This window comes from Erythrolamprus reginae, chromosome 2 (assembly GCF_031021105.1).
Source record: "Erythrolamprus reginae isolate rEryReg1 chromosome 2, rEryReg1.hap1, whole genome shotgun sequence".
Lineage (NCBI taxonomy): Eukaryota > Metazoa > Chordata > Lepidosauria > Squamata > Dipsadidae > Erythrolamprus > Erythrolamprus reginae.
Window position 1 is genome coordinate 279341420 of NC_091951.1, and position 101744 is coordinate 279443163.

Here is a 101744-nt window from a genome sequence, read left to right on the forward strand (position 1 = left end):
GGAATTACCAATCAATTGGCTAGAATACTTACATTGTCCTGGGAAATACTAGGCTGCAGAAAACGGACATTCTTTGAACAAGATGGTTTATACCAGTGATGGTGAACCTTTTTTTCCTCAGGTGCTGAATGCTCATGTGTGTGTGCTATTATGCATGCGCAAGTGCCCACACCTATAATTCAATGTCTAGAGACGGCAAAAATGGTCTCCCTCTTCCGTCCGTTCCCCCGAGGCCCTCTGGAGGCCTGAAACAGCCCATTTCCCAAACTCTGGTGGGCCTGGTAGGCCCATTTTGCACCCTCCCCAGGCTCCAGAGACAAAAATGCCCTCCACCATCCCTCCATAAACTCTCCGGAAGTCAAAAATTCCCTCCCAGAGTCTCCGGGTGAGACAAAATATCAGCTGGCCGGCACACATTCACATTGGAGCTGAGCTAGAGGAACAGCTTGTGTGTCAGCAGATATGTCTCTGCATGCTACCCGTGGCACCTGTGCCATAGTTTCGCCATCACTGATTTATACATTCTTAAGTGTCCAGTACAAGATTTGATAATGTCCTGATGCCATCACATAAAGTCATGATGCCATCACATGAATTGAACATTACGTGTACAGGTAGTCCTGAACTTACAATTTTGAATTGAGTTCAAAATTTCTGTTAACTGAGACATTTGTTATATAAGTTTTGCCCCATTTTACGACCTTTCTTGCCACAGCTGTTAAGTGAGTCACTACAAATTTTTAAGTTAATAACCCGATTGTTAAGTGAATCTGATTTCCTCATTAACTTTGCTTATCAGAAGGTCGCAAAAGGTGATCCCATAACCTTGGGACACAGCAACTGTCATAAATATGAACCAGTTGCCAAGCAACTAAATTTTGATCACATGATCATGGGGATGCTGCAAAGGTCACAACTGTCACATTTTCCAGTGCCATGGTAACCGAACAGTCACTAAATGAACTGCTGTATGTCAAGGACTACCCATATAAAGCACAAAACCATTATAATACTAGGTTTATCACTTATTACCATTCACTCTCTCATAAACACATTGGATGGGGACATTGGATGGGGCGGCATACAAATCTAATAAATAATAATAATAATAATAATAATAATAATAATAATAATAATAATAATAATAATAATAATGTAAATATTATATCACTGATTCATATTTTCTATGTAGACAAGAATTCCAATGTGATATCACGTTTGAAATCTTGAACAATGCTAGAGTGGCCGAGGTTCAAGTCTTACCTAGTTCTGGTGGATTCCAACATTTGAGCTGGGTTACCTTGGACCACTCAGTATATCTCAGTCCAAACTTCTTCATAGGCTCATTGTTGCGAGGATAAAAATGGGGAACTGTGCCATGCATGTAGTTCTCACTTATCAACCACAATTGAGAATAGCAACTCTGTTGCTACATGATTCAGCCATAAAGTGAAACATCATGGGACCATGCCTGGCTTATATTTCTAGCCAGGAATGTTAAATGAGTTGCTTTGGGCCTTATGTGTGATGTCATGTGACGGTGAGATGGTGGAAATTGGCCTTCATTGACTGCATCTTTAAGGACCAGTCGTAAGTCTCCTTTTTTAGCACCATCATATTTAAACATTTAAACAGGAGTCTCTATCAGCCCATGGTGGCTTTTTTCAATATATATTTTATTAGGGAGTCTTATCATTACATTAACATATAAAACAATCAAGATGTGAACATAGAAATGTTAAATTCACTTTACAAAGATAAGGCTCAAGTTTACAGGTACATTTCCCACCCTACCCATTCCAGGAATTCTTGACCATTTGCATCTCAGAGAAATAATCTCTTTTTAATTCTTCCCAGAGTTTGTGTTTATAAATATTAAACAAATCACAAAATATATGTCAAGTACATAATGCTTCTACAATATAGTCCAAGCACAAACAGAAATACACAATACTGCACCTACGAACTCTTCATATGCCATCTCTGGTACTTCCAGTTCTGGAGACAAGACTCTTCTGGTTTATGTACATATTCTTCAGTCTTTTCTCGTTTCTGTATCTAGAATCTAGAAAAAAGCCCTCACTATTTGATCGATATATCTCTATCCCTTCATGTACATGCACGTGCCATTCACTTTATACATATCCTTATTGCACAGTTTATTCTCCGAGGTAATTAGTTCCTCAAGCAATTCAATCTTTTCCAGATCAAATTAACTAATACTAACAAAGGTTTCTGATGGTTTTGGAGCAAGGGTACATGGACAAGACTACATTTCAGAATCCATGATCTATAATTAAAGAGCTTGGTATTTTATAAATATCCAGAGGACCAAGACAAGGGTTTCAATTTATTGCTATTATAATATTTGCAATATCTATATAGTCTACTTTTATAACTATATCTCTAAGATTACTGTCATTTTGGTTTTGGAAAACAACAATAGATGCCTCCTAACTGGGTTCTTGATTAAGCTCAAAATTGCAAAAAGAATTAAATATGCACCAAATAATAGATTCTATTTTTGCAATAGAATAATTAAGGAAAGGAAGAGCTCAAAAACACATTGAAGATAAAATGGTTTCAGTCACAAAACATTTCATATATTTACTTATCATTGAAAAGATTGCCCTAAAAAAACTACAAGTATTTTTTACAGTATTTACTTTTTAGATGATGTAATACGTACAAGGGAAATTACCCAAGCTTTTCAACTGGTCAATTATATAAAACAAGAAATCTAATTTAAAACTTGTGCCCTGATCCAGTTGCGCTTGGCAATGGTGAGAACTCCAGAATATAAACTCTTCTAAATCAGGAGCTCATAATTTCTTCTACAATGCATACATCTTTTTTTATACAAATTACAAACACAATCTGATTTTTAATTAAGCACATGGGAATTACATGAGAGTTAGTTAGAAAGGTTTATATATTAGAAGGTAGATGATTCAGTTTGTTGCACTATTTTAATAGGAAATGTAAATAAAAATATTTTAAAAGTGTTTAACTAAGTTTAAAATGTACCTTAGGTACTGTACTTCATACATTTACTTTATTATTTAAAAAATAATGATTTATTAGTTTGTAATAATAGATAGCAATTCTAAAACCTTAATAGAACAAGAAAAAAGGCTGTGATCGTATACTCCAGTTAACATCTGGAATTAGGATCTAAATAACATATTTCAAAATAAACCAGGTATAGGACTGTAGGTAAATATCCCGTCACTGTTGTCGTTAGAAAAGGGGAAGAGTGAACTTTGTGTTATAAAATCCAGATTGGCTATTCAGTTTAGTTAGTTCTTCTGCTTCTTCCTTACATTTGAAAATTGGGCAGGTGGAAATGTTGATCTTTTCGAAATACATGAGATTTTAGTCACATTCTCTTTAAAAGAGCTTGGAGTTACACAGGCACAAAATCTCCATCAAGACAACAAAGATAACAACACGCCACAGTCAAAAGGACACTTTTTATAAATAAATCATGTGCATCCATTGTTAATTACATCCGGTAAGAAAGCATGCTTAAAAATAATGCATGAAATTGTAACTCTGGGATTTATCATAATGAAAATAATATAATCAAAAACTAACTTTTTCAGGTGTCTGAAATTCACAGACTTTTTTTACAGAAACTTCCTCTATCTTTGGAAACAGGTTAGTTATGTATTTTAGTAAGATTTATCTTTTTTTATAAAAAAATTACCATTTCTCTCGCATACACTTAAAACAAAATCTCTCAATATCCTCCAAAACTATACTGTACTTCCACTACTTTGCAAAGAACGTTTATGAGTGTATCAAAGTAAAATCCAAATTGCCATCTTGAGAAAATTATATCCCACTCTTTAGTTTCAGTACACCTTCTGTAATGTGGCATTACACATTATATTGATCATTTATCTGCCTTTTTATATTAATGCAGAAATCTGAAGAATATGCAGCACAGGTTCAACAGACAGGAGAGAATGCCTAACCATTTCTGCATCCACTAACACTTTTCTGCAAATACCCATCCAACTATTATATTCTGATTGTGCGTACAGAAAAAAAAGAACAAAGAAGGAGTACCGATAAGTACCGGTATCTTCTCTTCTCATGGAATTGTCACCTGTAAATCATGGTTACATTGATTTGTCCTAACGTGTAGTTCCCCTGAAACATGTTAGTTGAAAAATTAATCCTTCACTGCCATATATTAGGCATATCTATCTTCCATCCTAATTATTCATCTTGTGCATATCTTGAAGAATATTAGTACTGTATTTTTTTTAAAAAAGCTTTAAAAATCCGTGATATGTCCTTGTGTATTTATTCATCTGTACACTTAAATATTTTCAGAAACTGCATTTGCTAAAAATTTACCAAAATTTTGTAAAGACATAAAAGTACTTTTAAATGAAAAAAACCAACCAAACAAAATAATAAAACCCGAGCAATATAGGCATTGGGTAGTAGATATTGTTTTACTAAGGAATATATTCAAAAGCATCGTCTTCTGTTTGTAGTTAATGCTTCAAATTAGGACGCCATGGCTTGATATGATAGAAATGATAGCTTTCTCTTCAGTAATTACTGATAAAAACAGGAAAGCAAATAAAACAAAGACTGTTTTTTTGGTTACTTAAAGGCCACTACTACATCCATTATTCTATTATGAAAAGTAAATGTAAGAATTTTGAAGTTATTGTCTATCAAAATAAAGAACCAATTGAAGATAACCTGCAGGATGTTTATGAGCACCTAAATACTGACTAAAATTCACTAGTTTTGAATATAGCCCTTAGTTTTGCACATTTTTTAATGTTTAAGAGCTGCCAAACAAATGGCTAACGAAGTCTACTTTGCAGGCTATCCACTGTCTGAGAGGACAGTAATATTCAATGTGAAACTGCTGAAATTCTGGTGTTTGGCGGATTTCGTGAAGGAAGGAGATGTCAAGATCTGATTCCAGAAGGACAAGTAGTAGAGGGAAAACCACAAGCAACACCCCAAGCCCAACAAAAAGAAGTCTGGAAAAACTCCTCACAGTAGAGTTTATCTTCAAGTTACCCATCAAAAAGTCATAGCTCCACCTAAGTGCTTTTCGAGCTTCCTTCAACTCCTCCTCCTCTGCAACCAAAAATGCATTTTCATCCGCCTCCAGTTCCTCAAATGAATCTGTATCTTCTTTCCCATTTTCTACCCTTGGAGAGGTTTGAAAGAGAAGGTCTATCTCTTCATCATTAACAGGAGTTGGAAGCAAGCTGGTACTTGGATTGTACATCAATTCTGAAATGGTTAAAGGCTCCTCTTTGATTTTCTCACCCTCCTCAAATGAAAGATCTGAACCATCATCCGTTTCTTTAGTAGGAGAGCTTGATATCACAGGGACCGAAATGTCATCTTCCTTTGGCAGCTGGATTCCTGAAAAATAACACTTTTAGATTCTCAAACTTACATTTGAAAGAGATAAAACTATGGACAAAACAGCTGCTTACAATTTAATCATTAATTGATGTATATTAAGTGAAGGGAAATTCTTCATAGTTCAACAAGTTAACTATAACTTGGTACCATTACTTATTACGTATATTAAAATAATATCCAAGTTTTTTAAAAAATAAAAATATGCATTTTGTGCACCTGAAAGGAAAATTTTCAGTTATTTCATTGTACGGAATTATATTCCATTATTCTGAAACCATGATAAATACTGTACTTGCATTATCCGACACATATATAATGTGTGTTTCCAGAAGGATGCATCATAATCTAACATTTATTAATAGATTATCGATAACAGTAAATGAGAAAGTACAGATTGATGGGAAATAGTAGTTATTGTGTGATTCTATTTCTCAAGATACAATATTAATCAATATTAGAAGGATGTCAAGTGACAAAATGAATTATAGTATGTAAGACAGTTTGACTGAATGAACTAACTGGGAAGAAAGGTTTTCATTAATCCTAATATGGTTAAACTACAAAATGCATCGTTTGTATCATCTTTGTGTAATGATGCCAATATACAAATCATGAGATAGTATAATTTGAATCAATTTGTGTACACAATAGTGTGCAAATAGCATAAATCACAACAAATGATATTAACTAACTGAATACAAAGTGATTATCCATACAAATGTGTATATAATGATAATCTGTAAAATTGATGTTTTGTTGTCTTAACATTTATGCTTATGCCATTTAGCATCAAAGTTAGCAGACTTTGAGAACTTAAAAGAGTTCTCTAAGTAAATGTGCAAGAAAGAATAGGTTTTTTTGCAGTCTTCTAAAATTATAGAACTTCATTTAGAGTAGAGTTTTATTTAATTACTTTTTTATGTGGGTGAACTGAAATATTTTTCAGTTTATTTTTCAATGAAAAGAACAGATAGGAATGAATGTAAACCTAAACTCTTAGAATTTTAAAGATACTGTGCAAGTCATGGGTTGTAAATCCAATTCCTACGGATTTGGTTCTGCATTTGTGCTTCTGTGCATGCGCAGAGGCGTCCCAGGTAGGTGGACAGAGGCTGCTGCTGCCACTATTGGTTTCCCAAATTGGAAGTAATCCACCGCTGTACCTTGCATAGAAGCTTCCCTAATTCTATCCACATAGCAACAATCTTGTAAAATAGTTTGGGCTAAGAAACCGCAACAGACCCAATGAGTTCAATAATCAGAGGTATTTATTTATTCAAGATATCAACAATGTCAACATCTCTGGTAATCTGTTTTTAATTTAGTATTTTGCCTTGAATATCAACACTGTTCACTCTGGGTTAGTTTTAGCCAAATTTTTATATATCTATTCAAAATAAACTAAAACTCATCTAATTCAACTAAGTTAAAGGTAATTTTGATTTTATTTATGGCTTCAAAATCAGCTTTAACTGTTGCAACTCTAGATCAATGGTTCTTAACCTGGGGGTCAGGACCCTTTGGGGGTCGAATGACCGTTTCACAGAGGTCGCCTAAGACCATGGAAAAAGACAAACTAAAGCTTCTCTTCTAGTGCCTTGGAACATATTTTTACAATCCAACCAATCAGGCGTTTACAGTTGGGGTGCCCCTCTGACCTTCCTACCAGCTTAAAGCTCTGTTGGGAGAATTGGCACTAGACTTATGGTTGGGGGTCACCCCAACGTGAGGAACTGTATTAAAGGGTCACGGCATTAGAAAGATTGAGATCATTCTGTTATCTTCCATAATTTGTATAGCCTCTCATTCAGAGTATCAAGCTTCTTAAAAAAGTGGTAGGATATTTACTGTAGGGCTGAAACAGGCACTAACCTAAGAGGTCAGTAAAAGGGTGTGCATAAGTGCATCAGTGTGCCTACCATCCCCTGACTTTATGTTTCTCTCTTACTAGTATCATCTATATAAACATTGTTATATCTTTGTATACTACCAATACATACTTGACAAATAAATAAATAAATAAACCTCTTCTGACACTTGAATCATTAGCATCACTATTTGTGGATCCTGCCACACATAATTTTACATTCTCATTTCTTCAGGTTAATATTCATAACACAAAGTGACACTGGAGTTAAGAGCTTGGAAGAGGACTTAACACTATTTATTTACTCAGGCCTTTAAATTATTTCAAACTCTGGTGTATTTTTAAAAAAATGTTACATAGTTTCAGCAAAGTGTTAAGGTTTTGTTAATTCTGTTTGTTATTTTAATTGCATTTTTCAAAGCCACTCTGGCTCTCATAATAAATACAATCAATCAAAGACAAGACAAGAGAGAAAAATAACAGCCTGGGGAAAAACTGAAGCCCCATATGATAAAGGATATTTTTCACTATTTGAAGGTGATGGAGAAGAAATCACAAAAATGTGTTTCATATAAAATAAATCAAGCACCATAAGTCATTTAGACAAAACAACTTACCACACAGGATGAGAAATTGGTAACAATCAAATAACAAATATTAAGCTACAGATCTCAACCTTTATACTTCCCAATAAATATTTGCAAGCTTAATGATACTGGTTATCACAAAGTATCTAATTACTGTATGAAATAAATTAACAAGTTTATTACGTAGATTACACTGATTTAAATCTGTCAGTTATTTACTGAATCAACGCTCCTGATGTTGGGAGCGTATCTCATGGACTATCAGGATAGGAAAATAATCAGTTTAGACCAACTAGCTCTGCCTTAGAAAATGAAATTTTACTTCAAATAATCTCCTGATAACTTCAACTGAATCTGACATATAGTAAGAAGAAGATAGAAAACGTTCTAGTTTTATAATCAATTATATAACAGGTTATATAATTGGAGAATGAATGAAACTTGTTATACACTAATAGGGAAAAAAAATCTAAAGGTATTTGCAAAGTCACTGCATCTTACCTATATTAATTAAGAATTAAGAGACTGTATAATGTTGTTTCAACTTCTTCAAAAAGTGGATTTTAATTTAATAACGGAAAACTAATCATTTTAAAAAATTAATCTCAAGTAATATAGCCACACATTTAACTATCTATCATTCAGATTAGTCAATATTCCTACACTCTTTAGTAATTACTATTTTTGAACTATTAACATTAATTAATATTAAAAATATGATTCTTATAAAAAGATGACTAATGATTGTGTCAGATCTAGTATTTAGTTGCTCAGTTTTATCATTTTTTAGTTCATACTGTAAAAGGTCATCATGTATGAATATGTATTGAATAGAATGTGATAAAATAGAAAATTAGGCAGCTTATCGCTGACTAGAAAAAGTTACATTTTAAAAGATTATATCAGAATATTCTCTCATTTCATATTACGTTCATTGCTACTGTACAAAATAGACATTTTCTGACTTTATCTATGTCATCACAATAATAGTGATGATGATGATGATGATGATGATAAAGACAAAGGATTAAAAGTATAGTTCATACAGAGTACATTAATACAACACAGTAAAAAATTAAAATGGAACAAGGCCACTTTTTAGTATGGACATGATTTTAAAACATGATATAAATCCATTTAAATTGCATTTTCATCATACACAAATATGGACTACAAGCTCAAAATGGTTTCAAAGGGCCCTTTAATAAAGTTTAGTAAAAATGGTCTCAAAATGGCTGCAGGCCTAAATTTAATTTCTCTGCATGCACATGCTCACAGAAAATTTTGCATACATACATACCCATCACGCTATTCTCTTTTGGGTTAAGCAATGTTTGGAAAAATGCAGGAAAAGAATAAGAGATAATAAGCAAAATAAATTACATAGAGGAGATAAGAGGGGAAAAAATCTGATTTATACCATTATCATTTATTATATTTCATATTTTTCTTATCCCAGCAAACAATCCTTACATCCACAATGTCCATGCATTACATCATACACTACATTTATTTCTTTTATTGTAATATCTCACCTGTCTTTTTAAAAGATCTTATCAATTCCATCTATTCAGGGTTTTCCTCTCAATCCAGTAATCTCTAATATATTTCTTTGGAATTCAATCTTCATTCATTCTATCTACAGCAGGTGTATCAAACCCGCGGCGTTACATTGCCATCACATGACCTTTCCCCGCTTCATAGAGCTGGGATGGGCATGGCCTGCATGTGATGCAACCCACCCACGCCAGTTTGACACCCCTAATCCGCAGGACCCAAACTTCTCAAAATATTTCCTGCATATTGGTGATTCATCATTCAGCATGTGTTTATTTTTTCCCCTGTTCTTGTTTTATAATACATACAACACTTAAGTTACTTGTTTCTACTGCATATAATTTACTTTTATATTTCTCTTAATATACTCTCTTATTTACATAGAACAAATTGTACTGTGGCTGTTTTAACTTCTTTTATCATTTGTTCTGCACAACAATTATTTTTTACTATTTCTTCTTACTTGTTTACTGTCTTAATTCTTTCTCTTTACTTGTTTACTTCTCTTTATTTTTTTTAGTAAACAGTCCGCCAAGGTACGGTATATGTTCATCCATTTTTCCTGTTGCCTTTTTTTTCCCATGCACAACTTTCATTTAATTTTGTTTCACTTAATTTGTCAAATTCAACTACCCTAGCCTTTGATATATTAAGTTCCAGATCCATTACTTTGGTTTACTTTAGCTAACATTTGCAGCACATCACCAGCTGCATTCAAACAGCAATAGCATCTAAACCTATATACCATTTCACAGTGTTTTACATCCCTCTCTAAAAGGTTTAAGGAGTTAGCCTATTGCTCCTAACAACCACCTGGGTCCTCATTTTACTGACCTCCGAAGATTGGGAGGCATAGTCAACCTTGAACCGGTGAAATTCGAACTGCTGGCTGCAGTACTGGACTCTAATCACTGCTACCATGGCCTAAATGCAACATTTACGTTTCCATTCAACATATCTCTAATATTACAACTGTTTATTATACATTTATCCATAAATGCATTGGACAATCAAAAGGATGTTATACATTTTGCCTTATTCATGATTCAATGTTGAATCATTCACTAGTGTTTCATTTATTCTCACATTTATTTTACTCCCATCATTTGCTGTCCTTATCACATACATCAACCAATATTCAGTTCAATATTTCTGTAAGATGTGTCATAATTCTAGGCTGCTGACTTCATCATAGGTTTTTCTAAATCAACAAAATTCTGTAAGCTTTCTCACAATGCATACTTTTTTCAGTATTTTCTTAAATTGCATAAATCAATCTTCACATCTTATCCAAGGCCCAAAGCCTCACTGCCCTTCCCAAATGTGGTATGTGTGTGGCTGAGTGTACCTAGCTAGTTTGTAGCATCTCTGTAAACAAGATCATTCAGCACCCATGCATAAATATTGCTAATAATGTTAACACTGAACTCTTGCATCACTAGGTTACACATATTAATAAAGTAATTCTATTAAAGTAATGCACTGTGTGCCAGATCTTGATGCGATCAGTCAAACCCGCTTTATTTCTGTATTCAGATATTGTAGTGAAAGGAATAAAATGTTACCACAGAGAAGTAGCTCTCAAGTAATTAAAGTATGCCATAAAACCTGACAAAAAGAGAGACTTTCTAAAGCAGTGGTTCTCAACCTGGGGGTCAGGACCCCTTTGGGAGTCAAATGACCATTTCACAGGGATCGCCTAAGACCATGGGAAAAGACAAATTTCTCAAAACTTCTATTCTGGTGCCTTAGAACATACAGTATTTTTACAATCCAACCAATCAGGTGTTTACAGTGGGTTGTCCCTCTGTGCTACTTCATTATTAAGAATACATTAATATACCTTCATATGCATACATATATAACAAGAACTCAATTGGAAGTCCACACTATGTGTATCACTTTATATTAACCAATGCACAGGTTAACATACTAACTACTAAAGAATATACAGTGTTCCCTTGATTTTCGCGGGGGATGCGTTCTGAGACCGCCCGCGAAATTTGAATTTCCGCAAAGTAGAGATGCGGAAGTAAAAACACCATTTTTGGCTATGAACAGTATCACAAGCCATCCCTTAATACTTTAAACCCCTAAATTACCATTTCCCATTCCCTTAACAACCATTTACTCACCATTATTACTGGTACTCACCATTAAATAAGACACTTAGTGATCCTGATATTTATAAACATAATTATTTATTAACAATAATTTTTTTTTGTTATTTATTTGCAAAAATTGTTAGTTTGGCGATGACGTATGATGTCATCAGGCAGGAAAAACCGTGGTATAGGAAAAAAACCGCGAAGTATTTTTTAATTAATATTTTTTGAAAAACCGTGGTATAGGCCATTCGCGAAGTTCGAACCCGCGAAAATCGAGGGAACACTGTACTATTACCGTATATAAAACTGAATAGATTTTTCCTTCTTTCTGGAAACTTACAACATGAATTTCTACTGCAAAGTTGTTACTTTTGATTTTGAAAATAGCAATGGCATTTAGATTTATGTACTGCTTTGCAGTGCTTTACAGCACTCTCTAAGACAATGGTTCTCAACCTGGGGGTCGGGACCCCATTTGGGGTCAAATGACTGTTTCACAGGGGTCACCTAAGACCAGTGGAAAAGAAAAATTTCCCATGGTGTTAGTAACAAAAACTGCTATTCTGGCGCCTTGGAACATATTTTTACAATCCAGCCAATCAGGCGTTTACAGTGGGAGTGTCCCTCGGACCTTCCTGCCAATCAGCTTAAAACTCCGTTGGGAGAATTGGCACTAGACTTATGGTTGGGGATCACCACAACATGAGGAACTGTATTAAGGAGTTGTTGCATTAGAAAGGTTGAGAACCACTGTTTTAAAGGAACGTCAAATAATGTAGTCCTTCAAATGACCCAGGAGGAGTATTAGATAATTTTGTGATACTATTCCCTGTGGGTTATATTTAGCCCCTATCAGCTCCTTCATCATCTCGACATAGGAATATTGGGTCCTGGATACATGTCAGAATGTCTTCCCATGTATTTGTCCCCAACACTTTGCTTGGTATCTGAGAATCAATTTTTTTGGGGGGTGGGCGGAAAAGTATAGTGTCTGAGCGGCAGTCCGGCGGCACAGAAATAATAAATAAACAAACAAACAAACAAACAAACAAAAACCCCACCCTGTTTTGCCTCCCTCAGATAATTTCAAAATAAAATACTGTACTGTGTGTCTATAACAGTGAGCTCATAATAGGGCAACTCTATCAATATCAAAATGCCACTTAAATAGTTGAGCTAGTTTCAAACTAGATTTTGATTTTCTTTCTCTCTTCCTTACTCCCATTCTTTTTTCTCTCTTTTCCTTCCTCTCTTTTTTCTATCTGTTTCTCTCTCTTCCTCTCTCTCTCCTTCCCTCTCACTCTTTCCCTCTCAGCTTCTGGGCAGGTTTGGAAAACTCTGAGTTGATGATGATTTTTAAGTGAGCAATTGCTCACTGCTCAGCTTAGAGGGAACTATGCTAAGGATACCTATAAGTTTTAAGTGTCATGGAAGTGTACTATCTATAATTCATAGGTTCATGCATGCCATACATTTACTTCAAAGACACTGAAAACTAAATGTACATTTTCTTCAGGGAATTGGTTACAACTGAATATACAGCTGAATATACTCCATCTGTTAGAAGGACATTCCTCACTGAATGATTTGCCTTTCCTACGTTATCCTAACCTTCAGCTTCCCCAGCTGTTCTTTGTTTGCTCTTTCAGAAAAAGGGAAAAGCATTCAAATCCCAATATACTATAATTTACTATTCCTTCTATTTTGACCCTTATCAATATTCAAAAGTGTCAGAGGGGGAAAGGGCATCGTCTTTTTTTTAAAAAAAAATTAAATAAACCAAGCAAAAATAAACTCACCAGCACTTTTAGCTGTGATCTTGGACCCATGCCTCAGCAGACGGATGCACACGTCTTTACTACAGTGGTTAACCATTCGCAAATGGATACTCCTCCGGGTTTGGATTTTTACTAGGCATTTCACCATATTGACAGTATTTTCTAATTCAGCTTTAATGAACTAGCCACCCATATCAGCTGTGACCTTCACCAAGTTTCCATTGTGTCCAGCTTGGAAGAGTCCAGCTGATTGAATCAAATAACAACTTCTAATTCTGCCAATAGAAATAGCCCACTAGAGCAGAGAGTGAGTGCCTATTTTTAAACCCTTCCAACTGGCTCATAATACACAAAGTAATTAACAGCAAATACCAACTGTTCCCTTAACAGTTGTTAATTAACAGCTGCACTATATATACCAGTCTAAGCATTTGAACTGTTTACTGCATAGTAACGCAGATTACTGAAACAACAGACATAAAAGTTCACGTGTATGTGTATTCCTTATGATTATGACTAAGTCACTATGATTTTTATACAGGGATTTATTTTGTTTTGTTTTTTAATTTGAACCTACTTTTGTGATTATCTGTAGATGTAATCCTGTTTAATTCTGTGTAATGGTTGTAAAAGATGATGGTATGAATACTGTATTGAGATTGGCAGGATGGGTTCTAGTGTTTTCCAGACCTGATAGGCATTTTGTCTTAGTCCCAAGGCTATCACGCAATCCCATTGAGTTTTTATTCATAAAAGAAGAGTTTAAATTCTAGAGCACAGATATAGAAAGCCTCTGACTTCTTTGCACTGGGGTGAATAATAATGTAATGTAGCTGAACTGTGATGAGGAACCTTCTCCCAAAGATTTCCTTCCAAGCCTGAACATGAAGCTTGGCCCTGATGTCGCTACTTCTGTATCTGGTAGTGTAGGAAAAACTTGAAAATATCTAGGAGTCACGAAATTGAAACAGTAGTGTTTTTGCTAGTGATAACTGATGCTGAACTGCACTATTCTAAATACAGTGGTACCTCTACCTAAAAACGCTTCTACTTACAAACTTTTCTAGATAAGAACTGAGTGCTCAATATTTTTCCGCCGCTTCTCAAGAACCATTTTCCACTTACAAACCCGAGGCTCCGAAACTGTAACTGGAAAAGGCAGGGAGATGCCTCTGTGGGGCCTCTCTAGGAATCTCCTGGGAGGAAACAGGGCCAAAAAAGACGGGAAGAAGCCTTCGTGGGGCCTCTCTAGGAATCTCCTGGGAGGAAACAGGGCCAGAAAAGACAGGGAGAAGCCTTCATGGGGCCTCACTAGGAATCTCCTGGGAGGAAACAGGGCCAGAAAAGGCGGGGAGAAGCCTCTGTGGGGCCTCTCTAGGAATCTCCTGGGAGGAAACGGGGCCTCTACCCTTCCTGTGATTTCCCCTATCGCACACATTATTTGCTTTTGCATTGATTCCTATGGGAAAATTTGCTTCTTCTTACAAACTTTTCTACTTAAGAACCTGGTCACGGAACAAATTAAGTTCGTAAGTAGAGGTACCACTGTATATGATATGCAGCCATGATGGCAAACCTATGACATGAGGGCCACAAGTGGCACGTGGAGCCATATCAGAGGGCATGTGAGGCGTTGCCCTATGTCAGTTCTGAACTTCAGGTTTTTCCAAAGTTCTGGTTTGCCCATTCTGCTGGGGTTTTTTGTACTCTGAGGCTTCAGGAAGCTTCTCTGAACCCTCCGGAGTGCAAAAGGCAACACAATGGGCAAACCAGAAGTCCGTTTTTCCAAACTTCCAAAGTTTGCCCATTTGGCTGTTTTTCACTATCCCAGGCTTCAGTGAGGCCTGCATGCATTTGCAAGGGGGGGGGGGGTTGTGCGCAGGGGCAGCACGGGGAGGGGTGGAAATGAGTGTGGGCACATGTACGCATGCTAGCGCACACACATCCTTTTGGCACGCCATCGCTGGTATACAGTAATCATTTGGACCAACAGTTGATCTTCTGGCATTTTCCCCAAGGTTGACTAACTGAAAAGAGTGATTTAAGATTAGTTCTTGCATTTATGAGTGCTGCAGTATCCCCATAGCAATGTGAACACACTCCAAGAACTTGGCAACCAGCTTGTTTTTACAACAGTTGTAGCATCCAGGGGCATCACGTGACCAACATTTGTGACATTCCAAACCAGCTTCTGACGAGCAAAGTCAATGGGGGAAATCCATATTCACTTAACAACTGTGGCAAAAATGGTCCTAAAGTCAGGCATAACTCATTTAACTGCATGGGGGTTTGCGATCCCAATTGTTGTTTTATATCATTGTCTACTTGTATTTCCGTTACAACATGACAATCCCAGTGTACCTACAAAATCAGAAGTGATCTGAGGAGAAAAGTGCTCTAGAGCAGGGGTCTCCAACCTTGGCAACTTTAACACTTGTGGACTTCAACTCCCAGAGTTCCCCTTTGCTGCCTGAGGAACTCTGGGAGTTGGAAGTCCACAGGTCTTAAAGCTGCCAAGGTTAGAGACCCCTGCTCTAGAACACACTGCTATATAAATCCAAGGAATGTATTTGTTAAGTCACAGAAAAGTTATTTTATAAGAAACATGAGATCAGAGCAATCGAAAGCGTTTCCAAGAGACACTTGATGGCAATATGCACAGGAATTCCCTTGGCTCAAAGTTTTGAAAGCAAGGGACCCTACATAAATCTCATGATGAGGAGAAAGGTATTGGCACTTATTACACAATTTAATACTCAAGACTGCAGAAATCAATTCAACTGAAGAAGACAAGATCAAATACACAGACTATTCCTAAAATACCACATCGTTTTCATTTCCCAAAGGCAATAATCTGTCCAAAGCCAAGAAGGAAGAAAGCCTTTATAAAATGTTTGATGATTTGGACAAGCCCAGTCTATATTCCTGTAGCCTGATGCAATGATTTTATGTTTCATATCTCCAAAGGTTAGAAAAATATGGCAGTAGTCCTCAACTTACAACAGTTCATTTAGTGACTGTTCAAAGTTGCAACAGCACTTTAAAAAGTGACTTAGAACAATTTTTCACACTTACAACCTTTGCAGCACCCCCCATGGTCACATAATCAAAATTCAGATGCTTGGCAACTGGTTCATATTTATGACAGCTGCAGTGTCCTGTGGACATGTAATTTGTTTTTGCGACCTTCTAACTAGCAAAGTCAATGGGGAATCTGGATTCGTTTAACAATCGTGTTACTGACTTAACAAGTGTAATGATTCACTTAACAATGTGGCAACAAAATGGGGCAAACCCACTTAACAAATTTCACTAAGCAACATAAATATCGGGACTCATTGTGGTTGTAACTCGAGGACTACCAGTAATGTCTTCAGCAGGGCTGAAACGTGTGGCCTTCTGAAGGCTGTCAGATGTAGGCTAGATTAGGATACAAACTTCACAAGAAATATCAGTTCTACCAATATATATTAAGGAAGATAATGGACTGTGCGGAAATGAATAGACTCACAATGAAAATTAAAGATAAAGAAGATTTGGAGTTTTATAAAGTTTGGGAAAAGTTTTATGAATGGTTTGAAAAAAGAAAATAGATAAAATATTTAATGTAAATTTAATATAAAAGAGATAAAAGAAAATGAGAAATATGATGACAAAAAGAGAAAAGGAGGCAGCATTAGACAAATAGGTATCATACTGAAAATTGAATTAGAATAGATTAGAAATAGAAATTAAGATTTAAGAAAATGACTACTAGAATAGAAAAGTGAGAAAAACTGATCAGTCTGTTGTCTATTAAATTAAAATTTGTTATATTTTTGCTCTTTTTTAGACAGAGAGAATAATTGGAAATTTGAAAGGTGATTTTACTATTTTCATGTAAGAGATATTATAACATATGGTTGATTATTGAAGGTATATGTGTTGTCATGTATGTGTTTTCAAGGAGGAAAATAAAATAAAAACCTTTATACTAACACATTTCACTTAGCAACATAAATGTTGGGGCTCAGTTGTGCTCATAACTCAAGGACTGCTTGTTATGTTTTCAGCAGGGCTAAATGTGTGGCCTTCTGAAGGCTATCAGATGTAGGCTTGATCTGGATACAAACATCACAATAAATATTGGAAATCAGTTCTATTGATACAGATTACTGTAAATTATAGTAACATAAACTTGAAAGTGTTTTCATTTTTCTCCACATTATAAAAAAGATGGGGGCACACAATATCTTCTTTATTTTCTGGACTTATTTTTTTGCTATATCCTGCATTTATTTTCCAAGGACATCTTTGTGGTTCTCTTCACAGGGCAGTATTTTTTTTTTTTTTAGTGGGAGGGTAGGGAGAACAGGATGGTTGATTTAAGGCAAAATAGGCCTATAAAGAATGGAGTCATATGAAAGAGGGAACTCACTGCCTGCAGTGGGGGTCTGCAACCTGCAGCTCTGAAGCCGCATAGGACACTTTGGGCCCTCTGCTCTGGCTCCCTGTCAGGTGATCCCATCAATGACTAGCCCTGGCCCTCACCCTTCCCTCCTAGTCACTCCTTGCCTAGCCTGTGAAGGTAAGGACAAGGGCAGGGAATGGCAAAGCAACTGCAGCTGATTCTCCAGCGAACATTCTTGCTGGAGCTTCTTCAAGCCCTTGTTGGTGTTGGGCGTTCCTCGGTCATTTGGGGAGAAGGGCAACCTGCTCAAGACATTGGCCTGACCCACTTGTGACTGATGCCGGCCTAGCTATCATGAGGGCTGGCGGGGTGGGAATGGGATCCGGGAGAAGGGGACAACAGAAAGGGAAACGGGCCCGCAGCTGGGCGCTGTGGCTTTAAAAAGTGCATGGGGAACTTTCCCGCTCAGAGGATGTTTTTCAATGCCGTGTGTGTGTGTTTGTGTGTGTTTCTCTGTGTGTCTTCTCTCAGAAAGTCAGCAAAAGTAACTCTCCTCCCCCTCTTTCTCCTCTCATGATCCTTTAGATGGCTGTGGTGGAGCCGAGAGGGTGGACACAAAAGGGGAAACTCTCCTCAAGCGAGTGCCTGTCCACCCTGTGTGCATCTTTTCTGTGATTTGCAGAGCCTGACTGTGAGCTTGAGGAGGTTCTTCCTGCTCCTACGTGCCCTCCCAGCCTCATCACAGCTCCTCATAAAAGGAAAAGGAGTGTGGGGGAGGATGAGGGTCAATAGAGCCTTAGTACAGGAGATGGGGAGATAACCAGAGAGAAGGGGAGGGGGAAGAGATACGTAGAGAAAGAGAGAGATATATATACAAAGGTGGGGAAGAGAGAGGGGTGAAGAGACAGGTAGATACATAGGTGAGAGAGGGGGGGAGGAGGGGGAAAGACCAGTTTTGTGGCTCCCGGTGTTTTTTAACAACCACTTGTCTTCCCTAATGACTGGCTGAGTAGGCGTGGCCAGGGGGTCATGTGACTGGGTGGGAGTGAGTGAATGACATCAAATTGGCCATGCCCACCCAGGGTTTGAGGTTCCCGATGTTTTCTTTTCTGTGGGAAATGGGTCCAAATGGCTCTTTGAGTTTTTAAGGTTGCAGATCGCTGGCCTAGTGTAAGCAACCATTACTCTTTCCCTCGTGGGATCCTAAGCTATGGGAATGCCTAGGAAAGAGAGTTAAGACAGCCCCACTTTCTTTTTAACTGAAAAGCATGTCCCATAAAATGTACCAGAAATCAAGTATATGTATGGATTGATGAAAAAGTAGTCAAGCCAAAAGATAGGAGAGAAGGGAGCAAGGACCCCCCAACACAAAAGCAAGCAGCAGGAGTATGGGGAAGAGAACCAGGGTTTACAAAAGAAGCCACCCAAATAAACAGCCCAGGCACAGAACACAAACCAGCCCAGGAAGATGCCCTGTGAATGTGGGGTGAGAGGAGAAAGAAGTTCCATTCATAAAGTAATGAAAAAGGTTTTCATATGCAAATGTCTTAGTTGGCTACAAGAGATGAAGACCTGGAGAACAAAGAAACACTCAAAGAACTGTGAAAAAGTTGAGAGGAAAACATATAGACATGAAGACAGAAATTCAAAGATTAAAGAAGATAGAAATAGTTGAAAACTTAAACTAATGAGAAAACAAATGGAAAAAAGATAGCGAGGCAGAATTTAAGTATGAAATTTGAAGCAAGCACAGAATTATTAGCATTAAGATTAAGAACAGAAAGAAAGAATGAATTTTATATAATAAAAAAAACCTTTATGAGTAAAAAAAATAAAATTGTAGCACTTGTAATTTGTGCTAGTTTAAGAAAATCCCTTAAAAAATTATTAAAAGTGGATGTGATGCAGTAACCAGTTATAAATAAAAGACCTGCATGGGAAAAAAAACATTTTAAAGTCTGGATCTTAACACATCTTCATGTGAGAAGGATGGTTTAGATTCACACAACCTTCATCTTTTGTCAACCTTATTCCTTTTTCCACTAACATACCCAAATAGTACATGTACTTACATGCATGGATGCTCCCGATTAGCTATTGTCACAGAGAGGTTGTTTTTCATGTTGGGGACAATGCTCTGTCTACTTATATTGTCAGAATGATGACTGAGTAGAGTAGAGTGGAGTGGAGTGGAGTGGAGTAGAATAGAATAGAATAGAATTCTTTTTTATTGGCCAAGTGTGATTGGACACACAAGAAATTTGTCTTTGGTGTAAATGCTCTCAGTGTACATAAGGAAAATAAAATACATTGATCAAGAATAAAAAGATACAACACTTAGTGATAGTCGAGGTTACTAATAAACTATAACAATATAAAAATAAAAACTATATAAATGGAAAGATACAAACAACATGGTTATAGTAACAAGTGGGAACAGATAGATACCAGGTAAGAAAGAGAAGAATGAGAGTTGACCAATTGGAAGCTATTCTACCTGCAGTATAACTTATCTGTGATGTTCTTTGACAAGTTAGTACCCACTGAGTTTCTGAGTAAGAAAGCTTGACAGCCACACCCTACCACATGTACAGACACACAAACACACCACACCAACACTCACCAAGAGATCTGGGGGCACGGATACGGGAGGGAGTATCACGTGGGATGGAGAAAGAGCCAGATTTCCAAGTTGTAAGGCTTCCAGGAAGGAGTACAGGGATGGGATCATGCTGTACCAGGTGAGGACTGATAGGAGGATCTTCCCCTGACAGGGTATAAAAATAGCAGCAGCAGTTAGAGAAAATGTGCTACATTAAGAGTTTCTCAGTCATACTGCCAAAGAAACCCAATATAGTGCAATGAAGAATTAAGAAAGTGCAGTTAAGGAGACCTTCCCAGGTTCAATATTGAATGGACACATCATCATCATCATCATCATCATCATTATTATTATTATTATTTATTAATTAATTAAATTTATATGCCGCCCCTCTCCATAGACTCGGGGTGGCTCAAAACAATAGTAGAAAACAATGTACAATACAAATCTAATATTTAAAAAAAACTAAAAACCCATAATTTAAAAAACATACACACAACATACCATACATAAACTATATAGGCCTGGGGAAGATATCTCAGTTCCCCCATGCCTGACGGCAGAGGTGGGTTTTAAGAAGTTTGCGAAAGGCAAGGAGGGTGGGGGCAATCCTAATCTCCTGGGGAGCTGGTTCCAGAGGGTCGGGGCCGCCCCAGAGAAGGCTCTTTCCCTGGGTCCCGCCAAACGACATTGTTTAGTCGACAAGACCCGGAGAAGGCCAACTCTGTGGGACCTAACCGGTCGCTGGGATTCGTGTGGCAGAAGGCGGTCCCTGAGATAATCTGGTCCGATGCTATGAAGGGCTTTATAGGTCATAAGCAACACTTTGAATTGTGACCGGAAACTGATCGGCAACCAATGCAGGCACTTCTGTCTAAAAGTGTTCCTTAACTATTTCATACAAATGGAGGATTATTTATATGGGGGGGGGGGAAATAATAATAATAATAATAATAATAATAATAATAATAATAATAATAATAATAATAATAAAAATGTTACAACAAGTTGTGACCGGGGCGGATTCCTATTACCGCTGCTACAGGTGTGCTGTGTTGCATGTACAGGTTCAGTTACCTTGCATGTGCACAGGTCCCAATGTGTTTCTGCTTCTGCACATGCGCATGCAGCAAAATCTCATTAGGGGACGCATGCGCACATGAGTTTTTGGTGATTTTTTTTTGCTAAGACGCATGTGCAGAAGCAAAAAACCACTAAATTCTCGTGCACATGTCCCCTTGTGCATGCACAGAAGCAAAAACATGCTGGGAAACATGTGCACGCATACAAGATAATTGAAATTGCATACTGAGAGATAGCTACAGGTGTGCTATCCTTTACTGTACAAGTAGCAATCCACCAGTGGTTGTGACTTAGCACCAGCCCATGCCTGTACTTCGTTAAATATTTTTTTAAAAAAGGAACAACAATCTATTCAAAGATGACTTAGATCAGGGGTCCTCAAACTACAGCCCGCAGGCAGCGTATGGCCCACTGAAGCCATTAATCTGGCCCATGCAGGACCATGAGGCTGCCCTGCCCACATTGCTCTGCCTACCCGCCAGTCCCCACCCTTCAAGCATGCTGGAACTGGAAGGTAAGGCCAACATTTTTGATCTGCAGAGTGCTCCTGGAGGCAGGGGAAGGTGAAAAATGGAGCACGCGGACACCCCAGGAGGCCAAACCCAGGCCTGTTTTAAGCTGTTTCTGGCCTGCAAAGTGCTACTGGAAGTGGAGGAGGTGAAAAATGGGGTGCACCAATACCCCAGGAGACCAAAAACGGACCCATTTTTAATCTACTTTGCCTCCAGTAGCACTCTGTAGGCCAAGAACAGGGCACAGATGCCTCTTGGGGCATCTGCACACCCTGTTTTTCAGCTCCCTGCTTCCAGAAGATAGACGGAGAGGGGGTTTATAAAGAGAGAGAGAGGGAGCGAGGGAGGGAAGGGGGGAGAGAGTCTTTTTGATTGTAAGCTTCTTGGGGCTAAGAATTGCTGCAAAACTGAGTTTCTTGAATTGGACCACCAGACTCCTAAACAACTGAAAAAACATTCTAGTAAAAAGAAAAGTCAACCAAAAGAGCAACACTCAAACAGCAGCACATAAAACGCCCCCAGGAGCAAAATAAATGAAAGTTTAATTTGTGTGCATTGTTTAATGCAGTGTTTCCCAACCTTGGCAACTTGAAGATACAGTATTTGGACTTCAACTCCCAGAATTCCCCAGCCAGCAAATGCTGGCTGGGGAATTCTGGGAGTTAAAATCCAAGTATCTTCAAGTTGCCAAGGTTGGGAAACACTAGTTTAATGGACTGCTAAATTGGCAATTCCCACCTAGTCACATGACGTAGCCATGCCCAGCCAGCTGGTCCACCCCCACAATAGTCAGAGGGACCGTGAATTGGCCCCCTGTTTTAAAAGTTTGAGGACCCCTGATTTAGATGATACTGAGTTTAGATCAAGAGGTAGCAGACAATGAGAAGTGAAGAATTTATGTCTTCAGAATAAATCCCCATCTATTAAATGGAAAATACAGTTTATAAACAAAATGAATCAGTTTCCACTCTTTTTATTAAACATATAGTACTCTATAATCTAAATAAAATTTTGCAATAATTTAGAACTGCCCCGATGCATTTTCATAGGCAACATTTCAACAATTGTCCAGCAATTTTCTTAGTTGCAAGAATGAAAATAACTTTTCAAACATATAAATACAATCAGTTGTTTTAAATAATTGATCGCTATTGAACATTATTGATGTACTTTATAAAAATAAAACCAGAAGGGGCCTCTTAGCTTAGACTTGCCTTCATCAGATAGAACCTGGTCATCTTCCTGGTCATCTGGTGATGGATGGAGAGGCTGCAGAGGTTCCATGTTTATTATGAGTTGTTTGCTTAAAGAATAAGAGCTACGACTTTGAGTAATGTTGGTTCTGTGAAGAAAGGGGATAAATTATACTACTGATTTTACAATAAATTAGACTGTAGGTCAGTATGGTACCGGTACGGATGAGGATGCCACACCAATAGTAAAACTGGACCTACACACGCAGCTTTGGGTCTCTGGTCTGTGCGCATCCCAGTGAGATTTTGCTTCTGTGCATGCACAGGAAGCAAAATTTTGCGAGAGGAGGCGCATGTGAGATTTCGGCAATTTTTTATTTCTGCATATGTGCAGAAGCAAAAAAAAATTGCTGAAATCTCGAACGCTTATCTCCTTACAAAATTTTAGTTCCTGCGTTTGCACAGAAGCAAAATTTTGCTAAGACATGTGTGTGCAAGCGCATGCCAGAGACAGCGCACCAGTAGTAGCGATAGCGGCAACCCCGCCTGCTATAGGTATGTATTTAAACACATACATGGAGATACTTATGTGGCATATAAAAAAACAATCTTCTTGCTATCCTCCAGAACAGGGGTCTCCAACTTTGGCGATTTTAAGACTTGGGGACTGCAACTCCCAATATTCCTCAACCAGCTTTGGGAGTTGAAGTCCACAAGTCTTAAAGTTGCCAAAGTTGGAGACTTCTGCTCCAGAATATTTATTTGTACAAAACATGTTGTAGAACATTTTGAGGTTATTTACTTTTGTTTCTTGTAGCTAATGCCTAGTGAAACCTGAATCAGTAGAATAAAATTATGCAATCATTTACAGGTAGTCTTTGAATAACAAGCATTCATTTAATGACCATTTGAAGTTACAACGGCACTGAAAAGGGTGACTTATGACTGTTTTACACACTTTCACAGAGTTGCAATGTACCTGGCGCTTTTGCAGGCTACCCTGCTGGTAGCATTTGCAGGCTAACTCTGCTGTCAGTCAGGAGCTTGATCCTGATCGACTCAAGGTTTAATCAGACTTCCAACCTTCCAAAGTTGGTAAAATGAGGACCCAAATTGTTGGGAGCAATATGCTGACATTTATACTGCTCAGAGTACTTATAAAGCACTATAGAACAGTATATAAGAGCCTAAGGGTTATTGCTATGTGATTATAAGCAAATTAATAAGCAAAGTCAATGAAGAAGCCAAGGTCACCTAACAACCATGTTACTAATTTAACAACTGAAGCAATTCACTGAACAACTATGACGAGAAATGTTGTAAAATGGGGCAAAACTATTTAGCAACAGAAATTTTGGGTTCAATTCTGGCCAGAAGTCAAGGACTACCTGTATACCAAAATGATTTTAAAACATTTAGATTTTCCTGATATGATGAATTAGGATTTGAGCTAAAGGTGCCCCTTACTGAAGTCAGGAAACACTAAAAAAATCCTATAATATCAATAGCAATGTACTCTTGATGGGAGAAGAGTAATTAAATGTTACATAACTTTTCAATTTGTAATATAGGTCAATATTAGAAGATTCTTTAAATGTTTTAAATCAGAAAGTACCTGTGCACTTCTGGAGGCTCCCTTTGGATCTTTGAACTTGCTTCAACAACTTCTTTTGCAACTTTTCCACTGTCACAAAATATACATGTTAAGAACTAATTTTTATATGATTAAAAAAAATATTTGTTGTGCAGTAACGAAATACAGTGGTACCTCTACCTACAAACGGCTCTACTTACAAACTTTTCTAGATAAGAACCGGGTGTTCAAGATTGTTTCGCCTCTTCTCAAGAAACATTTTCCACTTACAAACCCGAGCCTCCGAAACTGAAACCGGAAAAGGCAGGGAGAAGCCTCTGTGGAGCCTCTCTAGGAATCTCCTGGGAGGAAACAGGGCCTGAAAAGGTGCGGAGAAGTCTCTGTGGAGCCTCTCTAGGAATCTCCTGGGAGGAAACAGGGCCTCCCCCCTCCCTGTGGTTTCCCCAATCGCACACATTATTTGCTTTTACATTGATTCCTATGGGAAAAATTGCTTCTTCTTACAAACTTTTCTACTTAAGAACCTGGTCATGGAACAAATTAAGTTCGTAAGTAGAGGTACCACTGTATGCAGCCATGATGGCAAACCTATGGCATGTGTGCCACAAGTGGCATGTGGAGTCGTATCAGAGGGCATTGGGGCGTTGCCCTATGTAAGAACCTGGTCATGGAACAAATTACATTCGTAAGTAGAGATACCACTGTTCTTAAAGCAATTCATCTATTAAGAATATGAAGTAATGGAAAAGCTTTGTCGTTAGATGGAGGTTCTCAGTCATACAGGTCATGGTTGTCCCAAAGGTGCTTTTTCAAGAGGCAACTGGACATATTTGTTTTTCTTTAAAAATGTTTTGCTTCTCATTCAAGAAGCTCTTGGATGAGAAGGTAAACGTCTTTAAAGAAAAAATAAAGAAACTACAGTTGTCTCTTGAAAAAGCACCTTTGGGAATTTTTCTTTAGAAACAGATGAATATTCAAAAACTATTATTGTGGAATTTTGGCAACTGTATCCTTAGAAAGCTGGCATGTTAATGATGGCAACATATGTCTAATAAGGGTTGTACTTGTTTTATTTACTTGTTTAAGCTAACCTTTTTGTGATGTCCCCAAATGCTAATGCTGAATTTTTTCTTCTAAATGTGTGCATCAGTTTGCTCAGACAGTTTTAAAGGCAGAAAAAATCATTAAGCCCAAAAGAGACATAACATACCCCATCTTTTTTAAAATATATTTTTAAAAATAATACTGAAATAAATTGATGGTTTTCCTATCTGATTTTAACATTGTGATTTTGAGAATCTGAATTCATATACTACTGAGTTCATTCTACTAAATACTACTACTACTACTACTACTAACTACTAATCCTCATTGAATTTCCCCAATTCCACAGGATCGTTTACCATGAAGGTATGAAGAAAATGGAGCTGGAGCTTACATTGGGCTCATTCATTCCCAATTTACAAGAACAATTTTTCTCAAATTGATACAAATAAGGTGTCTGATGTACTGTCTACAAAAACCATCTGTTTTGTATCTTTTTCATGTGCATAATTCTAGGTACATTTAATAAGACATAAACTCCTATTCTAATCATTGGTGCTTGTTTTCAAGTCCATGTGAATAGGCTAGCTCTCCACATTTATTCATTTTTATATTTCTAGAGGAGTTTACGAAAATGTTAATACAATCAAAAGCAAGTACTTTAAAAAAAACAGTCTGGACCTTTTCATAGGCTAAAATGATAAAATTTTCATACTTGTACACATAGATCTTACACTTTCATTGATGTTTACACTGTATGTAAACTTGCAATCTTAAGGAACAGGTTTTTATTGAGTCTGTCTGTCTGTCTGTCTGTCTGTCTGTCTGTCTGTCTGTCTGTCTGTCTGTCTGTCTATCATCTATCTATCATCATCCAATCTAATCCAATCCAATCTAATCTCTATAATTCCTTCCTGATAGAATAAAAATAATATTTACCTGTATCTAAATCTGCTGCCTTTAAAAAATATTTTGCTACTGGACATGGTTTTGATTTGGCTTGATTTTGCATACCTTCAGAGGAAGAAACAGAAAGTAAAAGTAGTTAAATGTTCAAGGAACTAAAAAAAGTCTACCAACAGACAGGCACATCTATGTACTATATCTCTCTATCTACATTGTTTATAATTCTCAGTATAATATAATTAATCTTGTATTTTGGATTATTCAAAAGTATTCTTCATAATTACCCATTTCAAATACTCCTCGGTTCTTTAACATTGATTTCATATTTGTTAGAACTTTCAGCAAATAATCTTATTTATTTATTTATTTATTTATTTATTTATTTATTTATTTATTTATTTATTTATTTATTATTTATTTATTTATTTTGTCCAATACAGAATGAGGGTTTTAGTGGGTATATATCTATATACACATAGTAAAATACATGAGGAAGGTTATAGAGGAGATACTCATAGTAAAATATATCTAAGAAATAATAGAAAAGAAGGTATAGTAATAGAACATATCAATGAAAGAATAGAAGAAGAGATATAGGAATAGAAGAAAGGAATAGGAGATATAGGAGAGCAATAGGACAGGGGACGGAAGGCACTCTAGTGCACTTGTACTTGCCCCTTACTGACCTCTTAGGAATCTGGATAGGTCAACCATAGATAATGTAAGAGTAAAGTGTTGGGGGTTTGGGGATGACACTATGGAGTCCGGTAATGAGTTCCACGCTTCGACAACTTGGTTACTGAAGTCATATTTTTAACATTCAAGTTTGGAGCGGTTAATATTAAGTTTAAATTTGTTGTGTGCTCTTGTGTTGTTTTGGTTGAAGTTGAAGTAGTCGCCGACAGGCAGGACGTTGCAGCATATGATGTTGTGGGCAATCCTTAGATCTTGTTTAAGGTGTCTTAGTTCTAAAGTTTCTAGGCCCAGGAAGTTTAGAACTTGATTTATCTTTCTAGGCCCAGGAAGTTTAGAACTTGATTTATCTTTCTAGGCCCAGGAAGTTTAGAACTTGATTTATCTTTCTAGGCCCAGGAAGTTTAGAACTTGATTTATCTTTCTAGGCCCAGGAAGTTTAGAACTTGATTTATCTTTCTAGGCCCAGGAAGTTTAGAACTTGATTTATCTTTCTAGGCCCAGGAAGTTTAGAACTTGATTTATCTTTCTAGGCCCAGGAAGTTTAGAACTTGATTTATCTTTCTAGGCCCAGGAAGTTTAGAACTTGATTTATCTTTCTAGGCCCAGGAAATTTAGAACTTGATTTATCTTTCTAGGCCCAGGAAGTTTAGAACTTGATTTATCTTCCTAGGCCCAGGAAGTTTAGAACTTGATTTATCTTTCTAGGCCCAGGAAGTTTAGAACTTGATTTATCTGCAGATAAATCAAAGGCCATTTTCTCTTTATAACATGTCATATGAATTGATATTTTTCGCTCATCTACACATTTGTATTATATTACTCAAATGAATTTATACTATTGGGTGATAGGAATAGTGCTGCTTACTTGTAAAAAGCCTGATTCTCCACACCACATTTCCAGAGATGCTTGCAAGCTGCTGGTGTAGAAGTATGGAATGATAACATAGCCTTTTTCTACGCATTTTGAGGAAAATATAAACAAAAGAAAATTTTAAAAATTGATTTATTTAACCATTTTAGTCCAAAGGCAAGATTTTCACTTAATGTTATACCTTCTTCACATTAAGCAGTGAACCTATCTGCAAGACCTGCTTAGGGACTGGCAACCATTTGCACAATTAATATATGTAGTACAACTTCAGTTCTGGAAATTTGTTTCCACATTTTTCAATTTAGAGTGTAAACCAAATAAAATATATTAACATGATAAAAGTATAATGTTACTTATACATAATTTTTCATATAAAGAATACAAATCTTTCTTATTGTACACAGACATCCATATATCTGTCTATATTATCTACAGCAGTGATTTTCAACCTTTTTTGAGCCACGGCACATTTTTTACATTTACAAAATCCTGGGGCACATTGAGCCGGGGGGGAGGGGCTAAAAAAAGTTTGGACAAAAAAATTATCTCTCTCTTCCTCCCCTTCGCTCTATTTCTTTCTCCCTCCCTCCCTCTTTCTCTCCCTCCCTCTTTCTTTCTCTCTCTCTCCATTCCTATTTCTTTCTCTTCCTCCCTTCCTCTCTTTTTTGCTCTCTTTCTTTCTCCCTCCCTATGTCCCTCTATGTCTTTCTCTCTCTCTCTTGCTTTCTTTCTATCTTTTTTTCTCTCTCTCTCTTTCTCTCCCTCTTTCTTTCTCTTGTTCTCTTTCTCTCTCTCTCTCTCTTTCTATCTCTCTTTTTTGCTTTCTTTCTCTCTGAGCTTTGCGGCACACCTGACCATGTCTCGCGGCACACTGGTTGAAAAACACTGATCTACAGCAGTGTTTCCCAACCTTGGCAACTTGAAGATATTTGGACTTCAACTCCCAGAATTTCCCAGCCAGCGAATGCTGGCTGGGGAATTCTGGGAATTGAAGTCCAGATATCTTCAAGTTGCCAAGGTTCGGAAACACTAATCTACAGTATCTCTATCACATGCATCTTTAACCAGGATTCTTCTATCAAAAAATATTATATTGAGGAAAGTTTTTATTCATTTAGTATCATAACTAGTCTATTCCTATAGTTAGGACAGAATTATTTTATAAGAACAAGATTTGTATAAGTACAGTGATCCCCCGTTTATTGCGTCCCCAACCATTGCGAACAGGGTACTTCGCTATTTTTCAACCCGGAAGTCAAAATACCATCTACGCGTGCGTGCCCGGGGCACGCATGCGTAGATGGCAACCGGGAGATCAGCTGCTGGGCGGCTTCCCTGAGTCTTCCCCCTCTTGCTGGCGTCAGCGAGGAGTTTCCCCACCGCCCACGCAAACTCCTCGCTGCCGCCCGCCCTTCGCCCGCCCACGCCGTTCATTCTCGCCGCTTTTGAGCTGAGTCCGGAAGCGAATTCGCTCCCGGACTCAGCTCGAAAGCGCCGAGACAAGCCGTTCCTTGCCGCTTGCTATCGGCGCTTTTGAGCTGAGTCCGGGAGCGAATTCGCTCCCGGACTCAGCTCGAAAGCGCCGAGACAAGCCGTTCCTTGCCGCTTGCTATCGGCGCTTTTGAGCTGAGTCCGGGAGCGAATTCGCTCCCGGACTCAGCTCGAAAGCGCCGAGACAAGCCGTTCCTTGCCGCTTGCTATCGGCTCTTTTGAGCTGAGTCCGGGAGCGAATTCGCTCCCGGACTCAGCTCGAAAGCGCCGAGACAAGCCGTTCCTTGCCGCTTGCTATCGGCGCTTTTGAGCTGAGTCCGGGAGCGAATTCGCTCCCGGACTCAGCTAGAAAGCGCCGAGACAAGCCGTTCCTTGCCGCTTGCTATCGGCGCTTTTGAGCTGAGTCCGGGAGCGAATTCACTCCCGGACTCAGCTCGAAAGCGCCGATAGCAAGCGGCAAGGAACGGCTTGTCTCGGCGCTTTCGAGCTGAGTCCGGGAGCGAATTCGCTCCCGGACTCAGCTCAAAAGCGCCGAGAGCCAGCGCCCCCCGGACCCCCAACCCGGGTTTGGGGGGCTGCTAGGAAGCCCTCCATGCCGGCGGCAAACAGCCGCGCCGCCCCCAATCTTCGGCTCCTCGCTAGCGCTGTGGGAGTAAAAACACCATCTGCACATGCGCAGATGGTGTTTTTACTTCCGCAGCGCTACTTCGCGAAAACCCGCTCGTTGCGGGGGGTCCTGGAACGGAACCCTCGCAACGAGTGGGGGATCACTGTACTTAAAAACTAAAAGCTTTCAGAATGTAAGGAACAAAAGTTCTAACCTCCTTCTGAACTGCAATCACATAAAATGTCTTTCCTTCAAACTTTAGTTTACAGACATCAGACCTATTAAAAGAAAGATTTTTTAATTAGGAAAACAAACTGTAGCTCACACTTCTATGTAAATATATCCAAGACAAAAAACACTGAGAGGAACCTGCTAAAAATCACTTATTCATTTCTTAATGATATGACTTCGGTTTGGATCTCTGTACCTACAATTCACTTTGTATAAATCATATCTAGTTATTCCTATAGGTGACATTTGTATCTGGAGTAAAATTTCTATGAAAAAAAAAACACCACCAATTTCAAATTTATTTTTATTCCTGACTAAATTTCTAAAACATTTGAATGACAAACCATTGGAAACCAAAGAGGAGGTTTAATATTTCAATAATTAATATTGCCAATATTTCAGACCCAGTGATAAGATAACTCTTGAGGGTTTTTTAGTTGTATTTACACAACACAAATGACCACTCATCCCTTCTTCCTAATCAATGACTAATTTTTGTTTTCTATCCCAAGATGGCTCAATCTGGTGCATTATAGTCAAATTTAAATAATTGACCAGAGGGATTTAATCTCAGACAAACCTGGAGCTGTATAGGAATAAATCAAAGGACTAATTAAATAAAACATTGTGAGAGGTAGTGAATTTGCACAACATGTTTACAAGATACCCCACTCCCATGTCAAATATATTTTCAAACAGGACCAGTGTCTCAAATTTTTCTCTGTACAGTAACTGTACCTCGTGATATGAACCCCTCGTCATATGAACTTTCTGAGATACGAACCCGGGGTTTAGAATTTTTTTGCCTCTTCTTACCAACTTTTTCCGCCTTATGAACTTGCCGCCCGAACGCTGAACCCAGAAGTTCGGCAAAAGTTTGGGTTTGGATGGCCGCCGCCTGGCTGTCGCCTTTTGAAGCAGCAGGGGGGCTTCTTGGCGTCCTCCCGAACCCGAACGCCAAACCCAAACTTTTGCCAAACTTCCGGGTTCGGCATTTGGGAGGCCGCCGAGAAGCCCTGCCGCCCGGCTGTTGCCTTTTGAAACAGCCGGGGGGGCTTCTCAGCATTCTCCTGAATGCCGAACCCGGAAGTTCAGCAAAAGTTTGGGTTTGGCATTCAGGTTCGGGCAGAGCTTTGACGTCATGGAGACGTCCTTCCTGGCCAGCCGAAACGTGGACTCCAGGAAGGACGTCTTCATGACGTCAAAGTTCCGCCCATGGAATTTCCTATTGGGATTCCCTACCTCCTTTTGAGCCTCCTGACCCTCCGACAGCTCCGCGGCTCTTTTGCAAAGCTGACAGACGGGTAGCGGGGCTTCTCAGCGTCCTCCCAAACCCGAACTCCGAGAAGCCCCCCAGCTGTTTCAAAAGGCGACAGCCGGGCGGCGGGGCTTCTTGGCGGCCTCCCAAACGCCGAACCCGGAAGTTCGGCAAAAGTTCGGGTTTGGCGTTCGGGTTCGGGAGGACGCCGAGAAGCCCCCTGGCTGTTTCAAAAGGCGACAGCCGGGCAGCAGCGCCCAGCGGAGCGCCATTTTTGCAGGGGGGGGGTTTCTTGCACACATTAATTGATTTTACATTGTTTCCTATGGGAAACATTGTTTCGTCTTACGAACTTTTCGCCTTACGAACCTCCTCCGGGAACCAATTAAGTTCGTAAGACGAGGTATTACTGTATTCTACAATCTTGTTTCTCCTACAAAAAACAACATTCAGGTTCTTACCATTTTAGCAAATGTATCCTTTTATTTCCCTGGAATACCACAAAACCTGTAGCTGTGAAACCTAAAAATGTTGTAGTTCCAGTTGAATCCTTTTAAGGAAAAAAAGGAGCATTAATTAGAACTATGCAAAAATGCAAACATTCCAGAAATGTATACTTTTTACAGTACCTCCTTCCATGAAGGCATTTCCACTTACAAAGCCAAATATGATGGAAGATTTTTAGATGATCAAAGAAATATTTGCTGGTAATTCATTGGCATGAAAGCATAAGCACACCATTGTGCCTACAATCCCTCTCCTACTGTCCTATTGCCTAATTTACCCGTACCTACTTTGCTAATGTTTATGTTTCTACCAATACCTACTATCTTTTATGATTGACAAATAAATAAATAAATGTTTCCCCTTGTGAATTTTTAACCATTTTCCAAAGCACCATTACTCGAAAATTATATATCGAGTCTTTAAACTGTAGTCTCGAACACCATCAAACAATTTAATACTGATAAAAAGCACTAATATAACATATCTGGTGCTATATTATTGGAATGAGATCAACTTAGCACGGAAATCAGATATGCCAATTTCTGATACAGAACTAACTTTATGTCTCACAATTGCTTTTGAACAGAACCAATTATGTACTTTACAGCAAAACTGCTTTTGAGTTTGCCTTTAAAAGCAATTTAAATCCTTGAAAACGTATAAATAAAAATTATATCAATCTTCCTGCATATTTTTTCTATTGTGTTATTAAATGTATATATCTAGCTTCTTGTAGTTATAAAAATTGCATAATCCATCCCACTAGAAGTATTGGTCGGTTGGTCTATCTTGAATAAACTTTATAAACTGTATAAGCTGAAGCATGTAGGAGAGATGCTGAAAATAAAAAATACATTTTTTAAAAAGTCTAAATATATATACATATATTTACCTTGCAAGGATGAGGATCAACACCATAGGTTTCTAAAGAATGTGCTCTTAATAATAAATTAAATTCAGCAACAGCTGGACTCTGATCCCTAGAAATCATGAAAAGAGAAATAGTTTGCAATAAACTATTAACAGCTTTTAAGGCAATAATATTGGCTAAACAGGAAATAAGAAACTTTATATGTGATTCTGCTGCTACTCATGCCATAGAAACCAATTCCTTTGGATTAAACCTAGCCCCTGTTGTCATATTTCAGGGCTCCAGTGAGCTGTGCAGTTAATCAGGGGCTATCAAGTATCATTCAAATATTTTCTAACTTTTAATATACATAAGCAGTTGAAACATGGTAAGAGACAAGTGTCAATCTTCATATCCATCCATTTACTTCCTAAATTCATTGAGAAGATTTGCTCAGATTAATCTTTTCCTGTTTTTGAAATAAATGGGGGATTATGAAAAGACATTTAGTTTATATTTGATTAAAATATGTTGGTATTTTAATGGTCCACGTCACTCTCCTAACTGCCTGCCTACCTACCTACACATGCGTGTACTCATACAAACACATAACCTATAAACAATCTGGACAAGTGAACTAATTTGGTGACACACCTGGAGGCTAATTTCAAGAATGGAATCTCTCAATTCCAATTGTACATTTTCAGTGTAGGAACTGTACGTCTCATTTTCTGGCGTTAGACTGGATATGGCTCAGAACAAAAGAGATTCAACTGAACAGCTCTTGAAGAGGGAGCAGCAGGCCAAATATGTGACAAATCCATTCATCAGAGCATTTCAGTTTATGTCAGCCTCATAATTCATCTTGGCTTGAGTACTGATGAAAGATTCATAAAATTGAGGCACTAGATGGGTAGTAGAGAAAAACAACATTCCCTCCTTTACCCACATATCCAAAATTTCAGATGTTATGTCTGTGTAACCAGAAGCAAATATCACTTTGCTATCAACTTGTATCAATGTATAAAAAATAAACTGTGAAAAACCTGGCCCCTGAGCACACAGCTGCCTACTAAAGTTGCCATCTCCTTTCCTAAGGATCAATCAAGTGTGGTCCAAGTAAGAAAAGGGAGCATTTTGCAAGCAGATACATTAATCATCCAAAATTTGGCTTGTTGGCAAATAAGGCAGTCCCAGCCCTAAGGATTTAAAAGCTGGGGCAACCAGAAATTAAGTTCAGCTACTATCAGCATTTAATTATTCCTGTTATCCTGCAGACACAGACTATTTTTGAACAACAACTGCAAGTTTATGTACATTCTGGCAAGATAAGCAACATACACACTCAGCTGGTCCAAATACCTACTGATGCATACAAAGCAAATTGTGAAAAGTGATATCAGAATTAATCTCTTTTGGTCAGAACCAATCTCTACTATAGCCAGATGAATACCTGGTAGACAGGTTATTTTTTTTCCTATTTTCCTCCCCCAAAACTAAGGTGCGTCTTATGCTCTGGTTCATCTTATACTCCGGAAAATACGGTATGTCTTTGTGACACAATAAACTTTTATCAAAATATTTTTTCAATAGCAGAAAATTTCAGTTTGCAAATAGCAATTTCAACATCTAAAATTCCTGCATCTTGAAGCAGTTATATATAAAAAGGTTTAATTATATAATTGTAAATTAGCAATATTTTATCAGACTGGAGGACAATTTTCTAATCATTTGTGTTAGTGACAAATGGGAAAGTTCCTCTTGTAGAAATAAAAGCACTACAGAAAATGTTCCTATTTTTAAGAGACAGAATTAATTATCTAACGAATATCATAGAATAAAAATATGACCAATGTAAAAGCAATATACTTTTCAGATTTTCCACTGTCACCTAAAAATACTAATACCTTCATACACTTTCAAACATGGAACTATACAGAGATGGGCTGCTGCTGAAATGGCTAATTGTGCACAGCCCTGTGGCTCTGGAGCGCGAGTGCAGGATCGAGCACAATTTTGCTTCCCGCATCTATGCAGGTAGCAAAATCTCACCCAGGGATGCCTAAGCGGGTACATTTCAGCGAGTTTTTTTGCTTCCCAGTGGCCAAGGATGGAGACCCCTGATCCAGAGCACATAGATAGGGATATAGAATTAGCAGTGACTGAATTACAGTTCCCAGCAATCTCCATTTATCAACACCAAGATGAGGAAACCTGAAGTTATAATTCAATAACATTCGGAAAGCCACAGAATTCCAATCCTACTGAAACAAATGTGTTTGGGTAACCTTATCTTTGTATTGTATTGTGTCCAGTGATGAGCTACCAAAATTTTTACTACCACACTGTGGGTGTGGCTTATGCATTTTGTTTCAACATCTTTCAGTGCAAATTGGGTGCTCTGGGGAAGAGCTCCAAATTTTGCTACCGGAACTGTGTTACTGACCGTTCCCATAGGAGCCCATCACTGATTGTGATAATAATATAGTAGTTGTTAAGTAATTTTAGATATACAGTATACTTTCTAAAATAGTATACAGTGAACCCTCGATCATCGCGAGGGTTCCGTTCCAGGACCCCACGCGATGATCGATTTTTAGCGAAGTAGCGGTGCGGAAGTAAAAACACCATCTGCGCTTGCGCAGATGGTGTTTTTGCTTCCACTGCCGCCCGCCCTTCGCCCGCCCACCCCGTTGCTCGCGCCCGCCCACCCCATTGCTCACGCTGTTGCTGGGGCCGCTTCCCAGCTGGGGAGCCGAGCTAGGGAGTCCCGACCGCCCGCGCGTTGCTGGGGAAAGCGCGCGCGCTTGGGGAATCCCTAGCTCCGCTCCCCAGCTGGGGAGCCGAGCTAGGGAGTCCGGACCGCGCGCGCGTTGCTGGGGAAAGCGCGCGCGCTTGGGGAATCCCTAGCTCCGCTCCCCAGCTGGGGAGCCGAGCTAGGGATTCCCCAAGCGCGCGCGCTTTCCCCAGCAACGCGCGCGCGGTCCGGACTCCCTAGCTCGGCTCCCCAGCTGGGGAGCGAGCTGCGATGTCCCCAAGCGCGCGGGCACCGCCCGCCCGCCCACGCTGTTGCTGGGGCCGCTTCCCAGCTGGGGAACCGAGCTAGGGAGTCCGGACCGCGCGCGCGTTGCTGGGGAAAGCGCGCGCGCTTGGGGAATCCCTAGCTCCGCTCCCCAGCTGGGAAGCGGAGCTAGGGATTCCCCAAGCGCGCGCGCTTTCCCCAGCAACGCGCGCGCGGTCGGGACTCCCTAGCTCGGCTCCCCAGCTGGGGAGCGAGCTGCGATGTCCCCAAGCGCGCGGGCACCGCCCGCCCGCCCACGCTGTTGCTGGGGCCGCTTCCCAGCTGGGGAGCCGAGCTAGGGAGTCCGGACCGCGCGCGCGTTGCTGGGGAAAGCGCGCGCGCTTGGGGAATCCCTAGCTCCGCTCCCCAGCTGGGAAGCGGAGCTAGGGATTCCCCAAGCGCGCGCGCTTTCCCCAGCAACGCGCGCGCGGTCCGGACTCCCTAGCTCGGCTCCCCAGCTGGGGAGCGAGCTGCGATGTCCCCAAGCGCGCGGGCACCGCCCGCCCGCCCACGCTGTTGCTGGGGCCGCTTCCCAGCTGGGGAGCCGAGCTGGGGTGTCCCCGCGCGTGCCGCCCGCCCGCCCACGCCGTTGCTCGCGCCGCCGCTGGGGTCTTACGGGGGCAAGAGGGGGAAGACCCAGGGAAGCCTCTGCCCGGCGGGGAAACTCCACCATCTACGCATGCGTGGAAGGGCACGCATGCGTAGATGGTGGAGTTTACTTCCGGGTTGAAAACTCGCGAAATAGCCCTTTCGCGATCCTTGAGGACGCGAAACTCGAGGGTTCACTGTACTTCACTTTCTCCTTCACTTTCTTGACTGTATTAATTATACTGCACCTATATTGTAAGTCCAATGGAAATAACAGTCTCACTAAAAATAACATCTGTAAAAGACAATCTAATTACCTGAATTCATTTTTATGTATTTCACCAATTTTTCTTTCCAGCTTTTGAGACTGTTTAGGGAAGATCTTAAATTCATTGACATAATTATCCCTATGTTCATCAGAATCATAATCACCTAGTTCAGCTGTATAGGAAAAAGAAAAACAGAGTGGAAAAACCAAATATATTTTTACTAAATGAGAAGTCAACACTGGAAATGCACTATTTATAATTCACATATAAGAGGGTTTCACTACATAATCCCAAAGCTCTGGTATCTTTAAAGTCTTTATATTCATCTTTCAGATGTGGACTTCTGAAATATCTTTTTTTTTTCCCCAGTTGAAAGATATTTATATAGGAAAGTCAATTTTGTAATCCTTCTTCAGTTTCCCCTATTTTAGCTATGCTAAACCAGCATCTGGCATTGGAATTCAGTTCTGCATTAGCAATCCATCATCTGGTGCATAGTCTAGTGGCCTCCATCCACCCTCTAACTGCTCGGCACCAGACACCTGGGATCTGGAAAACCACAACTCAGCTGTGCAGAAGAGAATGCCGCCATTGCCCTTCTCACTGCGGCCGGAGCCGACATCACCTCAGCCAGCCACCTCATCACTGCCTAGTCATCACTGTGCCGCACAGGTGATCCTGCCACCACAGCCCCACTCCCCCAGGTATGGCAAACCAGTCGGGCTTGACAATTGGCCTTTAAGGAAAAAGATCCATGATTGTAGGCTCTCATCTTCAAAATACTTTCCTCAGGTTTTCAATTATGTTCAGTACCAGACAAATAATTTTCTCAATCTATTCTGTTGCAATAAGTTTATAATTCTGCTGGCTTTTTCTGCTTACTGGTTTGGCTTTGTTATTTGCCCTATAGTCCCAAGCTGGGGTAACCGCAGCAGAACATTTATATTTTAAAAATAAAGCAAACATATTAATTATGTAGTTAAATTTTATAGTAAAGCACAGCAGGGAAACAACAAGCAACCAAATACTATCCATTAAGTAACAGGGAAATCATTCCGATTTTAACGTGTGTATTATGTAAGACCTTTTATTCAATTTTATGTATTATTAAATCTCATTAGGTGGTTTCCTAATTTAAAACACACAATGATAGGATTATAGTTCTTTTACTTGCTTAAGGAAACAGAAAAATGGGGGCAAAGGTTTCATTTCTCAACAAGAAAAAAATCCAATCACATCCAATACTAACGAAATAAAATATCTGCCCAATTATAGATAATATAATCATCACAAAACTGACCACCTATCACAGTTCTGCAAGTGCTTAGATGAATAGGATTAATAGGAAAGTGAACACAAGAACAAGGGGACACAATCTGAAGTTAGTTGGGGGAAAGATCAAAAGCAACATGAAAAAATATTATTTTACTGAAAGAGTAGTAGATCCTTGGAACAAACTTCCAGCAGACGTGGTTGGTAAATCCACAGTAACTGAATTTAAACATGCCTGAGATAAACATATATCCATCCTAAGATAAAATACAGGAAATAGTATAAGGGCAGACTAGATGGATCATGAGGTCTTTTTCTGCCGTCAGTCTTCTATGTTTCTATGAATAATGAAAGTAGCAACTTCCTCAAAGGATTATCTTAATTGTTAGCCCATGCATGTATTTGCATAGCCACTTTGCTTCACTGTCTTCTCAAAGTGACAAATATACCTGACAAATATCTAGTTTTTGGAACTACCACACAGGCCTTACAAAAGACATGGCTGTTATCAATTCAAAGAGAGGAGCTGCTCTGTATACCCTATGATGATATGAAATGAGATACGCTGATATATTATGATATATGATATGGTATATGATACAGAGGTGGGTTCCTCCTGATTCGGGCAGGTTCATCCAGACTGGTAGGAACCCTCTGGTGACATCACAATCAGGTCATGGAACCGGTTTGGTTGGTGCCGGTCTGTAGGCGCCAGCATCTTTAAAAAAAAATTTTTTTCCCTTTTTTTGCATTTTTTTTCTTCTGAGCATGTGCAGAAGCCAAGTTTCCAGCACTGTGCATGTGGTCGCCATTTTGTTTTCAGCTTCTTCTTCTTTTTTTTGAATTTTTGATTTATTTTTTTTCTTTTGAGCATGTGCACAAGCTGAGTTTCTGGCATTATGCATGTGGTCACCAGCTTGTTTTTGGCTTTCCCCCCGGATTTTTCAGAACTACCGGTGTGAGCATGCGCGAAGCAGCGCAGGAGGAAGTGAACTGACAGTGAGGTAAGTTGGAACCCACCCGATATGATACGATATGATGATGAGATATAAAACAATGATATATTGTATCATTCAATAAAGGGAATAAAATATAATACATATGCATACACACACACACACAAAATATTTTTAATGAGACAGACTGAAAGAATGAGGAGCATTACCTCCATCAACAATATCAAATAAGGTGAGAAAAATGTTTTCATCCTTTATTTCAAAATACTGTGGGAAATGTGGATTAAGGCAGAAATATGCAACTGTGGAAGCAGTAGATTAGAAGCCGTGGAAAGCCATGGCCTACTAACTTACATACCTACTTATACGTAGACAGGATCCAGATTAAAGTGTAACTCGTTTGTCTTGGATATAACTCTATTAATTTTAAAAGTGTGCTATTACAGTGTCCTGAAATAAAAGTACCAGGCTACAGTCATTTCACTTACCTTGAATAATGCATGCTCCCAGGTAAGCCGCATCAGAAAAGCCACACAGCAAACGGCCATGGAAAATATCTCTTTTGATTTGGAGGTATAAAAGGTACCTGTATTGTGTAAGGAAATGGATTTCTAGTTTTTATTTTCTCCTCTCTTAATAATTGTAATTTACTATTTTTATTTTCTCCTCTCTTAATAATTGTAATTTACGTATTATAATATATTGGATAAAAACGCCACAAGGGGAATAGCAACACATCTAGAAGACACAGTCCAGACACTGGACTGTAATTTGTAAAGTAATGTAGAAAAGAAAATTTAGGGAAGGAGGGAGGGAGGAGGGGAGGGAGGGAGGGAGGGAGGGAGGGAGGGAGGGAGGGAGGGAGGGAAGGAAGGAAGGAAGGAAGGAAGGAAGGAAGGAAGGAAGGAAGGAAGGAAGGAAGGAAGGAAGGAAGGAAGGAAGGAAGGAAGGAAGGAAGGAAGGACCATAGTACGTACCATACTATATTTTCAATAAAGAAAGAAAATTGTATTGGAAGCATTACATCAAGTTAAAATGTCTGGCTTATAACATGTCTATTATAATTTATTCTTTCTTTAATTTTAAAAAAATCATGTATGGTATTGCCATTATGGGAAAACGCTTAAGGGATGTATTCTTGCTATTTCTGTCTAAGCATTCAAATTGTGTTTTCTGTTTTAAATAGACGTGTATTATGCAGTTCAAAAGAACTAAGAAATTTGCAAGCAGAAATAGTCATAGGGTTGCTCAAAATGTTATAGAAGGCATATTTTGAGTAGAGGGATAGTGAGAAAAGGGCTGCTTATCCTTTCTCCCTTAGGCTACTATTTGGAATCAGAAGAGAAAGGATGTGAGTATTTTGCCTCTGGCAGTTAGAAAAAGCAGAAAAAGACAAGATCATTTATTTAGTAGTGACAAGGAAAAGCTTACTTAACAACCATAATTGGAAATACAATCTCAGTCACTGAACAAAGCAGAAATTAAGCCAGACATCAGGTGACCGCTTCATTCAATGACTATGAACCCAGCATTCCCAATTACAGCCGTTAAGCAACCTTACAGATAATTAAGCAAGTGCACAAAGCTAAAATCCTTCTCCCCCCTGCCCCACTCTGTTGTGGTTGGCTCTGGGCCAGCTCCTGCCCCAAGGACTGTGGGGGTGGATGTGGGTGAATCCTCCCAGTGTCAGAGGCCTGTTTTACTGCCCACTGCTTCGGACAGCGAAGCATCGGAAGCAGAGAGTGACTGTGAAATGGGACCCTCAGATGGGGTCATGGCAGACAGCCAATTAGGGAGCAATTCATCCTTCTCCTTATCTTCTCTGGACTCAGATGAAGAAGCATTCATTGATGTACGCAGGCGCAGGGCAATGACTAGAAAAGAGCAGCTACATAGGTATTACAAGAGATAAGAGAGTTCACCTGTGGTTGGGTGTGGTTCAACTAATTAGGGCTGCTGTTAAATGGGCAGTGTGCCGGCTTCTGAGTGTGGAAGATTATCTATTCGGAGAAAGAGGAAGTGGCTTTCGTCTCAAGGACTCTCTTTGCATGGATCCCAGAACTTTGAAACTAAACCATAGGCTGTGAGTTGCCAATGGTTGAAGAAGGGTAGCTGTGACATTTTTCACAGCTGCTTGCTAATTGCTCTGTGTTTGTTTATTGCTTTTCACTGCCTTCAAGTCTGTTGCTTTGAAAGTGTGCCCTTTGACAGAAAAAAGGGTGTTTTGCTTTTCTTTTACGTTCGATAAAAAACTGTATTCTTGACTTTTCAAGTGTGCGTGTCTGACTTCATACCTTTGCATTTAATTGAGGCTCGTGCCGTTGAGCCTGGCAGAACACTCTTTATGCCTGCAGAGCCTCAGACTCAGAGAGATAAAGCACAGAGAAGCAGGATACAGGTATTTCAGCATGCTAAATTTGGTCCAGCGGTTAAAGCACTGGGCCAAAAAACAGGAGACAGTAAATTCTGGTCCCATGTTAGCCATGAAAGCCAATTGAGTGGCTTGGGTCAGTTATTCTCTCTTAGCTGAAACCTCCCAGGATTGTCATTGTGCAGAAAATATGAGGAACATATGTTGGATATATTCGCTATCCTACTTGTAAAAATAATAAAGGTGGTGTACGGAGAAATAAATAAACACTTTTCTCCCTGCCTCTCCATGTCTTTTTTCCCTATGAGAGGATCGTCACAGCAAGTGACAGCAGCTTGTAATTTTCTTTGCTGACTCTCCCACTGACTTTCTAGGCAAACTAGCAAAATAATACAGAGGAGAATCATTGAATCTGTCATCTGCATCTCCGTAACTGTCTGGTTTGGTTCTGCAACCCAACAAGACCGACACAGACTTCAGAGGATAATCAGAAGTGCAGAAAAAACAAATGCTGCCAATTTGCCTTCCATTGGAGACCTGTATACTGCACGAGTCAAAAAGAGGGCTGTAAAAATATTTACTGACTCCTCGCGTCCTGGACATACATCTACCCTCAAAACATCACGATAGAGCACTGCACACCAAGACAACTAGACACAAGAACATTTTTTCCCCAACCACCATCACTCTGCTAAACAGATAATACCCTCAACACTATTTACCAAGTCTGCACTACCATTACTACTAGTTTTCTTCTTATCATTCCTATCACCCATCTCCTCCCACTTATGACTGTATGACTGTAACTTGTTGTTTGTATCCTTAAGATTTCTATTAATATTGTTTCCTAATTGCTTATTCGACCCCTATGACAATTATTAAGTGTTGTACCTGATGATTCGTGACAAATATATATTTTCTTTTATGTACTTATATGCACCAAAGACAAATTCCTTGTGTGTCCAATCACACTTGGCCAATAAAGAATTCTATTTTCCCCATCCACTTCTGTTCAGAACAGATACTTTGCTGGCTTAGTTATTTTTTCCTGTACAGTGATCCTTCGGTTAGCGCGGGGGTTACGTTCCAAGACCTCCCGCGCTAACCGATTTCCGCGTTATACCGGATGCGGAAGTAAAAACCACCATCTGCGCATGTGCGCCATTTTTTTCATGGCCGCACATGCGCAGATGGTGGAGTTTGCGTGTGGGCGGCGGGGAAGACCAAGGGAAGTTTCCTTCAGCCGCCCAACAGCTGATCTGCTCCGCAGCGCGGAAGCAGCGAGGAGCCGAAGATGGGGTAAAGGCAAAGGGGAAACCCCATCTTCAGCTCCTCGCTGCTGCCGCGCTGCGGAGCGGATCAGGTGTTGGGCGGCTGAAGGAACCTTCCCTTGGTCTTCCCGCTTGCCGCTTGCCAGTCCACACACGCCCCCCTGGATGAGCCGGCCACAGGGGCGAGGGGTGGGGATGAAGGGGCAGGACTTCCCGGGCGGAAGGCATGCTCGGCTCTGCCGCTCCAGCCCCTTTCGGCCGAGCAGCCAGGGAAGTCGAGCCAGGCGTGCTCGGCTCTGCCGCTCCAGCCGCTTTCGGCCGAGCCTCCCTAGCCAAGCGACTGCCTTCCGTCGCAGCGGGGAACATCGGCGCAGGAGAGGACCGGGCGACCGGAGAAGCAGCGCTGCCGCCGCCACGCCTGGCTCGACTTCCCTGGCTGCTTGGCCGGGGAGGCTCGGCCGAAAGCGGCTGGAGCGGCAGAGCCGAGCACGCCTTCCACCCAGCGATTGTTCCGCTGCCACCAGCATGGCCTGGCTGGCAGTGGAAAATGTAACGGAGCCCACGGGGGATTCGCCTTCCTCCCACCCGCAGCCGAGACTGATTGTGGGCTCCTTCGCAACCTCGGAGAGCTTCCGGGGCATGAAAGCTCACGAAAACCAGGAAGCTCTCCGAGGTTGCGAAGGAGCCCACGATCAGTCGGCTGCCGGCGGGAGGAAAGCGAATGCCACGGGGCTGGGCTCGGCTCCCCCCTCGGCTCCCCCCCTTACCAGCCCCGCCGCGGAAGGCTCCATTCTGTTCCCTGCCGGCCCGATTGAGCGGCCGGCGGTCTCCATTCAGGGAACAGAATAAAAAAAATTTTTTTTTTTTTAAAAATTTTTTTTTAAATAATATTTTAATATTTTATTTTTTAAATAATATTTTTTGAAAAACCGCGTTGCAGCGTTTCGCGCTAATCGAGAACGCGCAAGTCGAGGGACCACTGTAGTACTAATATTACTATTGTACAAAATTAGGAAAGTTCAGGATTTTTTAAATGTGTGAACAGTTCCTGAGATCATTCATCTAAAATAGCAAACTATCTCATTGTGCAGGTGTATGGGATGAGATGCTAGAACCTCTACTGCTCTTGTTAGAAGAGCATTAATGAAGCATTAATTCAAGACTACGAGGAAAATGAAATGGTTGTGCATGCACACATTTGAACAGAAAACTAGGAAAAGCCTTTGAACCCACTGCACAAGCCTTCCAAAGGATGCAACTGCTTTAATACTTTAAGGAAGACTACTACTTTCATACCCATAAACTTTGCAAAATCCCTCTTACTAATATTGTACACAGTTCTACATATTTAATGCTTAATGTCACCACTTTTACAGTTCTATTACTCTTTGTTAATAGAGCAGCAATCAAATTTATTTCCGTTTACTTTTCTCCATCAATTATCAAGAAATATGCATATTCCATCTAAAAATAAAGGCAGTAGCAGCTTTATTTATATCTTACCTGATGGAGCAAACTGAATAAGTTACAGGCTATCTTTTAAACTAGAATGTGCCTAATATAGGCATGGTTAATTAAATTACTACCTTAATATATATTTTAATGTAGCTCTAATATCTAACATGGCAATGTGAGATACATATATGATTAAATTGAAAAATCACATAAACTGTACTTTAAATCCTAGAAAATATGTATAAAATTAAAACCAAAAGCAAAAGCACAGAAGTTTACTAAAGCACTAAATGCATGGACAGGACAAAAATACCTGGTGAGCTCTTCCTTAATCTTCAGGGGTTCATGCGGGTAGAATTTCACTCTAAAGCACATGGTATATGGTGGGTGAGCTGAAATATTATATAAAAAAAGCATGAGCACAGCTATATAAAACATGACTTCTTGTGAGATGCAACTTGTGAGATGCAGTGCATTAAAGTAAGAAAAGAAGCAAATGATGAATAACAAAGCTCAATTTATGGCACACAGTTCAAAGCATAAGGAGGCTAAAGCTTGTTAATGCAGAGATTTATATCACATTATAACTTTTATTTGACTTGTTTATGCAAAAATCCTCCTAATTATTCCATCTGTCTAGATTGAATAAAAAAAAACAGAATTGAACAATGTAATTATCAACCCAGAATCCTCCATCCTAAACTTGAACAGGAATGAAACAGGGAAAGATTTCTGCAACAAGGAAAAACATTGACTTTGCCACTAAGAAGAATTCAGGTAGGCACCTAAGTAATTTAAAATTTGTTGCAGCTGTTACTAAAACTATAGATTTCCCATACTTTATCAATTACAGAATAGCAATTGATTTACCATATTGTTGATCAGTATCATTTTAAAGTAGAAAAATGTATCTTATGAAATATTATTTGTATTATTTATTAACATGGTTACTGTTATTTTATAATATTTTACAGAGTTTATTAAATGGGAAAATATATAACAGTGTAGCAATGATAATGCAACCAGTATTTTGCAACTTATTGATAAGCACTATGCATGTTTACTGAAAAATAATCTCAATCTTCCATAATGTTCAACCTTTATAAGTACTGTACAGTATTACTAAAATCTTCACCACATTCATTTTTGTATGAGAATTGTACACTAGAGTAGTCCTCATTTAGCAACCACCGTTGGGATTGGCAACCTGGTTGTTAAAATAAGCAGTCACTGAGTAAAACCGTGACTGTGCTTATGATCTTACTTCAGCTTTACTTTGCTTTATAGATCTGTGAAGGTCATAAATATGAGGCCTGGTCATAATAGAATAGGATAGAATTCTTTATGGGTCAAGTATAATTGAACACACAAGGAATTTGTCATTGGGCTATATGCTCTCAGTGTACATAAAATAAAAGATACATTTGTCAAGAATCATGAGGTACAACACATAATGATTGTCATAGGGTTCAAATAAGCAATCAGGAGACAATGTTAATATAAATTGTAAGGATATATAAGCAACAAGTTACAGTCATACAGTCATAAGTGGGAGGAGATAGGCGATAGGAATGACAAGAAGACTAAAAGTAATAGTAATGCAACCTTAGTGAATAGTTTGACAGTGGTGAGGGAATTATTTGTTTAGCAGAGTGATGGCATTCAGGAAAAAAACAGTTCTTGTGCAGTGCTCCATAGCATCGTTTTGAGGGTAGGAGTTGAAACAATTTGTGTCCAGGATGCAAAGAGACAGTAAATATTTTCACATCCCTTGTTTTGACTTGTGCAGTATATATATTAAGGAAAGGGTAAATTTACCTTTTCATCATTGTTGCAATTGCAGATTATGGAGGTTGAAGCCAAATATCCAGATTCATTGGCCATTATTATAGGTGATTTTAACAAAGGTAACTTAAGGAAAGAGCTTCCAAAATATTTTCAACATGGCAATTGTCCCACACCATAGACAAGAATACTTTAGACCACTGTTACACAACACTATAAGATGCTTATCAGTCCTGCATTACTATTAGTCTTCTCATCATTTCTATTCTATTCTATTCCGTTCCATTCTATTCTATTCCATTCTGACCATCCCTCACATTTATGACTTTCACAGATCTAATAAAGCAAAGTAAAGCTGAAGTAAGATCATAAGCATATATATTTTATAGTAACAGAATGGCCTTTCATCTGTCAAAGAAACCCAGCTGTCATATTGAAAGCCCCAATGCTCTATTTGTCAGAATATATTCAAGATCTCAACTATTTTTAAAAAAGTTATAGTACTCTATTCTACAGCTATGCTAATAATTTATTAATTTACAAAATAATATTTGAGTACAAAGGAAAGGAAAAGAAAAAAATCTCCTTTATACAAATGTGAATGTGTAACACATGCAATGACACCACGCAGCAGAGACCAGGTTCAATAGAGATATTACTGAATATGAAGAGAACCCTCAGATATAATCAGAACTAATTTTAGCTAACTTATACATATTTTAAATCACCCAACACTGAACAAGAAAGGAAGATTGGGGTGGGGGAAGACTTCTAGAATACAGTATACTTATTTTTGTACCCTGTCCCAATTCAGTGACAGGGATAGATACAATAGTCTAAAAATACTGAATAAAAACAAAGTGAAGTGTGTAGAATTAAGAGAAAATCACTAGATGGTCAGCCAAAGAGCATGATGGAACAGTCTTGTTTCAATAGTTTTATAAAACGTTAAGAAAGAAGGAATTGCTTATCCATCAAAAGGGAAGAAGCTACAGAGCCACAATAGTGAAAACTTATATTGGTCTGTGTTCTATTCATATTAAGCTGTCTGCGAGTCTGTGGAGAGGGGCGGCATACAAATCTAATAAATAATAATAATAATAATAATAATAATAATAATAATAATAATAATCCATAATAATAATCGAAATCCAGTATAGTGATCTCATTTGCTGTGTTGTATTGACATAATAATAATAATAATAATAATAATAATAATAATAATAATAATAATAAGCGAGGATTCTGAAGAGGTCTTTTTTGTGATATTTTTATTGATAGTCAGACTCTTTCTAGGCATGTAATCCAGTGTCCCACTGTAAATAGTTTTGCAGGTCCTCACCAATATTTTGAATTGGACCTAAAAATCTACCAGTATTCTCTTGCAATGGCATTGGCATCCTTCAGTATCGAAAGACCATGGTTATCATGCTCTGGATGCTCTTGGGTAACAGTCTATCCTCCACACTAACCTCTTGCAACATTACCTCAGTAACAGCATTATTTAAATATGACAGGATTGTTCCATTAACAATCCAGCTTCTAGATTTTAGTTCAAAGCTCAACTTACATCCAGTGTGGGTTGTTCCCAATGAAAGAGCTTGGGTACATTCATAGCATCTGGTTAGGGCTGGAAGAAATATCTGGAGAAACCGGTAGTGCCCGCAGTGAGATGCTCCGCCCAGTGATGCTTCTGCACATCATTATTATTATTATTATTATTATTATTATTATTATTATGAATTAGATTTGTATGCCGCCCCTCTCTGCAGACTCAGGGCAGCTTTACATGTGGGCATGAAAATCAATAGTAAAAGGTTTTTGAACCCACTACTGATGTGTGTGTACATAAAAGAAAATATATACTACTGATGCAATCCAACCAAGTAGTGATGAAAACATCAGATACAGTACTTACTTACCGTATTTTGGTGTATAAGACGCACCTTTTTCCTCCCTAAAAGAGGCTGATAATTTGGGTGTGTCTTATACTCTGAATGTAGCTTTTTTTCAGCCCTAACTAGCTGCTAATGATCTTCCTAGCTCTTTCATTGTTTCTCTTTGCGAATATTGTTTTCCAAGCCTTGTCTTTGGAATTACTCTGCTAATGATGTTCCCAGCTCTTCCCGGCTTGCAAGCTCTTTCATTTTTACTCTCTGCCAAGAATGTATTCCAAACCCTGTCTTTGTAGGGGTTTTTTTCATTGCTTTACTTTCTCCAGATATTTCTCCCAGCCCTAACCAGATGCTATGAATGTACCCAAGCTCTTCCATTGTTACTCTCTGCAAAGAATGTTTTCCAAGCCTTAAGTCTTTGCAGGTTTCCCCCCCCCCCCCATTGGTCTAATTTGCTCCAAATGTTTCTTTCCAGCCCTAACCAGCTGCTAACGATGTTTCCAGCTCTTACTGGCTTGCAAGCTCTTTCATTGTTACTCTCTGCAAATAATGTTTTCCAAGCCCTAAGTCTTTGCAGGGTTTTTTCCATCACTCTACTTGCTCAGATTGTTTCTTTCCAGGTGCTAATGATGTTCCAAGCAATTACTGGCTTGCAAGCTGTTTCATTATTACTTTCTAATAATAAAAAAAAATTAAGCCCTTAACCAGGGGATAAAATAATGTGCTGAAGCTGACCAGACTAAGGATGCTAGCCAGATGAATACCTGGTAAGCAGATTTTTTCCCCCTATTTTCCTCTTCAAAAACTAAGGTGCATCTTATATTCCGGTGCGTCTTATACTCCAAAAATATGGTACTTACTTACTTACTTATTTATTAGATTTCTATGCCACCTTATTCCTTAGACTCAAATTTCTATGCAGTTCTCCTACAACAACAGTGCACTATTCAAAATTTTACAAAGATGACAGTTTAGCTACTCTACCAACAGCATAAGCAGGAGCTGTGAATTAGGACTTGACTCCTTCAGAGAGATTGCCGCCTCTTCTTAATTGAGCTAAAGTTCCTAAAAAGCAATTTGGTCTTAGAAAAATTTGGTCTATTTTGCATCCTCCAGGCAGACTCCACATATAGTATTTGTTTAAGCTTTCCACAGTGTATCCTTGGCTCAGCCTATAGTGGCAATGTACAACCATATACTGGTGACACTTCACCCCAAACTGCCAGATAGAATGAGACATGAAAAGACCTTGAGAGATAGGGCGATTTTATTCTGTCAATCCTTGCCTAAAAGGATCTAGATGATGGAACATTTCCAAACAGAAATGCTGGGATTGGCATCTGTGGAAACAATATGTCCTGGGGAAAAGTCACAATTCGGTTTAGTTAGGAAGTTTAAATTTTTGACTTCTGAACTAACTAAATAAGCAATAATATTTGTCTGATTTTAACCATTTATATTGCAGAAAAAAAGGGTGCAGCTAAACTCACAACTTTCCAAAAGACTGAATAAAGGATTAGAAATCAAATCCTACAAGGAGAGATTAAGGCAACTGGGTATGTTTAGTCTTGAGAAAAGACAAAAAACAGAGATATTATGCCATTTTCCAAGAATATGAAAGTGAACACAAGAAAAATAAAGTTGCAAATTATTTTCTATTGTCCCAGAGTATAAGGAATAGCAATGTTAAATAGAAATTCAGTTAATTGCTAAGACAATTCAGCTAAGTGCTGTAAAACTAAGACAGTATGACAATGGAATCATCCTAAGAAATCCCTTTCATTGCATGCATTTGAACAGGCTGGACAAACATTTGACAGCAATACAGTCATACCTCGTCTTACGAACCTAATTGGTTCCCGGGGGAGGTTCGTAAGATGAAAGGTTCGTAAGACGAAACATTGTTTCCCATAGGAAACAATGTAAAGTCAATTAATCCGTGCAACAAAAAAAAAACCCCCCCGCAAAAAAACGCTGCCGCCCGGCTGTCACCTTTTAAAACAGCCCGGGGGCTTCTCATCGGCCTCCCGAACACCGAACGCCAAACCAGAACTTCCAGGTTCAGCGTTCGGGAGGCCGCGGAGAAGCCCCCAGCTGTTTTAAAAGGTGACAGCCGGGCTGCGGGGCTTCTCAGCAGCCTCCCGGATCCCGAACCCGGAAGTTCGGCAAAAGTTCAGGGTTCAGGAGGCTGCTGGGAAGCCACGCAGCCCGGCTGTCACCTTTTAAAACAGCCAGGGAACTTCCCAGCAGCCTCCCGAAGCCGAACGCCAAACCCGAACTTCCGCGTTTGGCTTCGGGAGGCTGCTGGGACACACACACACCCCCGGCTGTTTTAAAAGGTGACAGCCGGGCTGCGGGGCTTCCCAGCAGCCTCCTGAACCCCGAACCCGGAAGTTCGGCAAAAGTTCGGGGTTCGGGAGGCTGCTGGGAAGCCGCACAGCCCGGCTGTCACCTTTTAAAACAGCCGGGGGGGGGTCCCAGCAGCCTCCCGAAGCCGAACACAGAAGTTCGGGTTTGGCGTTCGGCTTCAGGAGGCTGCTGGGAAGTCCCCCGGCTGTTTTAAAAGGTGACAGCCGGGCTGCGCGGCTTCCCAGCAGCCTCCTGAACCCCAAACTTTTGCCGAACGTCCGGGTTCGGGGTTCGGGAGGCTGCTGGGAAGCCGCGCAGCCCGTCTGTCACCTTTTAAAACAGCCGGGGGACTTTCCAGACCTGAACTTTCCAAACCTGAACTTCTGCGTTCGGCTTCGGGAGGCTGCTGGGAAACCCCCCGGCTGTTTTTAAAGGTGACAGCCGGGCGGCGCGGCTTCCCAGCGGCCCCCCAAACCCGAACTTTTGCCGAACTTCCGGGTTCGGCATTCGGGAGGCCACTGGGAAGCCCCGCTGCCCAGCTGTCACCTTTTAAAACAGCCGGGGGGCTTCCCAGCAGCCTCCCGAATGCTGAACCTGGAAGTTCAGGTTTGGTGTTCGTAAGACGAAAAAAGTTCGCAAGAAGAGGCAAAATTTTTCTGAACCCTGGGTTCGTATCTCGGGTTGTTCGTAAGACGAGGGGTTCGTATCTTGAGGTACCACTGTACTTTTATCTGGGTTTTTGCGCTGAGCAGGAAGTTGAACCCTATGATCCACCTGGTCCATTCCAAATGTATGATTCTCTGACACACTGTTCGACAATGCCAACAAGCTTTCATTTTGTGTTGTAGAAGTAGATATGAAGAGGAGCAGATTGCAAGACAAAGCCGATTATAACAGGACAATTTTTCAACTTTTCCCACTAATTGTATTTTACAATTTATTTATTAAACAAATATATATAACTGCCCAATTCACACACAGTGTATTCCATACATATGGCATACAGCATTAAAAATTAAGCTAAAAGCCAACTATTTAAACCCCATCCCATCCCAATGAGACAAGCCACCCGATCCATTCCCAACCTGGCTGACAAAACCAGGTCTTCAAAGGTCTTGTAGAAAGACAATACGATTGCATAATCTTATCTCTGGGGGAATATTCCACAGGAAGTTACCACAGAAAGGTTTATGACAACTCGCTACAGTCAACTCACCACAGCTAACTTGCTGTGACCAACTTGACTTGGCTAACTCATCCTGGAGACAACTTGCTATGGCTAACTCGCCACAGCACAATTTGCCATGGAACAAGAGTTACACTCATATAGAAGAAATGGTGGAACAGAATATTGAAAAAAACGATGTCAAAGGAGGGACAAAATGAAATACGAATGACAAAAATTATTTTTAAAAAATAATTAAATTGAATTGTTGAATTATCCCGCAGTAATTTGTCCCGTGGTGAGTTGTTCCACAGTAAACTAGTCACTGTGAATTGGCTATGGCGAGTTATCTGTGGGAAGTTGGCTGGAGCAAGTTGTCCTATTCCACTATAGAGAAGGCCTTTTTCCTAGGCCCCACCGGATGTACTTCCTTGATAATAGGGATCCACAACATGCACTGCTTTCCTGCTCTGGTGGGTTCGATAGATGCTATTGGGGAGAGATAGTCTGTCAAACAACTGGGCTCCCAGCCATACAGGGCTACCTAAGTACATAATTTTATTTATAAAATAAACTGCACAATACATAATTTCTTCCCTACCTTTATGTTTCCTAGATATCATGCATTTCAATTTTTGATTATATAATTAATTTCATTCTATCATTTTCTTTGTTACAATAAAATGTATTTATGTACTCAGCTCTTATTTCAGAAAGCTCTATTCGAATATATTTAGAAAGAGGAGTGTGTGTGAGAGAGGAGGGGGCTAGAATTTACTGGACCCTGGGCAAAGATACAATAAGGTGGGGAAAAAAGGGAAAATAATTTCAGTATCCATACACCATGTATTGGGAATAGAAGATGCATGCAGAAGAGCCTGCGTTTGCTTGAATTTTCTGAATGTTGGTCAGTCTAAGTGTTTTTGTCTAATCTTATTACAATACCATTTGAAGCAACACATTAAAAGATGAGATTCTCACCGAGGATGTGGGAGGGGAGATGAAAATGATTGATTCTTAAAGGTATTATGGAAGTTTAAACTTAAACAATCCTAAAATAAGTATGGCACCTTCACTTTAAAAGGGCAAGAAATTAAAATATCAAGATATTTGAAAGATCATTATAGAAAATAGTACATCAATACAAAAATCATAAAAGCAACAGTAAAACTTGCAAGTCTATAAAGTGATTGCCTTCCTAAAAACTGAAGTCTCATATTCTCATACTCATAATATATAATTGATGTGTTAATGCATTTCATCTCCCTTAGAAAACTTATTTTAAATGATATTGTTTATTCTAAAGATTTTAAAAAATACTTGCAACAGCTAAAGCTGCAGCACAATGCTATACATATTTAAACAGAAGATGTTTCGTTAATTCAATAGCCATTAGTGGAATATGTGAGTATACAATTGGAGACCTACGGTAATTATATCCATTTATGCATATTGATCCTTCTTCTGTAACATAATACAGTACTAAATGTTAAAGCACTAATGCCTTTGTTGAATATTCCAATTCTACTCAGAGTATGTGGATAAAACTCTTCTCTTTTTATCAAGCATAGATCAAGCAATAGGCCTCACTGCCTAAAGTCAAGAGTTTATGGACTATAAACATCTTTCTTTAAAGACTTAGGATGCTATCCCTAGCAAATCATAGTAGTTGTGCCTACAGACCAGACAGCCATTCCCACAAGAAATAACCACAGCATGACAGCTTAAATGAAATTAAACTTTATCCCTTAGAACAGGACACTCTAAATGAGTTTGTGGGAGCTGGGCAGGAGAAAATGTAGGACTCCTATTTCCCACTGTTTCTAACACAAATCCAGTTCCCCTCAAGGGAATGATAGTTCAAATCCCCATTTGTTCCCTGAGCAGAATCCATAAAGGAAGAAAATTGAAAGCCTATGATTTCTGTCTAGAGGGTTGGTTCTGGTAACAGGAATGATGCATTTGAAAACAAGAGCCCATTAATCATCCCAGTCATCCAAACAGCCTATGAATGGCCTTAAGTCAGTTGCTGTTCTTGTGTACTGGATTTCAAATGGCACTGCAAGCTATATACAGTATAATGTAGATTTAGATACTTCATACTGTAACTCAATAGAATATTTGATTTTGATGCAGTTGATAGGCAAGTCTCTGGAAATGCTAAATTGTTTTTATTTTTATTTTTTAAATAAGCATGGGCGAGAGAAGGGAATAAAACAGTTCTCACAGTCCCTAATGCAATGTGAAGCTTGGAACAATAAAGTTTCCAGCTGGAGATCTTTGCAGAGGAATGTGTTTGGAGTTACATCACAGATTAGATAACATTCCTTGAAAAGCTGGACAAATTCCTCCAAGGAAGCCTAAAGGGACAAATCTGTAATGAATACTAACTTTAAAATGAAATGAAGACTATATTTTTAGAAACCTCAACCCCACCCCTACTGAGCTGCTTCCCAAGTTCCTTTCTCAGGTGCTAGCCTTTCTCAATCAGCTTTTTCTATGTGTGTTAAGTTTCAAATCCCATGATCCATTAAATCATGTTGGCTGATAGTATGTGACAGCACATTTGATCTAGGAAGGCTGTTCTAGATTTTTTTTAAAGAGCTTTTTTAAAAGTTATTTATTAAAGTTATTTTTAAATAAGGTATAATACAGAAAATTATTGCAAAACACTGGCATTTTAAAATAATAGGTCAATGTATAAAATGAGCTTATAACACTTACATTTCATTTGCTTGAAGATAGATTTATTGGGCTCAAGCCAATGCTGTAAAAAAAGACAGAAGCCACCAGTCAAAAGTATTGCAAAATACATCATTTTCAGCACAAGATTGTAGTAAACTGATAACAGTGTTCTCTTAGCTGTGATATCTATTATGTTTCTGTTAACAGCTTCAAAAAGAAGGGCATAGCAGGGGTTAAATTCAGCATGTTCTGTTGAACCTGTAGTGGGAAATTTGAGAAGTTCGAAGAACTGGCAAATACCACCTCTGGCTGGTCCCAAAGTGGGGTGGGAAAGGAGATTTTGCAATATCCTTCCCTCAGGAAAAGGGAGGGAATGGGGATTTTGCAGTATCCTTTCCCTGCCAAGCCCGCCACGCCACACCCACAGAACCCGTAGGGAAACATTTTGAATTTTACCCCTGGGACACAGATGTCTGAGGACAGACAGAAAGTAACATCTGTAAGTGAACAGCACAGCTAATGTGATCACAAATACATAATAGTTATGATTAATCTTATTCAAACTTGAACAGGGGGGTAAAGAATGGCAGATTTTAGATTCAATCTTATGCTATTTACATGAAGAGGTAATAGTAGGTATTAGCCGTTTTCTAATTTGGTCATGCTACATTTTTATTTAGGTTTTTTTTCCCTCCAAGGCAGTCTAGAAGTCATATAAGATCCCATTGTTTTGCATACAATTTATCCACAAATCAACATGATGAGATGAAATGAAATTACATATTAAAATACTGCACTCTTCAGAAACTATTCAAAAAACTGTTTGGAAATTGTATGAACATAACATCTCTTATATTCATTAAGCCAGCCTCGTTTTCTTTCCAGCTTCCTTTAGAAAGGTGTTACAATTTTAATGAACTGAATCTTTTCTCAAGCTTGTACAGACATTTAAACAAAATGTTGTATATACATGCTTTAATGATGAACAGAGCTCTAGTGTACAATATCTAAGAATTTCTCCCAGATTATTTTTAAGTTAATACAGTGGCACCTCATGATACGAACCCCTCGCCATACAAACAATCCGAGATACGAATGCAGGGTTCGGAAATTTTTTCCTCTTCTTCCAAACTTTTTCCATCTTACGAACCCGCTGCCGAACGCCGAACCCAGAAATCCGACAAACGTTCAGGTTCGGGTGGCCGTTGAGAAGCCCCACCGCCCGGCTGTCACTTTTTGAAACAGCCGGGGGGCTTCTCGGCGTCCTCCCGAATCCGAACGCCAAACCCAAACTTTTGCTGAACTTCCGGGTTTGGCGTTTGGGAGGCCGCCGAGAAGCCCCGCCACCTGGCTCTCGCCTTTTGGAACAGCCGGGAGGCTTCTCGGCGTTCTCCTGAACGCCGAACCCAGAAGTTCGGCAAAAGTTCGGGGTCGGCGTTCAGGTTCAGGAGGACACTGAGAAGCCCCGCCGCCCGGCTGTTAACTTTTCAAAAGAGCCGCGGAGCTATCAGGCCGGTCAGGAGGCTGGAAAGGAGGTGGGGAATCCCAATAGGGAATTCCATGGGCGGAGCTTTGATGTCACAAAGACGTCCTTGCTGGCCGGCCGACATGTGGACTCCAGGAAGGACGTCTTTGTGACATCAAAGCTCCGCCCATGGAATTCCCTATTGGGATTCCCCACTTCCTTTCCAGCCTCCTGACCGGCCCAACAGCTCTGCGGCTCTTTTGAAAAGCTAACAGCCGGGCGGCGGGGCTTCTCAGCATCCTCCTGAACCTAAACGCCGACTCTGAACTTTTGCCGAACTTCCAGGTTTGGCGTTTGGGGGAACGGCGAGAAGCCCCCCGGCTGTTTCAAAAGGCGACAGCCGGGTGGCGGGGCTTCTTGGCGGCCTCCCGAATGCCGAACCCAGAAGTTTGGCAAAAGTTCGGGTTAGGGCGGCCGCCAAGAAGCCCCGGCGCCCGGCTATCGTATTTTGAAACAGCCGGGGGGCTTCTCGGTGGCCTCCCAAACGCCGAACCCAGAAGTTCAGGTGTGGCGTTCGGGTTCAGGAGGACACCAAGAAGCCCCCCGGCTGGGCTTCTCGGCGGCCACCCGAACCTGAACTTTTGCCAAACTTCCGGGTTCGGCATTCAGGAGGCCGCCAAGAAGCCCCGCCGCCCAGCTGTCGTCTTTTGAAACAGCCGGGGGGCTTCTCGGCGAGCTCCTGAACGCCGAACCCGGAAGTTCGGGTTTGGCGTTCATGTTTGGGAGGACGCCGAGAAGCCCCCCGGCTGTTTCAAAAGATGACAGCTGGGTGGCGGGGCTTCTCAGCGGCCTCCCGAACCCGAACTTTTGTCGAAATTCCCGGAAGTTCGGCAAAAGTTCGGGGTTCGGGAGGCTGCTGGGAAGCCCCCCAGCCTGGCTGTCACCTTTTAAAACAGCCGGGTGGCTTCCCAGCAGCCTCCCGAAGCCGAACGCCAAACCCGAACTTCCGCGTTCGGCGTTCGAAGGCTGCTGGGAAGCCCCGCCACCCAGCTGTCACCTTTTAAAACAGCCGGGGGGCTTCCCAGGAGCCTCCCGAACGCCGAACCCGGAAGTTCGAGTTTGGTGTTCGTAACTCGAAAAAAGTTCGTAAGAAGAAGCAATTTTTTTCTGAACCCAGGGTTCGTATTGTTGAGGGATGGATTTTTAATGAGTCTCGGCAGGCAGGAATCAAAGTAAAACAAACTTTATTTAGTAAACAGAAAGGTACATTGTGCCAGGAGCGGCACTTTATCAAGCAGCCTAAATCATGGCTGAACAGAATGGAATACTAGATTGGAATGCTTGTTACATAAGCAGGCAGATGTGACATGTAGGAAAGGATAAGAATTGTGGGAGTGATGTATGAGGGGATGTGATCAGAGGGAAAACACACATTAACTCTTTAACTACTGAATGTCTCTGTTGGCTGGCAATTCTCAGCGTGACACGTATCTCGAGTTGTTCGTAAGACGAGGGGTTCGTATCTTGAGGTACCACTGTACTGTTCTGCTGGCATGTGCCAACCGTCCTTAATTACAGGTTAATTAGTCCAAGCAGACACACACACAAGATAGAAGGCAAATAAATGTTCTTTATCAACAGAAGAGAAGAAAAAACTCCCTTTTAAACTTCAAAGGGATTTCTGCGATAAGGATTCTAATTGTTTTAGTTCGTTTGTTAATTGTAAATACTCTAATTTCTTTTCCTTATTGTATTTTGCTGTATAAGATATTGTTAAACCTCTTATGTACGCTTTAACTGTATCCCATAAGTTCTGTGGAGTAGTGTCTGATGTTTTATTAATTTCAAAAAATATTTTTAATTCCTTTTCAATCCAATCCTTATATTTCTTGTCGTTTAATATATACCTGTTCATCCGCCAATTGTTCTGTTTATTATTCATCGTCATATAGACCACTATTGGATTGTGATCGGCCCATGTATTAACGTCTATCTCAACTTCTCTTATTTGTTCTGCCACCGTTTTTGGTGCCCATAACATGTCAATTCTCGTCCAAATTTTGTGAGGATTGGAATAAAAGGTAAATTGCCTTTTAAGAGGGTGTCTTTCCCTCCAAATATCGCTTAATAATAATTCCGCTTTCATTTTTTGAAAAGTACTGGGTAGCAAGTTTCTTCTTGTTTTTTTACCTTTTCCCCTTTTTTTATTACCTCCCCCTCCTGAGTGGTCTAATTGTCTATTCGCGATAGCATTAAAATCACCTATTATCAATAGATTATCAATAGCTAAATCTGTTATTATTTGGTGTAAATTTTTATAAAATGTCATTTGGTCTTCATTGGGGGCATAAATAGAAACAACCACTAGAGGTCTGGGTTCAATGTCTACTTGTACAATCAATATCCTACCCTCTTTATCCTTATATATTTGTTTGGAATTTATAGAATTCTTGACATACATCACTACACCTCTTTTTTTTTGGTCTGCTAATGCAGCATACATTTTTCCAATTTTGGGATTCAACAGTAATTTTTGGTTATCTTTTTTAATATGAACTTCTTGTAGTATTGCAATCTGAACATTTTGGTTTCTGATTTTGGAAAAAATTTGCTTCCTTTTTCTTGGTTCGTTAAGTCCATTAACATTTACGGAAAAGATTTTCAAGTCTTTATTCATTGTCATTTAATAGGTTTTTTGGTTTCTCGCTGAGGTTGAACTCTTCTAGAGCCTTGGTCCTGCTCTATTACTTGGGCAGTTGCCCCCAGATTTTCTTCTGGCTGAATTAGTGATTTTTCCCCTGGTTGCTGTTGAGCTGGTTGTAGTTGGACCACTAGTTGCTTACTTGCATGGTCGGAGTGGCCCAAACCACTCTGTTCAAGAAAGAACATAGCTTGATCTACGTTTTCCAGTTTGTACCTTGTAGAGCGCCATGTCAGAGAAAGTCCTTGTGGAATAAGCCAACGGTAAGTGATATTTTCTTTAATCAAGATTTTGGTTAAAAAGTGGTAATCTCTTCTGTTTTCTCTGACACTTCTTGGAACTTGTTTTAATATCTTTATTTCTACTCCATGTCGTTGAGGCGGGGAGTTTCTTGAATAATGAAGTATCTCATCTCGCAACGCCTTTCTTGTAAATTTAATATGTATCTCTCTTGGGAGGTTGTGTCGACGGATATAGCTATTCGAAATTCGGTATACTTCATCGATTTCTTTCTGTAAAGCCATGGGGTCCTCCTGAAGTATACCTCCAATGATTTCCGCCATAGTCGTTTTTAAGTCTTCATCTTTTTCCTCTTTTATATTCTGAAATCGAAGTCCGTACGAAGCTCGTTGCATCTCCAGCTGGATGATAGATTCATCATATCTTTTGTATCTTTCATCAGCTCTCCCTTCAAGATACTCCATTCTTTTCTCATTTTTGTCAGCTTGCTCTTCAACTTTTTTAACTCGGTCATCACTTTCTTGAAGAGTTTGTTGGATCTGCTTTATCTGATCTTTCATCTCGCCCATATCAACTTTCATTTGAGCCATCTCCACTTTAAATTCTGCCAAGTCAGCTTTTATGGCTTCTCTTTGTTGTGTTGCCTCCTCCTTTATGGCTTCTCTTTGTTGTGTTGCCTCCTCCTTTATGGCCTCTCTTTGTTGAGTGGCATCTTCTTGTGATTTGACCATAAAGTCCTTCAAAGCGTTCAAAGTCTCATGAATAGTTGCAAGATTGGACTGCATTGTTTTGTCTTTGTCTTTGTCTTTGGTAGACATGGTTAGCACTTGATGCGAAGGAGAAGAATGCGGTGACACTTGTGGAGATAGGGTAGTTGGTGTTGTTTGTTTCTTTGTTGTTTTAACAAGAGTTGAGGTGTGGGACATTATCAAATTAGAATCCACTATTTCAAATTTTAAGGTTAGTTTCAATTTTATATATAGTGAAAAGGAAAAGAAATTACTATAAATTCCAAATCTATTCAATATACTTTGTTTCCCTTATAATATGACTATACCAATTCAATAGCAATTCAATTAATAACAGAGTTCAAAAGAAGAAGAGAAAAAAGAAATATTATTGTTTAGTGCCACAGGGAAAAAAAAACAAGTATTAGCCTTTTCAAGTAAAAGGGGGGCAGAAAATGAAAGAAGAGAAGGAATATCAACTATATATAGAAGACAAAAGAAAGAAAAGAAAAAAAAATTTTTTTTTTGGAGGAAAAGACTTTAGGAGGAGGGAAGAAAAAAGAAAAGGGAAAAAAGTGAAGTAAAAAGAATTGTTCAAAAAGAAAAAGAAGGAGGGTGATATTTTAGTTCAACTATTTAGAATAGAGCAGGAACCCAAGGCTTATTAACAATGCATGTAGTTCAAATCAAACTTCTTCTAGTAATAAAAATGTAAGGAAGAAAGTCAAAGAAAAATCAGGGAAAAAACCAGATAATTATTCAAAGACACAATAACAGTATTGTATACTTAAGTTCTTCTTATAGATCCTGTAATTTTGCTAGAAAGTAGAAATGAAAATCCAAATCTCAAAGGGTAAAGTTATATTTGATTTCAATTCAAAGTTCAAGGAGTAAAGCAATTCCAAAGCTTGCTTGTGTTCAAGATGGAGTCAGTTTATTTTCCAAATTCAAGACAGGAACAAAGAACAAAGAAAGAGATCCCAAGATGGAGTCAAGTTAATTTTCGTGCAGCAGGCAGATGTTAAACCAAAGAGTTCTCAGCAAATAATCCAAAAGGTGTCAGCAAATAGTCCAAAAGGCTCAGCAAGTATTCCAAATAGGTTAATCCAACAATAAGTAATCCAAGAAAGAAGTGATTTCAATCTCTTCTAGATTCCATTTAATTCATGATTATTATTTTATTCATGTTGTGAAAATAGGCAGCAAGAAAGAAAAAAAAAAAGGCAGCAAGACTGTGTTCCTCCGCTTCAAAAATTAAGTCCAGAAGATTATGATTTTAAAAGTCTATCAAGAACAGATTCTGATCATCACTAGAAATTTTCTTTAGCAGTTAAAATTTTCTAAATAGTCATATCAAATTTAAACTATTTTGTTAAAGCATAAAGTCAGAAAATTATTTTGTAGATTCCCAAGTTCACGTTCAAAATGGAAAAGTAAAAGTGAAGAAAAAAAAAATTAGGTCCGGCTGTTATTTGCGGATGAGTTTAAACAAGAAAAAACTTTCACTTTCGCCCTGGAAAAAAAAACTTTTACTTAAAGGTTTTACGATCTTCTGACTTAAAAACGAAACACAATGGAGATTTTTACCTGAAGTCCTTTCTCTGCTATATTCTTTTTCTATGTAGATGTAGATATTTTTACTTTCGCTTCTTTGCTTTTATTCTTCCCGCTGAGTGAGGGGAGAAAGCGCTGGCCGGTCCTCTTAAGCAAAGAGGAGCGGTTCTCCCGTCTCCGAAGCTGCGGGGCGAACCGCTGCCTCTGGAGTCCTGGCGATGGGTCCTCGGGCAGAGGAGAGCCCCCTGTTCATGGATCGGGCCATCCGGGCCCGATCCGATCGCAATTGCGACCTTCGGAGGGGGTAGAAGAGATTCGCCTGGCAGAGCCCTGCCAGACACGTCTCGTCGCGATCTCCACCAAACCGGAAGATGATTGAAAAAATATTAAAAGAAATAATAAAACAAGACATAGATAATACCCCGGAATTTTATTTATTAGGTGTTACAACCCAGACCTATAAGAAAGAAATTTTTTATTTAATCATACATATATTAACTGCGGCTAGAATAATATATGCGCAAAACTGGAAAGGGGAGGAAATCCCCAAGGAAGAAGAGGTTATAGCTAAGATATTAGATTGCGCTGAAATGGATATGATGACAAGAAGATTAAACGATCAAGAGGATACTAAATTTTACGAAACATGGAACAACGTTTACAAATGGATAGATAAGAAAAAATAAGATATATCGTTAGTGGTTGTTTTTTCTTTCTCTTTATTTTGTATTAGTTTTTATCTAGATGACGATAATAATAGTAATATTAGTTTAAAAGGATTTTTTGATGATTATGATATAGCTATATATGCATAAGTATAAACAATATATTAAGATTTTTGAAGTATAATAGTTGAATTTAGTCTTACTGTTTAGATTGAAGGTTTAACACTATTTTATTATAGTAATTAGGATTATACTAAAGGTATCTTTCCTTTTTGGTAACTATGTTATACTAACCTTAATACCCACATTAAGATTTGTAAACTTCAACTTAAATTTATTAATCTTTTCTTTTTTTTTTTATAATAGTTAACACATATGTATTCTTTTTCTATATTTGAATTTATACTTTCATAAGAAGCGGGGGAAATACACCCCCACTTTATGTTCATTGTTTGTTTGTATTTGTTTGTCTTTTTATGAAAAATAATAAAAAAATTGAAAAAAAAAAAAATAAACTTCAAAGGGATTTCTTGTAGCAACAAGGCACAGTTGAAATACAATACAAGAACGAAGTCCAATTATTAACTCAGTAACTGTGAAATAGGGTCACAGATACTGTTGTCCAAACAGTGATAAACACTGTTTGGTATACAGTGTTCCCTCGATTTTCGCGGGGGATGCATTCCGAGACCGCCCGCGAAAGTCGAATTTCCGCGAAGTAGAGATGCGGAAGTAAATACACTATTTTTGGCTATGAGCAGTATCCCAAGCCTTCCCTTTACACTTTAAACCCCTAAATTACAATTTCCCATTATCTTAGCAACCATTTAGATTATTACTCACCATGTTTATTTATTAAAGTTTATTTTTAAAAATGTTTTTTAAAGGCAGACAAAAGTTTGGCAATGACATATGATGTCATCGGGCGGGAAAAACCATGGTATAGGGGGGAAAACTGTGAAGTATTTTTTAATTAATATTTTTGAAAAACCGTGGTATAGACATTCCACGAAGTTCGAACCCGCGAAAATCGAGGGAACACTGTAATCCAAAGTCCAGGAATCCAAACACAGTCTTGAATAACAATCAGAAAACAACAATTCACCTTGACGAACTACGATCAGATAATCTTCCATAACGGCCAAGCCAGCACGTTGCTATTTTATCAGCAGCTCTAATTACTGGAGCCCCATCCAACCACAGGTGGTCTTTCTTATCTCCTGTAATATGTCTTAAGTTGTTCTCTCCTATGCATAGCTCTACGCATGCATGGGTCTATCATACGTTCCTCCTCTGAATCCAAAGAAGATAAGGAAGATTGATCTCTTCCTGGGCTGTCAGCCAAGCCCCCCTCTTCCATCACACCCACACTACCTTCGTCATCGGATACTTCGCTAGTTGACTCTATCGGGAGCAAAACAGGCCTGTGACATGTGGATGTTTCCCCCACCTCCACCTCCACATTGCTTGGGGCAGGAGCTGGGCCAGAGCTAACCACAACAGGTACTAACAATGTCCCCAGCTTTTACCTGCTTGCAAGCTCTTTCATTGTTACACTCTGCCAAGAATGTATTCCAAACCCTTTCTTTGTAGGTTTTTTTTAATTGCTTTACTTGTTCCAGATATTTCTTTCCAGCCCTAACCAGGTGCTATTAATGTACCCAAGTTCTTTCATTGTTACTCTCTGCAAAGAATGTATTCCACACCATGTCTTTGTAGGGTTTTTTTTCATTATTTTACTAGTTTCGAATGTTTCTTTCCAGCCCTAATCAGGTGCTAACAATGTTCCCAGCTCTTACCCGCTTGCAAGCTCTTTCACTGTTACTCTCTGCAAAGAAGAATGCTTTCCAAGCCTTAAGTCTTGGATTTTTCCATTGCTCTACTTGCTCAGACTGTTTCTTTCCAGGTGCTAATGATGTTCCCAGCTTTTACTGGCTTGCAAGCTCTTTCATTGTTACTCTCTCAGAATAAAAAAAAACCCTTAAACCCTTAACCAGAGGATAAAGTAATGTGCTGAAGCTGACCAGACTAAGGATGCTAGCCAGATAAATACCTGGTAAGCAGATTCTTTTCCCTATTTTCCTCCCCAAAAAATATGGTGTGTCTTATATTCTGGTGCATCTTATACTCCAAAAAATACGGTATATGCTTAGCAACCACACAAATTTGTTTTCGCCTAGTGCAAGTCAATAAAAAATAAAATGCATACATGAACAAATTAAATAGCAAAAAGCCATCAAAGTCAATAAACTTAAGTACGGAATTAAACTGACAAGTATTAATATATGTACATTTACATTGGTTCATATTATATAGACATTCACCTGACCATTTCACAAATGTCACATTTCTGTATAGTCCATTTATATAAACCAGTATTTCATATCATTCTGGAATTGATTGAATTGGTTAGTTTTATATTACTTATATATCTTAAAATGACAAACTGAACATATTTGGAGAACTTTTTTTTTATAGTTATAGTATTCACCTTTATTAGGACACAGTTGCACCTGCAGGATTTTTTTCTTATTGCTTGCTTTTTTGGGAAGTGTCTTCCGCCACACTTTCTAAACATCATCTCTAATCAGCATTTTAATATCCAGCAGTAGCTACTAGCTATTTACCATGGCAGGTGTCCTTGCAATTATTCACACTGCTGAACAGACTTATGTATGCCTCCACAGCACAAAGCCTCAATGTGGAAAAGGTTATTTCATTGAAATTTACAAGGGTATTTAAAAAAAAAGATTTAAAAATATTAAATGCCAATCTTCTTCTATATGCCTTTTATTCCTATTTATAGTGATACCTTGTCTTACAAACTTAATTGGTTCTGGGACGAGGTTCTTAAGGTGAAAAGTTTGTAAGACGAAACAATGTTTCCCATAGGAATCAATGGAAAAGCGATTAATGCTGCAAGCCCAAAATTCACCCCTTTTGCCAGCTGAAGTGCCCGTTTTTGCACTGCTGGGATTCCCCTGAGGCTCCCCTCCATGGGAAACCGCACCTCCGGACTTCTGTGGTTTTGCGATGCTGCAGGGGAATCCCAGCAGGGGAATCCCAGCATTGCAAAAATGAGCGCTTCGCTGGTAAACGAAGTCCGGAGGTGGGGTTTCCCAGCGAAGGGAGCATCAATGAAATCGCAGCATCGCAAAAACACCGAAGTCCTTGAAACCCCACCTCCGGACCTCTGTGTTTTTGCGATGCTGTGATTTCACTGAGGCTCCCCTCGCTGGGAAACCCCACCTCCAGACTTCCGTTGCCAGCGAAGCGCCCGTTTTTGCGATGCTGGGATTCCCCTACTGGGATTCCCCTGCAGCATCACAAAAACACGGAAGTCCAGAGTTGGGGTTTCCCATGGAGGGGAGCCTCAGGGGAATCCCAGCAGTGCAAAAACAGGTGCTTCGCTGGCAACGGAAGTCCAGAGGTGGGGCATCCCAGTGGCAGCGGTGGGTTTGTAAGATGAAAATAGATTGTAAGAAGAGGCAAAAAAATCTTAAATCCCGGGTTTGTATTTCAAAAAGTTTGTATGATGAGACATTTTTAAGACGAGGTATCACTGTATATGAAAACATTAATCCTGATGGGAAGAAACAAAATATTATTGTTCTTATATTTTCTTATTTCTGTGAGACACTCACATAGATGCTAAGTGTTCTGATTTAAAGTAGTCCAATATTTGTTTCTGACAGGGGTGAGTTGTGGATCCTTTTGCTGGTGGTTTGCTCAGGATCGCACTGGGCGCGCCCGCCCACAGCAATCAAAAAATAGCTTCTGCACATGCACAGAAGCAAAAAATGCAAGACGGCAGGACTCACAGACCAGAGCAACAGAACTGGCTACGTGATGTCATCATCGGTTTACTAATGGTTCTAAAGAACTGGTTAGAACCGGTAGGTACCCACCTCTGATTTCTGATGTCCAGTCAACGAAGCAGTGGAAGTGATGTGCGGGTGCCTGGAGGCTGTTGGGGTCTGGATGGGTGTCAACAGACTCAAACTCAACCCGGATAAGACGGAGTGGCTGTGGGTTCTGCCTCCCAGGGACAATTACATCTGTCTGTCCATAACCCCGGGAGGGGGAATTATTGACCCCCTCAGAGAGGGTCCGCAACTTGGGCGCCCTCCTCGATCCACAGCTCACATTAGAGAAACATCTTTCAGCTGTGGCGAGGAGGCTTTTGCCCAGGTTCGCCTGGTGCACCAGTTGCGGCCCTATCTGGACCGGGACTCACTGCTCACTCATGCCCTCATCACCTCGAGGTTCGACTACTGTAAAGCTCTCTACATGGGGCTACCTTTGAAAAGTGTTCGGAAACTTCAGATCGTGCAGAATGCAGCCGTGAGAGCAATCATGGGCTTCCCTAGGTATGCCCATGTTACACCAACACTCCGCAGTCTACATTGGTTGCCGATCAGTTTCCGGTCACAATTCAAAATGTTGATTATGACCTATAAAGCCCTTCATGGCATCAGACCAGAATATCTCCGGGACCGCCTTCTGCCGCACGAATCCCAGCGACCAGTTAGGTCCCACAGAGTTGGCCTTCTCCGGGTCCCATCGACTAAACAATGTCGTTTGGCGAGACCCAGGGGAAGAGCCTTCTCTGTGGCGGCCCCGGCCCTCTGGAACCAGCTTCCCCCCGGAGATTAGAACTGCCCCCACCCTCCTTGCCTTTTGTAAACTCCTTAAAACCCACCTCTGCCATCAGGCATGGGGGAATTGAGACATCCCCCCCCCCCGGGCCTATACAGTTTATGCATGGTATGTTTGTGTGTATGTTTCCTTTTAATAATGGGTTTTTTAGTATTTTTAAATTATTAGATTTGTCGTACATTATTTTATTGTTGCTGTGAGCCGCCCCGAGTCTAAGGAGAGGGGCGGCATACAAATCAAATCAAATCAATCAATAAAGAGATGAGGCCAATACGTTTATACTGTAAGATCTGTGCATTTCTAGATATAAGTTTAAGATCCATCAACAAATGAAATGGGTATCCCTGATGAGTATCTATCCTTTTACTATCTTGTCAGCAGGTTTGGGGGGGGAACCTTCTGCAGTTTTTTTAGTCTGTCTGAGAATATTTATCAATTATTTATCAAAGTATTTATCAATTTCAGCAAATTTAAGAAGTGTGCACTTCAACTTTCAGAAATTCTCCAGCAAGCTGTGGAACTCTGGAAATTGAAATCCACACATCTTAAAATTGCGGAAGTTGAGAAACACTGTTCACTGTCATGAAGGTTGCATGCAGAAAATTAAAGTTATATGTCTATTTTTATTATTGTTAGTATGCAAGCACAGACTTATTAATTAATTTATATTTGAAATAATATCATAGTGTCAAATGTATAAAAAAGTGTCAGTAGAATTATCAGAAAATAACATTTCCTAGAATCCCTCCGTGGATAGCAAGTTTGATATATAAATGAATAAAATCAATCAATAAATACATATAAATATTAGGCAAGGACAGGTGTTCTCAGGATCCAAAGCCTTCATTAAAACTCTGCCCTTTAGAGTTTGGGTACAACTTCATGACACTTACAAAATGGACAGAACTTTGAATTGTAATAGTGCAGTACTGCTGTCATCATTTATACTCCTTAGTCTATTGCACTGCAATGATGAATGACCATGATTAGTAGCTATGGAATGTTATTGATTTACTGGAATAGAAGAGACAGAAAACAAGAGAAATGGAGGAAAATGGTGAAAGAAAATACATGACCGGTTGGAAAATCAATGGTTCTTTGGAAGCACTGTTAGCTTTAACTTACTTTCTCAATTAATACAAAATAGAAAGGGAATCAATTATGAGAAAAATTAAGGCACTTATTATAGGATTCAACTGTAAGGAGTTTTGCTGTTGTGAACATTTTAATAGAAAAATGCCATGGGGCAGAGAGTTGTGGCAGAGGAGGAGAGAGAGAATGAGAGGGTCTGCATTAAAACTAAGTGGAGATAGTCCAGAGACAGTCTGAAGACTGTACGGGGGTGCAGAAGGCGAGGGGGCCTGGAGATGTCGCTCAAGACTGATAACTTTTGGAGGGCGACCGATGAGAACCATCATTGTTACAGAAGAAGAACCTGGGATAAAATCAAGTGAGGTAAAGAGACAGGACCTCAGAGTGCTGACCAGTGACAGTGGCCAGCACTGAGGGGACTATCTTATCATTATATTCAGAGACCTGGATATCTGCATTGGATTTTCTAGAACTTGCCAGACTATAGTCTGGCTCCATTTTGTCCCTGTTGCTGTTTTTTTAAAAGAAATTTTAGCTGACTAAAGCAGCCTTTAAAAACACAGTAACAAAGCCATAGTGTTTACAGTTCTATCTTTCTTACCCCCAAAGGCATGTATCATAACAATTGAAATAAAATGCTACCAGTATGTAAAAGAAGCTGGGGGGAAAGCCTACAGTCTATATTCAACTTGTCCTTACAAGCAAGACTAGTTCTTAATTAGTGCAAATTAAGCCAATATTAAGACTTGTCAAAATATTCTGCTAATTTTAAAATCATAAAATTGGGCTTTCCTTTCTAGCCTCCTCTACTGCAGAATTATATAATTAGCTAAATAAAAGTTTCTGCAAGACCTACATTTTTAAATGTTGATCCTATTCTGTAATAGATATGCCCACCTCCAAATGACAGCAAACATGAAAATGCATCCTTCTGCATCAGCAAGAAGCCTGAAGCTATCTTTATTTTCTGAACTACTATATAGATATCAGCAAAGTATGAGATTAGTCTTAGGCATAGTTCCCTCTAAGCTGAGCAGTGAGCAATCGCTCACTTAAAAATCATCATCAACTCAGAGTTTTCCAAACCTGCCCAGAAGCCGAGAGGGAAAGAGTGAGAGGGAAGGAGAGAGAGAGGAAGAGAGAGAAACAGATAGAAAAAAGAGAGGAAGGAAAAGAGAAAGAAAAAGAATGGGAGTAAGGAAGAGAGAAAGAAAATCAAAATCTAGTTTGAAACTAGCTCAACTATTTAAGTGGCATTTTGATATTGATAGAGTTGCCCTATTATGAGCTCACTGTTATAGACACACAGTACAGTATTTTATTTTGAAATTCTCTGAGGCAAAACAGGGTGGGTTTTTTATTTATTTGTTTGTTTGTTTATTTATTCATTTATTATTTCTGTGCCACCCAGTCACGAAGGGACTGCCGCTCAGACACTATACTTTTCCACCCACCCCCCTAAAAAATTAGAGGGAACACTGGTCTTAGGAATACCAACAACACTTCTCCAGAATATCTGACAATTTTATTTTAAACCTATACATGGATTAGAATACATTTTATAATGGAAGATCTGAAAGAGATCCTGAGAGAAATCAAATTCGAACAAACAATTTCAAAGAAGAAATATTGCTATTGTTATAAAACACTGAGGTATTGCTACCCAGCTGGCTGTGTGCATTATTTCTTCCACTGAAAGGCCTATCATTTTGTGCAATTCAGCAATGGATTAACACACTCATAAATCTGATGAATCCTTCAATATAAGCAATAAATCTCAATTGAACTGTGGGGTTCCAGAAATGCACATTGTGTAATTAAACTCTATTGTATTTGAAAGCAAAGCCGCACAATTCACATATACTGGGATGGTATAAACTAACAATATTCTGATTTAGCAATTTTTATTACTTTCGTATTTTATTTGTGTGTCCAAGTATGAAAATTGATTTCATTTCCTACCCACCTGAAAAGCATCATACTCTTTTTGTAAAAGCAATAGTTTTAGTGATTTTACTATATGAAGCACAAGACTAACTAGTTATATACTGTATTATGTAAATCTATAGAAGGACAAAGCATTTGAAAAGTGTGTTAGCACAAGGAAGCAAAGCACCACACTCTTCATTAAAGTCTCTTGGGGCTGCCTCAAAAGTTACTTCTAGTTGTCTCCATGTATACATTCGGACAACTTACTTTTCCAGCTAAATACCAAAGCTATATACGTACAACTGCAGACAGCCAAACCATAAATTTTTGAGAAGGTGGTGCACTCATAAAATACATATTTTGGGAGACACCTCTTGCAAATACTTTTAATAGATAAATAAGATTTATTGCATCTGCTAGATATATTGCTTCACTGAAGTTTTGTTTCGTATGAGAAGGATATTTAAATAAGATTACTGTACAAAATCTAGGTTGAAAAAGTCCAGAAATCCATTAGATGGCAACAAAGATATACAGCAATGCTAACTCTCTGTCATCTTTTGATTCTGCAATACAGATCTGGTAGCTCTCAAAAGTGCGTTTTCAAAAGGCAAGTGGGCTTTAATTTTTTTCCTTGAAGATGTTTTGCATCTCATTCAAGAAGCTTCTTCAGTTCTGACTGAATTCTGGTGAATGGAAAGATTTATATTCCTTGCACATGGCTGCAAAGGACATAACTCTTTCCACTCTACATCAGAGGTGGGTTCCTCCCAGTTTAGACCGGTTCACCCAAACTGGTAGCAAACTGCTGGTAAAGTCACAATGATGTCATGGGACCAGTTTGGTTGGTATCAGTCTGTGGAAGTCACCATCTTTTTTGGGGGGGGGTATTTTTTTTCTTTTCTTTCTTTTTTCTTTTTGATTTTTTCTTTCTTCTGCGCATGCGCATAAGAAGAATTTCCAACACTGCGCATGAATCACCATCTTGTTTTCAGCACTCTTTTTTTTGGAATTTCTTTGGATTTTTCACTATTGCACGCATTGCGTGAGGCGAACATGGCTAGTGACGCAGGAAGAAGCGAACTGGTAGCGACGTAACTTAGAACTCACCCCTACTCTACATCATTCAGTCAGAACTAAAGAAGCTTCTTGAATGGGAAGCGAAACATTATCAAGGAAAAAGCAAAGTTCAGTTGCCTTTTAAATAATTGTATTTGGGACAACTATTGATTTGATTTGATTTGATTTGATTTGATTTGATTTGATTGCTGCCCCTCTCCGAAGACTCGGAGCGGCTCACAACAAAAAAAGTACAAATCCAATACTTAAAAACAATTTAACACCCTTAATATAAAAACAATCATACATCTCTTACAGACCATACATAAAGCGGAAACGGCCCAGGGGAATCAATTTCCCCATGCCTGATGACAGAAGTGGGTTTTGAGGAGCTTGCAGAAGGCAAGGAGGGTGGGGGCAGTCCTAATCTCCGGGGAGAGTTGATTCCCGATGGTTGGGGCCACCACAGAGAAGGCTCTTATATTTATACATTTATACATATAATATTTATTAGATTTGTATGCTGGGACCCGGAGAAGGCCAACTCTGTGGGACCTAACCGGACCTGGGTGACTGAGAATCTCCATAGACAGATCTGGTAGCTCTAATTTTAAAAGTCTAGGAAGCCATTTAAAGATTTTTTTATTGGTTGCAAGCTAAAAACTTCCAACAGCTGATTTCAGAATAAGTTCTTGCACTCTGATTTTATTTTCAATTTAAAAAATGTTTGCATTGCCTAACTCACTGTGTCAGGTGAACAATTAAGACATCTGAGAAAATAAATGAACTTCCACGTCTTATTTCTTTAGCGTAGAGTCATATTTATTAACAGAGCCAAATTAGATTCAACATGCTTCATTCCAACTTAAGGTCCCTTAAGATTACATCCAGGTCAAAAAGGTCATCTACCACCCCCACACCCACAAGGACAATCAGGTGGACAAATCCAATGCAGAGATTTCTAATTCCTTCCTGTGTTCTGTTACTTTAGATTCTGCGTGAAAGAATGTGTGCTACGTGGCATATTCTCTCACTGTAAAAAACCCATATTTTTTTCCTTTTACTGTGTCAGGCCAGCCTTTGAATTCACATTTTTACCTTGGGCGTGACACACTGTTTGTGTATTTTATTGCCTATCTATACAAGAAAAGATTAGCTGGGCAGATTTGACTTCAAGTAAATTAAATCCAATCATATTAGCTAGCTTGAAACATTCTGCTAACAGTAGTACAGGATAATGATGGCGAACCTTTTCGGCCCTGAGTGCCAAGTAATTCGCACAGAAACATTGTGCGCTCACATGCTCGTTGGGGCTGCACTACAGAAAAGGCGAACATCCGGGTCATAGTGCGCACACATGCACAATGATCAGCTGGCCAGCATGCCTGCACAGGCCTGTTTTCGGCACTGCCGTGTGTGCAAATGCTCGTGCTCTGGAAAAAGCTGAACTTGCAGGTCCTGGCGTGCATGAACATCCAACCATCAGCTATCCAGTACACATGTGCACACCAGTTTTTAGCACTGCCACACACGTGAAGGACAGCTGATCATTGCACATGTATGTGTGCCGGAAACCTGGAACAGGGACAGGAAAGGCCATGCATGTTGGGCAACATGGATTCGCGTGCCAATTTGGCCACTTGTGCCAGAGGTTCACCATCACGGATATAGGAAAAAGAAAGTCCATTTTTAATTACATTATCTCAGTTAAGCAGGTGAAAGTCACACCTGTGAAGGTAGAATCAAGTTATAGATTATCACCCAGTCAAGTTAAGATATGCCACTGGTATAGTCATGAACAATACCAGTAATCAGAATCTAGTACATTCTAAGATGAAGAAAGTCTTCTTAAAACCACCTGAAGTTCTAATTAAGCTAAAAAGGCCTTACCTGTGATCGGCTCTATAATAATCCTCCCTAAGAAACTCCATTCCAAAAGTATTGAAGTAGCCATTATTGAGGAAATGACATAATAATAAGCACACAATTACCTCCACATTATATCCTTGATTAGCTGCTGATTCTCTGGCAATAAAATGTATTTTGGCTCAGAGAAATGAACGCGTACTCATCTCTTCAGACATCACTAAAGTATGTATGCCAGGGGAATGAAAGCATAGTAGCTAGCAGTTTCGCTGGAATAACATCATTTAAAATAAATTATGAAAGAATTTGTATACATACCCTCTGTTTTTCAGAATCCACGTAGCGAATGCCAAAATAGTCCTTTTCTAGCAAACAGTAGTGATTGCAAACATGATCTATGAGAAACTGGCCTTTGGTCTCTCTCTGAAAAAGAAAAGGCAATACAAATAGGTAGAACATGTAGGTGTTTGCATATATAACTAACCTGTGTATCATATATTTCAATCAGAAATATAGGTTGTATCTTATCTTAATTGTACATTGAATAAGAACACGATTTAAACATAACTAAGTTTGATTGATTTCAATGAATCCACCTAAAATTAAGAAGCATGATGATGATGATGATGATGATGATGATGATGATGATGATGATACTAATAATACTGATACTATTACTAATAATAATACATAAAAAAATAAATTTTTATTTTTTTGAAAAAAAGGTGGTTCTACCAGGATTTGAACCCCGATCCGTAGATTCAAAGTCAAGAGAACTAACAATTACGCTATAGAATTAGCTATGTTTCTGGGCTTTCTTTTAAGCTAGTAAAGGGAGGTCAGGAAGAAGTATACGTGACATCAAAACTCCACCCCCGGAATTCCATCATGGGGTTTCCCAGTTCCTTTTTCTTGCAGCGCAGCAAGCAAAAGGAGGTGGGGAATGCCACGATGGGATTCCCCACTCACCTCCCGGGCGTCATCATTTTGCGTTGTTTTAGGGAACCTTGAACCTGAACCCCGAACTTTGGCATGTTTAAAAAAATGTTTCACCTAGCAACATAAATTTTGGGCTCAATTGTGGTTGTAGCTACAACCACAATTGAGCCCAAAATTTATGTTGCTAGGTGAAACATTTGTTAAATGGCTTTGCCCCATTTTACAATTTCATAGTCATATTTCTTAAGTGAATCACTGCAGCTGTCAAGTTTGTAACATGGTTGTTAAGTGAATCTGGATTCCCTATTGACTTTGCTTGTCAGAAGGTCACAAAAGGAGATCATATGATTCTGGGACACTATAACCGCATTAAATATGAACTAATTGGCAAGCATATAAATTTTGTTTATGTGACTCTGGGGATACTACGATGGTTGTAAAGGTGAATAAGAAGCCACTTTTTCAGTGCTGTTGTAACTGCAAACAGTCACTAAATGAAGAACTGTTGTTAAATCGAGGGTCTAAAATTCGCAAAATATCACTTTTCACTGAAGCATTGTAAAGCTAGCTAAGTAGCAGTAACTAGCCAACCTTGCCTGACTTCATAAATCTAAAGAGAACTAGATCTGGTTATTACTGGGACAGGAGATTAAGAAGAAGACCTTAGAACACAAACTGGGTTGAAATGTTGAAAAATTATGTAATGTAATAGAAAACCAATTTAGTATTGGTGCCATGAAATCTACATGGATGAGTCCTCAAAGCAGGGGAGGGCTCCACTTACTTTCACCACCAGTTCGCACTGCAATGTTTTGCACATGTGCTTTCATTCTGCCTGCGCGCACGCGTCCCCTTGTGCAATTTTGTTTCTGCACATGCTCAGTAGCTATAATCAGCCCAAAACACAGCTGAGGAACTGATCAGGTAAAGTAATAAAGATAAATATAAACTTGAGAGTGGGCATGAGGGCCCTTTTTCAAGCAGCAATAGAGGAAAAAACTTGCAAACAGTAAAAAAATTCAGAAAATAATTTTTAAAAGATGGATGCTTGGCTGCATAGCTAGAGGTATAACAAGCAGGAAGAGGGAGATTGTGATCCCCTTATATAGAGCGCTGGTCAGACCACATTTGGAATACTGTGTTCAGTTCTGGAGACCTCACCTACAAAAAGATATTGACAAAATTGAACGGGTCCAAAGACGGGCTACAAGAATGGTGGAAGGTCTTAAGCATAAAACGTATCAGGAAAGACTTAATGAACTCAATCTGTATAGTCTGGAGGACAGAAGGAAAAGGGGGGACATGATTGAAACATTTAAATATGTTAAAGGGTTAAATAAGGTTCAGGAGGGAAGTGTTTTTAATAGGAAAGTGAATATAAGAACAAGGTGACACAATCTGAAGTTAGTTGGGGGAAAGATCAAAAGCAACATGAGAAAATTTTATTTCACTGAAAGAGTAGTAGATCCTTGGAACAAACTTCCAGCAGACGTGGTTGGTAAATCCACAGTAACTGAATTTAAACATGCCTGGGATAAACATATATCCATTGTAAGATAAAATACAGGAAATAGTATAGGGGCAGACTAGATGGACCATAAGGTCTTTTTCTGCCGTCAGACTTCTATGTTTCTATGGCGGCACCCACAGACCACGGATCCAGGACCCCATTTTAACATCACCAGCAGGTCACTACCAGTTCGGGCTATCTGGTCCAAACTGGGAGGAACCCACCCCTGCCCCAAAGTAACCAGGAATAAAGCTTGATGAAGAGTATTTGCGTACATATCCATCTTGATATTCTTAACCTTGCTCTTAAACCAAACAGAATTATGCTAAGAATACTACACAATCCCCCAAAAGGTGAGACTGCTTTAAGGAATTACAAACTGTTAAGTCCATTCATTGTGAAAGTACATTTTTTGAATCAAACCTAAAACATTGTACTGTCATAACAAATTTTGCTTCTCTTCCTTACAGCCATCTCCTTTCTGAGAGCCCAGAAGTCTTTGGCTTTTGCAGTTTTGTTTTGTTTTTTCAAAATAAAATGGATAATTTAGTTAAAATTCAGTCTAATAACAACATACTACATCAGTACAGTGATCAAGATACTTGCAATGAAAGACAGAAAATAAAAATAAAATGAAAATTTAATAAGCTGGCTCAATCATAGTTTACTATGCATCCTTTATAGTCAAATGCAAACATTTTGAAAATTGTGGGAGATTCTCCCAGATAATTTTTTATAGAATTAATATCCAAACCAACAATAGTGTTGTGCCATTCTGGAATATGGGCTGAAGCTTTGCATGATATGACCTCGACTTTGTCTCACATTGGTCTAGCACATGGCAACTTCAAATATCAACCAGCAAATGTTCTACCCTCCACATCGGCAAAAAGAATCCGAACCTCATATATAAACCGAATAAACAAAATCTTACAGCCAACCCCCACCCAGTAAAAGACCTTGGAATACTAATATCAAATGATCTAAGTGCCAAAGCCCACTGCAACAATATTGCCAAAATGACTTCTAGAGTTGTTAACCTGATCCTACGCAGCTTCTGCTCTGGCAATCTCACGCTACTCACAAGAGCCTACAAAACTTTTGCCAGACCCATCCTTGAATACAGTTCATCTGTCTGGAACCCATACCACATCTCGGACATCAACACCCTTGAAAATGTCCAAAGATACTTCACCAGAAGAGCCCTTCACTTCTCCACTCGAAACAGAATACCCTACGAAAGCAGACTATCAATCCTAGGTCTAGAAAGCTTAGAACTACGTCGCCTAAAACACGATCTAAGTATTGCCCACAAGATCATATGCTGCAACGTTCTACCTGCCAATGACTATTTCAGCTTCAATCGCAACAACACAAGAGCACGCAACAGATTCAAACTTAATATTAACCGCTCCAAATGTGACTGTAAAAAATATGACTTCAGCAACCGAGTTGTCGAAGCGTGGAACTCATTACCTGACTCAGTAGTGTCAACCCCTAACTCCCAACATTTTTCCCCTAGACTATCCACGATTGACCTCTCCAGGTTCCTTAGAGGTCAGTAAGGGGCGTGCATAAGTGCACTAGTGTGCCTTCCGTCCCCTGTCCAATTGTCACTCCTTATCTCATTTATCTTTTCTTCCTTTCAAATATGTTCACCTAAACTTTTATATCTTTTCTTCTATTCTTTTCTTTACTTAGATTATTACATATCTTTCTCTTCAATGTATATTATGTATTGGACAAAATAAATAAATAAAAAATAAAATAAATAAAATGTATTGTAGACTCAGATTGCCATCTGAAGGAATGCTTTTTTCTATCTTTTCTACAGCTGATTTGAAACAAGAGCCATGATTCTTCTGCTTTGCTTCCTTCACAACAATGTAGCATTTCCCAGTAGCACTATGTTCCCATCTGGCTTCTGGTCCCAAAGCAATCTTCTTTCCTCCCCCAAGAACTGCAGCATCTTCTTGACTTACATACACTGTACTGTATCTCCTTGTTTTCACCATTACAGCTTCCAGGAGAGCATACAATTTTAGTTTTATTTATTTCCGTAATTTGATTTACCTCTTCCCACAGCTCTTAGCTTAGTTTGAAATTTAAAAAAAGAAACAATTTAAAATCATGATAATAAAAATTGTTAAGATAGCAAGCAGAAAGGTAAACAAATAATTAAAATTAACAAAATCAACAACTAGAAGCCTTATACGAAACAATGCATTTTAAGGATCTTTTAGAAAAGAAAATACAGTGGTACCTCAACATACGAGTTTAATTCGTTCCAGACCCGAGCTCGTAAGTCGATCAACTTGCATCTCAAACGAATGGCTTTAGACTTTGTTTTTCGCGCCGAGATAACCGGAAGCAAGGAGATTCTTGCGCCACCTAGCGGAAGCTCGGCTCGTATCCCGAATTTGAGCTCAGGTGTCGAACAGAAATTTCGCTCTCATCGCGGCTCGTAACTTGGAATACTCGCATGTGGAGCAGCTCGTATCTAGAGGTACCACTGTAGGTGTTAGAATTCCTTAACTCAGGAAGTATGTTCCAAAGGCCTACTGGTAACAGAGAAGGCTTAGTATGCATGGAGATTTTTATAGAAGGAATATTATCTTAAGAAGCCTTATGAGCCATGTGAGATTTTAAAGCATTTTAATGTATTCTTTTTCTCAGAAACAGAGTTAGTTTGATGCATTGATCAAGACACCAGACTAGAATCCAGGAGATTGTTAAAAAATAAAAATAAAAACTTGTCAAAAAAAACCTACAGGATCTACAAGTAATCCATGCATCACCCATAATCATAGATGCACACATTTTATGTGGTCTCATCACATTCTTCATAGGACCAACTTTGCTGCTGAGTTTTGAACAACTTAAGTATTCACACTGGATATAAATGTAACGCTATTTAGAGAACATTACTATGGTTAATTAAGGTAGAGGTTTCCAGAATATGCATAATATTAAGATCATTCTCTTTCAGAAAGGAATGCAGCTGGCATATCAATTAAAGTTCTCATTTTAAAAATCCTGAATATGATTTACCAGACAGTATGAAGAAACACACACAAAAAACCCCCTCCAATAACTACTTAGATCAATTGATATTAATCTCACCCATAAAACAAAATTATGTTTTAACTACATTTTTGTTCTAAGTTAACACATAACTTACAGTCACAGAACAGCTTTTTGATGTAGAGAAATATAGTTCAAACTTGATTTTCCAGTCTTAGGCCTGGAAAGTCAAATAATAAAAGTACGGCATTTTTCTAACCTTCAGAACAATATGTATGCTAAATTAAGTGCACAAGGTAAATCACTTACACAATTGCAAATTTCAATAATATATACTATATTAGGTATATAGAATATTATACCTCATAAATGAAGCCAAAAAGTCATCTAATTTATGTAAGAATGTCCATGATGAACAATTCAGTCAATGCAATATTTTCATAAAGCAAAGCTGCTTTTGTTTCCAATATAAAATATTTTAAATATACAGAATTATAGTATCAGTAGCAATCAAAACAATACTAGTGAAGCAAATTCTCCTCCCTCCATTCCCCAAATGATTATGAAATTTGCTCTGTAAAGTTACAAAATTTTCTGAATGAAATCTGGAAGCACAAACTGCAGGGACAAGAAAAGAGATCATTTATTCATACAACATTAGATGGAAGCCTCCAGTGCTTCCTAAATAGAATATGGAAGATTTAATTTTATTAATCGTAGATTACTGAATAAGCAACTGAGTAGAGTTAGGCATATGCGAAGCTATACACTACCATTTGCAAGCAGCATAATCATTATTATTATAATTACTAATAATTCTATTTTATCCTCCTTTCCTCTTGAAGACATGCTAAACACATACAATATGCTAATTCATAACCAGACAAACCACATTAGGTTTAACAAAATAGGCTGCACTAGTCATGCACATATTCCTTATGAAATAGCCATCAAGAGAAGTAATAATCTGAGGAACAAAAAGAGGAATAAATAGTTGCAAGTTGTAGAAGCTGAATGTCATATCAATCATATCAAAGAAGCTTGTAAAGAGGAAGAAAGCAAGCTATAAAGCAGAGACTCATATCACATTAGAAGATGTGCTTTGTATTTAAATGCACAAGTGATCTAGGGTAAGTTCTTGGTTGGATCATATGTTCACTATGCATTTATTAAAGAAAAATAAAATTAAAATAGGCATTATTCCAAAAACTCTTTGTTTGTTTGTAGAACTAAAAGTTTCCAGATCTTTCAAAACTCCTTTATACAGTATGTTACAATTCTAGGTCGCTTTATAATGTTTCAGTTTTAGACAATTCCACATGTTGAGACATACTTGATCAAATGTTGCCTTTCTTTTAGACCACTCCTTCTATCAAATGCACAAAAAATGTTTGCATGTAATTGGGTGCATTCTTTGAAATATACTAAGCATTTAGTTCCAGTCAAAAAATTGCTTAACATAAATGCCATTCTATCTTAAAACAAAGTACTATTCTGTTTCAACTTATTGAAGTCAGAGAGTCACAAATATTTTCAATGCGTTAGCAAAACATAAAAATAATGCAAGACTACTTATTCAGTCCTTCAAATTCAGAACAAAAAAGGGAAAACACACAAAAGACAGAATAATAGTAGAGTTTATACTGTGATAATCATACACTAGAGTCAAACTAAATAAATACAATTATAAATATGTGATTACTGCCAAAAATTATTATCACATTCATTTTTCTTTTTAATCTGCTCAATTGTGATCTGAGATTTTAGCATTCAGCATTTTCCTATCCCTTATTTTTCATCACTGGCTGGAAATAGCTAAGACATGTGACACAGCATCACAACATGAGACAAATCCCCATAGATGCTTTAAATAGGAGAATAAAAACTAAAAGTACAGCAAGTGTATTTTAGTGACAATTGCTCATATATCATAACATCGTTTCACTATTAATATTTTTTTTCTATAAATGTCCACACATTTTGGGAAATTAACTTGTCTCAGGATATGTTTGAACAAATCAACCTAGGGTTCTCACTCAAGGCACGAATGACTCATTTTATCCTACTATGGATACATGATGTGAAAACTTACTGTAGCTCTCTGGAGAAGGATGTAATGTTGGAAAAGTTAGAAGGAAGAAGAGGACACCAGCAGCAAAGTGGGTAAACTTAGTTACAGTGGCAATATATTTGGGGGGGGGCACAGTCCAAACTTTGAATCTGGATAAGTACCTTTGAATGGTATTATAACTTTGAGTGGTCACCAAGCAACCAGTTGTAAGTTGAGGACTCTTTGTAGTGAAGTCACATAAGAACATAAGAAGAGCCATGTTGAATCAGGCCAAAGCCCATCGAGTCCAGCATTCTGTGTCACACAGTGGCCCAATTGTACATGGTGATCTTGAGCAGAAAGGGAAGGCAAAACCCTCCCTTTCCCCTGACCCCCGACAAATGGTACTCAAGGGAATCCTGCCTGCCTCAACCAACATAGAGGCGGCACATGGACATCCGTTTCAATAACCACCGATACACTTGGCATCCATGAATATGGCTAATCCAGCCTTGAAGCTATCCAGGCTGACAGCTGTCACAATCTCTTCTGGAAGTGAGTTCTGTAAACCAATGACCCTCTCAGTGAAGAAATATTTCCCTTTATTTGTCCTCACTTTCTTATCTATGAGCTTTAGGGAGTGCCCCCTTGTCCTAGTATTGTGTGATAGAGAAAATAATTTTTAGAGAAAATAATTTTTCTCTATCCACTTTTTCTATCCCATGCATGATTTTATACACTTTGATAAAGTCACCTTTTAAATGCCGTATTTCAAGGCTGAAGAGACCAAGGCGTTGCAACCTGGTTTCACAAGGAAGGTGCTCCATTTCCTTAATCATTCTTGTTGCCCTTTTTTGTACCTTTTCCAGTTCCATTATATCCTTCTTGAGGTGCGGTGACCAGAAGTTCAGACTCATCGCTTAAGTGTTCTGCCAAAATTCTTGGAACGGTTCCAGTTTACCCATTATATGAATGAAACTATAAATAGCTTACCTCCAGGAATGCCTAGACAGTGTAAATTCTGTGAGCCATATCCAGGTCACAATTTACGCTGCTCTGCAAACAGTCTATTAAATATTTTGCTATAATTGCCTGATAACATCCCTTATGGAGATCAACCGTGCAGCCTTCTTTAACTTTAGGGCCCGTGAATATGTTTGGACTGCACTCACTGTAATTTGGAAGACATCAAATTAAAAAAGATGTCCTTCCCATACTTTAGCTCTTACCTTATCATGGTTTTCTTGGAAATGCTTCTAATATTATCTGTTTTTCATCTCTTTGTATTTCATTGTATTTTATTCTACTGCAGTGAGGGCAAACCTTTTTTTCCTTGGGTGCCAAAAGAGCATGTGCGTGCACTATCACGAATGCGCGAGTGCCCACACCCATAATTCAATTCCTGGGTAGGGCGAAAACAGCTTCCCTCACCCCCGGAGGCCCTCTGAAGGCCAAAAATGGCCTGTTACCCAACTTCTGTTGGGCCCAATAGGCATGTGTTTTGCCCTCGCCAGGTTCCAGAGGCTTCCCTGGAGCCGAGGGAGGGTAAAAACGCCCTCCCCCACCCCCCACAGGCTCTCTGAGAGCCAAAAACGCCCTTCCAGAGCCTCTGCGCAAGCTAAAAATCAGTTAGCCAGCACACACATGCATGTTGGAGCTGAGCTAGGGCAACAGCTCACGTGCCAGCAGATATGGCTCTGCGTGCTACCTGTGGCACCCGTGCCATAAGTTCGCCATCACTGTTCTACTGGATTCATACATGATATAAAATTGTCGTTCTCTTTTGTGACCTACCTAGGCAACATTTTTGGAGTCTTCGGAGAGGGGCGGCATACAAATCTAATAAATAATAATAATAATTTTAATAATTTTAATAATTTTAATAATTTTAATAATTTTAATAATTTTAATAATTTTAATAATTTTAATAATTTTAATAATTTTAATAATTTTAATAATTTTAATAATTTTAATAATTTTAATAATTTTAATAATTTTAATAATTTTAATAATTTTAATAATTTTAATAATTTTAATAATTTTTCATCTGAAATGTAATATAAATATGTGATCCTATGCATGCCAGTACAGCCAAAATCTTGTGTTTAGAATGTAGTAAAAGACAAAATTTATTCTGGCATATGGTATATGTTTTAGTTGAGTATGAAATATTTTAAAAACAAATGCAGCTATTTTCAAGGGAGCTGCTCTTTACACATTTGTGTTATAGTGAAAAATTCTGAGAAATGTGAAATTGTATCCTATTTGAGCAAGATTATCTCCCAAAGAATTTTGCAATTAAATAATATATTTCTGAAGAGAACATTTTGTGCATTTATACAAAGCAGAAAAACATTTGATATTAGGGAATTTTCCAGATGCTATATAGTAAGTTCCTTTCTCTAAATGTGAATGAGTGGTCATTACTATTTATGATAATAAATAATTTATGATAGTAAGTGCTTAAAAGCAATCACAGAAAGACATCAATCAATAATGAGACACTCTACAAAAGATTCTATTTCATTGTTCCTCCAAGGAATTCAAACTCTTAACGCTATGGCAATGTCACTAAGTAGAAAATGAAACCTACACCAGGAAAGAATATAGTTCCAATATCTGATGGAAATAGTGAATTATTTTGTCTTGCATACTAGGGTTATTGCCAGAAACATAGTATCATTTGCAGTACGGTATACAGTGATCCCTCGGTTAGCGCGGGGGTTACGTTCCAAGACCTCCCGCGCTAACCGATTTCCGCGTTATATTGGATGCGGAAGTAAAACCACCATCTGCGCATGTGCGCCATTTTTTTCATGGCCGCACATGCGCAGATGGTGGAGTTTGCGTGTGGGCGGTGGGGAAGACCAAGGGAAGATTCCTTCAGCCGCCCAACAGCTGATCTGCTCCGCAGCGCGGAAGCAGCGAGGAGCCGAAGATGGGGTAAAGGCAAAGGGGAAACCCCATCTTCGGCTCCTCGCTGCTGCCACGCTGCGGAGCGGATCAGGTGTTGGGCGGCTGAAGGAACCTTCCCTTGGTCTTCTCGCTTGCCGCTTGCCAGTCCACACACGCCCCCCTGGATGAGCCGGCCACAGGGGCGAGGGGTGGGGATGAAGGGGCAGGACTTCCCGGGCGGAAGGCATGCTCGGCTCTGCCGCTCCAGCCCGTTTCGGCCGAGCCTCCCCGGCCAAGCAGCCAGGGAAGTCGAGCCAGGCGTGGCGGCGGCAGCGCTGCTTCTCCGGTCGCCCTGTCCTCTCCTGCCTCCTACGCCGATGTTCCCTGCTGCGACGGAAGGCAGTCGCTTGGCTAGGGAGGCTCGGCCGAAAGCGGCTGGAGCGGCAGAGCCGAGCACGCCTTCCACCCAGGGAGTCCTGCCCTTTCATCCCCGCCGACCACAGGGGCGAGGGGTGGGGATGAAGGGGCAGGACTTCCCGGGCGGAAGGCGTGCTCGGCTCTGCCGCTCCAGCCCCTTTCGGCCGAGCCTCCCCGGCCAAGCGGCAGCCTTCCACCGGGAGGCTCAGCATTCAGTCAGTCGTAGCGCTGGCTGTCAACTTTTCTTTTTAGCACTGGGGAGGCAAGTCAGCTCCTGCCCAGTTTTAAAAAGAAAAGTTGACAGCCAGCGATTGTTCCGCTGCCGCCAGCATGGCCTGGCTGGCAGCGGAAGATGTAACGGAGCCCACGGGGGATTCGCCTTCCTCCCACCCGCAGCCGAGACTGATTGTGGGCTCCTTCGCAACCTCGGAGAGCTTCCGGGGCATGAAAGCTCACGAAAACCAGGAAGCTCTCCGAGGTTGCGAAGGAGCCCACGATCAGTCGGCTGCCGGCGGGAGGAAAGCGAATGCCACGGGGCTGGGCTCGGCTCCCCCCTCGGCTCCCCCCCTTACCAGCCCCGCCGCGGAAGGCTCCATTCTGTTCCCTGCCGGCCCGATTGAGCGGCCGGCGGTCTCCATTCAGGGAACAGAATAAAAAAAAATTTATTTTTTAATATTTTATTTTTTTAAATAATATTTTTTGAAAAACCGCGTTGCAGTGTTTCGCGCTAATCGAGAACGCGCAAGTCGAGGGACCACTGTATAGAAATTAATAGTATTTGCTCTATATCCTATGCAACTCACTTGGTGAAATTATCATAAATTCCTGTTACTCCTCACCTTCCTTATTTTAGAATATGGAAACATCTTCCTCTAGAGAAGTGTTTCTCAATTATTTTATGTTATGCCCCCCCCCCAGGAAGAAGTAAACATTTCACCCCCCACCCCCCGACTTCAATTCTCCACCGGGACGATTGTTTGCAATATTCAGCATGCTTTCACTGAAAAATCTCAAGCGGCTTATGAGTGTGATTGGGGTGTAATGTGTTTAAGTGACATCTTAATTTATTTGGCTTCATGCTATCCGCTGCCAACATTTTTAGACACAGTAAACATACCGGTCTTTTGTGACCCAACGTAGTCACAGTGAATCCAAGTGCTACATATGCTTCGTCATATTTCTTTGTCTTAGCTTTCAGGAGACCTAACGTTTCTCTCATTATTTCCGTCTCTCTCCTCCTTTCTTTTCATCCCTATTAAATATTTTTCCATGCACTCCATATCTCCTGCTCTGTGCTGTGTGCTATTGTTCGGTGCAAAAAACTCCTACTCCAAAAAAACACATTCCCTGGGGTCACGCACCCCCTCTTGCACTGCTTGGGGGGGGAGAGAAACACTGCAAGTCTAGAGATTGCTGAATTACAACTGTATTGCCATGGTCAATGCTGACAGACAGCCACATATATTATAACCATAAGAATGGATATTTAAACAACAACATATAAAATCAATGTAAGTGTCAAAGAAAAAAAAACAAGATAAATCAGAGATCCACAAACCAATTATCAATCATTGCCTCAGACTGATTCCAGAGGACCTATGAAATTTATTTTTTTTATTTATTTTATTCGATTTTTATGCCGCCCTTCTCCTTAGACTCAGGGTGGCTTACAACATGTTAGCAATAGCACTTTAACAGAGCCAGCATATTGCCCCTACAATCTGGGTCCTCATTTTACCCACCTCGGAAGGATGGAAAGCTGAGTCAACCTTGAGCCGGTGATGAGATTTGAACCGCTGACCTTCAGATCTACAGTCAGCTTCTGTGGCCTGCAATACAGCACTCTACCTGTTGCAGGTAGTGCATAGTACTGCATAGATATATTTCATGGGTGATTGTAATCCTGTAATTATCTTTCACATTAGTTAAAGTTATTTTAATGAAAAACACACTGAAATCTTTTTGCATGTTATGGGTCTTAACCTATATAAATTAACAATATTGATTATTTAATTGATATATGATCTTTCATCCACAGTCAAGAGAAAGGTATAATGTCTATCTTCTATTTGCCTTTGGATTCAGAAACAAGATGCAATTCATTGAGAGCAGCATAATGGGTTACTTGGATTAATATGAAAGACTGACATAAAATCAAGTAGAAGAAAGAATTACTTTAATTATTAATGATTCCTGTTGTTTATGATTCAATTAGGCCTAGGAGGAGATAAAAAACTATTCTGTTGATTCTAAGAAAATTTCCAAATTCCAAAGTTGGGATCAATCTTGATTATTCCAATTCGAAATTCATAAAAATAGACCAAAAGCTGTTAACAAAAAATAATTTTTCGAAAACTTCAAAAGCTGCATCTTATGCATTTCTGTACATATATAACTTCTAGAGTTCTAGAATTTAGCTTATATTTCTAAAAAAAAGTATTTGAAAACTAAATAATTAATTTTAACAGTGATTTAACATGATAGTAAACTGAAAAAAGCTTATATGATCCTCAAAATGTTAAATATAAAATGATATTTTAAGCATTTAAAACAACAGTAAACATTATCTTTCTATGATCCCTGAATAAGGGCACACATTAAATTATGTATTTCAAAGTATAAAATCATATTTCTTAACAATCTTAAAGATTAGTATCTGACTATTTTAGAATGTTAAGCATTATTCACTGGGAAGTGAAACGAGAATTTGACTAACAAACATAAGCCATAAGAATGTACAATATGTTTATTCATGCAAAATGTTATGGTGCTGAAACCTTACATGAAGTGGCAATCTCATTTCTTTTCAAATGCAAAATAATTTGAATTTTTATTGAGCCCAGATATGCTCTAAAACTTACTTCTAAGCAATGCAAAAGCTACAGACAAATCCTTGGACAGAAACAAGCTAAAAACAGACATAGGTTTGGTAGTTCTCAATATTCTAACAAATAGTTTTTTGTCTCATATCAATTTAAAAAGACTTTGGTGATAAAATACTTCTTAAAACAAATGGTAACTACAACATTGAAGGCTGAAATCTACAGGTATCCAGCAATCACACACTGTAATATTCCTGCAACCGTTTTTCATAATTTGGGTAGTGCTGCCTAGCTTGATTGCTCATCAAAAAGTCATATTGCAACACTTTGCCTTAGAATTGCAACAGTCTGAAATGTTCCCATCCATAAGCTGAGAACCTGATGAAGCCAATGTCCAAAAGGACACATTAGAAAAATGATACTAGAGGGCTTGAGTTGTGCTGCACATAGATTCAAGTGAGAAAAAAAACTCAAGGTGTGTAAATGTGTTGTATGTCAAGGTATCAGGAAAACAAACCTCAGTAGGCATTTCTACCCTTATAAATTAGAAATTATGCAACATGTATAGATTCCAAAATAATGGCTACATAAAATGAAACAGGGTCCAACAAAACTGATATTGGTTTTCAAGGAAAGTACCTAGTAAATAAGGAGTGTACATAAGTGTCCCAGGGAGCCTTCCGTCCATATCCTAATGTTCCCTTTTTCTTTTATTCATTTCATGTATTCAAGTTATGTATATACAGTATTCCCTCAATTTTTGCGGGGGATGCGTTCCGAGACTGCCCACGAAAGTCGAATTTCCACAAAGTAGAGATGCGGAAGTAAATACACTATTTATGGCTATGGACAGCATCACAAGCCATCCTTTAAAACTTTAAACCCCTACATTACCATTTCCCATTCCCTTAACAACCATTTACTCACCATTATTACTGGCACTCACCATTGAATAAGACACTTAGTGATCCTGATATTTATAAACATAATTATTTATTAACAATATTTTTTTTTATTTTGTTATTTATTTGCAAAAAATATTAGTTTGGTGATGACGTATGACGTCATCGGGCAGGAAAAACCGTGGTATAGGAAAAAACCTGCAAAGTATTTTTTTATAAATATTTTTTTGAAAAACCGTGGTATAGGCTATTTGCGAAGTTCGAACCTGCGAAAATCGAGGGAACACTGTTCTTATATGTATTATCTTATATGAGATAGACTAAATAAATAAATAGTTATCCAAATACAGACAAAATATCATTGTAAAACATTTCCAAAGAATTCACCGAGGGGAGGAGGCAGATGGGACCACAGAGCAAATGCACTAGGTATTTCCGATACCTTCATGTTAAGATAGAGGGCAGGTGTCTCCTTTACAGGTTCTGAAAAGAATCTGTCTCGATCTGTACTTTCTAAGTGCTGTATTTAAGATCTGGAGCAGAAACTGAAGCAGTTTATATAAATCAGCTACTCTATTCTCCACCTTGGTCCATTTCTATAAGGAATTTGGGAGCATACAGATTGCTGCTTTTATTTGTTTGTTTGTTTGTTTGTTTTGTCCAATACACAATAATACACAATGAGGGTTATAGAGGATATAATCAGGTAGAATGTATTAAAGGGGGAATAGAGGAGAAAATAAATGAGTGAAATATAACTATGAGAGAATAGCAGAAAAAGATATAGGTATAGAAGAGAAGATGTATGAGATATAGGAGAGACAATAGGACACTGGACGGTAGGCACTCTGGTGCACTTATGTACGCCCCTTACTGACCTCTTAGGAACTTGGTGAGGACAAGCATGGATAGTCTAAGGATAAAGTGTTGGGGGTTAGGGGATGATACTACAGAGTCCGGTAGTGAATTCCACGCTTTTACAACTCGATTACTAAAGTCGTATTTTTTACAGTCAAGTTTGGAACTGTTGATATTAAGCTTGTATCTGTTGTGGGCTCTTGTGTTGTTGTGGCTGAAGCTGAAGTAGTCTTTGACAGGCAGGACGTTGCAGCATATGATCTTGTGGGCAATACTTAGATCATTTTTGAGGCGTCTTAGTTCTAAGCTTTCTAGACCCAGGATTGTAAGTCTAGTTTCGTAGGGTGTTCTGTTATGGGTAGAGGAGTGAAGAGCTCTTCTGGTGAAGTATTTCTGGACATTTTTGAGGATATTAATGTCAGAAATGCGGTATGGATTCCAAACAAATGAGCTATATTCTAGGATGGGTCTGGCGAAAGTTTTATAGGCTCTGGTAAGTAGTGTGAGATTGCCAGAGCGGAAGCTATGTAGGATTAGATTAACAACTCTTAAAGCCTTCTTGGCGATGTTGTTGCAATGGGCTTTGGCACTTTTATGCAGCCCTCCACTTCCTTCTCTGTTTTATATTAGGAATGTGACTGTTTTGGTTTTGTTTTGGGATTTGTTTTATATTTTTACAACTTCCTCAAAACTGGAAAGAGGCATTTTATTTTAATTGCTCAAACACCTCCAGAATGTACATGCTTAACAAGCTTCTTTTAAAAGAATGTAATATTTATGCGACACATAGGTTGTGTCTGATTTAGACAAAATGCTATGGTTTCTCAGGGTACCAAAAGGTAATATTCAATTACTGTATATGATATATGATTTTCTTTCCCAAAAGGAAGCCACTGATATTCTAAATTTGGTTGAAATCATTCTGCAATCAACAGAATATTACCAACTTTAATAATTTTTCCTCATGATATTCAGGAAATTTTGTTAATTAATTTATTTGATGCCAGGATAGCATGCAACATCATCCATAACAATTACTCAAGAAAGTAAAAGAAAATTGGGGGAAAAAACCCACATTTTTGTGTAAAGGTAACTAATTATAATTATCTTTAATTATCTGATTTATTTTTTGTCATACACTACTATGCATCCACACTATAAAAGGCCAAACTGGGAGAAGGTGGAAGGAGCTTCGCCATTTAGACTGATGCAAATAAATAAAGGCCTGCTTTTATTTGAATTATTGATGCACTTTGCATTGGTAATTTGATTCAGAAAAAAGGAATTGCCTAAGAAGCATCACATTCAATTTGATATGCCAAATCAATTATTTATATAGATACACACACACACACACATACACAGCATACATTTTCCTTAGCCACTAGTAGGTGAGAGTAATTATTTACTTCATTTAACTTTTATTCTTGCTTGTTATCCAACCTTTTTCCATACAATTATTTTTCAAAAAGCTTGTCTCCCTTTATCAAACATTCATTCATAAAGCTTCATTTAAAGGAAAACTGTTTACAGAGGGCATTGTGAAAAAAAAATTATTACCGTATCTTTTAAACAGATCTGGTCAGCATTGCTTATTCCTCTAAATGTATTTTTGAAATACTTTCCAACCTCTAATGTTCTAGGGCAAATACCAAGAATTAGAAAATCAATCAATTATTGACTACCAGGGCAGGAAATTAAAATAGAAACAGTACAACCAAGAGTAGAATAAATGTGAACAATATCCTCCATGGACTTTACCCTTGAAATCAGGGGCACAGAGAATACCATAAATATTTTTCATTTAGAAACACGAGAACACTACAAAGGGCACATCGGGTAAAAACGCAACAACTGATGCCACTAAATGTAATAAAATAAAATCTTCATCTCCAAATAGTGATAGGAAAAGTAGAAATCAACCAAACTGACAATGGAAACGAGTAATGCAAAATAGCTTCTTTATCAGAGTTTAAGCCACCAGTTTGCATTCCCTCAGGAATAGAAGTTTCCACAGGAAGGACATTATTTCCAGTTCTTCACTCACCCTTCCTGGAGCAAGTAGCAACACAAACACCTTCTCTTGGGATTTAACTGAAACATGAGAAAGCTTGTTAGGGAAGCTGCAGTTCACTGCAAAAATTATAATACAACAAAACTAATGATATTCATATACAATCCTTGACCACTTTATTTGTAAACTGATGCAAAACCATAACAATCCAAAACTTGAATTTGTCCAAAACTCTCTTCTCCTTTGAAAGAATACCTTGTCACCTGGAAATCTTGACCTCTTTTGTTGGCTATGTGCAAGGCCACAAGAATTATTTTTTAAGCGTAGTGATTATCCACATTGGCGTTCATGGAGATGAGCTCTTGGCTACTTCACATTTTTATTATACATAACAAATTACAAATGAGAGTCATGAGATTTGGATAGTGTGCAAATAATTATAATTAAAGAATGAAATATATTTTAAATTAAATTATTTTTTCGTTAAAAAGATAAAGGTTCCCCTCATTCCTGACTCTAGGAGATGGTGCTCATCTCTGTTTCAAAACCGAAGAGCCAACGCTGTCCGAAGACATCTCCATGGTCATTGGCCAGCATGACTAAATGCCAAAGGTGCAGGAAATGCTGTTACCTTCCCACCAAAGGTGGTCCTTATTTTTCTACTTGCATTTTTTAGATGCTTTAGAACTGCTAGGTTGGTAGAAGCTGGGATAAGTAACAGGAACTCACTCCATTACGCAGCGCTAGGAATTCAAATCGCTGAACTGCCAATCTTATATATTATTTTTATTTATTTATTTATTCATTCATTCATTCATTCATTTATTAGATTTGTATGCCGCCCCTCTCCGAAGACTCTCCGAAGACTATGCCGCCCCTCTCCGAAGTTTTAGCTAGTGAGACTATATTAATCTGATTGAAGTTGCTTGGTAGATTATTCTTCTTATTAAGTGAGGAAACAGGACTCCTTTTTGTATTTTTTTAATTAGTACTTAGAGCCTAGTAAATTACTTCTCTCTTACTATAGAGGAAAGCATGAAAGCTAGGCAAGAGAAGCTGATATCGTGGACTATACCTGTTGTCAGGCCGAAGCCATTTTAGTTGGGGTCTTTGACCTGACACATTTTATAGTATTTCAAAGTGCATTCTTTACTGTGGGAACTTGGAAGGGGGAATTGCATGAGGGCAGTCTGTATGTAGCCATAACAAATTCTATCTAGTCAATGTAACCCTCTGTCTTCACACTCCTGCACCTGCACAAAAGGTGATGGGTGGATTCTTGCCAGGTGGCATTTGAAGATTGATTAACATGATGGACTTGGGGGTGTGGGGACTAGGGCTTGAACTTTCAACTGGGTGGAGAAACCCCGGAGACTTCAGATTCAGGTTTCTCCCAGATGTGCCAACATGGCTCTGCTAATAAGTTGGAAATTTGAGGAATACTTTGCTGACACTCCAATTTAAATTTCGATGCTATTTGGAACCCTGACATCTGTTACATATTCAGCTCTAAATATTTACTAACCTGTAAATTCACTTTGATCAGCAATGATCAAATAACTGACATATATTTGTTTCATAAGGATACTAAGCATGCAATGAAGAAAAAGACATCAGAATCAAACTGAATAAATGTTCAGTTGATTGTAACATAAAGGAGTAATTATGGAATGTAACTGAATTTTTATTATAATGAAAAAGATATTTCCAACTGAAAATGTTGAGCAGAACTGATACTGGTTTCCAATAGATTTATCAGAAGAAATTAAATGAAGTCCAAGGTCTGCCACTGGATAGCTAAATAAAAAATGCACAAGAGTGATTCCCGAGCACTAAGATTCTGCCTTCATTCAAAAAGTATGAGTGCAGGTAGTCCTCAAGTTACAACAGTTCATTTAGTGATATTCAAGTTACAACATCATGGAAAATAGTGACTTATGACCATTTTTCACACTTATTATTGTTGCAGCATCCCAGTGATCATGTGACTAAAATTCAGATACTGGACAAATTGCTCACATTTATGAATTTGCAGAGTCCTCAAATCATGTGATCACCTTTTTGCAACCTTCTGATAAGAAAAGTCAATAGGAAAACAAGATCCACTTAACAACCGTGCTACTAACTTAATAACTGCAGAGATTTACTTAACAACTGTGGCAAGAAAGGTCATAAAATGGGAGAAAACTCATTTAACAAGACAAATTTAGGGGATCAATGGCAGTCATAAATTAAGGATTGCTTGTATATTAGCCAGTTGATTTTAAGAAATGAAAGACATTTTTTTTCAAATTACAGAGAACATCATATACTTTCTTCAATAATTCTTACTGTAATATCTGCATTTTTAATTAAGTCTATATTATGAGAAAGAAATGGAAATAAACTTAAAACATTATCCATTTAACAATAACTTTAGCAAATAAGGAACTGTTTCTTTTGGCAAGAATTGTCCAGAGTGACTGAGAGTTTTCCTGGGGACAGAAGTTTTAATTATTCTAAGGAATGGTAAATTTATTTTAAAAGGAAGGAAATTATTTTAATAAAAACTGCAAACTCATTCCATTACGTTGGCATAATATTTTCACAATGTGAAATAATTCTGTTTTTAAAATTTCAGTGCAAAAGTATCTGCAGAATCCAACAATTTCATCAAAATAAAATCCTACCCCTATTCACACATGCACGTGAAAGCATGACAATCACACAAAAGGGATGGAGTTGCATCCTAATGGCACAATGTCATTTGTCCCCCTTGTTTTCCCCACCCAGACTCTTCTGCATCAGTGGGATATGAAGATAATCAAAGTAATCCCAAAGTCTGGTTGGGCAGAGAGATTAACCATATTTTACAAGAGATCTTCCTGTTACGTACAGTTTCCAATTTTAATTTCAGGTTTTAGTTTTAGTCTGTTAGTCATCTTGTCTGCTATTTCGTTGGACTTTATTCAGTTATACCATCTCAAAGAAACTTATGAAATAAATACTTAAGGGATTCTTGGAAATAAGGTCATTAAAAAAGATACGTAAAATTTTTGCTCATCTTCTAGATTCTCTTCAACTCCAATGACAATGTTCACTTAAAAGTTTCGTCAACAAGTTATGTGGATGAAAAAGCAATTTGAACTTTGGGTGAACGCCTAACCTAAAGTTGTCTTATGGCACTATGCCCTTGCCTATTAAGCAGCTGGGTAGAATCCCCAATTACATGACTCATTTGAATCGACCTACTGAACAATTCTACCCAGCAACCAGTATTGTTTCTTTCAAAGTATCTGGAAATTCACACTAAATTTAACTGCTGATTTTAATTCCACAGAACAGTATAAAGTTTGCAATATGAATAAGAAGAAGCTACTACATATTCTCAAAAAGAATACAAATTTGTTGTAAGCCACCCTGAGTCTCTCAGGAATGGGTAACATGCAAATAAGATAGATAGATAGATAGATAGATAGATAGATAGATAGATAGATAGATAGATAGATAGATAGATAGATAGATAGATAGATAGATAGGATGCCCTGAAAAAGAATTATTTGTAGTGCCTGTGAAACTGGTTAATCAAGGTTTAAAAGCAAAGTGTTTCCTGACATTGTTGCTACAGACCTGAAGCTACTGCACATCATTTTAATGGCATACCGACGAAACATCCTCAGCAGATCCACAAAATACAATGTAATATAATACTGTATCAGATTTTTAATCAGCTTATGAGACTATAAATAGTCTATGTTTATATTCAACAGTGGACAAATTAAGCGAGAAGTATTAGAAACAGTCAATTAACAAGATTTTATCAAGTAGAAGCAAATAAATTTGTACTCCAATATAAATACATTCATTTGCGGATTTAATAGTTTGAATCCCTAAATCTGTGCTCATGTCAATCAGTATGAATCTGCCCACAACCTAATATGCTGTACCAAATTTGCTCATCTGATAATCTAGTTTTGAATCTGATACTTGGGGTCTATGAATTTCCAAGCGTATTTAATTAACCTCCCCCAACTCTCCAATCTAGGCCCCAATGGAATTTTAGTGTTAATATTTATTATTTTACTAATTATAAGCTGCAGACAAATTATTGGCTGAGGAAGGTTGCTCTACCCATTTACCTGGGAGTACATCACACTGAACTCAATGAAGCCTGTTTTTTGTAAGACAGGCATAGGCTAATATGGTTAAGGCTGTCTTTTGACATGGGGCCAGGCCAGCTTAATGAAGCCAATGTTTTGGAGTTGCCGGCCTGGCCCATGAGCGCTGCCTCTGCTGGGCACTCACAGTGAATGGTGTGGAGGGAGACTTTAGGGTGCCGTTAGAAACTTTTGCCCAGCTGCAGAAGCTATTCCTCCTTGTCGAGCAGAAGGTTCGCTACACCATTTATGGCTACCGAAGCGCCCGCCAAGAACAAGAACTGACACAGCTGCCCCACCCCACCTGTCTTCCTTCTCTTCTGGACTGGGAGCAGCGTGCAACTGGAAAAACACTCCCCATCTGGGGGAATCGATCGAGAGGGACCACGCATGTTCCCTGGGGTCACATGTGCCCCACCTGGCATTGCTCTGTAACCCCTATTAAACTTTCATATCATTGTAATCCATTGACAGTTAATAGCTCTGGTATAGCTTCAGATTAAATTAACCACAGTAAACAAGTAAAACAAATTGAAACATCCACTTTAATAAAAAATAAATTAGCCAATTAGCCAAAAATGTCGGATAATGCAGACTGTATGTGGCTCGCCCACCCACTTCCCTCCTCGGCTCTCTCGTTCGCTTGCTTCCCTTCTCAGCTCTTTCGCTCGCTCACCCGCTTCCCTCCTCAGCTCCCCGTCACGGCTACCATGTTTGGGGGCGTGTCTGGGGCACGTGGAAATGCCTACAGCCACGCGCCCAAGCAGCCATGACGTTGGATAATCTGGAATGTCGGATTATCGAAGGACAGATAACTGAAACTCTACCATAATTCTCACTTAGTAATGGGACTCATAATTGGGACTGGCAATTCAGCTGTTAAACAAAGCGGTTGCTAAGATTTTAACTGTGAGGTTTGTTTGTCCCAAAGGATAAAAGTTGGGTAACTATGAGGATCAGTGTTCCCTCTAATTTTTTGGGGGGCCCCCCCGAAAAGTATAGTGTCTGAGCGGCAGTCCCTTTGGGACTGGGCGGCACAGAAATAATTAATAAATAAATAAACAAACAAACAAATAAAAAACCCACCCTGTTTTGCCTCAGAGAATTTCAAAATAAAATACTGTACTGGGTGTCTATAACAGTGAGCTCATAATAGGGCAACTCTATCAATATCAAAATGCCACTTAAATAGTTGAGCTAGTTTCAAACTAGATTTTGATTTTCTTTCTCTCTTCCTTACTCCCATTTTTTTCTTTCTCTTTTCCTTCCAGTCTTTTTTCTATCTGTTTCTCTCTCTTCCTCTCTTCCTCTCTCTCTCCTTCCCTCTCACTCTTTCCCTCTCGGCTTCTGGGCAGGTTTGGAAAACTCTGAGTTGATGATGATTTTTAAGTGAGCGATTGCTCACTGCTCAGCTTAGAGGGAACTATGATGAGGATTGGTCGCAAAGTTACTTTTTCGTAACTGTCATAACTTCAAAACTTCATTGAATGAGACAGCAAGTTCGTAATGCTTTTCCAAAAAGAAGACTGTCAAATCTCTGCACACATCCCCTGGAGTCCACTATCTCTGTATGTCAGTATCAAATTTCTCTTACATTATATTTCTTAATAATGAACTAGAGCCAACCTTCCTGTAACTTTAATAACACAGAAATATGGAAAGCATTCAATTAAATGTCAACTGCCCTGATGTAGCAGCAAAAATTAAAATACAACTAATGTTCTACAGGGCAGGAAAGCTGAGTGTGCTGAAGATACCAGATGAAATCATACAGGGAAAGAAAGCTCTTTTACTGGAATCCTCCTGTGTAGTGACTAGCCATCACATTCTTCCTTCCAGCAGAATGAGATTGATTACAATTAAATACCTTCAAATGCAGCAGCTCCCGTACCCCTACATACACACAGAGACCCAAACAGACACACACATATTACAGATTTCTGATGGAGAGGGGTTGGCCAATGGTGCAGTGTTACGGTGTGTCCCATGCTCAACAGTAAGCCCCGAATCCCAATTGTTTGGAGACCTGGAACTGAGTTAGAACCAGGTCAAATACACCTGGAGGGGCGTTGAAGAAGAATGGAACCAGTCACTAGTCTACCAGCATCAGCACTGTTTTGATAGAAGACGAGCGGATTTTGAACTGGATTGGATTGAAATACAAAGAGTTGGACTTAAACTGCAAGTAAAAAAAACTATGAACTTTGTGAATTGTGAACTTGACAAGATGGAGGCTTGTATCTATGAAGAATTGACTGGGATGAAATCAGAGGTGAAAAGAAAATAGAAATGAAGCTGGATCATAAAGAACACTTAGAATTTACAATGGTGGAAAAGGAAGAAAATGAAGAACAAGGAGCTTTTACACAGATGAAAACGGGACTGAAAATAAAAAAAACAGATTGATGATTACACTGGGATTTACAGTGATTAGGAAAGAGTAAGAAAGGAGCATTGGCATCAGGATAAGCAATTAAAAAATAAGGAAGGCAATAAGGGGGTAACTAGGAGGAATTGAAAGTAGACTTACACAGATAATATACTTAAAAGAAAGAAAAAGAATTTGGGGGGAAAAGTTATTCGCATAAAAATAAAAGAAAGAAACAGAAAAAGTTAAGAGAAGAAGTTGGAAGGGAAAAACCTATCAGAAGTGGAATTTTTGAGACACCAAAAGAGAATGGATGAAAGGTGAAAGGTCAATAGAAGGGAGGAATTAAATTATTTTACATTTAATTTTAAAAATGAGTAATAAAATTGAAAGGGAGATATGACATGGAAAAATAGATCTAAAATTTAGGGCATTCAGAAATGAGAGAATTTTTTTTTAATGATGAGTAAAGTTATAAATTGAGGTAAGGGAGCACGGCCTAAAATTAAGAGGAACAAGAGATAATGAATATGTCTGGAAGATAAGTTATAGCAACTGATTTGGAAGAAAATTGAAAATTAAGTGTGGTTAAACCCAAATGACAAAATTAGGAAATAAGGAGGCAGCATTAGAATAACTATAGATATACTTAGAAGAATGTATGTATGTATGTATGTATGTATGTATGTATGTATGTATGTATGATTAAGGGAAAAGGTGTATGTTTCAGAGTAGCACCAATGTTGGTATGAAGTTAGGGTTTTGAATTGCTTGTCTGGTAGCTATAAAAATGGATCACAGGTACTCAGGGAAGGAGGAAGAGGAATTAGAAAGAAAGGGGAGAGAGGGAGGATGGAAGTAGGAGAGAGGGAGAAAGAAGGTAGAGGGAAGAGAGGGAGATAGAGGGAAGTAATATGAAATATAAGAGGAAAACAGACCGAGATAAAAGTACAAAAGATGCAAAATTTAGGATATTTGTTTATGGCATTTCGGATAGAAATGTATAATTATATATATATTGATATTATGGTATATGTATGAATGTTTATATAAGGATGATAAAAACATAAAAAATTCTTTAGATATATAATGCGGATTTCTTTGCCCCTCTAGAAAGACACTTCAAGAATCTCTGGATTCCATTTCCCTAATCACTTCAGAGATTGTTCCGAACAATGAATGAAAAAAAGAAATAGTAGTTTGTCTAAATACAATCTAAAATACAACCTTTGTAATTGTATTAGCGCAACTCCTGATTCTTTCCATATGTTGTTTACTGTCCCCTTCCTTCTTTGAAAAAAATGGGGGCTTAAGTTTTTCAGCTTACAGTGGAAATACAGTGATACCTTATCTTACAAACTTAATTGGTTCGGGGACGAGGTTCTTAAGGTGAAAAGTTTGTAAGACGAAACAATGTTTCCCATAGGAATCAATGGAAAAGTGATTAATGCGTGCAAGCCCAAAATTCACCCCTTTTGCCAGCCGAAGCACCCATTTTTGCGCTGCTGGGATTCCCCTGGGGCTCCCCTCCATGGGAAACCCCACCTCTGGACTTCTGTGTTTTTGCGATGCTGAGGTGGGGTTTCCCAGCGAAGGGAGCATCAGTGAAATTGCAGCATCGCAAAAACACCGAAGTCCTCGAAACCCCACCCCCGAACCTCTGTGTTTTTGCGATGCTGCGATTGCACTGATGCTCCCCTCACTGGGAAACCCCACCTCCGGACTTCCGTTGCCAGTGAAGCGCCTGTTTTTGCACTGCTGGAATTCCCCTGCAGCATTACAAAAACACAGGAGTCCGGAGGTGGGGTTTCCCATGGAGGGGAGCCTCAGGGGAATCCCAGCAGTGCAAAAACGGGTGCTTCGCTGGCAACAGAAGTCCAGAGGCGGGGCATCCCAGAGGCGACGGTGGGTTTGTAAGGTGAAAATAGTTTGTAAGAAGAGGCAAAGAAATCTTAAACCCCGGGTTTGTATCTTAAAAAGTTTGTATGACGAGGCGTTTGTAAGACAAGGTATCACTGTATACTCATTCATGTATTTAAATGGAGAGGTCTTGAACTCTCAGACTCTGAGCTACAATAACCAGCATCAGTTAAAATGGGCCAGAAGATTACTTCCTCAATGTATGGGTTAACAGTTTCTTGTCTTTTTTTTTTTTTACATTAAATAAACAGAAAGCTTGTGCAGAAGGAGAGATATGTCTTTGGCCCACTGGCACTGTTTACTTCAGCCAAATTCCAGAAAGCATTCCCAATTACAAAGGCCGTTCCTCTAGTCTCGAGAAGGAAAGCAGCAACTTCACCATTTCAACTCTGGAAAAATATGGGGATTCTAAGGCAGGCAAATACTACTGGCTTCCCCTCCTTGTAACTCTCCTGCTTTCCTCTGATTACTGTCTGTTCATGCAAATATCTGGTAAGCAAGCATGGCAAGATACCATATTTTTCGTAGTATAAACCGCACCTTAGTTTTGGGGGAGGAAAATAGGGAAAAGAATCTGCTTACCAGACATTCATCTGGCTAGCGTCCTTAGTCTGGTCAGTTTCAGCTCATTATTTTATCCCCTAGTTAGGGCTTTAAAAAAGAGAGTAACAATGAAAAAGCTTGCAAGCCAGTAAGAGCTGGGAACATCATTAGCACCACCATTGTTAGGGTTGGAAAGAAACATTGGAGCACGTAGAAGAATGGAAAAAACCCCCTGAAAAGACTTAGAGCTCGGGAAACATTCTTCACAGAGAGTAACAATGAAAGAGCCTGCAAGGTAATAGCTGGGAAGATAGTTAGCATCTAGTTAGGGCTGAAAAGAAAAGTTTCTTTTAAAACAAGCTACATTCAGAGTATAAGACACACCCAAATTTTCAGCCTCTTTTAGGGAGGAAAAATATACCTAACAGGATTCTTCTTTATTGGAAACCCAATGAATTCTCTAGAGAGCGGGCAGACCGCTGTCCAGCTGGGGGAAAAACAAACTGGATTTCAACTGCAACTTATACTCATAGCTATGCAGCTGTGGAGTAAGCCCGTTGGAGAAGAATTGTTCTAGGGGTCTTCAATCCAGGTAGTTCCTGACTTACAACAATTCATTTAGTGACCGTTCAAAGTTATAACGCAAACCTCAAAAAAGTGACTTACAACCATTTTTTCACACTTACGACCACTGTAGCATCCCTGTGATCAAGTGATTTACATTGCGATGCTTGACAAACCAACTCCCATTTACGATGGCTAGTGTCCCAGAGTCACACGATAAGAGCTGGGATGGCGCAGTGGTTAGAGTGCAGCACTCCAGGCTACTTCAGCTACCTGCTAGCTGTAGTTCAGCAGTTCAAATCTCACCACCAGCTCAAGGTTGACTCAGCCTTCCCTCCTTCCGAGGTGGGTAAAATGAGGACCCAGATTGTTGGGGGCAATATATGCTGACTCTGTAAACAGCTTAAAGAGGGCTGTAAAAGCACTATGAAGTGGTATATAAATGCTAAAATGTCCTCTTGATACTTTCCAATACACCAAGTCAATGGGGAAACCAAATTTAACAACCGTATTACTCATTTAACAACTACAGTGGTTCACCTTTAACCCAAGAGTAGGCAAAGTTGGCTCTTCAATGACACGTGGACTTCAACTCCCAGAACTCCTGAGCGAGCATGCCATTAAAATGATCTGCAGTAGCTTCAGGTCTGTTAGCAACAATGTCAGGAAACACTCTGCTTTTAAACCTTGATTAACCAGTTTCATAGGCACTACAAATAATTCTTTTTCAGGGCATCCTTTCACATTTGTTTGCTATTTTGCCTGCCCTGACTTAACCAATGTGGTAAGAAATGCGGCAAAATGGGGGGGGGGGGAAATCACTTAACAAATGTCTCGCTTAACGACATAAATGTTGGGGCCCAACTGTGGTCACAAGATGAGGGCTACCTGTAAGCTCCCGTCGGTTGACCTGAGTCTGTCAACCCTTCCACAGCCCCAACACAACCTTGTGGTGACCAACTCCCAGCCCTGCCTTGATTTATGCTTTACTTGTAAACAACTATTCCCCACACTGTGCATGGACAGTTGAGGGACAGGTGGGGGAGGGAGACAGAGAGAGGGAGAAGGAGAGAGAGAGAAGGGGAAAGAGGGGGAGAGATGGAGAGAGAAGGAGGGAGAGAGAGGGGGAGGGAGGGAGAGGGAAGGAGAGAGAGAGATAGGGAGAGAGAGGGGGAAAGAGAAGGAGAGAGGGGGAGAGGGAGGGAGAGGGAGAGAGGAGCAGAGAGGGAGAGAGGGAGAAGGAGAGGGGGAGAGAGAGGGAGGGGAGAGGGCAAAGGGGGGAGAGAGGGAGAGGGGGGGAAGGAGAGGGGGAGGGAGAAGGAGGGAGAGAGGGAAAAGGGGGAGAGAGGGAGAGAGGGGGAAGGGGAGGAAGAGAGAGAGGGAGAGAGGGAAAAGGGGGAGAGAGGGGGAGGAAGAGGGAGAAGGGGAGAGGGCAAAGGGGGGGAGAGAGGGGGAGGGAGAAGGGGGAGAGAGAGGGAGGGAGAGGGAGATGGGCGGACGAGCACAGGCGAGCGGGAAAGCAGGTGACACAGCAGGGACGCCGCTGAAGCGGAGCGGGCAACCAGGCAACGCCAGCCAGCCATCCTTTTGCGAAGAGGGCAAGGAGTGAATAAGTCGAGAGTGGGGCGGGTGGGGGGTGAAGCGTGAGAGTGAGCCCCCCGCCCCGTCCGGAGTTGCCCCCCCCCCCTCGGCGAGTCACCTGGATGTGGCAGGAAATCTCCGAGTCGTCCAACAGACGGATGGTGCATTTCATCTCCTGGCTCAGCGACCTGATGCTCGAGCTCCGGAACCGGATCATTTTCATGGTCCTTCTGCCCCCTCGCCTCACGCACTCGCAGGGAGCGAACATGCACCGCAATCCCCAGCCGGGGGGCCGGCGGAGACCAGCCCTTGCCGCTGCTTCGGCCCCTCCTGGCCCGGGAGGGAAACCCCGAAAATGGGAAGCGACCCAACGCCCGCCTCGTGGGCTGGTGGCGGGCAACTCAGCCCCGAGGAGGCGGCGTCGGCTCCCGTTGCTGCTGTTGCTGGGCGAACATCCCGGGGAGGGAGGGGGGAGGAGGAGGAGGAAGGGGCTGCTCCGCTTGCCTCGCCGGAGGGCGGCTAGTCCACCTCTCGCGCTACGGAGGGCTGCCGGGGAAGGCGCGTGGCCGCCGTACGCGCGAGCTCCGGTGGCGGGGAGGGAGGGAGGCTGGTGCCTTGAGGGCGCGAGAGGCGACGGACTGGCGAGGCCCCTGCTGGCTTGCGCGGCTGCGTCAGGCTCCGCGCTGCTCTCCTCTCCCGCCTCAGCGGCATCCTCGGCTCGCCGCTGCTGCCCCTCCCGCAGTCGCAGTCCCTCCCGCCGAACCTCCGGCGTTTCCCCCCTGCTTGCTTCGCCTGCCCTGCTTTCCCGTCTCTCTCCCCCCCCCCCCTGTGCCGCCTTCTTTTCCCTTCCCCATGGTTGTCCGGGTGCTTTAACCACAACGAAGCTTTTCTTCAACGAAAGGTTGTGGAGGGTCCAGGCAACCCTGCCCCTGCTCTGCCATTAGTAACCGGCGTTTACCTCACGCGTCCTCTTGCCT

The 101744-nt window shown here is 39.5% G+C and overlaps 1 protein-coding gene across 1 annotated transcript; it reads right to left on the bottom strand.

Annotated features, from left to right (window-relative positions):
• Positions 1 to 3462: 3462 nt before the first annotated feature.
• On the bottom strand, positions 3463 to 101419 carry FRMD3 (FERM domain containing 3). Its single transcript, XM_070742728.1, has 15 exons — positions 100886 to 101419; positions 72543 to 72647; positions 54306 to 54348; positions 44701 to 44779; positions 39779 to 39876; positions 37111 to 37234; positions 33187 to 33274; positions 32249 to 32337; positions 30513 to 30576; positions 28195 to 28283; positions 26667 to 26741; positions 24705 to 24773; positions 23111 to 23238; positions 20323 to 20466; positions 3463 to 5409 (listed from the first exon to the last, which is right to left on the bottom strand). Exons 1-15 carry the CDS (start codon positions 101033 to 101035, stop codon positions 4811 to 4813), a joined length of 1944 nt encoding a protein of 647 aa, XP_070598829.1. The 5' UTR covers positions 101036 to 101419; the 3' UTR covers positions 3463 to 4810.
• Positions 101420 to 101744: the final 325 nt, after the last annotated feature.

Bases quoted from the DNA above. Each gene is read 5' to 3' on its own strand.
- FRMD3 (XM_070742728.1), bottom strand. From the start codon at position 101,035: ATGTTCGCTCCCTGCGAGTGCGTGAGGCGAGGGGGCAGAAGGACCATG. The intron at 30,577-32,248 runs GTAAGAACCTGA...TTCTTTTAATAG, and splicing joins AGGATACATTTGCTAAAATG to GTCTGATGTCTGTAAACTAA. The intron at 24,774-26,666 runs GTAAATATTATT...ATTTTGTGACAG, and splicing joins GGCAGCAGATTTAGATACAG to TGGAAAAGTTGCAAAAGAAG.